The 144,179-nt window shown below is 46.6% G+C and overlaps 1 protein-coding gene, 3 long non-coding RNA genes and 1 gene segment (V, D, J or C); 4 read left to right on the top strand and 1 right to left on the bottom strand.

The window, feature by feature from the left end:
* Window positions 1–66,611: 66,611 nt before the first annotated feature.
* Window positions 66,612–67,141, top strand: LOC140422604 (T cell receptor alpha variable 1-2-like). The segment is given in 2 exon segments: window positions 66,612–66,645; window positions 66,834–67,141. Coding segments are annotated over 2 exon segments (342 nt in total).
* A 3,545-nt stretch (window positions 67,142–70,686) lies between these two features.
* Window positions 70,687–98,566, bottom strand: LOC140418361 (uncharacterized). The gene is made up of 3 exons (XR_011944968.1): window positions 98,408–98,566; window positions 72,902–73,259; window positions 70,687–71,471 (listed from the first exon to the last, which is right to left on the bottom strand). It is a non-coding gene; the product is annotated as an uncharacterized lncRNA (long non-coding RNA).
* A 6,235-nt stretch (window positions 98,567–104,801) lies between these two features.
* On the top strand, window positions 104,802–111,509 carry LOC140418330 (uncharacterized). Its single transcript, XM_072501788.1, has 2 exons — window positions 104,802–104,852; window positions 105,767–111,509. The coding sequence occupies exon 2, from the start codon at window positions 106,108–106,110 to the stop codon at window positions 107,140–107,142; it is 1,035 nt and encodes a 344-aa protein (XP_072357889.1). The 5' UTR covers window positions 104,802–104,852; window positions 105,767–106,107; the 3' UTR covers window positions 107,143–111,509.
* An 11,003-nt stretch (window positions 111,510–122,512) lies between these two features.
* On the top strand, window positions 122,513–131,928 carry LOC140418353 (uncharacterized). The gene is made up of 3 exons (XR_011944961.1): window positions 122,513–122,618; window positions 124,229–124,342; window positions 125,838–131,928. It is a non-coding gene; the product is annotated as an uncharacterized lncRNA (long non-coding RNA).
* A 3,415-nt stretch (window positions 131,929–135,343) lies between these two features.
* Window positions 135,344–143,188, top strand: LOC140418356 (uncharacterized). The gene is made up of 2 exons (XR_011944963.1): window positions 135,344–136,345; window positions 139,859–143,188. It is a non-coding gene; the product is annotated as an uncharacterized lncRNA (long non-coding RNA).
* The last annotated feature ends 991 nt before the right edge of the window (window positions 143,189–144,179 follow it).

The raw sequence follows: 144,179 nt of genomic DNA, 5'->3' as shown, positions 1-144,179 counted from the left end.
TGAGGTCTGCTATTGCAGGTATGGCATTGTTTAAATTGGATGTACATTATTGACCATTCTCCTCTACTCCAACAATTACTGACGAGGGCGGCACGGTGGCACAGTGGATAGCACTGCGGCCTCACAGCACCAAGGATCCGCGTTCAACTCCCACCTTAAGTGTCATTCTCCCAGTGTCTGCGTGGATTTTTGCCAGGTGCTCCCACAGTAGAATATGTGCAGGTTAGGTGGATTTGCCATGCTAAATTGCCCCTGAGTGCGCAAAGATGAGCAGGTTAGGAGGAATTACAGGGATAGGGTTAGGGAGTGGGCATAGGCAGTGTGTTCTTTCAGAGGGCGGTGCAGAGTCGAAGGGCGGACTGGCTACCTTCTTTACTGTAGGAACTCTATGGTTCTATCTAATCCTAAATAATCTCATGGAATGGAGTGCAGAAGCAACACTGGGAATGCATCGAAAAATTGAGATGTGTAACTGCACCACCTGGTGGCCAATTCGGCGAAAAGCTTGTTTTTTAATGTGTGAGAGTCAGAAGAGAAGCCGAGAATTCGGGAGGAAAATCGACTCGGCAACAATCGGGAAAACATAGTTGGAGCTGGAGGGAGATAAAGTGACGAAAGGCAGCGATGGAAAACCTGGGAGATGTAGGAGATAAACAGTGGGACAGGCGGTGAAGTACACCACAGTGGTAGAGGGATTACTATTAAAACACATTCACCTGAGGAAGGAGCAGCGCACCGAAAGCTACTGATATCGAAACAAACCTGTTGGACTTTAACCTGGTGTTGTAAGGCTTCTTACTGTATTAAAATAGAGTGAGAGAAACGTACAGGACTATGGAGACAGAGAGCCGGGGAAACTAAAATAAATAAATGAAAAGACATTGAGAGAAACAGCGGGGCATAGTGGGCGACACGTGGCACAGTGGTTAGCACTGCTGTGTCACAACGCCAGGGAGCCGGCTTAGATTCCGACGTCCTCGGGTGATTGTCTGGAGTTTGCGCATTCTCCCCGTGCCTGCATGTTAGGTGAATTGGCCGTGCTCAATTGCCGCTTAATGTCCAAATGTTAGGTGGGGTTACGTGGATAGGGTGGGGGATTGGGCCTAGCTACAGTGGCGTTTCGGAGAGTCGGTGCAGACTCGATGGATTTGGATTCAGGTCAGGAAACTATCCACGGGCGGCAGATTTGTAATAAAAACCAATCGAAGAGACGCAGGACAAAATCACACAATATGATTACAAATAACTCGAATAAACAGAAGAGTCAGTTTTCTGAAATAATCAATTAAGATTATCTCCTGCCGTCTGTGTGGCTCATTGTTCTTAGTAACTGTTTACTTGCAACGATTAATTCCGGAGGAAGTTAAAGGAGAATCACACTGCGGTAGTTCAAGAGAGAGGACGGGTAAGGACGCCAGATATTCTTCACTCCAGGACATTATTGAACAAGTTTGGAATTTATGCACATCTTCAGTGTCAGTGTCACCAGTTGCTTACTCCGACTTTAAGTTAAGATGTCCATTTCCTTAACTGAATTAAAATTCCTGTCTCGCCGTGACCAGAATCCAATTTAAGTTGTCTATTAACTCAACTGAATTAAAATTCCTGTCACGGCGTGACGAGAACCCAAATCATGCAGGCGGATTATTAATCCCGTTCACCTGGTTCACTGATCTGCAACATATCACTTTGTTATCGAATCCCACACTTCCTGCAGTGAAATATGTTTGGCTAACAGGGTTAAGGAAAATCCCAAAGCCTTTTATTCGTATATAAGGAGCAAGAGGGTAACTCGAGAAAGGATTGGCCCACTCTAAGACAAAAGAGGGAATTTATGCGTGGAGTCAGAGGAAATGGGTGAGATTCTTAATGAGTACTTTGCATCGGTATTCACCAAGGAGAGGGACATGACGGATGTTGAGGCTAAGGATGGATGTTTAAATACTCTAGGTCAAGTCGGCATAAGGAAGGGGGAGGTTTTGGGTATTCTAAAAGGCATTAAGGTGGACAAGTCCCCAGGTCCGGATGGGATCACCAGAGTTCAGGTCCATTGTACCCTGAAGGTGGCAACGCAGGTCGATAGAGTGGTCAAGAGGGCATACAGCATGCTTGCCTTCATCGGACGGGGTATTGAGTACAGGAGTCGACAGGTCATGTTCCAGTTGTATAGGACTTTGGTTAAGCCACATTTGGAATACTGCGTGCAGTTCTGGTCGCCACATTGTCAAACGGATTAGGATGCTTTAGAGAGGGTGCAGAGGAGGTTCACCAGGATGTTGCCTGGTATGGAGGGTGCTAGCTATGAAGAAAGGTTGAGTAGATTAGAATTGTTTTCGTTGCAAAGACGGAGGTTGAGGGGGGACTTGATTGAGGTCTACAAAATTGTGAGAGGTATGGACAGGGTGGATAGCAACAAACTTTTTCCAAGAACGAGGGTGTCAATTACAAGGGGCCACGATTTCAAGGTGAGAGGGGGAAAGTTTAAGGGAGATGTGCGTGGAATTTATTTTACGCAGAGGGTGGTGGGTGCCTGGAACACTTTGCCAGCGGAGGTGGTAGAGGCGGTCATGATAGCATCATTCAAGATGCATCTCGACAGGTATATGAACGGGCGGGGAACAGAGGGAAGTAGATCCTTGGAAAATAGGTGACAGGTTTAGATAAAGGACCTGGATCGGCGCAGGCTGGGAGGGCCGAAGGGCCTGTTCCTGTGCTGTAATTCTCTTTGTTGTTTGTTCCTTGTTCACACACAACACGCTAAAGATGCTCCCTCTAATGGCGGTGTGAGCTAACTGCTATTTGCCTGGGAGATCACTGAATTCCCAAGTTAATGAAGGATCTTGTTGCAGGATTATGCTGATGTCCCTGACTTAACTGTTAAATTATGCTCATTTTACCCAATTCAAAACCACAGAAATACTGTTCAGATTCGGATTCTTAAATATCCACACAAAGAAAGGATATAAGCATGACTCCTGGCTTACACTTAACTGATATCCTGTGAGATTTCAATGCACCTGCGTCAATTTAAACCTTTCTCAGAGTTCCGTTTTGTATATTTTGTCTGATGCTACTGCTCCCTCCTTTATGGAGCACATTGTTTGGAGAAGTTGTCGACATGGCAGACTGGGAGAAAATGCATGTTCCACATTCTGCACTTTCCTTTGTTTAAATAAATTTACAGTCCTCAATTCATTTTGATTTCAATTCAGGGGCAATTTACCGTGGCCAATCCAACTACCTTCGGGATGTGGGGGTGAGGTCCACGCAGACAGGGGGAGACGTGCAATCTCCACATCGACAGTAACCCAGGGCCCGGAACAAACCAGGCTCCTCGGCACCGTGAGGTAGCAGTGCTAACTACTGCGCCGCCCCCATTCTGCGCTTTCCGGACACAGCATCGGGCAGAGAGGTTGGAAAAGTGTCCAGAGAGGGAATTCCGTGCGGCTAGACTGAAGCTATGAGGTAGAGAGCTTTTACGCCATGCATTGGTACAAACAGAAACCGGGCCAGGGACTGGAATGGATTATAAGGAAAACATCGACCAGCGACGGCCGAAGCGGTCGTTTTAAACTGAATCTTTACAGTGATGACAAACGCGGCGAATTGATCATTAAAAACACGGAGAATGCTGATGCCGCTGTTTATTATTGTGCGACTGAGCAGCACAATGAGACAAATCCCGGCATTCACTGCGCAAAAACCTCGCTGCGAGTCGCAGTTCCGGAACAGCTGCAGCAATCTCTCAAATAACACAGGACAGGCCGGGAGGTTCAATAGAGAACAGCTAACGGAACCTGCGGGCAGGGTTACCGCGGAGAATGCTACTGCAGTGGTTCTCTTTGTAACTGCCATTAGATAGGCGCTTTGATCAGAGATACTGACGATCATAAAATACAGTATCAGAGTGAGGAACTAGGGAGTGCAGTGACTGCTTGCAAAAAGCTTAACTGTGATAATTATCCAAGTAACCGAGACGGTCCCTTTACTGAGAGTTGATTTTATGCCAATGTGTGATGATGCATATAATATTCCGCAGAAGTATACATAGATAAGAGAAGCAGCAAGAGACCATTCGGCCCTACGAGCCTGTTCCGCCATTCATAATGATCATGGCTGATCATCAGGTTCAATACCCTGATCCCGCCTTCCCCCAATAGCCTTGATCCCATTAGCCACAAGAGCTATATCTAATTCCTTCTTGGAATTACACAATATTTTGTCCTCAACTACTTTCTGTGGTACCGAATTCCACAGATTCACCAAGATTAGCCCTAAAGTGTTTGCCTCATATTCCAAAACTATGACAACTAGTTCTGGATTCCACCACTATCGGGAACGTTCTTTCTGAACCTACCCTGTCTAATCCTGTCAGAAATGTGTAACTTTCTATGAGATCTACTCACTCTTCTAAACTCAATGAATATAATCTTGACCGATTTCGTCTCTCTACAGATGACAGACCCGCCATCTCAGGAATCAGTCTGGTAAACCGTCACGCCACTCCATACAAAGCAAGAGCATCCTTCCTCAGATAAGGAGACCAAAACTGTTCACAATACTCCAGATGTGGCCTTACAAATAGTTCCTTTTTAGAAGGTCATGCTGAACTGTCTTCTTGAACGGCTGCAGTCCCTGGGGTGTGTTTACCCCACACCTGGAATATTGTGTGTAAATGTGGTTTATTTTTCTGAAAAAGGATGTTCTTGCTCAAGGGAGTGCAGAGAAAGTGTACTAGACTGATTCATCGGATGATGTAGGAGGAAGGATTGAGTTTGCTGGGACTGTATTCTCAGGAAGTCAGAAGAATGAGGGGGAATCACAGAAACCTAGAAAACCCTAACAAGACTGGACAGGGTAGATGCAAGAAGGATGTTCCCGATGGTGTCCAGAACCAGGGGCCACAGTCTGCAGATACGGGATAGAACATTTAGGACAGAAATGATGAGATTTTTTTCACACAGGGCGCGGTCAGCCTGTGGAATTATTTACCATATAAAGGCGCTGAGGCCACAACATATTTTCAAGAAGCAGTTAGATATGGTACTGGGGCGAAGGGGATCAAACGATATTGGGGGAGGCAGGAACAGGTTACTGATTTGGGCGGTGAGCCATGATCATAATGATTGGAGGAGCAGGGTGGAAGGTCAGAATGACCTCCTCCTGCCACTATTTTCGATGTTTCCATATCTTTATAATTCTTTGTCAGGAATTCCCATCCAGTTATAAATATCTATTGTCTTCTTAACTCCTGTAAATCAGATATTATTTTTTGTGAATTAAAATGGCTTATTTTTTATTCTTCATTTGGGAATTGATGGCAAGGACAGTTCTTTTCCAAGTTGCTTACGAAGACATTCTATCACAGGATGACCAAAGGTGATATTTGGCACAAAATGTCCGTCCATCACGTCCAAATGCAGGTAGTCTGCCCCGCAGTCCAGCATCCTATCCATCTCTAATTAGCCCTTTACCTGAATGCCTTGCTCGATTATTGCAGAGGAAAGCAGGGAGGCAACGAGATTTCTGCGGCTCTGGAGTCATATGTGCAACAATAATCAGGTGTGCCAGTTGCTCGTTATAGGCTGTTCAGATTGAACCTCCCTGACTTGATATTCTGAGAAGAGAGAAACATCTTACATCACTACTTTACAGATTATCACGGAATGTTAAAAGATTATGAGTTTACAAATTGGAGAAAAGCGATGAGATGGAACAGACATGGAAAGTATACGGAAAGGCAGAATTTCATCTATGTTCCTAGAGGTGCGTTTGTAAAGTTTATGTTTTTCTAAGTGAGAGATATTAACTAAAGTTAATTTATGGAGTGTATCTCTTCTGATCTTGTTGAATATTGTGTTTCATCAGTTAAACAATAATCACTGTGAATCTCACAGCGGTGGGAGAATTACTGATTTTCTTTTATTAGTGTGGGAGTATCTATTTGTGCCACTTACTGGAACTCCTTCTGTCGTCTTTTGCCAAGGCCCTGCTATATCCCTGCCGCATCGATGGGCTCCATCGCACAGAGATAGGCACTGGCCTCTGAAATCGATATTTTGTTCATCATTTACTCGGTAGTTTAGAACATAGAACATAGAACATCACAGCTCAGTACAAGTAGTTTACTCGCATTACCGAACATGGGAAATAATCGCAATGTAAAGTCGGGGTTCCCGACTTTGATATATCTCAATAGAGATGAAACACATGCTGTGCACAATGTCCATAACCTGACTGTAGATGAACACGTAAGGACTGGAATCTGTTGTTTTCTTGGTGCAGCTGATGGTCACATTACTTTCCTCCTGAACCATCAATTGCGCTACAGGCTGCTTCACTGAATCTTAATGTATCCATCTGACATGCACACCCCTAATATTTACCGATACATCAACATGACAAGAATTTTGCTATCAATAATGTATGTTATACTAAGGAGTCTTACAACACCAGGTTAAAGTCCAACAGGTTATATCTGGAATCACTAGCTTTCAGAACCTGATGACGGAGCTACGCTCTTCAGAGGGTGCAAAGGATGTTTACCAAGATGGTGCCTGGTCTGGAGTGTGTTAGCTATGCGGAGAGGCTGAATAGACTCGGACTGTTTACATTAGAAAGACGGAGGTCGAGTGGTGACCTGATAGAGGTCTACAGGATGATGGGGGGCATGGATAGAGTGGTTGGGCAGGCACTCTTTCCCAGGGTGGAGGGGTCAGTCACCAGGGGGCATAGGTTTAAGGTCCGTGGGGCAAAGTTTAGAGGAGATGTGCGAGGCAGGATTTTTATGCAGCGGGTGGCGAGTGCCTGGAACGCGTTGCCAGGTGAGGTTGTGGAATCAGATAGATTAACGCCGTTCAAAAGTCATCTTGATAAATATATGGATAGGATGGGTATAGAGGGATACGGCACAAGGAAGTCCTGAGGGTTTTGGCCAATGTTGGTATCATGAGCGGCACAGGCTTGGAGGGACGAGGTGCCTGATCCTGTGCTGTATTTTTCTGTACTTTGTTGTGATTGAACTGGGGCGGGTGCAGAGGCGTTTCACCAGGATCTTTCCTGGGATGGAACATTTAAGTTAGGAAGAGAGGGTGAATAGGCTTGGGTTGTTTTCGCTGGAGCAGAGAAGGCTGATGGGTGGTCTTATCGAGGTGTACTAGATTATGGTGTGCACGGGGTAGGTGGAGAGGGAAAAGCTGTTCCCCTTAGTTGAAGGGTCGGTTCGAGGGGACACATGTTCAAGGTGAGGGGTGAGATGTTCAGGGGGCATTGAGGAAAACCCTTTTTACCAGAGGGTGGTGACGGTCTGGAACTCACTACCTGGGTTTGGGGGGTGGGGGGGGGGGGGGGGTAGATGCGGGTTGACTCACATTCTTTAAAAGCTATCTGGATGAGCACTTGGCACGTTTTAGCATTCAGGGCTATAGGCCAAGTGCTGGCAAATGGGATTAGGATTGGCAGATCGGATGCCTTTCATGCGGCGGTGCAGACTCGATGGGCCGAAGCGTCTTTTCTGCACTCTATTTTTCTGCGATTCTCTGAACTCTGCCATCCAGGGAAATGCTCTCTCAGGTGAGAAATATAGATCGTCTCCCATTGAACTGCTGATCCAACCAATGCCATGCAGCGAAAACGGCAACAATCTCTCCAATAAAACAGGACAGGTGAGGCGGGTCAGAGCGAGAACAGCCTCGTTTAGGGAATCTGTTGTTTGAACTTGTCCAACTCTCCAGTCATTCGCTGAATAATTTGTTTTTATTTCCATGCATTTTTCAAGGGGAAGGATGTTTACTAGAAAGACAGATCAACTTACCGAAGGTGCAGAAATCTGGACCGATACAAAGAGATCCAGTCAAAGGTCCCGGAGAGTGGAATCTGCACACTGAAAGTCCCAGTCAGCCTATCCCGCGCTCAACGAAGAAAAAACTCTGCCTGTCAATAAAAGTCACAGCGATGTTTTCAACAAAATGCATCACTCAACAAGAAAAGGCCACGAACACTCCTGTAGCCTTTGGCCGCGGCCTGTTCACAGCTTTGATTGAAACCGAGAGTTATGCTGGGTCAGAGACAAGGTGCACAAACTAAGCAGAAGTAACAAGATAGTGACTGTGATCTTTGAAACAAACTCAAAGTAGTGTGTACCCAGTGACCATTGTGCTTCAGAATGCTTCCTTAGCGCTGGGGTGATTTCTGCTGTCATTAACAATCCAGTTTCCTGGTGATCATTTACAGACCAGGATTATCAGGAGACTGACTGTAGCGGCGCTCCGGCAGTTTTCTTTTCAATCATGGCCCAGATCGCTACCAACTGGCCTCACTGAGCCAGAGAGACACGGAGAGGAGAGGCGGGAGAATCCGGATGCGCGGCAGCATATGATTAAGGACAGGGTGAATTCCAATGTGATTGATGATCTGTCTGTCATCTTGAATTCTGCAGTTTCAGTTTTCAACCGCTGCTGGGAACAGTTTCATTGGCGGTTAGTTTGATTTCCTCTCGCTTAACCTTGTGGTTGCATCAGCCTAACAACCGCGTCAGAAAGGGGCTGCTATCTGCAGTTACAGATAGTTTTTGTACAGGGCAGAGCCTGTTTCCTATCACTGTGAGTCTGAGAGCGCAGTAATAAACGGCAGCGTCAGCCAGCTGCAGAGCCGAGATGGTTAAACTGGTGGATTTAGTCGAGATCTGGAGCTCGGCAGAGAAACGGCTTTTAGCAAAATCTGCTTTTTCTTCAGTACCCCCCGAATGTTTCCACAATATAAACTCAGGTTCGGAGTCTGCATGCTGCCGGTACCAGTATAAAGAGTAATAGCTCGCTGTGGTATCATATCTGCAGGTAAGAGTCAACTCTTGTCCTTCTGTCTTAACATCTGAGGACAGCGGCTGCGTGACAGAATCTCCATAACTCAGATCTGAAAAATAAAACAGGTTCAAATAGAAGAAAAGATCGGCCCAAGGACTGTTAAAAATCCATTTTAAGCCACATGTGAAAAATGAGATAAAATGTGAAATGTGTTTGGTCCACAATTACCTGTTAGAAGCGCTCCGCACACAACCCAGATGCTGAGTAGCCGCATTGTCGCTGTCGGCTCTGTAAAAAAGGAATTTGGATGTTTAAAGCCTTATATCCAAAACCCCGCCCCAACTATCTGCTGTCCTATCTCCGGCTGCCCTCACGTCACTTCCTGATGTCCCCAATGGCAGAGTGAATCGGCGGGGTGGTGCTCTGCCTGCCAGTGATGACAGAAATCCAGTGCATTTCAGTGGGTATAAGTCCGCTTTACATCCACCGTCCGCTGGATGGTGAAAATTACACCAGTGTTTATTTTGATTCGTTCGTGGGATGTGGGCGTCGCGGGCTGCACCGGCATTTATTCCCCATCCCTGAGGGCATTTAAGAGTCAACCACATTTCTGTGGGTCTGGAGTCACATTTAGGCCAGATCAGGTAAGGACGGCAGATTTCTTCCCTAAAGGACATTTGAAAATCAGGTGGGTTTGACAATTGACAATGGTTTCATGGTCACCTTAATCTGCCGTGCCGGGATTCGAACTCGAGTCATCAAAGTATGACTCTGGATCCCTGGATTACTAGTCCGGCGACACGGGCCGGCATGGTGGCATAACGGTTAGCACTGCTGCCTCACAGCGTCACGGTTCCAGATTCGATTCCCGGCTCGGGTCACTGTCTGTGTGCAGTTTGCACATTCTCCCCGTGTCTGCGTGGGTTTCCTCCGGGTGCTCCGGTTTCCTCCCAAAGTGCAAAGATGTGCAGATTAGGTGGATTCGTTATGCTAAATTGCCCCTTAAGTGTCCAAAAGGTTAGGTGGAGTTATTGGGTTACAGGAGGGTGGGAGGTGTGGGCTTCAATAGCATGCTCTATACAGTGAATGGTAGAACCCTCAAGAGTATTGACAGTCAGAGAGATCTAGGTGCACAGGTCCACAGGTCACTGAAAGGGCCAACACAGGTGGAGAAAGTAGTCAAGAAGGCATACGGCATGCTTGCCTTCATTGGCCGGGGCATTGAGTATAAGAATTGGCAAGTCATGTTGCAGCTGTATAGAACCTTAGTTAGGCCACACTTGGAGTATAGTGTTCAATTCTGGTCGCCACATTACCAGAGGATATGGAGGCTTTAGAGAGGGTGGAGAAGAGATTTACCAGAATGTTGCCTGGTATGGAGGGCATTAGCTATGAGGATAGGTTGAATAAACCCGGTTTGTTCTCACTGGAATGACGGAGGTTGAGGGGCGACCTGATAGAGGTCTACAAAATTATGAGGGGCATAGACAGAGTGGATAGTCAGAGGCTTTTCCCCAGGGTAGAGGGGTCAATTACTAGGGGGCATAGGCTTAAGGTGCGAGGGGCAAGGTTTAGAGGAGATGTACGAGGCAAGTTTTTTACACAGCGGGTAGTGGGTGCCTGGAACCCGCTGCCGGAGGAGGTGGTGGAAGCAGGGACGATAGTGACATTTAAGGGGCATCTTGACAAATACATGAATAGGATGGGAATGGAGGGATACGGACCCAGGAATTGTAGAAGATTGTAGTTTAGCCGGGTAGCATGGTCGGAGGGCCGAAGGGCATGTTCCTCTGCTGTACTTTTATTTGTTCTTTGTTGTTTGTTCTTTCCGAGGGCCGGTGCAGACTCGATGGGCCAAATGGCCTCTTTCTGCACTGTACATTCTATGACTCTGTGACAATACCACTGCGCCATTTCCACCCCTTTTCTGTTTACTGCACAGTCAAACACGGGATTGTTCCTGAATTTGGTTAATTCGGAAAAACAGTTTCTGACAGTTAGTTTAGTGTTGCCATCAGGGGATTGGCAGCCGTGACCCCTGTGATGTTTCTCTCATGAATCACTGAGCCAATTGTCTCACCATGATTACATATTTTGTCGGCTTGGCTTGGACAACCAGTCTTGTGACACAACGGCAGCGTCCCCAGAAACGACTTATTCATGTCCACCGCGAGGACCTGTTTGCTCCGGAAGGAAAGCTTACGATGCGGTTCAACGGCTTCATATTTACTCTGGAATCCTTTGCTAATATTCCCGAAAGAAAAAATTGTGTGTGAGCATATGGCTAAAAAGAATAGATCTTTCACTTTAGAGCAACGGCGCGAACTGTCACTGCACAAGCAACTGAACATTCTTAAAGAATAAACGTTTCCAACTAACGTAAGCAGGATTTCGTTCAGTGGCTCCTTCTGTTTAAAATGGTGTGGAGGTGCCAGCGTTGGACTGGGGTGAGCTAAGTAAGAAGTCTTACACCAGGTTAAAGTCCAACAGGTTTGTTTGCAACCATGAGCTTCCGGGGCGCAGCTCCTTCATCAGGCGAGGGAGCTACGTTCCTGATGAAGGAGCTGCGCCCCGAAAACTCGTGTTTCCAAATAAACCTGTTGGATTTTAGCCTAGTGTTGTAAGGCTTCTTACTGTTTACATCGATACATAGATACATAGAAGATAGGAGAAGGAGGAGGCCTTTTGTCCCTTTGAGCCTGCTCCGCCATTGATCACGACCATGGCTGATCATCCTACTCAATAGCCTAATCCTGCTTTCTCCCCATAGCGTTTATTCCCATTCTCCCCAATTGCTATATCCAGCCGCCTTTTGAATATATTCAAAGCTTTAGCATCAACTGCTTCTGTGGTAATGAATTCCGCAGGTTCGCTACTCTTTGTGTAAAGAAATGTCTCCTTATCTCTGTCCGAAATGGTTTACCCTGAATCCTCAGACTGTGACCCCTGGTTCTGGACACACCCATCAAACGATTAACTTCAATCTGGTTCGTTGTCGTTTATTCACTGAGCCACGGCTCTCGGATTTTGGATATCTTTATGAGAGAAGGTCGTCAGCGCTTTTCAGAAATTCTGCATTATTCTGTTCAAAACCCAGGAGCAAAGGTCAAAGAGCAGGTTCACAGCGTCTGGGGGACGTGTAAAGCGAGTTCTCATTCATGAGAGTTTATATCAGCCGCCCAGTTAAACTTTTCATGCCACGTCCACTTGTAGTAGAAATACACATGGTACCCAAATGGTTCGAGTGAAGTAATTTAGAAAACAGGTCAAAGGGAGTCTTTCAGTCTCATTCTCACATCCTTTCCCACATCAGACACGCCTTCCCTCCCTCTCTCTGTGCTCTGACCAATATCAGGCGCAAAGCCTGCGATATGAGAATGTCTTCGTGATGATTATTGCCTGCATTAGCTTCTCCAAACCATTGAGGGAAGTTGAGTTCAACCATTAAACCTGTGTTTATTTCAAAATGGATGAGGTCTTACTCAACTCGCTACAGGTGCTGCGAACCCCACCAGCGATATTGTGAGCTGCCGGCCTCTCGCCCTCTCGTGGATATCGGATAGATGTTCCGATGCCGGCGGCCTGAAGAGGAGAAATTCTGTGGTTATTCATTGGCGTGGGCTGACTATTTTGATATTTGGAAAGCTGGACTTTTGCCGGACTGAAATAATATGCCGAGCAGAAAATTGAGTTTTAAATCATTAACCTAAATGTCAAAAGAAAGAAAGTAAAACGATTATGGGTGAAACGTGGGAACTGGCGACTCGATGGGGCAGTGTGGGGAAATAAATGCTAAGTCTCAAGGACAATTCAGGCTGCGCAGTTGCATTTGTGAAGATCATTTTTAATATATTGCGAATTGAAATCATCAAGTATTATAATTTTGCGCGTGGACCTCACCAGTGATTGTTGCGTTTTGTGTTTATTGCATTTTGAGATAGATTCCTCTGGCTCTCACCCCACAGGTTAAATTATTGCTCCTGTTTGCGAGCGCCCTCTGCTGCGTAGTAACTGGAATTGTCACTGTGTTTGACCTGCTTTCTCTCGATAGCAGCGTGGGGACTCATGGCATGGAAATACACGGCGGTGTCGGAGATCAGGGCTTTGATGACCGTCAGCTCGGTGATTTTGATAGCTTTGCTAAACAAAGAACAAAGAACAAAGAAATGTACAGCACAGGAACGGGCCCTTCGGCCCACCAAGCCCGTGCCGACCATGCTACCCGACTAAACTACAATCTTCTACACTTCCTGGGTCTGTATCCCTCTATTCCCATCCTATTCATGTATTTGTCAAGATGCCTCTTAAATGTCACTATCGTCCCTGCTTCCACCATCTCCTCCAGTAGCAAGTTCCAGGCACCCACTACCCTCTGCGTAAAAAACTTGCCTCGTAGATCTCCTCTAAACCTTGCTCCTCTCACCTTAAACCTATGCCCCCTAGTAATTGACCCCTCTACCCCGGGGAAAAGCCTCTGACTATCCACTCTGTCTATGCCCCTCATAATTTTGTAGACCTCTATCAGGTCACCCCTCAACCTCCTTCGTTCCAGTGAGAACAAACCGAGTTTATTCAACCGCTCCTCATAGCTAATGCCCTCCATACCAGGTGACATTCTGGTAAATCTCTTCTGCACCCTCTCTAAAGCCTCCACATCCTTCTGGCAGTGTGTCGACCAGAATTGAACACTATACTCCAAGTGTGGCCTAACTAAGGTTCTATACAGCTGCAACATGACTTGCCACGTGGAATAAACGTGGAATAGAACCGATCAGTAACATCGAGGTTCCAGGTTTTTCTCCCTCTGCAGAGATTATGCATGTACCCTGGAGGATGATAGCGCTGTTAACACGAACAGAACACTGAACATTCAGAAAAACTTGACTTAAGGTGTAGTTTGGGGTGATATTACTTTCCTTTGCAAGCCTCCTTTCAGCAACCCGCCGTTCCAATGTGTCTTATTGGCTCGGTTCTGATGGAGAAACAGAGAAAATAGGAACAGGAGGAGGCCATTCGGAACATCGAGCCTGCTCAGCCATTCATTATGAGTCATCCAACTCAAGAGCCTAATCCCACATTCCCCCTTCGCCCGAAGTGCTGGATCTAACTGTTCTTGAAAACAGACAATATTTTGGCCTCAACTACTCCCTGTGGTAACGAATTCCACAGGCTGATCACTCCCTGGGTGAAGACATCTCTCCTCAGGTCTGTCCAAAATGGTCGGCCACGTATCCTCAGACTATAACCCCTTTTCTGGACACGCCCACCATCGGGAACATCCCTCCTGCAAATACCCCGTTCAGTCCTGTTGTAAGTTTATAAGTTTATCTGAGGTCTCCCCTTATTTTTCTGAACTCCAGCGAATACAATTATTTTCTGAATCCTCCTATACTAACATAAATGGTAGTAATGATCATTATTTCATCAGCATCATCATCATTAGTATACCCATGATAACAACTAGATGGCAGGAGAAATGGGCTGAATGGATTTTATCTGGGAAGAAAATATTGATTTAAAAATGAAATAATGACCAGTGAGATCGTCCCACGTGACGGTTACATGGGTAGCTCTGCGGTCCAATCAATCACGATAGCCTCTGACAGAGCAAAACTATCGAGCCCCGTTCCAGTGAACTGCTAATACAACAATGCCAAGCATAGGACAGCCGGAGCACCCTGTCCAGTAAGTGCAGGCAAGACAGCAACATCTGCTGTAGTAAGGGCAACAGCAGATAAAATTTCACACGGAGAATCAACGTGTAACGATCTTAAATCAATAATAACCTTCCCACCGAACATTACATAACCCCCCCCCCCCCCCCACCACCACCACCACCACCCCACCCCCACCCCCACTCTCTGTAACAGAGGCAATACTTGCACACCCGTTCCATTTGGAGGAAAGCAAAGTCAACAGATGCGTGTCAGGATTAGTGAATTGTTCAATATTGAATAAAATCCGTATTACCGACCTCCGAGAAAACTGAGGATGTATCTATGGGCAGCTGGGATGGAATAATTCTGAATTAATGGTCAAAGAACTATTAATGATCTGAAAAGTTTAATTGAAAGATGGAAGAAGAAAATGTATTGACTTCTGGGGAACGGCTCGAAAAATCACAGAGGAAGGCATTAAAGGGGGGGGGGATGAAAGCACCATAGAGTGATTGGTAATGTTCACTTTTGCTAGTGTAAATGGCACAGTAATATTACTGCATTTACAGAGGAAACAAATGCTGAAAAAACTCGGTAGGTCTGACAGCATCTGTGGAGAGAGAATGGAGCTAACGTTTCTGGATGACTGTCAACGCTGGAGCGAACTGCAAATTACGTCAGTTTATACTGTTGTGGGGGAGGGGCGTGGAGCGGATGGGGGACTAGATAGTGGATCAGTGATAGGTGGAGATTAACAAAGATGTGGACAGGCGCACAAATGGAATGTATATGCTGGTGATAATGGCTAAGAAGGATACTGTTATTGGCACATTAAGAGGTCAGAATGTGTCAATGGCAGTACAGCGGTAAGCAATGTGTAAAAGGACTACCAAGGTACAGATGGCCCCAGTGGCGGGGAGTGGGGGAGGGGAGACAATGGTCAAGAAAAAACGGATCGATGGAAGATATGAAAATAAATTGATCGCAAATAATGGAGTGAAGGTGGGGGAGAGAGTTCACAGTCCGAAATTGCTGAACTCAATGGTAAATCCGGACGGCTGTGAATGATATGACTGGAAGTGGTTATTCTCTGTTCTTGTAGGGAGTTGCGTTTGTTGCTGTTTTACGATGGTCCCTGACTATGACACTCACTGTGCAGGCTGGATTATGAAATGAAAATCGATTATTGTCACAAGTAGGCTTTAATGAAGTTACTGTGAAAAGCCCCTAGTCGCCACATTCCGGCGCCTGTTCGGGGAGGCTGTTACGTCTGATAATCGGTGTGTGTCACCCTCTGCTGAGCACTAACTGGAATTCTCACTGTGGCGTTTTTGTAAGGGGTCCACGAGATCTGTATCACTGTGGGCTGCAGGGCGCATAAATATACCGCACTGTCAGAGATCAGGGTGTTGGCAATCATTAGATTGGTAATCTTCGCAGTTTTATTTAAAGTAGCTGAAAAGCGGTCACTGATGTCTCTGTGTCTGAATAGTTTCCCTCCCAGAATATGAAGCAGATAATATGGAGGGTTCCCGGCGCTTTGACTGTACCAGTACACATACGGATCAGAATCGCTTGTTTTCAAAGTGCAGGTTAATGTGATATTACTTCCTTCTTCAATCGTCATTTTTGCAGCCGATTGCTCCACTGTGTCTTGGTGGCTACATTCTGATATCAGTCCCATATTCATCTATTGATGCATCATAATCAGCATCACTATTATTTGATCAATAATAACATCTGGGTTAGAACAATGAGGAGGAGACTGAGTGTTACTGGGACTTACTAAAAAATGATATAACGATGAAGATCGGAGTGAGACGGTTCCTCATGGTCCTTCCTGAGTCTGTAACTGTGCAGAGAGAGAAAACCTCTGTGAGAGACATAAATACAGTTCCCCGCCCCCCTGCACGGCTGGTTCAACCAATGAACGAAGCAGCCAATAACCCAATCAGGGCAGAGCAGCAAACGGAAGCTGTGGGCGGGATGACGCAGACTCAATGTTGAGTGCAGTGTGCGCAGCTGCACTCAGAACTGACGGAGCAGAATTAGCAACGCTTGAATCTCCAAACGTCTGAGACCATCTTGCAACTGCTCACTGTTCAAATGGCTGCAAATAAATAGACGGTAGAAGAATGAAGGAAGGTAAATATCAGGAAGTCCGAAAATGGCATCAGCCCTTTCGGCCTATCCAACCTGTATCTTATGAGATAATTAACCAATTCGTCTTTCAGCCTAACCCCACCCGCATTTTTTCACATAGCCCGCCAATTCCCCTTTCCTAGATAATTCCCTTTTAAAAGTTACATTTAATTTTTTTTCCTGCCAGCCTTTTTAGGCAGTCAATTCTAGATTTGAACACATCTCATTTTAATGAAGGAATCTACCACCTCTCGGTCTTTTTCCTCTTAATTAGGGATGCTTGGGCTGTCATTTTAGTGGAAACAGTTACGCCCACAGCGATTCCTAAGTAAGTCTTTCCTTTTACTGGTTTGATATAACAAGAACAATCTCAGTTTCTCTGCACCGTTCTCCTTTGTGAAGTCTCCAGATCCTGGTACAATTCTAGCCTATATCCTCCACACCTTCGCCCATGTCTTCAGATTTTCTTTTCCGAAAAACTAATTTTACCCATGTGAACACTTATTGAATAACATTTTTTGAAGCATACACATCGCGAAAAATATCTCATCAGCTACAATTTACATTTCCAGGAGGCAATATTTGACACTTCTAAAAAAATCTAAATCAATTAACACTAAATCCACCCAATGGATCCACCCATTCAAATCCCGATGGAACCGAATCCGCCAGCAGGGGCAGTCAAACTGAAGCATGCTAATCCTAAAGTCCCGTGTGGCCACGTCAACGCCAATAGGGATGGTAACTTCATAGAATTTACAGTGCAGAAGGAGGCCATTCGGCCCATCGAGTCTGCACCGGCTCTTGGAAAGAGCACCCCACTTAAGCCCCACACCTCCATCCTCTGTCCCTGTAACCTCACCGAACCTTGTTGAACACGAAGGGCAATTTAGAATGCTCAATCTGCCTAACCCGCACATCTTTGGACTGTGGGAGGAAATCGGAGCACCCGGAGGAAACCAACGCACACACGGGGAGAACGTGCAGACTCCGCACAGACAGTGACCCAAGCCGGGAATCGAACCCGGGATCCTGGAGCTATGAAGCAACTGTGCTAAGCACTGTGCTACCGTGCTGCCCTGAATTTGGTCACAATGGGTCTGGTGTCCTGCAGTGTGTGGGTGGAACAATGAGCTATAAAGAGACCGGGTTCCCTTCCTCCTTCTCAATCCCTGACTTATTACATTCCCGTTCACAGAGAGAGATTGAGTCAGACATGTTTCTGATAATACTGACAGCGCTGTTGCATCGTAAGTCCAGGGTTAAGATCACCAGGATAATTTAGCAGATTGACGCAAGAGTTTTTGCTTGTATTTTATAGTTGATCAGAAGATCTTGGCGGCCGGTTTAGTTGAGTTGGCTGGAAAGCTCATTAGTGATGCAAGCACGGTTTCAATTTCCATGGCGGCTGAGGTTATTAATGAAGAACCTGCCTTCTCAACTGTCCCTTGACGGAGGGGTGGGGATGCTCAGGTTAAATCGCCACCATTCAGCTCTCCCCCTCAAAGGGGAAAGTAACCTACGACAATCTGGGACTGTGGCGACTTTATCTAAATATCTTATCATAGAATCATAGAATTTACAGTGCAGAAGGAGGCCATTCGGCCCACCGGCTCTTGGAAAGAGCACCCTACCCAAGGTCAACACCTCCACTCTATACCTCTCACCCAGTAACCCCACCCAACACTAAGGGCAATTTTGGACACTAAGGGCAATTTATCATGGCCAATCCCCCTAACCTGCACATCTTTGGACTGTGGGAGGAAACCGGAGCACCCGGAGGAAACCCACACACACACGGGGAGGATGTGCAGACTCCGCACAGACAGTGACCCAAGCCGGAATCGAACCTGGGGCCCTGGAGCTGTGAAGCAATTGTGCTAACCACTGTGTTACCGTGCTGCCTGGTAAATGGGAATTTACACACACATACAGATAGACACAACTCTCGATCGATCCTCTTTAACACGATGCTCTTATGCTCATTCACATTCACAGACGGAATGCGTGTAGTTCCCGTAACTCAACCTCCGGTGTCCTGAACTGTGTTAGAAGAAGGATCGGCGCAGTTAGACTGTGAATATGCAGACCAGCTGATATTCACCATGCAATTGTATCTACAAAAACAGACACAAGTTCCAAACTGGATAATTAGCAATGCGGTAACACTGAAAAAAGATGAAATCTCTGGACGATATCTGGCATAGGCCACGAGTCGACAAAGTCTGGTTACCTCAATATAAGCAGCCTCAGTGTGGAGGACGGAGCGGTCTATTACTGCGCAGTGAGGCAGCGCGTCACATAAAAGACAAGAGCTGGGACAAAAACCTCAGCGAGTACTTACCTCTCGGACAATTAATTGCGATGCCTCGTTGCCCTTGTCCAATTCAAGAGAAATCCGGTCGCCGAATTCCTGGGACCTAGCTCTATGTCCGCAGTTACACATTTCAGTAAATATCACGGAACTTACCCCGAACATCTATGTACCAACGGAGGTCGAAATCAGCCAACAGATATGGACTGAGTATAACTGTGCAGTGCGGGCTGTTCTTCCAAACAGGGAGATAAACAGTAGGAAAGACAATGGCAGATAATGAAAGAGAGACATGAAGGCAAACAGAGCGAGACAGAGAGAGAACGGAGAATTTAGATGAATATACTGTGAGAGGGAAAAATGCAGCAATACGGAGAAATCGGAACTAATAAATGAAGAAAAACAAATGACAGATTTACAGGGAGAACATAGAACATAGAAAATACAGCACAGAACAGGCCCTTCGGCCCACGATGTCGTGCCGAACCTTTGTCCTAGATTAATCATAGATTATCATTGAATTTACAGTGCAGAAGGAGGCCATTCGGCCCTTTGAGTCTGCACCGGCTCTTGGAAAGAGCACCCTACCCAAACTCAACACCTCCACCCTACACCAAGGGCAATTTGGACATTAAGGGCAATTTATCATTGGCCAATTCACCTAACCCGCACATCTTTGGACTGTGGGAGGAAACCGGAGCACCCGGAGGAAACCCACGCAGACACGGGGAGGACTCCGCACAGACAACGACACAAGCCGGAATCGAACCTGGGACCATGGAGCTGTGAAGCCTACCATGGGGAACTTTATCAAATGCCTTACTAAAATCCATGTACACTACATCCACTGCTTTACCTTCATCCACATGCTTGGTCACCTCCTCAAAGAATTCAATAAGATTTGTAAGGCAAGACCTACCCCTCACAAATCCGTGCTGACTATCCCTAATCAAGCAGTGTCTTTCCAGATGCTCAGAAATCCTATCCTTCAGTACCCTTTCCATTACTTTGCCTACCACCGAAGTAAGACTAACTGGCCTTTAATTCCCAGGGTTATCCCTAGTTCCTTTTTTGAACAGGGGCACGACATTCGCCACTCTCCAATCCCCTGGTACCACCCCTGTTGACAGTGAGGACGAAAAGATCATTGCCAACGGCTCTGCAATTTCATCTCTTGCTTCCCATAGAATCCTTGGATATATCCCGTCAGGCCCGGGGGACTTGTCTATCCTCAAGTTTTTCAAAATGCCCAACACATCTTCCTTCCTGATAAGTATTTCCTCGAGCTTACCAATCTGTTTCACACTGTCCTCTCCAACAATACCGCCCCTCTCATTTGTAAATACAGAAGAAAAATACTCATTCAAGACCTCTCCTATCTCTTCAGACTCAATACACAATCTCCCGCTACTGTCCTTGATCGGACCTGCCCTCGCTCTAGTCATTCTCATATTTCTCACATATGTGTAAAAGGCCTTGGGGTTTTCCTTGATCCTACCCGCCAAAGATTGTTCATGCCCTCTCTTAGCTCTCCTAATCCCTTTCTTCAGTTCCCTCCTGGCTATCTTGTATCCCTCCAATGCCCTGTCTGAACCTTGTTTCCTCAGCCTTACATAAGTCACCTTTTTCCTCTTAACAAGACATTCAACCTCTCTTGGGAGAGACTGTGATAGAAAGAGTGAGCTAAATAGAACGAAAACGTTCGAGATGTTGGGATGAGAACACGATGCAAGGGAATGGTAGAAATGAGGGAGATAACGAGTGATAATTAGTGGGACAGAATCAAAAAATGAGGGAGAGATGAAGGCAGAAAGGGAAAGAGATGAAGATATGGTGAAGATTTGTTGTTTCACATCAGAGCTCAAAAGGTCACAAGTGCAGCCGGTCGAGAACAAATACCGAGGCAGGAAGAAACGGTCAGTGATTGGCTACAAAGTGAGAGATATTATGTTGCAAGCGAAAATTTGGGCGGTATTGGGCCAGATTTTGGGGCAGCACGGTAGCATTGTGGATAGCACAATTGCTTCACAGCTCCAGGGTCCCAGTTTTGATTCCGGCTTGGGTCACTGTCTGTGCGGAGTCTGCACATCCTCCCCGTGTCTGCGTGGTTTCCTCCGGGTGCTCCGGTTTTCTCCCACAGTCCAAAGATGTGTAGGTTAGGTGGATTGGCCATGATAAATTGCCCTTAGTGTCCAAAATTGCCCTTAGTGTTGGGTGGGGTTACTGGGTTATGGGGATAGGGTCTTTCCAAGAGCCGGTGCAGATTCGATGGGTCGAATGGCCTCTTTCTGCACTGTAAATTCTATGAAACAGTGAAGGGAACAGATGCAGGTGGGCTATGCGCATATCCAGTAACTCAGTTGCCGGTGACAATAACAGTGTCAGAATAGGATTTGGTGAAGTTAGATTGACAATATTAAGATCCCAACATGTTCCGAATACAATGGTTTCAGGAGAATCCGATACAGCCATCGAGATGGATCATCACCAACACCTTAGTAACGAAGAAAGCTGAAGTGTCAGGACGATATCTGGCGGTTGTTGACAAACCAAAACAGAACGGTTAGCTCAGTATAAGCGCTCTCGGTGTGGAGGACAGGGAGGTCAATTACTGCGCAGTGTGGCACAGAGTTAGAGAAAATCTAAAGTGCCATAGAGAAGGGCAAAGACTCCTCATTACCTGTTCCTGTAACGAAATGCAGAATGGATCAATATCTGCTGCGGTACTTAATGTACAATGTACTTAATGGGCGGCACGGTGGTACAGTGGTTGCACTGCTGCCTCACAGCTCCAGGAACCCGGGTTTGATTCCCGGCTTGAGTCTGTGCGGAGTCTGCACGTTTTCCCCGTGTCTGCGTGGGTTTCCTCTGGGTGCTCCGGTTTCCTCCCTCAATTCCCGAAAAGACGTGCGGTTAAGTAATTTGGACATTCTGAATTCTCCCTCTGTGTACCCGAACAGGCGCTGGAAAGTAGCGACTTGGGGCTTTTCACAGTAATTTCATTGCAGTGTTAATGTAAGCCTACTTGTGACACTGATAAAGATTATTATTATTACAATGTATGCTTAATATACAATAACCGCCGAGCAACATGAGAAATACCATCAGTCTGGGACATGGAAGCACATGGTGCCAGGTTTGACTTTAATAATGTTGCTAACTTTGCCTTGGTTCAATTGCTCTGTTTTACTACCTTTGCTCTTGAGTCGCCAGGTATCTTTATGATACCGCCACGAGGTTCAAGTCCAAGTAATGATCAATAACCCAATACACCGATTAGTAAGATTTAAATCAAAGCACATTTATTATACACAGTAATCGCTACTGATACACAAATTCTACGTCTAAGCTACTTCTACAACTAACAGGCCTATACTTAACTTCGGACTGGCCCACCAGGTCAGGGGAACAAATGGCCTTTTGTTCGGGTTCTGAGTCTGCGGGATTCGAAGTTGGTACGGATTGGTAGCTAGGAGCGCCTATCTCGTAGCGAGCGTTGAATTAAGACTTACTTCGTTCGGTGGTCACTGCACCGGTCACGGTCAATGTTGGTTCGTGTTGCTGGGTGACCCGGCAGGACGAAGAGGTGAAGAGAGCGATTTGAACTTGGGGCTTAACTCTTATAGTCCCCAGGGACTTCCCGCCTTTCGGGGCGGACCCTGTACCTGGTCCCAAGTGATTGGACTTTGTCCCAATCGTTTGGTTCGATTTCTCCCATACTGGAGTGAGTCCCTGATCGACGGGCGGTCTTGAGGAGCTCGTTCACCTCTTTTGTGTTGGCTCCTGCTGGCGCCGGGGAGTCTGGCCTTGCTTTGTGTGTGTCAAATGTCACTTATTGTTCCCGGGGATTGCTCATCAGTATGCAGATGGCTGATACATTGTTCTGGTTATGTTCGCTGGTATCGATGTTGTCTGGCCTTTTGCAGAGTTTTAATACACAGCAAACCTGCACCTGCCGGTTTCTGTCTTGTTGGCTGACTGTCCCATCAGCCTTTGCCGTTCGCCATTTTAAATCGGGAGTTGGCCACTTTCGGTGGCGACACTAGAAATCAATTTGGCGATCGAAAATACTTGAAGTTTCCATTGACACGACATGTCTGATGTTGGATTCCCATGCAGATCAGAGACATACTTCGCCCGATTGAGACGAAGGGGTGCTAAGGGGCAATTTAGCATGGCCAATCCAGATTTCCTAGACATCTTTGAACTGTGGGAGGAAATCGCTTCTCAGACTTTTGGCTAAGGTGAGCGTGAGGTCAGGTGTAATGCCTGCATCTGGTATGTTTCTTTTGTGGGGAGCGTGAATTGGATTAAATTTGAATTGGTTTTTCGGGCAGACAAGGAGCTGCATTAGGGGTTTGCCCCTGTCCACACTCTGAGCTCTAGCTTTGTAACTCTGATAAAGTAATAAGAATGAAAAATAAACTTAAACAGCCAGAGGAAACCCTCGCAGACACGGGGAGAACGTGGAAACTGCACACAGACAGTCACTCACGGCCGGAAATGAACCCGGGTCCCTGGCGCTGCGAGGCAGCAGTGCTAACCACTGTACCGCCCCGTGTCACCGCGCAACCCCTGCTTGGAGGGACAATATAGACATAGATAATAAAAACAAGGAGGCCATGTTGGAATTGTACAGAACTGTCGTAAGACCACAGCTGGAGTACTGTGAGCAGTTCTGGTCGCCACATTGTAGGAAGGATGTGACTGTACTGGAGGGGGAGCAGAGGAGATTCACCAGGATGTTGCCTGGGATGGAACATTTAAGTTATGAAGAGCGGTTGGATAGGCTTGGATTGTTTTCACTGGAGCAAAACGCTGAGGGGCGACCTGGTCGAGGTGGACGGATTATGAGGGGCAGGGTGGATAGGGAATAGCTGTTCCCTTTAATTGAATGGTCAGTTACGAGGAAACAGAAGTTCAAGGTGAGGAGCAGGAGGTTATGGGGGATTTGAGGAAAATCTTATTTACCTAGAGGGTGGTTACGGTCTGGAATAAACTGCCTGGAAGGGTGGTAGAGGCAGTCTGCTTCACATCCTTCAAATAGTACCAGGATGAGCACATGGCACGTCATAACATTCAAGGCTATGGGCCAAGTGCTGGCAAATAGGGTTAGGTCGGTCGGTCCGGTGTTTTTCGCGTGTTGTTGCAGACACGATGGGCCGAAGGGCCTCGTCTGAACAGTGTGGTTCTGTGTATCGGCGATTCCGAGTGCTGTAACATTCCTGTCATTAGGTTAATTCCACGAGTTATAAACTTCCAGGTTTGCCACGTACACATTTATATCCAGATATTGCCTGCCCAATGCTACTGGCCTTGCCTTTCACTGGAGTGTAGCTAGCAATCGGAGGAATGCAGTTCTCTGCTGCAATGAAGCAAGATGTGATAATTTTCTGAAAACAAGTACCGCGAACCGACTGGGGCATAGGGTTCACCCATCATTGAAGGATAACGAACACTCACTGGGAAAATGCAGGGTCTTTTCATTGCCACATGAGCATCCGACTTAGGAGCAGGAAGTCGGTCAATTGGCCACTCGAGTTACTCCACAATTCAATGAGATCATGGCGAAGGTGATCATGGCCTCAGCTCCACATTCCGTGTAACCCAAGGACGCTGGCAAGAGGTATGATCAGTAAGTTCGCAGATTCCGAGAAAATCGTTAATGTGGTTAATAGTGAGGAGGAAAACCTTAGAATAGTGGCAAATGGACTCTGAAGTGCGAGGTGATACATTTTGGCAGGACTAAAAAGGCAAGGGAATATACAATGAACGGCAGGATGCTAGCAATTACAGTAACCAGAGGGACCCCGGGTGCGTATCCGTAGACCTCTAAAGGTAGAGAACAAGTGGTTAAGAAGGTTTATGAAATATTTGAGTTCATTTTCCGTTGAATATAAGAGCAGGGAGGTTTTGGTGGAGCTGTTAGGCCACAGCTGGAGTATTGTGTGCAGTTCTGGTCACTACACTGTAGCAAGGATTTGATTGCAGTAGAGAGGGTGTAGTGGAGAGTCACCAGGATGTTGCTGGGGATGGAGTGTTTCAGCTGTGAAGAGAGGCTGGTTAGGTTGGCGATGTTTTCCTTGGAGCAGAGAAGGCTGATGGGGGACCTGATTGAGGTGTATTAAATCCACCTATTCTGCATATTTTTATCCACAGCATATTTTTGGATTGAGGGAGGAAACCAAATCAGACACGGGCACCTCATGCAAACGCCACAAACGCGCCCAAGGCCAGGATTGAATCTGGGTCCCTGGCGCTGTGAAGCAGCAGTGCTAGCCACTGTGCCACGCCAAATATCCAAACTCTTTGACCACGTTTTTGGCCATACGACCTAAATGTTCCTCTGAAACTCCTTGGGACATGTAATGATTTGAAAAGCTCGACATGTACATAAATTGCTGCATTTGTTATAGTTCAGTGAGACCTGATAGTTTACTGAGTGAGTGAGTCTGTACACCAGCATATGAACAAGAAGCAGGAGTTAAGGAATCACAGATCGATTCGTCAATCTTATATCTGTTATGAAGCGAGCTGCAATTGTCAACTGGAATAACTGTGCAAGTGGACCTCACCTCTTGCTGTTTTTGAGTGTTGTTTTCTTACAAATTTTGTAACTGTCACTATGGAAACTGAACTACCCATGAGGACGCGCCCCCTGCTGAGCAGCAGCTGGAACTGCCAGTGTGGGGTTTTTGTACAGGGCCCACCATATCTCTGTAATAATGTGGGCGCCATGGCACATAAATACACGGCGCTGTCGGAGATCATTGTGTTACTGATTGTTAGCTCGGTAGTCTTGTTTCTTTTATCAAACGTAGAAGAAAACAGATCATTGTGGTCGGTGTTCCTTTGCACATTCAGTCCAATAAGACGGAGCATGAATATTGGAGCTTTCTCTGGCTGCTGACTGTACCAGTACACAGTAGGTCTGGAATCGCTTGTTTTCAAGGTGCAGGTTAATGTGACTTCAATTTTCTCTTGAACCGTTATTTCAGGTTCCTTTTATTCCGTGGTATCCTGCTGGCTCCATTCTAACAGAAGTGACAGCGAGAATGACAATCAGAACCAGCCTCATATTAAGCAATAAAATAATTTGTAAAATAACCACTGTTATTTTACCAACAATAACATCTGGCTTACATCAGTCAGGAAGTGACTGGAGTGTTACTGGGAAGGAAATACTTACTGAGAAGTGAGATAACGATGATGAGCGAAGCGAGATGGTTCCTCATGATCCTTCTTGAGTTTGTAACTCTACAAATGAGAGCAGTCCTCTGTCAGAGACAGAAATACAGATCCCCGTCACACTGCACCGGCCAATGAGAGGAATGAACCACCAGCAGCAATCTCTCCAGTAACACAATTGGGTCAGAATGAGAGCAGCAACCGGAAGCTGTGGGCGGTGGTACCGCACTCTCAATATTGAGTGAAGTGTGCGGTGACTCTCAGCTGCACTCGGAACTGGTGGAGCCGGAATAGCGACGGTTGAATCTTCTCTACACCGTCACCATCCTGCACCTGCTCGCTGTGCAAGTCACTGAGAAGAAATATATCGGGAAGGACATGACGGAGTAGAATCTAGAATCTTCGAGTCAGGGATTGAACAGAGGGGAATATAAGTTAATATTTGAGTATGCTTGGTGTGGTTTGTTGTTGTTCATTGTGCAGCTCAGAACGGGAAATACCTACAGGCAGCAGCTGGGAATTTTCATTCTTAAATTCAATTGATTATTGTCTTATGTCCTGGTAAGTGTTGCACAAGCCTGGACATTCACCAACAGCATTTCCTAATAGATGCTGCACAAACGCACACTGCTAACTGTGCTGGTATATTTTGCAATTAAGAATTAGTATAATTTATATTCAGGTGACAGCCATCTAGGTAAGAGACTTAGCACACTGGGCTAAACCGCTGCCATGTAATGTAGAACAAGGCAGCAGCGCGAATTCAATTCCCGTACCGGCCTCCCCGAACAAGCGCCGGAATGTGGTGACTCGGGGCTTTTCACAGTAACTTCGTTGAAGCCGACTTGTGACAAAAAGCTATTATTAAATGTAAGAGGTATAACGGCAAGGTGAGACGCTGGTGGGTGATCTTCGACCCTCTCGGATTCCAACATCGTTGAAGTGTTGTTACGCGCATGAACGTTTTGACAGTTTTTGTACAGGTTCAGCGGGTTCTGTGTGGCTGTGGGTCTCAGTGCGCAGTAATACACCGCGGAGTCACTCAGTTGTGCCTTCGAGACTTTCAGCGGGACGGTCCGACCAGATTCATCGAGCTTCGCTGAAAAGCGGTCCCCAGGAATGCCCTCCGTTTTCTCGCTGTATCTGTTCCTCTGCAACAAGTACTCCAAGGAGCCGCTGGGATACTGATGGTACCAGAACAGGTAAGGAACGTCGCTGCTTGTAGATGTGAAATTACAGGACAATTCAATGTCACCTCCTTCATGGACTGAGGTTTCAGCTGGTGTCTGTGAAACCGAATCTCCTCGACAATACGCTGCAAGAGCCCAAAGCGATATTAAATTAAACAACGTCGCTCCACTCTCTATCCCCATTATCAGTCGATCACTCCCAACACTTACCTGGGAATTAAATCAGAAGTGTTAAGCAGAAAGACATTCTCCACAAAATGTGACTCAAGGAGGAGGGATTTTGTTGAGAACAAAAAGCCCGTTGAACAACTTTCAGCACTTTCCAGCGGGGTAAGAATAGGGGCAGTGGGGGGAGAATGCGAATTTCCAGAAGAGTTTTCAGCGTTAAGTTCAGATCGGTCTGAATGGTTGTTTCTGCACTTAGAATCAAGGTGTGGATATTTCTGTGTTCTTTGTGCTGTACGCTTAAATACAAATTATGAGATAGATGTGAAACGCATAGTTACGTAACATTCGAACTTACCAGTTAAGACAGCAGCAGCTGTGAAGATAAAGGAAAAAGTAACAGTGAACATGTTCACACAGAGATGATGGCGGGTTTGAAGAGGCTTCTTCCACCTGAAATAGTTTTCATTCAAGAACTGGGTAGAGGTTGACTCATATCCAGCCTCTTTGCGGATTGGCTGGTTCTTGGCAGAGATAGCAGGGAATAACCAATCAACCCATTATTCTTCAAATCATCCAATCAACTCGCAGTTTCTTTGTTCTCCGATTCATGACGTCAGAGCTGGGCGGGGCAAACAGAGTGAAATTGAACCTGAAATTCTCACCGAGTGTAAATTGTTCCTTTCGAAATTGGGTATTCTTGGATCCGTCCTATTGAGAAGAAGGCGATGAACTTCCACAGGAGGGCGTGTTTGTTAAATAATTCTAAACGTGTTCTCCCACATCGAGGAACAGTTTGTGCAGAAAACCCACGGTTCGCCCATGCAGATGTCCAGTCTGTGAGATACGTAATGTGGCATCAGTGCCGGAAATTGACATTAATATCTCTGCTGTATCCCTCTGCTGTTGTATATTTGTCACGGATTGTATGTTGTGAATATCAATCTTCACACCGACCGTGTTCCTCTGACCAGACGACACTCAAATAGTTGCAGTTCAGAACGTATTTATTCAAGTTATAGAAGGGGAGATAAGCGCCCACAAGGTGATTTATCGGCTCCCCGATTATGGAGAATACAGTTTTCATATATTTCAGGTAATTAACATACATTAACAAAAATGATACCGTAGCACAATGGATAGCACTGCAGCCTCACAGCGCCAGGGACCCGGGTTCAATTCCGGACTTGGGTGACTGCCTTGTGAAGCTTCCACATTCTGTGTGGGCTTCCTTCCGGTGCTCCGGTTTTCTCCCATTGATGTGCAGGTTAGGTGCGGTCACAGGGCGGGCGATTGGGCCTAGGTAAGGTGGTCTTTCTGAGTATCCCTGCAGACTCGATAGGCCGAATGGCCTCTTTCTGCATTGTGGGGATTCTGTGACACAAACAGCGGACGACATCCTTCCCTTGTTTTCACAATTCAGCAATTCAGAGCAAAGCTCTTTGATTTCTGATTAATGATAATAAATCAGGGAGGGTAGAAGGCGCAATTGTTCTCCTCACAGCATGAACGAGGACTTCAGTGAATGTTGGATACTGAACAGGTGGGATATGGGAGACTTAATGTCTCTGTTTTATCAGCTCCCGACATTCCCTTAAAATAATCTGCTGAGCGGCGGCACAAAGCAGAAAGATGCTGGATTGAATTAACACAAACAGGTATTCAGCAGAACTGATGTACACATTGTGATTCCTCACATGATATCAGCTCACCGTCAATGGGGGGATGTGAGAGTGCCTTGCCGGTTTTTGCATGGACTGACAGTGGCTCTGTAACAGTGTGTGTCTCAGAGCACAGTGATACACAGCAGAGTCAGAGACACGGACCCCGGTGATACTTAAAGGAACTGTTTTCTGTTCCTGGTCCAAACGAGCAGAAAACCGATCGGGGAAATATGGCGACTTAGCTCCCCCTGTCTTGCCGTATTTGTTCAGTAAATATCGCGGAGATTGCCCGGGATACTGGATGTACCAGAAGAGGTAGGGATAGGTATCGGTTGTGGAGTAATTGCAGTTCAATATTATTGTGTCGCCCTCCTGAACCGTCACATCAGGCGGATCCTGGGAAACTGTATCCTTTCCCTTTATTCCTGAAATAAAGAACAGACTGTGTTAAACATTTGGGAGTAAACCTGATCAATGCACACAGGTGTATTGAACAGTCCACTCACCGGGTAACAGAACCATGATTATCAGTAAAGAATATATGGAGAACATGGTATGTGTTGTGCAGTCCGATAAGCACAACAGAATGGTTCAAACTGCGGAACCTTTCATTCCCATATTTTAAAGTAAAAACAGACCACGTATGACTGCCCTTATTCAGACACTGAGGGTGCTGCTCACGACGGGGATTGGCTGATTTTAAAAAACAGATACGAACTGTCAACTAATCAGTATCACTGGTGTGAAATAAACTCATCCACCCTCGCCAGTTTCCGCCCGAAGTCTGCCTGAGGATATCGCGCTTCTCACCCCATCTCTCTTTGTGCATGGTCAGGTGCAGGCACTAACATGCGCACACTCAGGCACACATACACACAACAATACAGGCACACTCACAGGCACACACTCAAAGCACAGATACACATATCGACAGGCACGCACTCATTTTCTCACACACTGAGACACCCATACTTGGACACAAAAACAGACGCACCCACAGGCACAGAAACACAGACAAACAAGCACAGACACACGGTCACCTACAGATAACAAACATGCATAAATAAACACGCAACAGATAGAAACGCGGGCAAACAGACACACAGGTAAACATGCATAGATACACACACAAACACAAACACACACACAAATAAAACAACACACAGGGAAAGACAAACAAACGCAGGGACACATACACTCGCGCACATAGACACGCAAAACCAGGCACACGGGCACAGAGACAGCACGGACACATAGAACCACACACAAAACACATAAAAACAGGCACAGGAACACCTAAAGGGCACAGACAGACACCGCCAAACAGATAAACACACACACATACACATCGGCACACTCACTCTCAGACACAAAGGCAAACACACACACACCTCCAGACATTATAGGATCATACTATCATAGAATTTACAGTGCAGAAGGAGGCCATTCGACCCGTCGAGTCACCGGCCCTTTTGGGAAGAGCACTCTACCTAAGCACAAACCCAAACCCAAACGTTTTAGACACTAAGAGCAATTTATCATGGTGAATCCACCTAACCTGCACATCTTTGAACTGTGGGAGGAAACCGGAGCATCCGGAGGAAACCCACGCAGGCACGGGGAGAACGTGCAGACGCCGCACACACAGTGATCCAGCGGGGAATCGAACCTGGGACCCTGGAGCTGTGATGCAACTGCGCTAACCACTATGCTACCATGCCCCCCCCTATACAGACAGACAAACACACACACACATTAAGACACAGAGATAAATAGACACGCTGACATACACAAACATAAACAAAGCCACGCCAAGGCAAGTACAGACACAGGTAGATACACACGCATACACCCACACATACTGGCACACACACATTCACACACACACAAATTCAGGCACGCAGAAACACAAAGACAGACCAACACCCACAGGCACCAACGAACCAGCAGACATTCACAGACAAACACAGACATACTCATAAACACTAACACACAGGCACGTGCGCACAGACACACAAACCAAACACACACACAAACAAACATTGACAAACGCACACACAGACGCACACATGCACACACACACACAGTCAGGCAGACAGCCAAAGCACAGCTACACACAAAACACACGCACAGACAAACACAAACAGAAACATATGCACACACAAACACAGACCAACACACATCGAATGCACAAAATCACAAATACACGGACAAACGTTTGTTTGTGGGCAGCATGTTAGCACAAGTGGATAGCACTGTGGCTTCACAGCGCCAGGGTCCCAGGTTCGATTCCCCGCTGGGTCACTGTCTGTGCGGAGTCTGCACGTTCTCCTCGTTTCTGCGTGGGTTTCCTCCGGGTGCTCCGGTTTTCTCCCACAGTCCAAAGATGTGCAGGTTAGGTGGATTGGTCATGATAAATTGCCCTTAGTGACCAAAAAGGTTGGGAGTGGTTATTGGGATAGGGCGGAAGTGAGGTCTTAAGTGGGTCGGTGCAGACTCGATGGGCCGAATGGCCTCTTTCTGTACTATATGTTCTATGTTCTAAACAGGGACAAACGCACACATGCAAACATACTCTAACGCACACAAACAAATCACACACACGGCCCGCTGGCACAGTGGTTTTCACTGCTGCCTCACAGCGCCAGGGACCCGGCTTCAATTCCAGTCTTGGGTGACTGCCGCAGTGGAGTTTGCACATTGTCAGCGTGGATTTCCTCTGGAGGCTCCCGTTTCCTCCTTCAGTCTAAAGGTGTGTTGGTTGGGTTCATTGGTCAAGCTACATTTTCCATGAGTGTCCAAACGATTATGGGGTTACAGAGATTGGGCGGAGGATCGGGCCTTGGCAGAGTTCTCCTTCGAAGGATAGATGCAGATTCGATGGGGCAATTGGCCTCCTTTTACACTGTGGGGATTCTATGATAAACAGGAATACACTTGGATGGATACGCACACACACACACACACACACACAAACGGGTACATCCACACACACCCACGCTGATGCATTTCTTTGCTCCACTCAGCATCTGTTGCAGGTGCCTCTTTCTTGGTGCCTCTCCTTCAGTTTTCTTCATCATCTCTCGTTGTTCCAGTCTCCCACTTCCCCCTCTCTCTCGCTTTCCCTCATTCCCTCTTTCACTTTTTCTTTTTCTGCATGCGCTCTCCCTGTCTGCATGCCTCTTGCTGCTTCATTCCATTTTCACGACATGATTTTCTCCGCCTTTCTCACTCACAATGCTTCGTTTGTCCTTTCGTTAAGTTGAACATTGAAGCTGCCTGGAGTTGAAGTGACCCGTTAATTATTTTAACTGAAATAATGTGGGAAATATAATACGAAAGGGGAAAGGATACATTAACTGTTAATATATTTGAAAGTTATGGACGGGCACTCAACTGTGTTTGAGCTGAAAATGATTTAATAGATGATGAAGTAGCGCCCTCCTGTGTCCTGAACAGGATAGCACTCGGGGTAGGTGATCTCGAGAAACCTACATTGGTACCTGCAGAGACACACATACAAACATTTGGAGATGCCCCCACGGATATGCATACTCGACCACGTACTCGCAAACACAGACAGTCAAACGCAGACACACAGGCAGATAATTGCCCAGGCACAAGTTCCGATACAAACGGATGGATACATATTTCACAGGGATGCGCAAACACGCAAGCACACACATACACAAGCACAAATACACACACAACATACACACGCACAGCACACACACTCCAACACAAACACAGATGGATACACCGTTGTTAATAGCCAGCGGTGTCTGTCGAGGTACATTTAATTTTACCTTACACAGGCTCTAACGAATAAAGTCTGTGTAGAGATTATTCTGTAATCGGATTCACTCGATTTTTCTACATTTGTGAAAATGTTTTCCAACCTGTCGAAACATTCCTGAGGAGTATGTGAGAATCTGATTCGCGGGTTGTCCTTTCTCCCTGCTCAAAGTCGACATTATTCACCGTCGTCATTTTCAACGTTCCGCCAGTCTACCCCTACTTGTGATTCTGATTTCCAATGATATGTTTGAACTTCAGGCGAATCAGTGTTCATGTGGGTCACCTGGAAAGTGGAGTTATGGCGAATATCAATGATCGTATTGGCCCAGGGTGTAGGATCGAGGTGCGCTGTTCTCTTTTCCTCGTGTTTCTTGTCCTGCGAAAAATTGATGTACAGAGAGATCTGGGAGTTCAGGTCCATTGTACCCTGAAGGTGGCAACGCAGGTCGATAGAGTGGTCAAGAAGGCATACAGCATGCTTGCCCTCATCGGACGGGTTATTGAGTACAAGAGTCGGCAGGTCATGTTACAGTTGTATAAGACTTTGGTTAGGCCACATTTGGAATACTGCATGCAGTTCTGGTCGCCACATTACCAGAAGGATGTGGATGCTTTAGAGAGGGTGCAGAGGAGGTTCACCAGGATGTTGCCTGATATGGAGGGTGCTAGATATGAAGAAAAGTTGAGTAGATTAGGATTGTTTTCATTGGAAAGACGGAGGTTGAGGGGGGGACCTGATTGAGGTCTACAAAATTATGAGAGGTATGGACAGGGTGGATAGCAACAAGCTTTTTCCAAGAGTGGGGTGTCAATTACAAGGGGTCACGATTTCAAGGTGAGAGGGGAAAGTTTAAGGGAGATGTGCGTGGAAATCTTTTTACGCAGAGGGTGGTGGGTGCCTGGAATGCTTTGCCAGTGGAGGTGGTAGAGGCGGGCACAATAGCATCATTTAAGATGCATCTAGACAGATATATGAACGGGCAGGGAACAGAGGGAAGTAGATCCTTGGAAAATAGGCGACAGGTTTAGATAAAGGATCTGGATCGGCGCAGGCCGGGAGGGCCGAAGGGCCTGTTCCTGTGCTGTAATTTTCTTTGTCCTTTGTTCTTGTGTTCACCTGCATTTTTGTAATAAGCACACGGCCCAAATATAATTAAAATAAAAACTGAGATCTCACGTTGCATCGAAAAAGCCGAGGGTCAGTTTGTCCTTTTCCAAGGGGACGAAAATCATCTGAAGGGCGTCAGTCGATGACGATGAGTCTGTCAAGCCGACTAGCCAATGTTATTGTGGCACAAAGGCCAGAGTTTCTCAGGATCAGTGCTTAGCTCTAACTGTTATGACTGCCTTGAGGATAGAAAAGAGGAGTAATAGACATGCAGTGGCCTCTGAAGGACTAGAACAGAACCTGCTTGATTGTTCCTTCAAGGGTGCAGGCTTCACTGGCAGCAACATTGATAGCCCATCCCTTTAGAAACTGGCGGTGAGCTGCATATTTGAACCGCTGTCCTCAGATTATACAAATCGATATGAAATGTGGAGTGACTCAGAGTTTGGAGAGCAATGGGACTGCGAGAAAATCAAGAGGAATCAATGAGTTCTGCGAAAATAAACCATGCAAATATTTCCAACATGTTATTGATCATGCGCTTATCATAAATTTAAAAAATAAGCAAAACCTAAATTTATAATCAATAGCTTTATGGCTGAACAGCTAAACTTTAACCACTTTTTTTCAATTAAAGTTACTACATCAAGCAGCAATCTGGTGTATGGATAATTGATCTGTCCACGTGTCAGCCGACAGAGAAGCTGGTCAACAATCTTTCTGCTCGCTGGTTTCTGTAAAGATACTAATAGTCAGGATGTGGAGATGCCGGCGTTGTGCGGTGTCGATAGTAGCCATGATGTGGCGATGCTGGCGTTGGACTTATAGCCAACTTATAGCCAAGTTCCGCACACATGAGTGCGGCCTCAACCGGGACCTGGGGTTCATGTCGCATTACATTCATCCCCCACCATCTGGCCTGCAAAATCCTACCAACTGTCCTGGCTTGAGACAATTCACACCTCTTTAACCTGGGGTTACCCCATCTCTGGATCTGTAAAGATTTAATCACCTGCTAATGGTCGCATTCCTAGCATTGTTTGGCATCTTTGAATTTGTCTATATATGTGTTTCTGGAACATACCTCCTCATTTACCTGAGGAAGGAGCAGCGCTCCGAAAGCTAGTGACATCGAAACAAACCTGTTGGACTTTAACCTGGTGTTGTAAGACTTCGTACTAATAGTCAGAGCATACATTATCCGATTGAGCAAACAGTCACACAATGTGTGCGGTCTATCTGGTGAGGAAATAGTCTGCATTGCTTGATTTTAAGCACGATCTCGAATCAGACATTTATAATAATCTTTATTAGTGTCACAAGTAACACGGCAATGAAGTTACTGTGCAATCCTCTTGTCGCTTGCTCGGGTACACTGAGGGAAAAGTGACAAGCACATCGAACAAGCACATCATTCGGAACTTGTGGGAGGAAACCGGAGCACCCAGAGGAAACCCACGCAGACACGGGGTGAACTTACAGACTCCACACAAGCAGTGACCCAGCAGGGAATCGAACCCGGGTCACTGTCTGTGTGAAGCAAATGTGCGAACCACTGCGCTACCGTGCCATCCTCAGATTATCTGTTTATTTGATGCCACTGTCGGACGTGTGACTGGAAGCTTTTACACAATGGTTTTCATGCAACTCTGAACTGTCTATACTTTTAGATGGATTTTCTCTAGTGCTTAATTTTGGAGAAATACTGACCATAACAGAAAAAACAGCTTTCAGAACAGATTCCCAAAGAGACTGAAATGATACTTTCACCTTGTGAGTCGCACCATCAGGTTAATTACATTTCACCCCGCGTCAGTCACGTAAACTTGAAACAGACCGTGACGGAAATCACCTGAAAATCTTTGTCCAAAGTAGAATCGATTTTTGGGCTGTTGGAGAAGACCTGCCCAGCATTACCCCACCTTAGGTAGGTTCACGGACGGCTATATAGGCTCCTGCTTCTTTTATCTGATGAAAAACATTAATGTCTTCCTGTGGCAAAGAGTAGTGGGAAGTCAGAAGATTGGGAAGGCTACAAAAACAAACAGAGGATAACAAAGAGAGAGACAAGGAAAGAGAGGATCAAATTTGAAGGTAGGCTAGCCAGTAACATTAGGAATGATAGTAAAAGTTTCTTTAAATACATTAAAAACAAACGGGAGGCAAAAGTTGACATTGGGCCGCTCCAAAATGACTCTGGTAATTTTGTGATGGGAGACAAGGAAATAGCTGAGGAACTGAATAAGTACTTTGCGTCAGTCTTCACAGTAGAAGACATGAGTAATATCCCAACAATTCCGGAGAGTCAGGGGGCAGAGTTGAATATGGTAGCCATCACAAAGGAGAAAGTGGTAGAGAAACTAAGAGGTCTAAAAATTGATAAATTCCCGGGCCCAGATGGGCTACATCCTAGAGTTCTAAAGGAGATAGCTGAAGAAACAGTGGAGGCGTTAGTTATGATCTTTCAAAAGTCACTGGAGTCAGAGAAAGTCCCAGAGGATTGGAAAATCGCTGTTGTAACCCCCCTGTTCAAGAAGGGAACAAGGAAAAAGATGGAAAATTATAGGCCAATTAGTCTAACCTCGGTTGTTGGCAAGATTCTAGAATCCATTGTTAAGGATGAGATTTCTAAATTCTTGGAAGTGCAGGGTCGGATTAGGACAAGTCAGCATGGATTTAGTAAGGGGAGGCCGTGCATGATAAACCTGTTAGAGTTCTTTGAAGAGATAACAAATAGGTTCGACCAAGGAGAGCCAATGGATGTTATCTATCTTGACTTCCAAAAGGCCTTTGATAAGGTGCCTCACGGGAGACTGCTGAGTTAAATAAGGGCCCATGGTATTCGAGGCAAGGTACTAACATGGATTGACGATTGGCTGTCAGGCAGAAGAGCAGAGAGTTGGGATAAAAGGTTCTTTTTCGGAATGGCAACCGGTGACGAGTGGTGTCCCGCAAGGTTCAGTGTTGGGGCCACAGCTGTTCTCTTCATATATTAACGATCTAGATGACGGGACTGGGGGCATTCTGGCTAAGTTTGCCGATGATACAAAGATAGGTGGAGGGGCAGGTAGTATGGAGGAGGTGGGGAGGCTGCAGAAACATTTAGACAGTTTAGGAGAGTGGTCCAAGAAATGGCTGATGAAATTCAACGTGGACAAGTGCGAGGTCTTGCACTTTGGAAAAAAGAATAGAGGCATGGACTATTTTCTAAACGGCGACAAAATTCATAATGCTGAAGTGCAAAGGGACTTGGGAGTCCTAGTCCAGGATTCTTTAAAGGTAAACTTGCAGGTTGAGTCCATAATTAAGAAAGCAAATGCAATGTTGTCATTCATCTCAAGAGGCTTGGAATATAAAAGCAGGGATGTACTCCTGAAGCTTTATAAATCATTACTTAGGCCCCATTTAGAATACTGTGAGCAATTTTGGGCCCCACACCTCAGGAAGGACATACTGGCACTGGAGCGGGTCCAGCGGAGATTCACACGGATGATCCCAGGAATGGTAGGCCTAACATACGATGAACGTCTGAGGATCCTGGGATTATATTCATTGAAGTTTAGGAGGTTGATGGGAGATCTAATAGAAACTTACAAGATAATGAATGGCTTAGATAGGGTGGATGTAGGGAAGTTGTTTCCATTAACAGGGGAGACTAGGACCCGGGGGCACAGCCTTAGAATAAAAGGGAGTCACTTTTGAACAGAGATGAGGAGACATTTCTTCAGCCAGAGAGTGGTGGGTCTGTGGAATTCATTGCCACAGAGGGCGGTGGAGGCCGGGACGTTGAGTGTCTTTAAGACAGAAGTTGATAAATTCGTGATTTCTCAAGGAATTAAGGGCTATGGAGAGAGAGCGGGTAAATGGAGTTGAAATCAGCCATGATTGAATGGTGGAGTGGACTCGGTGGGTCGAATGGCCTTACTTCCACTCCTATGTCTTGTGGCCTTATGGTCTTATGGACGTTCTGAATTGGATTCATAAATCTAGATATTTCCATTAACTGGTGAAATCTTTGAACTGAGTCTCGGTGGGACACGTGAGGACGGCGCCCTCTGGCGGAAATGATGAGTACTTGCACATTAATGAGATGCTGATTGAAAGCAGAGAGGAAGTTTGTCTATTCGGGATTTCCCGTTGCCCAATTGTGTGGGGATGAACTGTGCAGGTGCCGATGGTCAATGGTGAATGTCAATACCTATATCAACAGTCAACAAGAATAAACGCTTAATCACATTAAATGGAAATCATTAAATGAAAATCAGTGGGGGACGAGAGTACTGGGAAATCTTTAGGGGGCAACAGAAACAGGGGCTACTAAAAAAGCTATAAAGAAGAGTAAGATAGATTATGAGAGTAAACGTGCTCAGAATACAAAAACAGATAGTAAAAGTTTCTACAAATATATAAAACAAAAAAGAATGGCTAAGGTAAATATTGGTCCTTTAGAGGATGAGAAGGGAGATTTAATAATGGGAGATGAGGAAATGGCTGAGGAACTGAACAGGTTTTTTGGGTCGGTCTTCACAGTGGAAGACACAAATAACATGCCAGTGACTGATGGAAATGAGGCTATGACAGGTGAGGATCTTGAGAGGATTGATATCACCAAGGAGGTAGTGATGGGCAAGCTAATGGGGCTAAAGGTAGACAAGTCTCCTGGCCCTGATGGAATGCATCCCAGAGTGCTAAAAGAGATGGCTAGGGAAATTGCAAATGCACTAGTGATAATTTACCAAAATTCACTAGACTCTGGGGTGGTCCCGGCGGATTGGAAATTAGCAAACGTGACACCACTGTTTAAAAAAGGAGGTAGGCAGAAAGTGGGTAATTATAGGCCAGTGAGCTTAACTTCGGTAGTAGGGAAGATGCTGGAATCTATCATCAAGGAAGAAATAGCGAGGCATCTGGATGGAAATTGTCCCATTGGACAGACGCAGCATGGGTTCATAAAGGACAGGTCGTGCCTCACTAATTTAGTGGAATTTTTTGAGGACATTAACAGTGCAGTAGATAACGGGGAGACAATGGATGTGGTATATCTGGATTTCCAGAAAGCCTTTGACAAGGTGCCACACAAAAGGTTACTGTATAAGATAAAGATGCATGGCATTAAGGGTAAAGTAGTCGCATGGATAGAGGATTGGTTAATTAATAGAAAGCAAAGAGTGGGGATTAATGGGTGTTTCTCTGGTTGGCAATCAGTAGCTAGTGGTGTCCCTCGGGGATCAGTGTTGGGCCCACAACTGTTCACAATTTACATAGATGATTTGGAGTTGGGGACCAAGGGCAATGTGTCCAAGTTTGCAGACGACACTAAGATAAGTGGTAAAGCAAAAAGTGCAGAGGATACTGGAAGTCTACAGAGGGATTTGGATAGGCTAAGTGAATGGGCTAGGGTCTGGCAGATGGAATACAATGTTGACAAATGTGAGATTATCCATTTTGGTAGGAATAACAGCAAAAGGGATTATTATTTAAATGATAAAATATTAAAATATGCTGCTGTGCAGAGAGACCTGGGTGTGCTAGTGCATGAGTCGCAAAAAGTTGGTTTACAGGTGCAATAGGTGATTAAGAAGGCAAATGGAATTTTGTCCTTCATTGCTAGAGGGATGCAGTTTAAGACTAGGGCGGTTATGCTGCAATTGTATAAGGTGTTAGTGAGGCCACACCTGGAGTATTGTGTTCAGTTTTGGTCTCCTTACTTGAGAAAGGACGTACTGGCACTGGAGGGTGTGCAGAGGAGATTCACTAGGTTAATCCCAGATCTGAAGGGGTTGGATTACGAGGAGAGGTTGAGTAGACTGGGACTGTACTCGTTGGAATTTAGAAGGATGAGGGGGTATTTTTTAGAAACATATAAGATTATGAAGGGAATAGATAGCATAGATGCGGGCAGGTTGTTTCCACTGGCGGGTGAAAGCAGAATTAGTGGTTATAGCCTCAAAATAAGGGGAAGTAGATTTAGGACTGAGGTTAGGAGGAACTTCTTCACCCAACGGGTTGTGAATCTATGGAATTCCTTGCCCACTGAAGTAGTAGAGGCTCCTTCATTAAATGTTTTTAAGATAAAGATAGATAGTTTTTTGAAGAATAAAGGGATTAAGGGTTATGGTGTTCGGGCCGGAAAGTGGAGCTGAGTCCACAAAAGATCAGCCATGATCTCATTCAATGGTGGAGCAGGCTCGAGGGCCAGATGGCTCACTCCTGCTCCTAGTTCTTATGTTCTTATATTCTTATGAAATTCAGTCATCCCCTCGCTAATTTGATCCTTTATTAGCTGCAAAATAAACAGCAACAATCCCCACATTCAGACCAACTGAGTTTCATTTGCTTTCAATCTAACTGGTACCGGTTCACACGACCTTTATGTACAGGTTTCACGGCATTAGAGGGCTCATTTTTCCGTTTATCAACAAATTATTGATGATTGTACTTGCGGAAGTGCATTCCTTCCTGACTGCATCGGGAGAACTACTGGCCGAGGCCTCGGCCACTGTCCAGCTGTTTGAAAATCACCTGCTTGATTACCTGTATTTAACTATTTCAGTCATGCAGCTGCACAATATGTCATTAGTATCAATTATGATCGATGCCCATTATGTTTGATGTACATTATGATAGATGTTCATTATGGTGGATACCCATTATGCTTTGACATTAGCACGTCGAAAGTAAACGTTCTGAGGTTTCGCGTTGGCTCCCTGATAACGGCGTTAATCACAATTTGCACATGTGAGCCCCAGAGTTAGGTTGATTCTGACATTGTCGTTAATGGGGAAGTTTATCCGTTCTTGGAGGTTGCCTCTTTTGTCTGAGATGCTCCATCGCTACTTGTCATCAGATATGGTCGTTTCTCAGTTGCAGCACGCGGGAGCTTTATCATATCGGAAAGACACAGTGATTTGGGATGGTGACGAGGAGTGTTGGGAAATGGCTCCCCGCGATTGTTCATGAGTCAGACACTATTCAGTGCAGGAAAGTTACTGTTGGCGCAGAAATGTCACTGCACTGCTGATCCACTCAATCACAGAAATGGGCATGCTGCAGCAATTTCGCTGTCTTGTGGTCTTGTCAGAGCGAGAGCTCTGATAATTGGACGCAGTGGCCGGTGACAATCAGAGTCAACCTGACAGAATTGTGTAGTGACCCTCAGCTGTCTCCGCAAGTGATAGAGCGGAAGTAGAGATAATTGAATCTCCAAATGTCTGTGACAACCCTGCCCTTGCTCGCTCTTCCAAGGGACTGCAAAACAATAGTGTGGTAAGGGCATTAATTGACCCGAATTACAAAAATCTCGGATCCGGTGAGAGGATTTGGTTTACAGTAGGTGTGCCTATTAGAAAGCGAAGTTTCAATCGCCTTTCAGATCGGAAACCGCCTAACCCACTCCCACCATCCCAGGATTCTCCTTTTGAACTGATAATCAACTTTTACATTTGCTTTAGTATCATCTTCTCAATCACCATGAGGGCATCATCCCAGATCGCAACAAAACGCACAGAAATAAATTAGTTTCGCCACTGCATATTCATTTTCCCACATGCCTCCTTGTTGGGCCTGTGAGAGGACTGTGCCGGTGGTTCTGGGTCTACTGCCTGCTCCATGGCGATTACAATTAACCATTGAGTGCAGGTAGTCTCTCCGCTGAGGGCAGCCGCAATCGCCAGCACGATTGTTTTGGTCAAATATCCTTTCGATTATATACATTGAACTGTCTTATTCCACATCAAGAATTCTTTGATTTCAAAGTGTAATGTTTCTTTCTGCCATCTCTCTGTTTTTAGCCTCTGTTTCAATGACTTTGCTCATCCAATCATCGTATTTTCTTCAGTCAATCCGTCTCTCTTCTCTCTGTTCATGTGTTGCACTGTACCTAAATTAAGCGATGTTCAACCACCCTTCTCACTGTCCGCATGGCTATACAGAAATATGTCAATCCCAATCCCACGGCAAGACATGGGCTTACCGGCTACTCTGATAGGAAAATAGTCTTACTGCTTGATTGTTGTTACATTTCAACAAACTCCTTCTATTTATCTCAGTCTCTGTATCAGTGCATTCAGACACACATTTATCGACGGCTCTATGTGGACGTTATTTGGATACTTCAATGTCATCCGCCTCGCCATAGACCCCAGAACTATTGAAGCATTTGAGCCTAACATAGAGAAAGGCCTGGACACATTCAGAATCAGGATGATAAGTGACAGCTAATATCTATGCCACAAAAGCAGCATGCAACGTTCATCTCAAACGAGAGCAAATGCACCCAGCGACCCTTGGTACTGTGTCCTCGATCATAAATGCCCTGGAGGTTGCCATTGACCAGAAACATTAACTGGATCCATCACATAAATACGGCGTTAAAGCAGCAGACAAAACAATGCGAATTTTGGGGCGAGGAACTTGTCTCCAACCTCCCAAAGTCTGCCCAACATCGATAGGAAACACACCAGTCGTGTGACTGAATTCTTCCCACTTGCCTGGATTCGCGCCATTTCAATAATACTCAAGTAGCCTCACACCATCCAACATAGAACACACACCTTGATTTGAGCTTCATCCACCATCTTTAACATTCACTCACAGCACCACCAGTGCGCATTGACAGCAGGGCGCGCCATCTGCAAGATTCACAGCAGCAAATTACAAAGACACCGTTGTGAATACCTTCAAAAGTTGCCAACTCTACCTGCTGGAAAGACAAGGGCAACAGATACATGTGAAGATTGCCATGTGGAAGTCTGCCTTTAGGTCACACAGCATCCTGACTTGGAAATATGTCGCTGTCTTTAACCGGGGAGGAAGTGGTGTATTGAATTCCACCACGGCAGTTGGTGAAATTTAAATTCAATAAAAGTCTGGCATAGAAATGTATAATGACAACCATTAACCATTGTCACTAATTCCCTCTAGGGAGGGAAATATGTCATCCTTACCTGCTCTCTCACGGGAATGTGTTTGACACTTAAATGATAATGGCAATAAACGTTGGCCCCGCATGGTCGCATACAAACTGCCATGAGACAATATCCGGCTTTTCCCTAAGCAGGCGCCCTAACGATGAGACCGTTCAAAATGGCTCACATTACCTTCTTGGGTTCACTTTCAGTGGGTCCAGAATTGATGGGACGAATGGTCTCCTTCTGCACTGCATGGATTCTATGATGCGATGATTCAAGTGTAAATATGCCTGATTCCTGACAGCGGCGTTGAAAAACATTGAAGGAGAAAATAAAGTTGCCAACTGAGCCGTGAGTGTGATCTGACTGGAGTAAGTGTCACTACTATCCGAATAATAGGGTTAATGGGATTCTGAAAAAATGGCAATAAAAACAGGAAAATGCATCTGCTTCCGGGTCACATTAAGTCGGCATATGTTTGATCCGTACACCCAGACCTTACACCTCGACACGGAAGGACAGCTAACTACCTTCCCGGTTCATTGGCGACAGAAGGAAGTGAGGTGAGAACATCCGGATACAAGGCAGCAGATTATTCAGGGCGGGGATCAGATCGGCTGTCTTCAAGTATCCAACTCCCGTTTCACAAAGCTCACAGCAAAAATGCGGCCACTTAGCATCTGGCTTCTGTGGGGAGCTCTTCTAACAGGTCATTTCGGAACTAATACCTTTCATGGTTTCCATCGTATCTTAAGCATGGTATGAAATAAAATGTAAACAGCCGATTACCATATTCTGTTATGATTTTCTTTCAGATCTGAGTCACGGAGATTCTGTCACTCAGCCGATTTCCTCGCAGGTTGAGACGGAAGGAGGTGGGGTGACTTTAAACTGTACCTATGATACTGCATTGGACAGCTATAGCTTGCTCTGGTACCGGCAACACCCAGACACACAGCCCGAGTATGTATTCAGGAAAAATTCTGATGATGATGAATTTAAAGCAGATTTTGCAGAAGATCGTTTCTCCGTGGATCTCCAGACCTCGATGAAATTCATCAGTTTAAGTATATCGAGGCTGAAGCTGACTGACGCTGCCGTGTATTACTGCGCCTTCTGGGACACAGTGATAAAAATCAGCATCATCCCTGTACACAAACTGTAGGTGGAAACTGCAGCCTGTCGAATCATGTGGAGGATCGCCGGCTGCTGCAGCCACAATGAGCAGCGGTGCTGTCAGCCACTCAGTCACACACGGGAGAGGAAACCACATCAACCTCCCATCAAACTGTCATGTAACTGGACCCAGCATGGGCTGAGAAAACAAACTGATGAATCCAATCCGACCGGCAGTCAAAGCAGACAAACATAATTGAATAGGCCTTTTCTAACCTTCACATCCTATAACACATCCGGGTGTGAGAGCGGCCGTGGTGAGCTGCGCATCCCCCTGGTCCAGCAGCAAACTCTCAGTCAAAGATGTTTCTGCCCAGTTTAGAGAAGCCTATCTACTAGTGCTCGCTCTGTGTCTCTCACAGCCCATTGTCGAGGGGTAGAAAAGACAAAGGGGTACAGTCAGTGTCCCTGATGGTGACGGTGGTGTGTGTGTGTGTGGGGGGGGGGGGGGGGGGGGCGGGGGGACGGCCGGACACGAGATTCTGCCATGTGGCAACATCCTGAATGATTCCTCTCTGCTCCCGTGTGAGGCTTCTGCCGCTGCCGCTTGATTCTAAGGGCTGCTCCCTGAGCGTTGAATGCAGCCAGTCGCTGAGCTGGTGCACTGAGGAAATCAGTACTCCCCTGCTCAGTGGCATTGATGTAACATCCCATTCATTTAATCATGAGTATCATCGATTTTCATTCTTTTTTAATGATTAAACTGTAGTTTTATTCTTTCTTTTACTTCTCTATTTTGACCAGTTTCTTTTCCAATTTATGTTGCTCAATTATTCAGCTTCTTTTCCCCATCTTCCCATTTATGTTCAACCACTCCCATTTCCCCATCCGACTCAGGACAATCTGCAATCTGTATCCATGTCACAGGCATTTTCCCTTCTCTGTCACTCGGCATCCACATAATCTCCTTAAACTGTGTTCAACCAACCTTCCCACTGTCCATGTGTCAACACAGAACTGTGTCCAATTCTCTACCATCCAGCACGGACGGGTGGTCAATCTGAGCTATTGCAATTCACTTTTTGTCACTTAATAACAAACTCCTTGTCTTGATCTCTCTTTTCCTTTCACAGTTCTCAGGCGCGCCTGTACCAACGCCGCCTGTTGGAGTTTATTTGTATGGATCACTGTAGTAAATGTGATCTCAGACTCCAAACGCCCTGAAGCAGTCCAGACAGAGCAAGTCTTGGATGCAAAATTGGTTGAGAGACTGGAGGCAGACGGCTATGGTGTTTTTGTTACTGTACTCCCGGTCCAGTGGTGTACTTTAGGGATCGCTGCTGGGTCTCTTGTTACTTGACGCACAGACAGACACACACACACACAGACAAACACACACACACAGTTTCGTTCCACAGCCCAAAGATGTGCAGGTCAGGTGGATTGCCATGATAAATTGTCCCTTAGTGTCCAAAGGTTAGGTGGGGTTATGGGGATAAGGTGGGGGAGTGGGCCTAGGTAGAGCGCTCTTTCAGAGGGTCAGTGCCGACTCGATGGACCGAATGGTGTCTTTCTGCACTTTACGACTTTTGAATATTGACTCACAGAACAGCACGATGATTATTATCTTAAAGCTCCATGGAGGACATGCTGTCTCGTTGAGACTTCTACAAAAAATAATTGAATTTAAATGCACTTTGGCCCTTCCCTTCTGATATTAAAGAATAAACCCAAATAAGGAACAGATCTCTCTGATTGGGCGACTGATGGTCATATCCAAGGGAGGAAGTTGTTAAAAGACCAGCTCTCTGATAACTGCACTTTCGGAATCACCCGGCAGATTTTTGTACGGAGCTGAATGGCCTTCAGTTCACCGTGCCTCCACTGCACAGAGATGGGTGGCGGTGTCTGTCTCCCGAGAGTCACTCACATTCAGAACACGCGTTTCTCTGCTGAAATGAACAGAGCTATGACCCTGTCCTGATTGCTGGTACCGCTCGCCAGGTACTTCATGGTTCGATCCGGGTATTGTCTTTACCACTATCGGATCTTCCCTGCTACTGTGGTAGAATAGGCCAAGGATGCAATGTCTCCCTCGGCAACCACCATTGACTCAGGAGACTGTGATACCTCGTCACTGCCAGCAGCATCCGAGAAGAACGCAAATATACAATAACATAATACATTTATTATCACATAGAACATTAGAATATACTATAGCACAATCAAATACAACATGGCACATAAGATATGCCTTCATGGCATAACCCCACCTAACCTGGGGGAAGCACGGTAACATAGTGGTTAGCACTATGGTTTCACAGCGCCAGGGTCCCAGGTTCGATTCTTGCTTGGGCCACTGCCTGTGCAGAGACTGCCCGTTCTCCCTGTGTCCGCGTGGGCTTCCTCCGCGTGCTCCGGTTTCCTCCCACAGTCCAAAGATGTGCAGGTTAGGTGGATTGGCCATGCCAAATTTCCCTTCGGTTGGATGGGGTTGCAGGGTTACATGGATATGGTGGCGATGTGCGGTTAAGTAGGGTGCCATTTCAAATGCGATGAAATGTGTTTGTTCCACAATTACTTTCCGAAATGCCCGCTCGCACCAGCCCCATACAATCCAGACACTGGGTGGCCGCATTGTCTCCGTCTTATCTGTAAAACTTGAAATCCGAAGCAACACCTTCTATTCTGCACCATCAAGAATCGGTTCCCTTTCTCAGGTTGTCTTACTTCACTTTCTTGCGTCTCCAATGGTGGTTTACCACCTCTAGTTGGGAAACTGTCTGTCAGTGAATGGGAACAGTCGGAGCTGGGATACAGTCAGTGTCTTAGAAGAAGAATCGCTGCATATTTCCAGGCGGGGTAGGAATGGGTTTGCTGGTCTGGTTATTGTAGGACGGGAACAGGTTTGTGAATTGTGTCAGAAAACATTAAACAGACATTCGAAAGGAGAATGACCATTAAGGGGGACTCTCTCCTTGGGTTTGTTATAAACTGTGCAACCACTGCCTTGTGAACTGTGCTCATTTTCTACAAACTGTCTGTCAGCCAATAAAATAATCCCCTCACATAGACCCTGTGTCCCGGCTTTGATCAAAGGGACCTAGAAGAGGAGAACGGAGATGGAGAAACGTTCACACAATAATTCAGACAGAAATGGAAAGATCATAAAAAGACTAAATGTGAGTTAACAAACCGTAAATTAATTTGTGAAATTCATTTTAGTAGAAATGCAAGTTATAAACTAACGAATATAATTATTCAGTTTCTGCTCGCTTGTTCTTAGTGAGTGCTGTGTTTGTTTTTGATGTTTTATTAATGACCCTGTGACCCTCACAGGCTAAGTAATTGTGTCTGTCTATCAGTGTGAGAGCGCCCTCTGCCGAGAAATGACTGGAACGCCCAGTGTGAGTTTTTGTACGGGACCCGCTATAACTCTGCAGCAGCGTGGGCTCCATGGCGCAGAAATACACGGCACTGTCGGGGAGATCAGCCGTGGCAATATTTAAAGGTACCGTTTGGTTTTCTTTGTGCAAAGCAGCCGAGAACCTGGCTGGGAAATCTGGAGACTTATCTGAAGTGCCCATGCTATATACTTTCAATAAATTCCTCGGAGGATCCCCGGGATACTGAATGTACCAGAACAGAGTATCAAAAACAGCTGTCGAGTATCTACAGTCCAGGTTAATGCTCTGTCCTTCCAGAACCGTTATCTCAGGTCGATCCTGGGACACTGAATCTTCGCCATTTGTTCCTGGAACAACACAAAACGTATTCTCAACACCTGGGAGTTAAGATAGCACACGGAACACACGGTGAACATTAGAACATCGACTCACCGGACAACGTGACCATTATTATCAGTAACCAACATGGGGAACACATGGTGTCTGGATTAGAGTTCGACAGAAATAAATTAGATTTTGAATATGTTCTGGTATTAAAGCGGAAATTCAGATGAATGAATGCTTCACTGACTGGGAAAAGGAGAGGCGTTTCGTACAGACATCATAGAATTTACAGTGCAGAAGGAGGCCATTCGGCCCATCGAGTCTGCACCGGCTCCTGGAATGAGCACCCTACCCAAGGTAGCATGGTTGGCTAAACTGCCAAAACTGATGGCAGTTGGGCACCAATCAGTGTTCGTTCTGGATTAATGATATCTTCTACCCTTCCTCTTTCTCCCAGACATTCTCTGTCCCTCCAGCTCTCTTTGTCTCAAGGTCTGCTCGCTCTGTCGCTCAGTCTTTATATCTCTGTTTCCCCTTTCTCTGTCTCTGCCCCTCTCTCTCACACGTCCTCCGCTTGTTTCTCTTTCTCTCGTTTTCCTGAAGTTCAGACTATAGAACATCCAATTCGATCAACTTTGCACGGAGATCACCAACGTGTTCCATTAATAGGAGCAGCTAAATCAGGTAAAATATAATATCTACAGCTGATGGGTAGGATTAAAATGGAAACACTTACGTGGAGATCAGAAAATAACACAGGATATTTGTGTGAGTCAGGCTTCATAGTGACATCTTTTTCGTGCTGGGATCTCATCGTGACCTCCGTGGTTTCATATTGTTTAAAATTAGTTTATTTAACCAATGTGACTGAGATCTTACACTAAACAACGGGAATCGCCAGGATTTAAAATAAAGTTGGAATTATCTCCGTGTATAGGTTTATCTTCATTGAAATAAATCGGAATAATAGCAATATAAACGAAAAGTAATGCCACATCACCACGCAACGTGCAGTACGGTAGCACAAGTGGATAGCACTGCGGCTTCACAGCGCCAGGGTCCCAGGTTCGATTCCCCGCTGGGTCACTGTCTGTGCGGAGTCTGCACGTTCTCCCCGTGTATGCGTGGGTTTCCTCCGGGTGCTCCGGTTTCCTCCCACATTCCAAGGACGTGCAGGCTAGGTGGATTGGCCATGATAAGTTGCCCTTAGTGTCCAAAAAAGGTTAGGAGGGGTTATTGGGTTACGGGGATAGTGTGGAAGTGAGGGGTTAAGTTCGTTAAGTGGGTCGGTGCAGACTCGATGGCCGAATGGCCTCCTTCTGCACTGTATGTTCTATGCAACAGCATCTTTCAGTAATTTGAGAATTCGATGATTTTCCAGGAAAGGTCCACATACCTCGGATGGCCACCAGATGGAGCTCGCCTATGTTGTTTTTCTGTTTACTGCACTGGGCACATGACTGGCATCATGGTGGTTGTGATACTGCTCTAGTATTCCAGGGCGTGAAATGGCCCTTTCCTTATTGCACTTCACAAAGATTTACCTGAATAATTACCATTCTATCTCCCTCTGACTGAGGGTCAATAATACACTCCCAGTGTATGACAGCTCCTGTGTTGGCCCTAAACTCAATCGCTTTGCCGTCAATTGATCATCTTCCAACATATCATTCCTTTTCCTACACAAATGTGTGTATTTAATGATCAAACCAATCTAGTTACCCACCCTTTTAATCCCCCTGTCTATCTCTGTCCGAAAACCCTGTCAGGAGAAATGTTGAGTCGCCATTCCTGTCCCCCTTTAATCTTTTCTATATTAACTATTATTTCAGATTGCTAGGTTCCTATTCCGGCTCTCAGTTGGACTGTTTTCTTTGCTGTGCTCATGATAGTGAATAAAACCCATGACCACTGCCGAAACCTCCGTTCACAGGGCGACACGGTCTGCAGTGATTAGCATTGTTGCTTCACAGCGCCAGGGTCCCGGGTTCGATTCCCACACCGGGTACTCTCTGTGCGGAGTCTGCACATTCTCCCAGTGACTGCATGCGTTTCCTCCGGGTGCTCTGGTTTCCTCCCGAAAGACGTGCTTGTTAGGCGAATTAGACATTCTGAATACAGCCTCTGTGTACCCGAACAGGCGCCGTAGTGTGGCGTCCAGGGGCTTTTCACAGTAGCTTCATTGGAGTGTTCATATACACCTACTTGTGACAGTAACAAAGATTATTATTATTTTATTTTCTATCGTTGGATTCTTTTGATGACTAGACTGAGCCAATGATTATTTTCCTTCCATGACCATTTTTGATTGTTCCGCATCTGAATGTACCCTCCAGTTCCCACCCTGCTGCCAAATCAGTTGATCCCTTCCCAGTAGCACTCGCCAAACTCCCGGCTGGAACCCACTTTCCCGCCACCTCTGAGTCAGTTCTGCCAGTCGGCCAGCACATTGTCAGGAATGTTGATGGAGGAGTCTGCAAAATGAGTGTGTGATTCAGTGAAAATTGTTAGTTTGGGACCTCGTGGTATTATCACTGGGAAAGGAAATCAGAAATCCCGGTTAGAATCTCACCATGGTGGGTGATGGAATTTAAATTCATCAAGATGGTTGTTGTGAAAACCAGTTCTATCTGAGACTGCAGATCCACAGCAATGTGACTGACTCTTTTTTTGACAAATATTTCATTGGGATTTTTAACATTTAGTAACAAGATTTATACTCAACATGAGACAGAGCCATTGGCTGGAACACAAAAGAAGTAACCATGCAACAAAAAAAATCGTAAACATCTGTACAACAGGTTGTCACTTTCTCTATGACCCAGGTTCCTGTGCTCACGCTCCCTTATTTACATTTACATTAAAATTAAGTTGTGAACACCAATTATTTCAAATTTTGTCAGAGTGGTTTTTCGGGCAGTCATATTAAAATGTTATGTTGTTCATATTATATCAACCTGTTGGTGCTGCACATACAACTGAGCAGACATAAAGAATAGATCGTCGCTATTATTTAAAAGTGTCACCAGCACCTTCTTTTTCTGCGGATGTATTTTAAAATCGGTTTTAATTTATTCTGTAGAACTCTGACTTTCTTTACGTTCGCGATGATTAATCTAAACATCTATAGTGTACAGGTTTTGGATTTAAGGTGAGAGAGAATTCTCATCACTGCTTTCTTCTTGGAATGTGCCTCTCGTGGGTTGAAAGTGGTCGGAACAGAGCGCAGGGAGTGGCGTCAAAGTCTCTAAGTTAAGATGTAGGGACGGTTTTCATCAACAATAATTCAACACCGAAGGGACATGGGTAACATTGTTTAGAATTTTTTCTAGGATTTCAAAACAGTGGGGCAGATAAAGGAAATACGACACCGGAAATTTTATTTCGGCTTGCCCTGCTTTACCATCCATTTCCACATCGTTGCATTTCGGAGTATTGTGGTCTCACGCGCGCCCTCTAGTGGGAAAGATGTTCGGCCGCGGATGGACAGGTTGCATTCTGTCTTCAATCTTTGACCTAATGTATAAATTGAGAATAACACGATATCCAGGTTTAGCGCTCCTGACTCAATATTCAGAGCAAAAACAACGATTTTATATCATCCAACTAAAGACTGCGTTAAGAAAAGTGAAAGCATTATGAGTAAAAGGTAGAGACTGACGATGAGAGGGTACGGGCAGGGGAAATATATTGAAAAGCAGCAGGTTAATTAAGGTTCCAGAGATGCATTTGTCAAGTATATTTTTATCATACACATGAGTTGTTGATATAATTTTCCTAGAGGACTTGGTCCGTTCTTAATGAGTCCTGTGTTCCTTTGCAATTATCTTAAATCTCTGTGAATCTCACGGTAGTTGTGAATTATTGCTTTTGTTCATTCGTGCGGGAGCTAGCTGGAATGACATCGAATGGAATTGTCAGTGTGGGATTTAAGGGATGCGCTGTACCTCTGCAGCATTGCGGGACTCCGTCGTGGAGAAGTATGCAGCCGTGTGGCTATCAAGGCGAGGTAATTTTGGTAGATCTACTAAGCATGGGAATTAATCTCTCGTAAAAGTCGGGGCTCTGCTTTGTTATTGCTCCATAAGGTAAAAAAAAAAACACTGTAGATAATTCCCGTATTCTTACTGTACCAGAACACATAAGGTCTGTGATAGCTTGTTTGAAAAATGTTGTTAATGGCAATATTACTTTTCTCTTCAACCGTCTGTTCAGCTACCGGCTGCTCCAGTGAATCTTAATGGCTCCATTCTGACTTCGATAATAACAATATTTAACATTACATAAACATCACAATAATTTCGATATTAACAATGATTTGGGTCGCAGCCAGGGTTGGTGGTGCAGAGAATATATATTTCCTTGGGAACATATATATCAATAAGAACTATTACCAAAATGAGTCTCCTCACTGGAACGCTGATCGAGTCAATGCCCAACAGAGAAAGGCGACAACAATCTCTCCAATAAAACAGGGCAGGTAAGGCGCGTCAGAACAAGAACATCACAGGAAAGCTGAGGGCAGAATTGTTATATGTAGGATTTATCTGCAAGTAACTTAATAGAAAAATTATCTAATTGTCTCACTGTGAGGCGGGTAACTTAATCTTCATCCCATACTGCGGGCCACCAGGCTCGTATCAGGAGTGTCACTGTTAGTAAATTATGCAATGCTTAACGAAATCTTCATCTGTTTAGTGAATAGAAACCAGGTTCGAATAGAGTCAGAGTTTTACAGCGCAGAAAGTGACCCTACGGCCCATGGTGTCTGAGCATTAAGCACCTATCTATTCTCAACCCATTTTCCAGCGCTTGCTCCATAGCCTTGTATGTCATGTTGTTTCACGTGCTCACCTAAAAGATTCTTAAATGTTGTGAGAGTTTCCACCTATACCCGTTCAGACAGTGACATCCAGATTCTCACCAGCTCTGGCTGAAAATGGGTTCCCTCAAATCCCTTCTGATTCCCCTGCCTATTAACCTAATCGTTCCCCCTAGTTATTCACTCCTCTAATAAGTGGAACAGTGTCTTTCTATCTACCCTATCTATATTCCTCAAAATGTTGTAAACTTCAATCAGGTACGCCCCCCCCCCCCCCCGCCCCTCCCAGCCTTCCGTGCCCTAAGGAACACAACCGCAGCCGGGTCAGCCTCTTGATGGCAGAAACGCTCCATTCCAGGCAACAGCCTGGTGAATCTCTCTGAAACCTATCTCGAGCCACCACATCCTTCCTATGGTGCGGTGACCAGAACTGCACACAGTACTCTAGCGGTGGCCTAACGACAGTTTCATACAGCTGCATCATAGCTTCCCTGCTCGTATGTTCTATGCCTCAGCTAAGGAAGAGAAGTTACCCTTATGTCCTCTTAACCACGTTATCTCCCTGTTTTGCTGCCTTCGGGGGTCTATGGACATGTATCACAAGGTCCATCTGGTCCTCTATTGTGAGGATACACTACCTTTCATTGTGTATTCCCTTGTCTTGTTGGTCATCTCAAAATGCATCATTTCACACTTTTACGGGTTAAATTCAATTTCCACAATTTCACCCATCTGACCTGCCCGTCTATATCGTCTGGTAATCTCAAACTTGCCTTCTCGCTATTTATCACATCACCAGCTTTCCTGTCACCTGTGAACTTGCTGAGCACACCCACCACATTCACATCTAGATCATTAATGTGCACTACAGACAGCAAGTGACTCAGCACTGATCACTGCTGTTCATCACTGGATGCAGGCTTCCAGACACAAAAAACTGAACAGTTGTGTTCGACTGGTTCTGAATTAATTTACAAGGTAGTAGGAAACGCTTTAAATGTTTATATTAGAGAGGGGAATGAATAAAGACACGTGCAGTCACCAAGAAAAGGACAGGGAAAGATGTTGAAAACTAAAAAGACTAGTAATGGTATCACTGATCGATCGGCCAATCCATTATCAACGAAGCTGCATTATAAACTAGTGCAACGGGGCAACTGGACCACACCAGCTTGGTGACGTTTTAAGAATCTCCCTGTCACTCTCATTGTGGAAACTAAATTACCCGCTTGTGTGCGTGCTGAATCTGAACAGATTTAATTGTGAGTGAGAGTTTTTGTATGGAATCCGCTATATCTCTGCGGCAGATTGGGCTTCATGGCACAGAAATCCACATATTAGCTCGGTAATCTTGTTCTTCTGATCAACAGTAGAAGGAAATCGATCATTGAGATCACTCTTCCTCTGCACAGTCACCCCAATAAGACGGAACATGTAGCGCACGGTTTCCCTGGCTGCTGACGGTACCCGTGCACATAAGTGGCAGAATCGACTGTTGTCAAGATGCAGGTGAATATGGTATTATTGTTCTCTTTAACCGTATTTTTGCAGCATCTAGCAAAATGCATCAAGACTTTCTAGCTCCATTCTAACAAACATAAAAGTAATATTAAGAATCAGAGTCAGCCTCATGATAATCAATATAATAATCAACTCCGCCTTCACTATTGTTTTACCAACAATAACAGTTATGGCAGTCAGGAGGACAATCGATTTCACTGGGAAGGAAATACTTAATTTTCACGCAGAAAGTGATGAGTGCTTGGTACGTGCTGCCACAGGATGTGGTGGAAGCAGGCACATTAACAACATTTAAGAGGCATCTGGATGGGTACATGAATAGGGAGGAAATAGAGGGAAACGGACCTAGTAAGGGTAGAACGTTTTTTTTGCGTTCAGGCATCATGATTGGCACAGACCTGGAGGGCCGAAGGGCCGGCTGCTGTGCTGTACCTTTCTTTGTTTGTTTTGTTCATACGGTTAAATGAGGTTCGTTTTAATCAAGATGTAAAGACAGACTTGCCAACGATTCTCTGAATCTTAAACACACATTCGTAGATAGGTTGCAGATAGGTAGATAGATAGGACTTCCGATCCGCACATATCCTACACCGGATTCAAAGTTAGCTGCTTCTATTTTAGTCTGGCGTCTGATCTGTAGTTATCATCTTGTATATTCTATAGTTCCTCCCATCAAAGAGCTCCCCTATCGTATTTGCCTGTTCACTGCAACGGGTGCGGTTACGGGTTCCTTTTTATTGCTATTATAACGTGGTTTAACACAGTTGAACAGATAGACAGAAATTAATTTTGAATTTTGTTTAAATCGCAGTGGAGTGACTTATTTTGGCAAGTGTTGTGTTTTATTCAATTGATTATACCTTATTTCACATTTATTTAATATTTTAATATATTATTTATGTATTGTTTTTCTTCCCATTTTGAATTGCTGCGTCTACTATATGTTTTTTTCTTACCATATCCCTTTATTTCTCTCTCTGTTTAATGTTGTTACCTGTTCGTTTATCTCTCTTCGTTTCCTCGACTTTATTGTCTCCACATCACTTGACCGGGTCCCCTCACTGTCCTTTGGTTGGTGAATTCGTTGAAACGGGAATTTGAGACGAATTTGATTTTCTGCTCTCTGAATTTGAATGCCACGCGAATGAACGAAAACGTGACAGTGAAATTGAGAGAGAAAGAGACGAGATACCGACAGAGAGAACCGATCGGCAGAGAGAGACAGACAGACACGGAGGGAAAGCTGGAGACACGAAGGCAGCGTAAATGCTGAAGGAGTTCATTAGCCCAGGAGCAAGAACGATTCGAGCCCGACTCTCAGGTGTTTTGAGGGACCAGCCAATCCTACCCTTGGGAAACGCCCCTCAGAATCACATTGCGTGAAATCTGCAGCTGATTGGAGATTACTCTTTCATATCAGACTAGAACTGCAACGTATTTCAAACATGATCTTATTTCTTTCCAACTTTAAACCGGGCACCATGTTCTCCTCATATTGCTTTATGGTGATTCTCATCATCCTACCCAGTGAGTCAATATTTACTATAATATTCAATATCACACACGCATATGTTCCATATGTTATGTTCAGTCCCAGACGTTTGAAACATTATGTGTCTTGTTACAGGAACAAATGGTGAAGATGCAGTTTTCCAGGATCGATCTGAATTAAAGATTCTGGAAGGACAGAACGTAACACTGGATTGTAGATATTCGACAGCTGCTCTTCGAACTCTGTTCTGGTACATCCAGTATCCCGGGAAAGCTCCAAAATATTTAATGGCAATATATAGCTCTGGGGATGTAAGTAATTCTCCAAATTTACCAGCCAGGTTCTTGGCGGTTTTGCATAAAGAAAACACAACGGTTCCTTTAACTATCACCGGGGCCCTTCTCTCCGACTGTGCCGTGTATTTCTGTGCCATGGAGCCCACACTGCTGCAGAGATATAGCAGATGCCGTACAATAACCCCACAATGAGAGTTTCAGTTAGTGCCCACCAGAGGGCGTTCTCTCGCCGATAAACATTCAACCTCCACAGTGAAAGCCAACGAGACTTTTCATAATTTTAGAGCAAGACAGGGCACCCAACAAAACCAGGCAAGGGCCACTTAGGGAATTAATGTAGTTGCTTTCAGCTCACAACTCTAATAAAAATGAGAGTCACAAATTAATTTCTGGTGTCACCTCGTTTTTTTTCTTTTGATGTTATTTCTGTGTCTGTCTGACTTATTGTGCAGCTTTTCCCCCATCTCCCCGTTAGTATACCGATCCTTTTGATCACCACCGCGCACAAACTCTATATGAACAGCGTGTTTTAGTTGTCCGGGTTGTTTTAATCAAAAGATTGATATTTACAAGTTCGGAACATCGAGTGTTAAAACACACCCCATGCATCAATTTCCCTCAATGTTCATGGCCTTTTGGAGTGTCTTTTTATTTCTATAATATTTCCCACTGGCTTTCATAGCCCAGAGTTTCTGTCTTAAAGTATCGAAAGAAAGTTTTTCTTCTCACTCCTCCAACAGAATGAGCCCCCGAAAAGGACACGGCACCGTAGCCGAGCCCGAGCCCGATATGTTTCTGTTCACTTGCAGTCACTTCACTATTCATTCGTTTCACAACCGCACTGCGAGCAAATGGCAGTGAGGTGATAGAATCCTAAGGCCTTTCAGCAGATTATTGATGGTGGGATCAGAATCGGTGTCTTCAAATATTCAACCGTCCTTTGACAGAGCGGATAGCGAGCAGAATGTGACTTAGCATCGGGATATTGTGGGAATATTTCTTTTTTTAAAATTTAGGGTACCCAATTAATTTTTACCAATTAAGGGGCAATTTAGCGTGTTCAATCGAACTACTTTGCACATCTTTGGGTTGTGGAGGCGGATCCCACGCAAACACGGGGAGAATGTGCAAACTCCACACGGAGAGTGACCCACAGCCGGGATTGAACCTGGGACCTCGGCGCCGTGAGACTGCAGTGCTACCACTGCGCCACCGTGCTGCCCCAGTGGGAATATTTCTGACAAGTAATTGTGGACTAAACACCTTCCGCATTTTCTCTAACTTCCAAAATAGGGTATGAATCAGAATATTAAACACCCGCCGGTCTGATAATTTCTTGTTTGAATATGGTTTTAGATCCAGGTCTTAGAGGCTCTGTTTGTCAGTTGCTGTCCTTAGATCTAAAGACAATTGTAGAAAGGAAAACTTAAAAAGGTATATGCAATATCAGCTTCATTAGCGCGCGACGTTGCACTGCGGAAATTCGGGGTGGGTTCATGAAAGTTTTGCCAAGCCAGATTTACCAGTAGAATTCGAGACCTCTACTCAATTCGCCAGTTTAAGCTTCAAGGGGCGGCAGCTGACTGACTGTGCCGTCTATTACTGTGTTCTGTCTGTGGGAAATGTGGTGGAAAGCAGTCTTCCCTCTGTGCGTCTACCTTACATAGAACATAGAACGATACAGTGCAGTACAGGCCCTTCGGCCCACGATGTTGCACCGACATGGGAAGTCAAAAAAACAAAAGCCATCTAACCTACACTATGCCATTATCATCCATATGCTTATCCAATAAACTTTTAAATGCCCTCAATGTTGGCGAGTTCACTACAGTTGCAGGTAGGGCATTCCACGGACTCACCACTCTTTGCGTAAAGAACCTACCTCTGACCTCTGTCCTATATCTATTACCCCTCAGTTTAAGGATATGTCCCCTCGTGCTAGCCATTTCCATCCGTGGGAGAAGACTCTCACTGTCCACCCTATCTAACCCCCTGATCATTTTGTATGCCTCTATTAAGTCTCCTCTTAACCTTCTTCTCTCTAACGAAAACAACCTCAAGTCCATCAGCCTTTCCTCATAAGATTTTCCCTCCATACCAGGCAACATCCTGGTAAATCTCCTCTGCACCCGTTCCAAAGCTTCCACATCCTTCCTATAATGAGGTGACCAGAACTGTATGCAATACTCCAAATGCGGCCGTACCAGAGTTTTGTACAGCTGCAACATGACCTCATGCCTCCGGAACTCAATCCCTCTACCAATAAAGGCCAATACTCCATAGGCCTTCTTCACAACCCTATCAACCTGGGTGGCAGCTTTCAGGGATCTATGTACATGGACACCGAGATCCCTCTGTTCATCCACACTTCCAAGAATTTTACCATTAGCCAAATATTCCGCATTCCTGTTATTCCTTCCAAAGTGAATCACCTCACACTTCTCTACATTAAACTCCATTTGCCACCTCTCAGCCCAGCTCTGCAGCTTATCTATGTCCCTCTGTAACCTGCAACATCTTTCCGCACTGTCGACAACACCACCGACTTTAGTGTTGTCTGCAAATTTACTTACCCACCCTTCTGCGCCATTTATAAAAATGACAAACAGCAACGGCCCCAGAACAGATCCTTGTGGTATGCCACTTGTAACTGAACTCCATTCTGAACATTTCCCATCAACCACCACCCTCTGTCTTCTTTCAGCTAGCCAATTTCTGATCCACATCTCTAAATCACCCTCAATCCCCAGCCTCCGTATTTTCTGCAAGCAATAGCCTACCGTGGGGAACCTTATCAAACGCTTTACTGAAATCCATATACACCACATCAACTGCTCTACCCTCGTCTACCTGTTCAGTCACCTTCTCAAAGAACTCGATAAGGTTTGTGAGGCATGACCTACCCTTCACAAAGCCATGCTGACTATCCCTGATCATATTATTCCTATCTAGATGATTATAAATCTTGTCTCTTATAATCCCCTCCAAGACTTTACCCACAACAGACGTGAGGCTCACCGGTCTATAGTTGCCAGGGTTGTCTCTACTCCCCTTCTTGAACAAAGGAACCACATTTGCTATCCTGTAGCCAATGATGACATAAAAATCAAAGCCAAAGGCTCAGCAATCTCTTCCCTGGCTTCCCAGAGAATCTTAGGATAAATGCCATCGGGCCCCGGGGACTTATCTATTTTCAGCCTGTCCAGAATTGCCAACACCTCTTCCCTACGTACCTCAATGCCATCTATTCTAATAGCCTGGGTCTCAGCATTCTCCTCCACAACATTATCTTTTTCCTGAGTGAATACTGACGAAAAATATTCATTTAGTATCTCGCCTATCTCTTCAGACTCCACACACAACTTCCCATCCCTGTCCTTGACTTGCCCTACTCTTACCCTAGTCATTCTTTTATTCCTGACATACCTATAGAAATCTTTTGGGTTTTCCTTGATCCTACCTGCCAAATACTTCTCATGTCCCCTCCTTGCTCGTCTTAGCTCTCTCTTTAATCCTCCCTCGTTACCTTGTAACTATCAAGCACCCCAACTGAAACTTCACACCTCATCTTCACATAGGCCTCCTTCTTCCTCTTAACAAGAGATTCCACTTCTTTGGTAAACCGCGGTTCCCTCGCTCCACGCCTTCCCCCCTGCCTGACCGGTACGTACTTATCAAGAACACGTAGTAGCTGTTCCTTGAACAAGCTCCACATATCCAGTGTGCCCAACAATTGCAGCCTACTTCTCCAACCTACCCCTCCCAAGTCATGTCTAATGGCATCATAATTGCCCTTCCCCCAGCTATAACTCTTGCCCTGCGGGGTATACTTATCCCTTTCCATCACTAACGTAAACGTCACCAAATTGTGGTCACTGTCCCCAAAGTGCTCACCTACCTCCAAATCTAACACCTGGCCTGGTTCATTACCCAAACCCAAATCCAATGTGGCCTCGCCTCTTGTTGGCCTGTCAACATATTGTTTCAGGTAACCCTCCTGCACACATTGTATAAAAAACGACCCATCTAATGTACTCAAACTATATCTATTCCAGTCAATATTTGGAAAGTTAAAGTCTCCCAAAATAACTACCCTGTTACTTTCGCTCTTATCCAGAATCATCTTCGCCATCCTTTCCTCTACATCCCTAGAACTATTTGGAGGCCTATAGAAAACTCCCAACAGGGTGACCTCTCCTTTCCTGTTTCTAACCTCAGCCCATACTACCTCGGAAGAAGAGTCCCCATCTAGCATCCTCTCCGCCACCGTAATACTGTTCTTGACTAGCAGCGTCACACCTCCCCCTCTTTTGCCTCCTTCTCTGAGCTTACTAAAACACCTAAACCCCGGAACCTGCAACAACCATTCCTGTCCCTGCTCTATCCATGTCTCCGAAATGGCCTCAACATCGAAGTCCCAGCTACCAACCCATGCTGCCAGTTCCCCTACCTTATTTCGTATACTCCTGGCATTGAAGTAGACACACTTCAAACCACCTACCTGAACACTGGCCCCCTCCTGCGACGTCAAATCTGTGCTCCTGACCTTTATACTCTCAATCTCCCGTACCCTAAAACTACAATCCAGGTTCCCATGCCCCTGCTGCATTAGTTTAACCCCCCCCCCCCCCCCCCCCAAAGAGCACTAACAAATATCCCCCCTCAGGATATTTGTGCCCCTCAGGTTCAGATGTAGACCATCCTGTCTGTAGAGGTCCCACCTTCCCCAGAAAGAGCACCAGTTATCCAGAAATCTGAATCCCTCCTGCCTGCACCATCCCTGTAGCCACTTGTTTAATTGCTCTCTCTCCCTATTCCTCATCTCATTATCACGTGGCACGGGCAACAACCCAGAGGTAACAACTCTGTTTGTTCTCGTTCTGAGCTTCCATCCTAGCTCCCTGAAAGCCTGCCTGACATCCTTGTCCCCTTTCCTACCTATGTCGTTAGGGCCAATGTGGACCACGACTTGGGGCTGCTCCCCCTCCTTAAGGACCCGGAAAACACGATCCGAGACATCACCTGGGAGGCAACATACCAAACGTGCGTCTCTCTCGCTCCCACAAAATCTCCTATCTGTGCCCCTGACTATCGAGTCCCCAATTACTAATGCTCTGCTCCTCTCCCCCTTCCCTTCTGAGCAACAGGGACAGACTCCGTGCCAGAGGCCAGTACCCCATGGCTTACCCCTGGTAAGTCCCCCCCCCCACAAGTATCCAAAGCGGTATCCTTGTTACTCAGGGGAATGACCGCAGGGGGTCCCTGCACTGACTGCTTCTTCCCAGTCCCTCTTGCAGTTACCCATCTATCTCCAATCTTTGGTGTAACTAATTCCCTGAAGCTGCTATCTATGACCCCCTCTGCCTCCCGAATGATCCGACGTTCATCCAACTCCAGCTCCTGTTCCCTAACTCGGTCTTGGAGGAGCTGGTGTTGGCTGCCCTTCCTGCAGGTAAAATCAGCAGGGACACTAACGGCATCCCTCACCTCAAACATCCTGCAGGAGGAACATTGCACTCCCTTCCCTGCCATCCCTCTAACTTCCAACCAAGATCTGATTAATAAATAATTTTTTTTTAAAATAATAATGTAAATATGGCACTTACCTCACACCAATGGGTCTTATTATTAGGTTAGAGGAGGAGGGCGGGTGGGAGACACTACACCTGTAGTGTCTCGGGTTTCCTCTCCACCAGAATTTATTGGTGGGGGGGTGGGGGGGGCTTCCCAGAAGTCCGCGGGTCGAACTTCCGGTTCCGGGTCGAACTTCCGGTTCCAGCCTTATATATAAAAAATAACACAGAAAAGAAGAACAGAAACGGGACCAGGTAAGTGTTTTTAAAGCCAATACTCACCTCCCGACAGGCCCCTGCACTCCGCTCCCGCCGAAATTCTAAGGGCTGCTTCTGCAAGGTAAGTGTTTTTAAAGCCAATACTCACCTCCCGACAGGCCCCTGCACGCCTCTCCCGCCGACAGTAGCTCAGTCTCCTGTCTGTTTGGGGGTTCTACAGAATCTCGGGCAGATTCACCCGTAACATGAGCAGCGCTGTCAGCCTCTCAAACCCAATACTGCCAAGAAACCAATCTCATTTTGAATGAAAACGTCAAGATACCGGTTCCAGAAGCGGTTGAAAAGACAAACAAAATAGAAACTTCAAAATGACAGGCAGTTGCAGCACGAAATAAACGTCACGGTTAATTATCCGTCCCTGCGCCTTTTCTTTCTTTATTCCTTTCAAAAACAGGGTTTAATGTTAGGAGCAGCTCCACGGAACAGGGACCTCTGGCGTCACGAAGAAGTGGCAGACTGACGTCACAAAGAGTACATATTGACGTCACAGAGGCTGTCGTCTGACTTTCCTCAGGCGGAAGCACCGACGCATGCGCACTCTCCTGCTTGTGACGGAACAGCAATGCTGAAGCTCGCTCATCCCTTCACTATGTTGTTCACATTCCCAGGGACACTTTTTTGGCCTCTACAGTGTATCTGGTGTAGGGTTCAGTTTGATGCTCAACAGGGTTGCCTTCTCTGGCAATGCCATTCAGTTTGGGTTCTGCTGACAGCTATTTTACAAATTGGTTTTGACCTGAGGTGTGTATCTGAGCTTCACTCCGATTCAGTGAGAGGGGAAGAGATGCCTTCCCTGTTTTTCTACGGGCTGAATGCACCTCAGCGCACAGAGATACACGGCAGAGTCAGGGACAGAAGCCCAACTAATATTTAAAGAAACTGTTTCCTAGTCCTGGTCGAAATCAGCAATAAAAACGCTCTTGGGGTTCTGGAGAACTAGCGCCCTGCCCCTTGCCATACCTCCTCAGTAAGTATCGCGGAGTTTCTGCAGGATAGCGAATGTACCAAAGAGGTAGGGATAGCTATCCGATGGATCGTAATTGCAGTTTTGTGTTCCGGTCTGTCCGTCCTGAATCATCTATGGGACATTGAATCCGTTCCACTAATTCTGAAACAAAGACCAACCTGTGCAAGACAGCAGAGTAAATGCAAACAATGGAACATGGAAACGCCTCAACAATCCACTCACCGGGCAGCATGACCATGGTTACCGGGAAAGGGCATAGGAGAAATCTGAATGTTTTAAATATTCCGGATGTTAGAGACTGACATTAAACAGTGAACACAGAAATGGGAATGCTTCGCTTATTGTGAATCTGAGGGACAGCTGCCGAAGAAGAGGATTGGCTGCTCTCTCAGAAATGGGACGAATGACGAACCAATCAGTGATGCTGGTGCCCTATTACTGCATGAACACTCAAAGCTCTTTCCGTGCTAATCCGCTTGAGACTGTCGCTCTGTCGATGCACTTACACACACACCAGACGCACACGCAAACGCTTTCATACAAGCAGAGGCTCACACTTACAGTTAAACATATGTAACCGCTCCCCAGTGTGGCTAAACCTATTTCGGTATCTTTCTCTTTCTTGACCTTCTGCTTCGAGTTTTGCTTTACATCTTTCTCTCTCTCACTGTCCCCCTAGCTCTCCTTCCATGTGCTTGTCTCTCTCTCACTGCCCCCCTAGCTCTCCTTCCATGTGCCTGTCTCTCTCTCACTGCCCCCCTAGCTCTCCTTCCATGTGCCTGTCTCTCTCTCTCACTGCCCCCTAGCTCTCCTTCCATGTGCTTGTCTCGCTCTCTCCCTGCACCATCCATTTATTGTCAGTATCACTTTCTACTTTGCTCACTCTTTTCCCCTCTCTCATCCCATCTCTTGCAATATTTGACGAGGTTGAAAGTGAAGCAATTCCTGGTATTGATATGACCCATTAATAATTCCAAACTTAATAACGTGAGAAACATTATGCGCATGATCAGAATTTTAAAATGTGCACACAATGGCTTGATTAGTTGAAGTAATTTACATACATTGAGAATGTTTGCTGTGAAAAATATTTACCAAATTATCTAGCAGCACCGTCTTGCATCAAGTTTTGGTAAAATAAGCTTAACTGCAGACACCGGGAAACAGACATGGATGCATGCAAATTAACACTTCCAGACGCATACGCCTAAAAGGAAGGCAATAAAGAACACATGCACGCACGCACATACAACACACACAAGCACACACATACTCAAACAGACACATACATTCTCTCACACAAACATAAACACACATGCACACATACACACACATTCACACACGCACACACACACAAAGCAAACATTGGCAGACAGACCATTATTGTAATCGAGTGATAGCTTTCGATATACATTTCAAAGCAAATTGCACAGTTATTAATAAGGCATGACTGAATGCAGATAATTCGTTAATTGGATCCAGCAGTTTGTCAGAAACATTGGCAAATGGTCCCAAACCAGTCGAAAAATTCCTGAGGATTATGCGAGAATCTGAATTCAAGGAATGTCTTTTCTCACTTCCCGTCATGGACACTATTTCAAGGTGGATATTTTCAACTGTCCCTCATTGAAAAAAAACGAGGTTGTTTTTGATCTCCACGGAAGCTTTAGATTTTCAAGCGAGTTCCCGTTTCTGAAGAACAGGCAGGAAATTAGACCTCCGGCCGCAATCTGATCAACTGTGATCTTACTGAAGGTTCGAAGGGTCAACTGATCTGCGCCCGATGATATTTCTCATATCGTTAGTTTCATATATTGTAGAGAGGACCAAGATATGCTTAAAAAACAAGTATTTCAGGTTTCTTAGGCAGAATATCAATGTCATTGTGTTTTTAAGACAAGGGCATATACATTCCCAGGGCAGCACGGTAGCATTGTGGATAGCACAATTGCTTCACAGCTCCAGGGTCCCAGGTTCGATTCCAGCTTGGGTCACTATCTGTGCGGAGTCTGCACATTCTCCCCGTGTGTGCGTGGGTTTCCTCCGGGTGCTCCGGTTTCCTCCCACAGTCCAAAGATGTGCAGGTTAGGTGGATTGGGGTTGATAAATTGCCCTTGGTGTCCAAAATTGCCCTTAGAGTTGGGTGGGGTTACTGGGTTATGGGGATAGGGTGGAGGTGTTGGCCTTGGGTAGGGTGCTCTTTCCAAGAGCCGGTGCAGACTCGATGGGCCGAATGGCCTCCTTCTGCACTGTAAATTCTATGGAAAATTCCCCTTTAGGGTTAGTCTATCGCGTGGAAGGAGTGATGAAAAAGGCCAATGTTGTTGTGTTGCTAATTCCGGAGTTTCTGAGGAGAAGAGCTTCTCACTGGCCATACTAACTGCCTACGGTCTAAATAGGAGGGGTAATAGGAAGGCAGTGGCCCCGTGAGGTAACTGAAGAGGAAATTGTGGTAAATTACAAAAATAGAAATGAAATACGGAGTGCCCCACGGGTTTGAGGAAAATGGGATTATTGGACAAACAAGTAGAATCAGTGATATTTGGGTGGAAAGATCAGTCAGGGGATAATGGAGTTTTAAAATGAGGGAAAGATTTTCTGAGAAGTCAGATCATGTTGAGGAGTGGAACCAGGAGGATCATGAATTAGTTCCTCTTCAGTGGAGGAAGTGATCAGCTGGAGCAGAAATACACACTCACCGACCACTGCATTGCTGACCTATCCGATGCCACGAATGGGTCATGTGCAGCAATGTCCCCAACAGCACAATCGTTTCAGAATGAAAATGAGAACAGCAAACGGAAGCTGCTCCCCGGGACACCGCAGACTCGAAACTAGTCAGACTGTGCAGCTGGTATCAGCTGCAGGCGGGATTGCCGGAGCGGAAATAGCGACGGTTGAATCTCTAACGTTATGTGACCATCCTGCACCTGCTCACTTTTCAAGTGAGTGAGAACAATTAGCGGGGGACTGGCATGAATCGCCCAGAAGTATCCAAAATTAGGGAACGGAATGAACAATACGCTTACCGTGCAGTGCCTATTTGAAAATGCTATCCCAATCGCATTTCGCACCCCACATTTTCCAGATTGCTTTCCATTTTCAGATTACGACAATCCCCTTTTGAAATTTGCTATTGAATCTTCTTTCATTATTTTACGCGTCGTGTTCTAGATGTTAACAAATGGAATATTATGAATAAATACATTATTCTCTGTCGTATTTTTCCATGAAATCGGGATGATTTGTTTTGGACCTGCTGCTAATGGGAACAATTACAGACGATCTACGCTTCGAAATGGCATATTTTTCAGCAAAACGATTGAGTCTTCCTTCTACCTCCTTTGTGACAGGCAAATGAAGCCAAAGTTCTCTGGGTCTTTTGCATAAGCTGCCCTCGTCCCTGGTAATCTTTAAATATCCTCACTTTCTCCAATGTCCCAACACTACTTCTCATTTGTCGTGCACCGGATTTGGAAAGAAACGGCCAGCAAATATTTCATCGATTTAGCATCCCTTTCTGACATAAACATCAACAGCAGTAAAAACTGTTTCGCACCAGATCTAGTTTATATTTCTGGGAAACATTTGTGTCTTCTTGTGTATTTCAATACCCCCTGAATCCATTCAGTGGCTGAATTCTAACAGGAGTGAAACTACTCCGGCACCAGAGGGCGCCACCTTCAAACATGGGGATGATGAACTTCCGTGACGGCATCGTCAAAACCAATCGGCGTTGCGGCCAGTGTGTTGTCACAACGGGCTTTACCCGCTGCAGTGTGTGTGTGGAACAATGAGCTGAACAGAGCCCGGTTTCCCTCTCTGCTTCTCAGTCTCTGCCTCAGTCCATTCCCATTCACTCAGAGATTCAGTCAGACATGTTTCTGCTAATACTGGCGGCGCTGTTGGACGGTAAGTAACGGATAATGTTCATAAAATCAGATTAGCAGGTTATAGATTGGAATTACATTTAATATAATTAACGATCAGAAATATCCACATAATGAGTAGAGTTGAGTTTCCACAAACTCAAACATATACAAACAAATGTAGATGAATTATGTTTAGATTATTGATGTTTCATTTCTCTCCCTTCGCAGGCGGGCTAAGCGCAGATCCAGTAACTCAATCACCAGTGACAAAAACTGTGTCAGAAGGAGGTTTGGTGCGGCTGGATTGTGAATATACAGACTCCGGTATGCAGTACATGCAATGGTATCAGAAGAAAGCGGCACAGCCACCAATCTGGATTATTACTAATGTATTTGCTCTGAAGGATGATGCAGTTTCAGGTCGATATCTGGCGGCTGCTGACAAGTCTAAACAGAACGGTTATCTCAATATCAGCGCCCTCAGTGTGGATGACGGGGCGGTCTATTACTGTGCAGTGAGGCACAGCGTTAGATAGCAGATAGAGCACCGTACAAAAACCTCAGCGAGTATTCACAGCTCCACTAAGTCTGCTTTGCTGCCGCTGTCTGCGGGAATTGTTTGATTCTGGAATCATGAACAGAGTCAGGTGTATGTATCATACAGTTAGATTAGTGTCCCCGCTCTTCTCCGGGTGAACAGAGGAGCGATTTGGGGAATCACGAGACTCATCTCCATGGCGCGATGTAGATGGTAAATTAAAACGTGGAAAGCCCGCGGACCAGCGGGGGAATGAAAGCTCTCAGATGTGGAAATTATGCAGCCGGAAATTATAGTTTGGTCTTCCAGACCCGTTAACTCAGATGAGCCCAAGGCCGCTGAGTCTGTTCCGTCCGTTCCTGTAACAAAACAAAGTATCAAACTCTGCTGTTGCATTTAACACATGAAATTCTTCATTTAACACAAGAATTTCAACAAGGACTCACGGGCAACCCGATTATTATTATTATGTTGGATCATGGGGTCTGCTTTAGGCTTCAGTAGAAATTCGATTTTTCGATCGAAAACACATCTCTTGCCTGCTGCGAGGGAGTCGGCCAGATACGGGACTTGCTTCAGAGGGGTGTGGTTCACGGTGAGGGCCATAAAACTTGCGGCGCTCGGATGAATCCACAAGTCATGAACGCCCGAGACCGCCACAGCCTTGTACTTGTATCGTCCTTACAGATTGTTGCTGCACTGTCACGGGGGCCAATATTACTGACGTTGTCTTGCACCCGAGTGTCCCTGGCAGTCAGAGGATTGATCTTCCCTGCTGAGCTGAACAGGGCCTGTTCTGATCGTCAGTAACCCGCTCCTGCTCCTACATTGAGCTGTCTGCACTACTGTACATCCGTCCTCTTCCTGTGGTCAGAAAGCTCAACTGTGCTGTATCTCGGTCGGTAACTTATGTACAGGGATTTATCTGGATGTGAGTCATATTACGATCATTTATACCTTTCTGCTGCGCAGATTCTCTCCAATCAGATGAAACATGAACCATGCAGGCTGCCCGGATGCTGACTGTATCTGTCAGGATCTATTGTATCCACTGTGAGCTGTTGTGTGACGTCACTGCCCTCTTCAACTCTTATTTCAGCCTCCCCGCTGTCCAATTGGGTCCTGGTGGCTCCAGTCTGACAGAAACCAACAGAAAAAATAAAACCAAATTCAACATCAGCCTCATATTGACCAACATAACGGCCACCCCACCATCATCATTATTTAATTAACAATAATATCAGGTTACACCGTGGAGGAGTTTTCGTGAGGAGAGATGGTGATGAGGAGAGCTGAGAGGCGGTTTCTCAAGTTCCAGAATTAGTTGCTCTCAGGAAATTATCTGTCCGAGCAGAAAAAACAGACTCAGGTCCCACTGCACGGCTGATCAAACCAATGACAGGAATCGAGAAGCGACAGCAATTTCTAGAATATCACAATGGTGTTAGAGTGAGATCAACAATCGGAAACTGTGACCGGGGACACCACAGACTCTAAACTAGTCGGGCTATGCGGATGTTATCAGGAGCAGGCGCGACAGATGGAGCGGAAATAGCTACGGTTCAATCTCTAAAGTTATGTGGCCATCCTGCACCTGCTCACTGCTCAGCTGAATGAGAACAATTAGTGGGGGACTGGCATGAATCGCCCAGAGTTGTAGACAATTAGGGAACGGAATGAGCATTCCGCTTACCGTACACGTGCCTATTTGAAAATGCTTTCCCAATCGTCTTTCACATCCCAAATCTTCCATATTGTTTTCCCTTTTCACATTATGACAATCCCCTTTTGAAATTTGCCATTGAATCTTCTTCTGTCATCATTTTACGCGTCCTGTTCTCGATGTTAACAAATCGGAATGCTATGAATAAATACATTATTCTCTATCATATTTTTCCACGAAATCGGGATGATTTGCCATTGGAACTGCTGCTAATGGGAACAATTACAGACGATCTACGCCATCGAAAAGGCATATTTTTCAGCAAATGGATTGAGTCTGATTTGTTATGTTGTAGGTGTAACATAAGCGGCTTCCTTGTGGTGCACTTGACAAAGGAAGGTTCAGACGTGGAGATAACTTCAACACGTTTATTAAACTATTTACACTTGTATTACTCGGGTTTGACACTACTGCTAATCCTACTATAGCTACCCAGACTGACTAACCAGTTGCTGCAAACCACATGGTGGGTGTAATATTGAATCAACCCTGTATCTCTACTCACTGACTGTCTCCACTGGAAAGAGCTAGATCATGTGTGTGGTGTCCTTTATATATGGGTTGGTGTAATGCCCCCCTGTGGTTGTGTCACCTTCTTGTGTATCGTGAATGCCCATTGGTCATGTCCCATCTACTTGATCTATTGGTTGAGTGTGTGTGTGATGTTTCTGGTGCTCCCTCTAGTGTCTAGTTAGCCTACATGCATTTACATTGATGCACATCACCACAGAGTCTTCCTTCTACCTCTTTTGTGACAGACAAATGAAGCCAAAGTTCTCTGGGTCTTTTGCATAAACTGCCCTCGTCCCTGGCAACATTTAAATATACAACATCTGCATTTTCTCCAACGTCCCAACACTACTTCTCATTTGTCGTGCAGGACTTGGAAAGTAACGGCCAGCAAAGAATAATCGATTTAATACCCCTTTCTGACGTAAACATCAACAGTAGTAAAAACTGTTTCGTTGCAGATCCAGTTTAGATTTCTGGGAAACATTCGTGTCTTCTTGTGTATTTCAATACGCCCTGAATCCATTCACTGGCTGCATTCCAACAGGAATGAAACTACTCCGGCACCAGGGGGCGCCACCTTCAAACATGGGGATGATGAAGTTCCGTGGTGGAACCGTCAAAACCAATAGGCGTCGTGGCCTGAGTGATGTCACAATAGGCCTAGCCTCCTGCAGGATGTGGGTGGAACAATGAGCTGAACACAGCCCGCCGCCCCCCCCCCCCCCCTCCCCTCAATCTCTGCCTCATCCCATTCCCATTCACTCAGATAGATTCAGCCAGGCATGTTTCTGTTAATACTGGCGGCGCTGTTGGACGATGAGTAATGGACAATGTTCATAATGTCAGATTAGCAGGTTATTTCGTAGAATGTACAGTGCAGAAGGAGTCCATTCAACCCATCGAGTCTGCACCAGCCAAACACACGCCTCCACCCTATCCCTGTAACCCAGTGACCGCACCTTACCTTTTTGAACACTAAGGACAAATTAGCATGGCCACATCGTTTGACTGTGGGAGGAAACCGGAGCATTCGGAGGAAACCCACGCAGACACGGGGAGAACGTGCAGACTCCGCACAAACAGTGACCCAGCAGGAAATCGAACCTGGGACCCTGGAGCTTTGAAGCGACTGTGCTAACCACTGTGCTACCATGCCGCCCAAATTATAGATTGTAATAACATTTAATATAATTAACGATCAGAAATTTCCACATGATGAGTAGAGTTGAGTTTCCACAAATTCACACATATACAAACAAATTGGATCAATTATGTTTAAACTATTGATATTTCATTTCTCTCCCTTTACAGGTGGCCTGAGCGCAGATCCAGTAAGTCAATCACCGATGACAAAACCCGTGTCAGAAGGGGGTTCGGTGCGGCTGGATTGTGAATATACAGACTCCAGTATTGATTACATGCAATGGTATCAGCAGAAAGCGGCACATCCACCAATCTGGATTATTAGAAAATTCGTAGCTCTGAAGCAAGATGCAATTTCAGGTCGATATCTGGCGGCTGCTGACAAGTCTAAACAGAACGGTTACCTCAATATCAGCGCCCTCAGTGTGGATGACGGGGCGGTCTATTACTGTGCAGTGAGGCACGGCGTTAGAAAGCAGCTCGAGCCCCGTACAAAAACCTCAGCGATTATTTACAGCTAAACTAACCCTGCTTTCCTTTTCCTGTCTGCGGGAATTGTTCGAACGGGGCTTCACGAACAGTCAGGTCTATTTATCATAAAGTTTTATTGGTATCTCGGTCCTTCTACAAGTCATGATGCCGGCATTGGACTGGGGTGAGCACATTAAGAAGTCTTACAACACCAGGTAAACTTCAACATGTTTGTTTCGAATTACGAGCTTTCGGAGCGCAGCTCCTTCCTCAGGTCTACAGAGGAGCAATTTGGGAAATCACGAGACCCATCCCCAGGCCGCGATGTACATGGTCAATTAAAACTTGTAATACCCGGCTGCCAGCAGCGGTAATAACAACTCTCTGATCTGGAGATAATGTAGCTGGAAATTATAGTTTGCTCTTCCAGACCCGTTAACTCATGAGCCCAAGGCCGCTGAGTCTGTCCCGTACGTTCCTGTAAGAAAACAGAAAGTGTCAAACTCTGCTGTTATATTTAACACATTAAATTCTTAATAAGAATTTCAACAAGGACTCACGGAGCAACCCGATTATTATTATTATGTTGGACCATGGTGCCTGCTTTAGGCTTCAGTAGAAAATCGGTTTTTCGATCAAAAACTCCCCCCTTGCCTGCTGCTAGAGGGTCACTACGATACGGGACTTGCTTCAGAGGGGTGCGGCTCACGGTGAGGGTTACAATACTCCCGTCCCTCGGATTAATCCACAAGTCATGAACGCCCGGGACCGCCACAGCCTTGTACTTGTATGGTCCTTACAGATTGTTGCTGCACTGTCACGGGGGGGGGGGGGGGGCAGTATTGCTGACGTTGCCTTTTACCCGAGTGTCGCTGGTAATCAGAGGATTGACCTTCCCTGCTGAGCTGAACAGAGTCTGTTCTGATCGTCAGTACCGCGCTCCTGCTGCTACATTGAGCTGTCTACACCATTTTAGATCCTTCCTCTTCCTGTGGTCAGAAAGCTCAACTGTCCTGTGCCTCGGTCGGTAACAATATATACTTAAGTACAGGAATTTATCTGGATGTGAGTCATATTGCCATCATTCATAACTTTCTGCTGCGCAGATCCTCCCCAATCTGACGGAATATGAACGGTGCAGGCTCCTGGGATGATGACTGTATCTGTCAGGATCTATTCTATTGACTGAACTGTTGTGTGACGTCACAGTCCTCTGCAACCCTTACAACCCGTGCTGCTGGTCTGCCTTGGTCTGCTTTAAAAGTCAGCGATTTAGCCCTGTGCTAAACCAGCCCCTTTTCAGCCTTCCCGCTGTTCCACTGGGTCTTGGTGGTTCCAGTCTGACAGAAACGAACAGAAAAATAAAATCAAAATTCAACATCAGCCTCATATTGACCAACATAACGGCCACCTCGCCATCATCATTATTTTCTAATTAACAATAATATCAGGTTACACAGTGGGGGCGGGGGGGGGGGGGGGGGTCCGTGAGGAGAGATGGTGACGAGGAGAGCTGAGAGGCGTTTTCCCAAGTTCCTGCTTTAGTTGCTCTCACGAAATTATCTGTCAGAGCAGAAATCCAGATTCAGGAGCCACTGCTCGGCTGACCAAACCAATGACAGGGATCGAGCAGCGACAGCAATTTCTCCAATATCACAACGGTGTTAGAGCGGGATCAACAATCAGAAACTGTGACCGGGGACACCACAGACTCTAAACTAGTCGGGCTATGCGGTTATCAGGAGCAGGCGCGACTGATGGAGCGGAAATGGCGATGGTTCAATCTCTAAAGTTATGTGACCATCCTGCACCTGCTCACTGCTCAACTGAGTGAGAACAATTAGTGGGGGACTGGCATGAATCGCCCAGTTATAGACAATTAGGGAACGGAATGAGCATTCCGCTTACCGTACACGTGCCTATTTGAAAATGCTGTCCCAATCGTCTTTCGTACCCCAAATCTTCCATATTCCGTTTTCAGATTATGACAATCCCCTTTTGAAATTTGCTTTTGAATCTTCTTCTCTCATCATTTTACGCGTCGTGTTCCAGATGTTCACAAATCGGAATACTATAAATAAATACATTATTCTCTATCATATTTTTCCACGAAATCGGGATGGTTTGTCATTAGGACTGCTGCTTATTGCTGACTGTATCGGTTAGGATCTATTGTATTGACTGTGAATTGTTGAGTGACGTCACTGTCCTCTTCAACTCTTATTTCAGCCTCCCCGCTGTTCCATTGGGTCATGGTGGCTGCAGTCTGACAGAAACCAATAGAAAAAATAAAATAAAATTCAACATCAGCCTCATATTGACCAACAGAACGGCCACGCGCAACTCCATTATTATTTAATAACGATGATATCAGGTTACAAAGTGAGGGGAGATTGGGGGGGATTCCGTGAGGAAAATACCGAGAAGTGAGATGATGACGAGGAGACCTGAAAGGCGGTTCCCCGAGTTCCTGCTTTAGTTGTTCTCCAGGAAATTATCTGTCAGAGCAGAAATCCAGATTCAGGAGCCACTGCACGGTCAATCAAACCAATGACAGGAATCGACCAGCGACAGCAATTTCACAATAGAGATCAACAAACGGAAACTGGTGACCGGGGACACCGGAGACTCAAAGCTGATAAAAAATATGCGGCGGTTATCAGCTGCAGTCGCAAGTGAGGGAGCTGAAGTAGTGACGGTTGAACCTGTGACCATCCTGCACCTGCTCACTGCTCAACTCACTAAGAACAATATTGAGGGAAGGCACTTCCCTCCGGTGAGAAGGGGCCAGATTCAACTGACCCTCCCTGCCCCTATTTGATAGAACCATAGGTTCCACTGTACAGAACGAGGCCACGCGGCCCATCGAGTTCGCACCGGCCCCCGGAAAGAGCATCCCGCCCAAGCCTACATCTCCACCCCATCCCCGCAACCCAGCAGCCGAACACAACCTTTGTGGACATTTAGCATGGTCAATCCACCTAACCTCCACATCTTTGGGCTGTGGAAGGAAACCGGAGCACCCGGAAACCCACGCAGACATGGGGAGAACGTGTAAACTCCACACAGACAGTGACCCAAGCCGGGATTCGAACATGGGAGCCAGGAGCTGTGAATAAACAGTGCTAACGACGCTGTCGGAAATCATTGTGTTACCGATCGTTAGCTTCATAGTCTTGTACTTTTTTATATTTGACATACCCAGGATTCAGACAGAAGGTTCCAGCGATGATTTCTGCAGATTTAGCATACTTTTCTCGCATAAACATCAACAGTAACAAAGACAGTGTCTATACAGCTCCAGTTTAGATTACTGGGTAACATTCGAGCCTTGGTATGTTTTGCAGCAAACCCTGAACCCACTCAATCGGCAAATTCGTTTTAACAGATTTGGCAGCAGAGGGTGCGAATTTCAAGCACAGGCGTCACAAACCCACGTGATATTTGCTCTAAAGCCTGTATGGCTGGGAGACCAGTGAGGTCACAATAGGCTCCCCCTCCACTCTAACCCCCCGCCCTCGCAATGAGCTGAACAGAGCCCGGGCTCCCGCTCTTCTGTATGGCTGGGAGACCAGTGACGTCACAATAGACTCCCCTCCACTCTAACCCCCCGCCCTCGCAATGAGCTGAACAGAGCCCGGGCTCCCTCTCTTCTGTATGGCTGGGAGACCAGTGACGTCACAATAGACTCCCCTCCACTCTCACCCTCCGCCCTCGCAATGAGCTGAGCAGAGCCCGGGCTCCCTCTCTTCACAACCTCTAAGAGAGATTCAGTCTGACACGTTTCTGATAATACTGACGGCGCTGTGGCACAGTAAGTCCTGGATAATACACATCGAGACAGATTCGCATATTGATACACTTCAATGGCAATATAATTACAATCGGAAATATCTGTATGAAGTGCAGTTGGGAGGTTTCACAAACTCTCTCAGATATAGACACATTTACATCAGCTCTTGATATTTAATTCTCTCCCTTCACAGGCGGACTGTGCGTAGATCCAGTAACTCAGTCACCGGTGACAATAACTGCATCAGAAGGGGATTCGGTGCAGTTGAATTGTGAATATACAGACAAGAATATGTACCACATGGTATGGTATCAGCTGAAACCGGGACAACCGCCGAGTTGGATCATCGCTAACACTCTAGCATTGAAGAAAGTTGAGGTTTTAGGACGATATCTGGCGGTTGCTGACAAGTCTAAACAGAACGGTTACCTCAATATCAGCGCCCTCATTGTGCAGGACTGTGCAGGGGCGGCTATTACTGTGCAGTGAGGCACAGCGTTAGCTAGCAGCTCGAGCACCGTACAAAAGCCTCAGCGAGTCTGTACAGCTCCACTGTTTCCTTCTGCGCGAAGGATTTGATCTCCGATTTTCGAACGCTGTCAGGTGTGTTTATCCGACAGGATTTTTTGCTGCTTCCACCCTTGTACCGATAAACAATAGAGTCGTTTGGAGAATGTTGAGACTTATCATGCTGCGATATTTACAGTAACTTACCCCCAGCATATCTACCTCCCAGCAGAGGGACGATCTCAGATGTGGAGTTCGAAGCCGGAAAGTACCGACTGTTCTCCCAGGAGCCTTAACTCAGCTGAGCTCAGGGACGCTGACTCATCGGCACCTCGTATGTAACGAAATGGATCGAATGGTGGTTGGGGTGGGGTGGTGGGGGCGATGGCAAAGTGGCATTGTCACTGGACTAGAAATCCAGAGACCCAGAGTAATGCTCTGGGGTTGACCCTTAACTGCCCCTCAAGAGCGATTGGCGATGAACAACAAAAAAAATTCCTGTGATACTTAAGACATGATATATACAAGAGCATAGATTCACATGAGAACACTGCCAGCATTATCAGTCCGTAACATGAGGAGCACATGTTGCCGGGTTTAGGCTTGAATAAAAATCGATTTATCGAGCCATAATGTAAATAAAAACAAATTATAGCTGGAATCTGAAAAACTGGACATTCTCAGCAGGTCTGCCAGCACCTGTGGAGGGAGAAGGGAGCTAATGTTTCGAATCTGTGTGACTCTTTGTCAAAGCCGAGAATGTGGATGTTGAGTTGATTAAGGGTTTACCGAAATATAAACCAAGCCACAAATACGTCCCTGAAATCTACATTGCAGTGTTTAGACACTGCCTTCCTTATTGTTGAAGTTTATGTCAGAAAATGATGAGGGGCATAGCTAGGGAAGATAGGAAGGAACGATTCCACTTAGTAGTTGGATCAATAACCAGGGGGCATAGAGTTATGTTAACGGGAAGGATCTGGAGGAGATTTGAGGAAACAATTTTTACCCAGAGGGTGGTGGTAATCTGGAACTCGCTGCGTGAAGGGGTGGTAGAGGCGGGAACCCTCACAACATTTAAGACGCATTTAGATGAGCATTTCAAACGCCATAGCAAAGCAAGGTTATAGGCCGAGTGCTGGAATATTGAATTAGAATAGAAAGGTGCTTGATTGCCAGCGTATGCACACTGGGCCGAAGGACCTCTTTTTGATCTGTAAAGCTATATGGCTCTATGACTCTAAGTGGAAGGGTGAAGACGTCGAGCGAGGGAATTCCAGAGCGTTGTGTCCAGGCAGCTAAAGGCACGGCCAGCGATGATGCAGTGATTAAAATGCGCGGTGAAGGCAGTGAGTTCCACATTCCCATCACCGTCTGCGTGAAAACGTTTTTTCTCAAATCCTCGCTAAATTTCTAACTCCTTTTCTTTAATCTATGCCCATTGGTTATAGACACTGCTACGAAGGAGGAAAACAACGTTTCTTTCTACCCTCTCTATGCCCCTTATAATTGTCTACACTCTGGAAGATTGTCCTTTAAGGCTCTCCTTCTAACCAAACTCTTTGACCAAGCTTTTGATTATATCCCTGGATATGTCCATAGTTCCTATGACACTCCTTGGGACATTTTATTATGTGAAAAGCTCGACATGAATATAAATTGCTGCATTTGTTGTCGTTCATTGAGACCGGATAGTTTTCTGAGTGAGCGAGTCTGTATAGATCACTGAGTGAGCGAGTCTGTACACCAGGATATGAACAAGAAGCAGGAATTAAGGCATCGCACATCGATTCATCAATCTTACGCATGTTATAATCGTAAACTGGAATAACTGTGCAGGCGGGCCTCATTATTAATGCTTTTGAGTGTTGTGTTTTTGTTTACAATTTTTATCACTCTCAGTCAGGAAACTGAAGTATCGATGAGGACGCGCCCCCTGCTGAACAGTAGCTGGAACTGTCAATGTAACGTTGTTGTACGGGATCCACCATATCTCTGCAGCAGCGTGGGTTTCATGGCACAGAAATACACGGCGCTGTCGGAGATCATTGTGTTACTGATCGTCAGCTCGGTAGTCTTGTTCCTTTTATCAAACGTAGAAGAAAACCGATCATTGAGGTCGGTGTTCCTATGCACAGTCTGTCCAATAAGAAAAATCATGAACATTGGAACTTTCCGGGGCTGCTGCCTGTACCAGTACACATAAGGGTTAGGAGCACTTGTTTTCAAGGTGCAGGTTAATGCGACTTCGCTTTCCTCTTTATTTCAAGATTCCTTTTGTTCCACGGTATCTTGGTGGCTGCATTCTAATAGAAGTAACACCGATAATGACAATCAGAGTCAGCCTCATATTTAGCAATAAAATAATCAGCAAAAGAATCACTGTCATTTTACCAACAATAACATCTGGCTTACAACAGTCAGGAGGAGAATGGAGTGTTACTGGGAAGGAAATACTTATTGAGAAGTGAGATAACAATGAGGAGCGAAGCGAGACGTTGCCTCATGGTCCTTCTTGAGTTTGTATCTCTACAATGAGATAATCCTCTGTCAGAGACAGAAATACAGATCCCCGTCACACTGCACTGCTGATCCGGCCAATGAGAGGAATGAACCACCAGCAGCAATCTCTCCAGTAACACAATTGGGCCAGAGCGAGAGCAGCAACCGGAAGCTGTGGGCGGGGATACCGCAGTCCCAATATTGAGTGAAGTGTGCGGTGACTCTCAGCTGCACTCGGAACTGATGGAGAGGAAATAGCGACGGTTCAATCTTCATGACACCGTCACCACCCTGCACCTGCTCACTGTGCAAGTCACTGAAAAGAAATAGATCGGGAGGGACATGAACTGCCCAGAATCTAGAATCTTCGAGTTAGGGATGAGGCCACACGATCTATATTGCCCGAGACGCTTTGAAAGAGTTACCTTATTATTCTTTCAAAGACTGCATTTTCCACATAGCCCGGTAATTGCCTTTACATTTGTGTCCAATTTCCTTCTTAAAGTTTTTGTTGAATCTTCTTCCGCCATTATTTGAACTACGCCTTCTATGGTTTAACAATTCGCAGTGTAGATAATGAATAAGATTTTCCTGGGCTTTATTGTTCCTCAATCCTTGTATTACCCAAAGATCTGCTCGTGGGAACAGCTCCGTGTGATCTTCATTAATAGACCCACTTACATTTCACTAACTCAGTACATTCTCCCCTTTACCTTCTTTGACCTAAGGAGAGGGGCCCTGTGGCGCCATCCTCAGTTTCCTGCCTCTGGCTCCTTTGTCCTACAGTTTTGCAGCAAAGAAGAGGCCGTTTGGCCCGTCGTGTTTGCCCCGGCCACCAAGTACCGATCTGGTCTAAACCAATTTCTAGCACTTGGCCCGCAGCCTTGCTGCAATGGCGTTTCAAGTCCTCATCTAAATGCATATTAAGTGTTGTGTGTTCCCGCCTTGATCCCACTTACAGACAGTGTGTTCCAGCTTCTCACCACGCTCAAATGCCCTCGAAATTTCCTCCCCTTACCTTAAACCTATGCCCCCTGGTTGTTGATCCCTCTACTAAGGGGAAAAGTTCCTTCCTATCTACGTTCTCATAATTTTGAACACCTCGAGTAGGTCCTCCTCAGCCTTCTCTGCTTTAAGGACAATAATCCAGTTTCTGGATTGTCCGGTCCTGGGCATCTAGCCTCCGCTCCATCCTTTCCACTGTTTCCTTAATCGGATCCAGACATTCCCGTTTCTGTCTGGCGAAGCATTCCTGGATGACCTGCATCAGCTCCTCCGTTGATGGTTGGGCCGACACTCCAGGGGTCTGGACACCGACCATCTTGTCCACTGCTGAAGCCAACAACTGAAGCCAGCTCGAGCCTGTCTTTTTGTTTCTTCCCTTTCGATCCCTTCTGGCTATCTGTTCCATAAACCAATATATACAACAGACACTTGTTCACTGTTTCTTCAAGACCAGCGCTTAAAAGCGCAAAACAAAGTCGGGGTGAAAGGTCCGAATGTCTAGCTAGAGCGGGAACCACCAAATGTGCGACCTCATAGTCGCCACCGGAAGCCCCCATCTCCTTTCTTAACGTGGATGCTAAGCTGCTGGCAAAGCTTTTGGCCACTAGGATTGAGGATCGTGTGCCGAGTGTTATTAGGGAGGACCAAACAGGGTTCGTTAAAGGTAGGCAACTGGTGGCGAATATAAGCAGATTGCTCAATGTGACCATGATGCCCCCAGAGGTAAAGGAGGTGGAGGTAGTAGTGGCAATGGACGCGGAAAAGGCATTTAACCGGGTAGAGTGGGGACACTTATGGGAGGTGCTGGAATGGTTTGGATTTCGGGTGGGTTTCATCGACTGGATCAGGCTGCTATATCAGCCCCTGAAGGCGAATGTGAGGACAAACAGGACGACTTCAGACTATTTTAGACTGCACCGTAGGACGAGACAGGGGTGCCCCTTCTCCCCACTGCTGTTTGCGCTAGCTATAGAGCCGCTGGCAATTGCTCTGAGGGCTTCAGAGCGTTGGAAGGGGCTGGTTCGGGGAAGGGGCTGGGATGGAGCATAGGGTTTAATTGTATGCAGATGACCTGCGTTTTGGACCCGATGGCAGGGATGGATGGAATCAGGGCAACCCTGGCGGAATTCGGCCGGTTTTCGGGGTACAAATTGAATATGACAAAAAGTGAAATGTTTGTAGCTCAGCAGAGGGGCCAAGGGGACCGGCTGGGAGAGCTGCCGTTCCGGTTAGTTGGGGACAGTTTCAGGTACCTGAGAATACAAGTGGTGCGGGATTGGGGTTGACTACACAAGCTGAACCCGTCCCAGCTGGTAGATCAAATGCGAGGGGAGTTTCGGAGGTGGGATGTGCTCCCGCAGTCGTTAGCTGGGAGAGTAGACAGTTAAAATGACGGTCCTCCCGAGGTTCTTATTTGTGTTCCAGTGTCTCCCCATTTTCATTCCACGTTCCTTTTTTAAGAGGGTAAACAAGATCATTTTGGGCTTTGTATGGGCGGGCAAGTCCCACGAGTAAAGAGGGTGATGCTCGAGTGCAACTGGGGGGGTGGCGGGGGAAAGAGAAGGGGGGCTTGCACCACTGAATTTCAGCAACTATTATTGGGTGGCTAACATAGCCATGATAAGGAAGTGGGTGGGGTATCAGTCTGGGGGCGTTGGTGACAGCGCCTCTGCCGTTCCCGCCGGCGCACTTCTCCACCAGTCCTGTAGTGGTGGCAGCCCTTCGGATCTGGGGACAGTGGAGGAGGCATGTGGGAGCAACGGGAACATCGGTCTGGTCCCGGATGTGTGACAACCATTGGTTTGCCCCGGGAGGTTGACGGGGGTTTTGGGTATGGCAGAGGGCGAGGATTGAGCGGATGGGAGATTTGTTTTTGGAAGGGATCTTCCCTGGCTTGAGGGTGCTGGAGGCCAAGTTTGGGTTGACGAGGGGGAATGAATTCCAGATATTCAGGTGCGGGACTTTTTGCGCAGGCAGGTGCCATCTTTTCCACTCTTGCCACTAAGGGGGATCCAAGATAGGGTAGTGTCTAGAGGATGGGTGGTGAGGGAAGTGTCTCGGATATTTACAAGGAGCTCATGGGAGCAGAGGAGACGCAGAACGAGGAGCTGAGGCATAAATGGGAGGAGGAGTTGGGAGGGGAGATTGAGGAAGGCCTGTGGCAGACGCGCTGAGCAGGGTTAATGGGACTGCAACATGTGCCAGGCTTGGCCTGATTCAATTTCAGGTCGTCCACCGGGCCACATGACAATGTCCCGGATGAGCAGATTCTTCGGCGTGGAGGACAGGTGTATAAAGTGTCTGAGAGGACCGGCAAACCATGTCCACATGTTTTGGGTGTGTCCAAAACTTAGGAGATAATGTCAGGGGTTCGAGGACATCATATCTAGAGTATTGAACACGAAGGTGGCAATTGGTCCAGAGGTGGCGATTTTTTGGGTTTCAGTAGCCCGGAGGTCCAGGGGGAGAAAGAGGCCGATGTCTTGGCCTTTGCTTCCCTGATCGCCCGGAGACGGGTACTTCTAGCTTGGAGGGACTCGAAGCCCCTGAAGTCGGAAGCCTGGCTGTCAGACATGGCGAGTTTCCTGGGCTTGGAGAAAATCAAGTTCGCCTTGAGAGGGTCGTTGTTAGGGTTCGCCCGGAGGTGGCAACCATTCATTGACTTCTTTGCGGAGAATTAATCATCAGCAGGGGTGGGGGTTAGGGGAATGTAGTATAGGGCGTCATTTAGGCAGCTCTGGGTGGGGTGGGCTACGGCTATTGCACTATGTACTTTGTTTACTGTACAGCCCTTTTGTTTTCTTGTTCTGGAATTCTACTGTTTACAAGGCCGAAAAATACCTCATTGAAATTGTTTGTTAAAAACAATGTTTCAACACACTGCTTACTTTTTTTTTTAAACAAACAATTTTATTGAGGTATTTTAGGCAACTAGAAAAAGTGACATTGTACAGTACAAAAAAAGTCAAGACACAAATTAAACATAGTGCAAACCACGGCTCTGTTCACGCACGGACCTGCTTCAATATCCCCCTACTCTACTCTACTCTACCCTAGCCACCCACCCCCTCCTGCTGACGCTTACTCCTCTGCGAAGAAATCAATAAATGGCTGCCACCTTCGGGTGAACCCCAGTAGCGAACCTCACAAGGCGAACTTGACTTTCTCTAGGCTAAGAAAGCTCGCCATATCAAATAGCCATACCTCAGCCCTCGGGGGCTTTGAGTCCCTCCATGCTAACAGTATTAGTCGCCGGGCTACCAGGGAAGCAAAGGCCAGAACGTTGGCCTCCCTCTCTTCCTGGACTCCCGGGTCCTCCGAAACCCCAAAGATTGCCACCTCCGGGCTCATTACCACCCCAGTTTTCAATACCCGGGACATGCCATCTGCGAATCCCTGCCAATACCGCACGTTTAGGGCACGACCAGAACATGTGTACATGGTTAGCTGGCCCTCCGGCGCATCTAGCACACTTGTCCTCCAGCCTAAAGGATTTGCTCATCCGGGCCACCATCATGTGGGCCCGGTGCACGAACTTAAACCGGATCAGGCTGAGCCTGGCGTAGGGCTCTGCTTAGGGCTCCTGCCCAAATACCGTACTCCAGCTCCCCCCCCCCGCCCCGAGCAACTCCTCCCACTTAAGTTTCAGGTCCTCGGTTTGCGTATCCTCAGCTCCCATTAGTTCCTTGTAGACGTCTGAAACTCTACCCTCTCCCACCTCTCCCCTAGAAACTACTCCTGTCCTGCCTCCCCTTCGGTGGGAGACATGGGAAGGACGGCACCAGTCTGCGTACTGAACCCTCACCTGCAAGTATCTAAAGTCGTTCCCTCTCGCCAGGCCAAATTTCTCCAGGACCCTCATGCTGGAAAGCTCCCTTCCAGGAACAGAACCTCCATCCTCACAATCCACTCCCTCCTCCACAGTCGATATCCCCTGTCCATGTTCTCCAGGGCAAATCGGTGGTTGCCGCAGATTGGGGTCCACACTGATGCTCTTACCTCCCCTACATGCCTCCTCCAGTGGCCCCAGATCCAAAGAGCCACCACCTCTATCGGGCTGGTGGAGTACCATGCCAGCGGAAGCGGCAGAGGTGCCGTGACCAGGGCTGCTAAGCTAGTGCCCCTTCACGAAGCAGCCTCCATCTGATTCCAAACCGACCCCGCACCCACCATCCATTTCCTTATCATCACTGTGTTGGCCGCCCAGTAATAGTTGAAGTTCGGCAACACCAGCCCCCCTTCTCCGCTGCTCCTTTCAAGCATCGCCCTCTTCACCCGCGGGGACAACCCTGCCCATACAAATCCCAGAATAATTTTATTCAGTTTCTTAATGAAGGACCGCAAATAAAGATGGGGAGACACTGAAAAACAAACAAGAACCACAGGAGAATCGTCATTTTAACAGTCTGCACCCTCCCTGCCAATGACAGCAGGAGCGCATCCCACCTCTGGACCTCCTCCCTCACTCGTTTCACCAGTCGGGACAGGTTGAGCTTATGCAACCAGCCCCAGTCCCGTGCCAACTGAATCCCCAAATATCGGAAACTCTCCCCCACCAGCCTGAACGGTTGCCATAATACCGGTCATCCCACCATTGGGTCCGATACATATAACAGCAGATCATCCGTGTATAACGAGACTCTGGTTCCACTCTCCCCCGGACCAGCCCTTTCCAGCCCCTAGAAGCTCTCAGTGCAATTGCCAGCGGCTCTATGGCCAGTGTAAACAGCAGTGGGGAGAGAGGGCAGCCCCGTCTTGTCCCACGTTGCAGCCTAAAGTAATCCGATGTCGTCCTGTTCATCCTTACACTCGCCTCCGGGGCCTGATACAATAGCCTAACCCAGTCGATGGACCCCGCCCCGAACCCGAACCATCCTAGTACCTCCCACAGATAATCCCACTCGACCCGGTCAAAAGTCTTTTCAGCATTCATGGCTACGACTATCTCTACCTCCCTACTCTCCGGGGGCATCATAATCACGTTGAGCAGCTTTCTTATGTTGGCCACCAGCTGCCTCCCCTTTACAAACCCGGTTTGGTCCTCCATAATTACATCCGGTACACAGTCCTCAATTCTGGTCGCCAAACTCTTGGCCAGTAACTTGGCATCTACGTTGATCAGAGAGGTCGGCCTGTGTGACCCACAAGCCTCCGGGTCCTTATACCGTTTCAGAATGAGCGAGGTGGTGGCCTGCGACATCGTCGGGGGTAAACTCCCTCTGTCTCTTGCCTCGTTGAAGACCCTGACCAGCACCGGCCCCACTATCCCGGCAAATCTTTTGTAAAACTCCACCAGATACCCGTCCAGCACCGGGGCTTTACCCGGCTGCATGACCCTCAGGCCCCCCCAATACCTCTTCAATCCTGACCAGGGCCCCCAGTCCATCCACCAACCCCCTCCCCACTCTTGGGAAGGTCAGTCCATCCAGGAATCGCCTCATCCCCCCCGGTGGTTCCGAAGTGTACAGCTTCCTATAAAAGTCCCTAAAGACCTTGTTCAGCCCTGCCGGGTCACCCACTAGATTACCTTCCCCATCCACAACCCTCCCTACTTCCATGGCCGCTTCCCTCTTCCTCAGTTGCTGCGCAAGCATTCTACTGGCCTTCTCCCCATGCTCATAAATCGCACCTTTTACCATTAACACACTGCATATTTAACACAAATCTAATTTATTTGACTTTTAGCCAGAATATTAGCCCCTGTAAATGGGCTGGAGTTTGTTATCAGCAGAAAGAGACCCAAATGAACATAGTTCAGTCCTGAATGTGAGAAACTGCAAAATCCAATCACTGTCGTTACTTGTGGCCTCGTTGGTGTCTCAGCAGGGAGGATGACTGAGTGAATCCCTTCCCACACTGAGAGCAGGCAAATGGCCTCTCCCCAGTGTGAGTTCGCTGATGTTCAGTGAGGTCAGATGATCGTCTGAACCCAGTCCCGCAGTGAGAGCACCTGAACGGTCTCTCGTCAGTGTGAACACGTTGATGGTACATCAGTTCCCCAGAACTTTTATAGCACTTCCCGCAGTCTGGACATTGAAACGGTCTCTCATCAGTGTGAACTCGCTGGTGATTCAGCAGGTGGGATAACTGAGTGAATCTCTTCCCACACTTGGAGCAGGCGAATGGTCTCTCCCCAGTGTGAACTCGCTGATGTACAGTGAGGTGAGATGAGTGTCTGAACCCAGTCCCGCAATCAGAGCACCGAAACGGTTTCACGTCAGTGTGAACACGTTGATGGCACATCAGATTCCCAGAACTTTTGTAGCACTTCCCGCAGTCTGGACATTGAAACGGTCTCTCCCCAGTGTGAACTCGCTGGTGTCTCAGCAGGTCAGTTGACTGAGTGAATCCCTTCCCACACTTGGAGCAGGTGAATGGTCTCTCACCAGTGTGACTGCGTCGATGAATTTCCAGATGGGATGGGGAAGTGAATCCTTTCCCACAGTCCGCACATTTCCACGGTTTCTCCTCAGTGTGACTGCATTTGTGGTTTGTGAGGCTTGATGATCGAGCGAATCCTTGTCCACACACACAACACGTGTACAGTTTCCCCGCACTGTGAACGATGCTTTTTCCTTCCATGTTCAAAGTACGATGATATTCAGGATACGATAAACTGAGGAGTCTGGTGCTTGGTTTGAGTTTCCAGACTTTGAAGCCTCCCTTCAAACACCCTATGAAACGGATTGAAAAACAGAAAATAGGGAGTGAGAGAGAACCCACAAAAACATAAAGGCAGGTTGTGAAATTGAGCTGAATGAATCTGGTTATTGTGGGGCCGACACTTGGAAAAAGTGACCATGAAAATGGTTGAATTGTTATAAAACCCAATTGACCTCTTTGGGAGGAGAGAGAAAGAGGTGAAGAGGGATTTTGTATATCTACAAGACATATTAAGAGAGCAGTTGGCAAAGCAAATTCGATCTGAGCATCATCAAGAGTAATATTGATACTGAAACTATGCTTCTGGTGGCACATGGATTAGCACTGCTGCCTCACAACTCCAGGGACCTGGGTTCAATTCCGGCCTTGGTGACTGGCTGTGTGGAGTTTGCACTTTCTCCCAGTGTCTGCGTGGGTTTCCTCCCACAGTCCAAAGACGGGCAAGTTAGGTGGATTGGCCTTGATAAATTGCCGCTTAGTGTCCAGGGATGGGCAGGTTAGGTGGGGCTATGGGGCTACAGGGATAGGGTAGGGGTGTAGGCCTAGGCAAGGTGCCCTTTCAGAGAATCGTTGCAGACTTGATGGGGCGAATGGCCTCCTTCTGCACTGTTGGAACTCTATGGTTCTAATTCTATTCTACGAATCTTTCTAAAGCTCTGGTCACCACTCTTCAGGAAGAATGTGAAGGTTCTTGGAGAAGGTGCAGAGGAGATTTACCAGAATGGTTCCAGCAAAGGAGGTTGAGGGGAGATTTGATTGAGGGCCACAACATTATGCCAGATTTCCATCAGGTGGACAAAGAAACTCTGTTTCCATTCACTGATCGTACAAGCACTAGGGACACAGATTTAAAGTTTGGGGTAAAACCTGGATTGAACTATATAAGATCCTGAGGGGTCTTGACAGGTGGATGTGGAGAGGATGTTTCCTCTTATGGGAGAATCGAGAATGCAGGCATCACTGTTGCAAAGTGAGGGATCACCCATTTCAGATGGAGATGAGGATTTTTTATTCTCTTGAGGGTTGTAAGATTTTGGAACTCACGTCCTTAAAAGGCAGTGGAAGCAGAGACCTTGAATATTTTTAAGGCAGAGCTGGATAGAGTCTTGATGAGCAAGGAGGTGAAAGGTCATCAGGGGTAGGCAGGAATGTGGAGTTGAGGTTAGAATGAGATCAGCCGCAACCTTATTGAATGCTGAGCAGGCTCGAGGGGCCGAGTGGCCTGTTCCTAGTTTGTATGTAAAAGGTACAGGAGATATGAGGTGATATGAGATGTATGGTTTTACAAAGCGTGTGGAATGACCTGAAACTTGCTGCCTATGAGGGAGTTTGAAAATAGATACAATGAATGATTTGATTTCAAAAGGAAATTGGATAGACGTCTGAGGGAAATAAACCTACGAGGATACAGGGATAGAGCAGGAGAATGGCACTGACTGGATTGCTCCAGAGAGCTAGCAGGACAGTGATTGACCGTCAGCCAAACAACCTTTATCCCATTTTCAATATTTTTATATCTGCTGAAGAGAAATGTTCAAAGGGGCTGGTTTAGCTCACTGGGCTAAATCGCTGGCTTTTAAAGCAGACCAAGGCAGGCCAGCAGCACGGTTCAATTCCCGTACCAGCCTCCCCGAACAGGCGCCGGAATGTGGCGACTAGGGGCTTTTCACAGTAACTTCATTGAAGCCTACTCGTGACAATAAGCGATTTTCAATTTTCATTTCAAGAAAATTACAAAAAAACCTTTTGGACTGGAAAAGGGAATGAAGGATGACCTGATCCTGTAAGATTATGAACAGGTTTGATATGATAGACAAGCGGAAGATGTTTCCACTGGATAAGAATAAATATGAGTTAGTCATTAGTTAATCGAATGTGCAGTTCAAGAGCAGTTCAGACGGAGATCACTCATACTTTTCACGTGTGCAAAGGGATTTCCTCAGTTTTCCCACTGGCTAACACTCCAACTTTAAATGCCCAGGCCATTTGATCCGATTTCAGCACATTGTTATTGACGAGGGGCAGTTTAACTATTCTGTCCAGGGAGACAAAAATCACTGTTCACCTGAACCTGCTCAGACCCCAACACGTTAACAACTCCCTGATCATGTTTGGTCTGTTGTCAATCACACCCAGGACAGACCTGTGGTGGACGGCCTGTACTATTTAGTTGCTTTATTAATTTATGTAATAAATTTCTTACCTTGGCCAAATGGTACCAATCGTAATCGGTTGGCAAAGCATAGTTTCTATCTGCAATATCGATTTCAATGGCTGGGGTATTACTCATCATGCATAGCAGCTGAGAATGTGCCCTATCCACATTACAGATGGTCCTCGCACATGCATAGAGCCCGGCTGTGACCAGCGCATGCGTAGTTCAGGTTGTCGCTGACGGTGCGAGGGGCGGGATATAAACAATTGAGCGACTTTCAGGATTGGAGCCGGTGGGTGGCCGGGGAGCAGTAGAAGCTGCGGAGTGAGCTGGGAGGCTTCATAAATACCCCGTGGAGGCTTCAACTCCTGAGGAAAATGTTAACGGTCCCGTCTTAAACAGCACCAAACAGAGAGAGAGCTGAGCGGTGACAGGCCCGGGTTACCGGCCGCCATCTTTACAGAGGACAAGGTGCCGCAGGGCGCATGCGCTGCGAGTCTGGACCGGATGCCAACTACATAAGAACATAAGAACTAGGAGCAGGAGTAGGCCATCTGGCCCCTCGAGCCTGCTCCACCATTTAATGAGATCATGGCTGATCTTTGTTGACTCAGCTCCACTTTCCGGCCCGAACACCATATCCCCGAATCCCTTTATTCTTTAGAAAGGCATCGATCTTTTTCTTAAAAACATTTAATGAAGGAGCCTCAACTGCTTCACTGGGCAAGAAATTCCAGAGATTCACAACCCTTTGGGTGAAGAAGTTCCTCCTACACTCCGTCCTAAATCTACCTCCCCTTATTTTGAGGCTATGCCCCCTAGTTCTGCTTTCCCCGACCAGTGGAAACAACCTGCCCGCATCTATCCTATCTATCCCCTTCGTAATTTTATATGTCTCAGTAAGATCCCCCCGCATCCATCTAAACTCCAATGAGTACAGTCCGAGTCTACTCAACCTCTCGTCATAATCTAACCCCTCAACTCTGGGATCAACCTAGTGAATCTCCTCTGCACTCCCTCCAGTGCCAATATGTCCTTTCTCAGGTAAGGAGACCAAAACTGAACACAATACTCCAGATGCGGCCTCACCAACACCCTATACAATTGCAGCATAACCTCACTAGTCTTGAACTCCATCCCTCTAGCAGTGAAAGACAAAACTCGATTAGCCTTCTTAATCACCTATTGCACTTGCACACCAACTTTTTGCGACTCGTGCACCAGCACACCCAGGTCCCTCTGCACAGCAGCATGTTTTAACATCTTACCGTTTAAATAATAATCCATTCTGCTGTTATTCCTCCCAAAATGGAAAGCCTCACACTTGGCAACATTGAATTCCATCTGCCAGACCCGAGCCCATTCACCTAACCTATCCAAATCCTTCTGCAGACTTCCGGTATCCTCTGCCCTTTTTGCTTTACCACTCATCTTAGTGACGTCTGCAAACTTTGACTCATTCCACTTGGTCCCCAACTCCAAATCGTTTATGTAAATTGTGAACAACTGCAGGCCCAACACTGATCCTAGAGGGACCCCACTAGTTACAGGTTGCCAACCAGAGAAACACCCATTGATCCCCACTCTCTGCTTTCTGTTAGTTAACCAATCCTCTACCCATGCTACCACTTTACCCTCAATGCCATGCATCTTTAGTTTATGCAGCAACCTTTTGTGTGGCACCTTGTCAAAAGCTTTCTGGAAATCCAGATATACCACATCCATTGGCTCCCCGTTATCTACTGCACTGGTAACGTCCTCAAAAAACTACCAAATTAGTCAGACACGACCTACCCTTTGTGAACCCATGCTGCGTCTGCCCAATGGGACAATTTCCCTCCAGGTGCCCCACTATTTCCTCCTTAATGATAGATTCCAGCATTTTCCCTACAACCGAAGTTAAGCTTACCGGCCTATAATTACCCGCTTTCTGCCGACCTCCTTTTTTTATACAGTGGTGTCACGTTTGCTACTTTCCAATCCTCTGGGACCACCCCAGAGTCTAGTGAATTTTGATAAATTATCACTAGTGCATTTACAATTTCCCTAGCCATCTCTTTTAACACTCTGGGATGCATCCCATCAGGGCCAGGAGAATTGTCTACCTTTAGCCCCATTAGCTTGCCCAACACTGCCTCCTTAGTGATTACAATCATCTCAAGGTCCTCACCTATCATATCCTTATTTCCATCAGTCACTGGCATGTTATTTGTGTCCTCCACTGTGAAGACTGACCCAAAAAACCTGTTCAGCTCCTCAGCCATTTCCCCGTCTCCTATTATTAAATCTCCCTTCTCATCTTCCAAAGGACCAATATTTACCGTAGCCACTCTTTTTTGTCTTATATATTTGTAGAAGCTTTTACTATCTGCTTTTATGTTCTGAGCCAATTTACTTTCATAGTCTACCTTACTCTTCTTTATCGCTTTTTTAGTAGCTTTCTGTTGTCCCCTAAAGACTTCCCAGTCCTCTAGTCTCCCACTAATTTTTGCCACTTTGTATGTTTTTTTCTTCAATTTGATACTCTCCCTCACCTCCTTAGATATCCACGGTCGATTTTTCCCCTTTCTACCGTCTTTCTTTTTTGTCGGTATGAACCTTTTCTGAACACTGTGAAAGATCGCTTGGAAGGTTCTCCACTGTTCCTCAACTGCTTCACCATGAAGTCTTTGCTCCCAGTCTACCTTAGCTAGTTCTTCTCTCATCCCAATGTAATCGCCTTTGTTTAAGCACAAAACACTAGTGTTTGATTTTACCTTGTCATCCTCCAACTGTATTTTAAATTCCACCATATTGTTGTCGCTCCTTCCAAGAGGATCCCGAACTATGAGATCATTAATCAATCCTGCCTCATTACACAGGACCAGATCTAGGACCGCTTGTTCCCTTGTAGGTTCCATGACATACTTTTCCAGGAAATTACCCCGGGCACATTCTATAAACTCCTCCTCAAGGCTGCCTTTACCAACCTGGTTAAACCAATCGATATGCAGATTAAAATCTACCATGATAACTGCTGTACCATTTCTACATGCATCCGTTATTTCTTTGCTTATTGCCTGCCCTACCATCCTGTTACTATTTGGTGGCCTATAGACTACTCCTATCAGTGATCTTTTCGCCTTACTATTCCTGATTTCCACCCAAATTGATTCAACCTTGTCCTCCATAGCACCAATATCATCCCTTACTATTGCCCGGATGCCATCCTTAAACAACAAAGCTACACCACCGCCCTTACCGTCCATTCTATCCTTTCGTATAGTCTGATACCCTTGGATATTTAACTCCCAGTCGTGACCATCTTTTAACCATGTTTCAGTAATGGCCACTAAATCATAGTCATTCACGATGATTTGCGCCATCAACTCATTTACCTTATTTCGTATACTACGAGCATTCAGGTAAAGTACACTTATGCTGTTTTTTATGTCTTTGTTATGAATCCTAACACCTTGATCAGTAACTTTTCGCAATTTATTTTTCCTCTTACCCTTTCTCCTAATTTTCCTTGTCTTTGAACCCATAACTCTACATAATAACCTGTCACGTAACCTGCTGCCTTGATCTCCATTAACCATTATACTGTCCATAGCTTTACACTTCCCTTCCCCCAACTTGCTAGTTTAAAGTCCTTGTGACCAACCTATTTATCCTATTCGCTAGAACACTGGTCCCAGAATCGTTCAGGTGAAGACCGTCCCAACGGTACAGGTCCCTCCTGCCCCAGTACTGATGCCAATGCCCCATGAAATGGAATCCCTCTTTCCCGCAGCACTCCTTTAGCCACGTGTTAACATCTCTAATTTTCTCAACCCTATGCCAATTGGCATGTGGCTCGGGTAGTAATCCAGAGATTATAACCCTGGAGGACCTGCTCTTTAATGTAGTCCCTAGTGTTTGATAATCCCCAAACAGGTCCTCTTTCCTAGTCTTACCTATGTTGTTAGTCCCAACGTGGACCACAACAACTGGATCCTCCCCCTCCCTCTCCAAAATCCTTTCAAGCCGATCAGAGATGTCCCTCACCCTGGCACCGGGCAGGCAACATACCATGCGGGACTCTCGATCTGGCTTACAAAGGATGCCATCAGTCCCCCTAATTATAGAATCCCCTACAACTACCACTTGTCTTTTTGCTCCCCCTCTTGAATGGCTTCCTGTACCACGGTGCAGTGGCCAGTCAACGCATCCTCCCTACAGCCCTCTTCCTCATCCACACAGGGAGCAAGTACCTCATACCTTGGACAAGGTCAAGGGCTGAGGCTCCTCAACTCCTAAACTCAGGATCTCCCTACCTGCCTCCCTTGCAGTCACACCACTCTGTCCCTGACCACTGTCCGAATTAACAGAACTTATTCTACCGGGTGTGACTGCCTCCTGAAACAAAGCGTCCAGGTAATGTTCCCCCTCCCTGATGTGCCACAGTGTGTGCAGCTCGGTCTCCAGCTCATCAATTCTGAGCCGAAATTCCTCGAGCAGCCAACACTTGCTGCAGATGTGGTCACTGACGGTCTCAATGGGATCCACCAGTTCCATCATCATACAGCAACAGCACATCACCTGTCCAGCCATATTCAACTAGTTAATTAATTTAAATATTTTTTTCTCCAAAAATTTGTTTATAGAACCTCAAGGATAAACTCGAACACCAACCAAAACACAGCCACTCACCTGAACTCAGTCACTCACCTAAACTCAGACGCACTCTGTTCCAATCAGCACTCAGTCACTCACCTAAACTCAGATGCACTCTGTTCCAATCAGCACTCCGTGTCTAAAGGCACTCCTGCCACACCTTTTGTGTACTCACCTCTCCCAGCACTGTCCCGGCTCTCTCCTCCCGCGCTTTTTAAATCTCCCGGCTCTCTCCTCCGGCGCGGTTTTCGCTGTCCCGGCTCTCTCCTCCCGCGCTTTTTAAATCTCCCGGCTCTGTTTTCGCTGTCCCGGCTCGCTCTGCTCCCGCGCTGTTTTCGCTCTCCTGGATTGACTGACTGGAGTCTCCAGGATTTGATTTGATTCATTTGTGGGATTCACTGGCTGGGCCAACATTTATTGCCCATCCCTAATTTCCCTTGAACTGAGCGGCTTGCTCGGCCATCTCGGAGGGCATTTAAAGAGTCAACCACATTGCTGTGGTTTGGAATCGTGTCGGCCAGACCAGGTAAGGACGGCAGATTTTCTTTTCCATTCATTCACGGGATGTGGGTATCGCTGGCTGGGCCAGCATTCACTGCCCAGCACTAATCACCCTTGAACTCAGTGCATCTCAGAGAGCATTTTAAGAGTCAACCGGCTGACTGGATCTGGAATCACATGTAGGCCGACCAGGTAAGAATAGAAGATTTCCTTCACTGAAGGACAGGAGTGAACCAGATGGGTCTTTTCAACAATCAGCAATGGTTTCATGGTCATCGGTAAACTTTCAACGAGTTCAAATTTCACCTTCTGCCTTGGTGAGATTCATGGGTCTTTACAACAATCGACAATGATCATAGAATTTACGGTGCAGAAGGAGGCCATTGGCCCCATTAGGTCTGCAAAGTATCGAATTCAAATATTACCTTCTGCCTTAGTGAGAGTCAAAGCTCGGAAATCATTAGGACAATGCTGCCTGAAATGATGGCAGAAACCCTCATAACATTTAAAAAGTATTCAGACAGACATTTGAATTGATGTAACTTAAAAAGCTACAGACCACAATCTGGAAATTGAGATTAGGCTGAATACCTACTTTGTAGCCACGATGAGCTGAATGAAATGCAACAGGAACAACAAACTTTAATAAAATCCGGGATAGTAACTCTCACTGCAAACAAGGTCAGCAGTTTGCCCAGTTTAGCTGCCAAGTATGCTAATGCAGTCATTTTAAAATTTACCTGCATACGTAAGAGTACTGTGGTGAACCACTGTGTACACCTATATTAGGGGATGTAAGGTAGGATCTGCACTACAGGTTCGCCGGTAGCCTCTGCCGGCTGGCTCCATCCACTAGGAGCTGTATAAATATGCGTGTCCTCCATTGATCTGCCATTTTGCCAGCTGCAGTAGGAGGCCACACATCTGACTGCAATAAAGCCACAGTTGTACCCAATCTGAGTCTTTGTGCAATTGATCGCGCATCAATTTATTGCAGTCAGCTTTTCAACGAAATGGATATCAAAATCAAACCAGATCGCCTGCAGCTGGATCTGCACTCACCCGACGCCAGAAAGGACCTTACTCACTGGCTAGCTTGTTTTGAAGCTTACATCAACGCTGTGATCCCGATGCCAACGGAGGCTCAGACGATAAACGTCTTGTATTCTAGGTTGAGCTCCAGCGTGTTCCCGTTGATCCAGGACGCCTCAGTTACGCGGAAGCGATGGCACTCCTAAAAGAACACTATGCGCAGAAAACAAACACGCTCTTTGCAAGGCACGTACTCACCACTCGCTCTCAACTCCCTGGTGCGTCCATCGAAGACTTCTGGCGGGCCCTAATCCCACTCGTCCAGGACCGTGACTGTCAGGCTGTTACGGCCGCTGAACATGCTAATCTCCTCATGCGCGATACTTTCGTAACAGGGATTGCGTCGGACCGCATCCGAGAACGACTGCTGGAAGGGGCCACGCTTGACCAAGCGGAGATGAAAACGTTAGCGCTCTCCAGGACGGTCACATCCCGTAATGTCTAGGCATACCCCCCTCGCCACGCGACCTACCGTCCTACCCCTTCTGGACCCCGCAAACAACCCCCCAGCTGGGGCCCAGCCTAGCCAATCCGCCTAGCCGCATGCCGATCCACACACCCAGGGGGTCCCCGCTGCTACATCTGTAGTCAACAGAAGCCCCCCCCCCTGCCAACTCTGCCGGGCCCCCACCTCCACTTGCAAGTCCTGTAGTAAAAAGGGCCACTTCACAGCTGTGTGCCAGGCCCACGCAGTCACCGCTTTCGTGCCCGCTATCGCCCCCTCCCCCTGCCAAATGCACAATGGGCGCCGCCATCTTCTCCTCCCGGGGCCATTTGTGGGCAGTCGGTGCCGCCATCTTCCCCCCTCAGTCCACATGCGGCCATGGGCACCGCCATCTTGCCCAGCACCACCAAAGTGCATCCCATGGGTGCCGCCATCTTGTCCCGCCCTGTAATGTGCGCCGCATAGGCGCCGCTATTTTGTTCCCCACAGGACCTCCGGACATCCCACAATCTGGGTCGCTGACACTCTCCATCCAAAACATCTGATGACCACCCGCAGCTCACCTCGATGACGCTGGACCAATCTCGTCCACACAACCGGGCCACCGCTTCGACAACGGTGAAAATCAACGGCCACGTGACCTCTTGCCTGCTCGACTCCGGGAGCACCGAAAGCGTCATACACCCAGATACAGTAAGGCGCTGCTTCCTTGCAGTCCAACCCGCCAATCAAAGGATCTCCATGGCCTCCGGATACCACTCCGTCCCGATCCGAGAGTTCTGTATGGTCACTCTCACTGTTCAGGGCGTAGAATTCAGCGGTTTCCTTCTCTACGTCCTTGCTAATCTCTGCGCTGCACTATTGCTGGGCCTGGATTTTCAGTGCAATCTCCAGAGCCTCACCATTACATTCGGCGGGCCCCTACCTCCACTCACCGTTTGCGGTCTCGCGACCCTCAAGGTTAACCCCCCCTCCCACTTTGCCAATCTAACTGCGGATTGCAAGCCCGTTGCCACCAGGAGCAGACGGTACAGCACTCAGGACAAGACCTGCATCAGGTCCAAGGTCCAGCGGCTGCTTCGGGAACGCATCATCGAGGCCAGCAACAGCCCCTGGAGAGCCCAAGTGGTAGTAGTAAAAACTGGGGCGAAACACAAAATGGTCGTGGACTACAGTCAGACCATCAATCGGTACACGCAGCTCAATGCGTGCCCCCTCCCACGCATATCTGATATGGTCAATCAGATTGCGCAGTACCGGGTCGTCTCAACAATTGACCTGAAATCCGCCTACCACCAGCTCCCCATCCTGAAATCGGACCATACGTATACTGCCTTCGAGGCGGACGGTCGGCTTTATCACTTTCTTTGGGTTCCTTTCGGCGTCACTAACAGGGTCTCGGTCTTCCAAAGGGAGATGGACCAAATGGTCGACCAGTACGGTTTGCGGGCCACATTTCCGTACTTAGATAATGTCACCATCTGCGGCCATGATCAGCAGGACCACGAGGCCAACCTTGCTAAATTCCTCCGCACCGACACTCTTCTCAACATTACGTATAATAAAGAGAAGTGTGTGTTCAGCACGACCCGCTTAGCCATCCTCGGCTATGTAGTCCAAATTGGACTTCTGGGACCTGACCCCCGAACGCATGCGCCCCCTCATGGAGCTCCCCCTCCCCCACTGCCCCAAGGCACTCAAACGCTGCCTGGTCCTCTTTTCCTACTACACCCAGTGGGTCCCAAACTATGCAGACAAGGCCCGCCCATTCATACAGTCCACTCAATTTCCCCTCACGGCCGAGGCACAACATGCCTTCGCCTGTATCAAAGCTGACATAGCCACGGCCGGGATGCACGCAGTGGACGGGGCACTGCCCTTTCAAGTAGAAAGCGACGCTTCAGATGTCGTCCTTGCCGCCACTCTAAATCAGGTAGGCAGACCCGTGGCATTCTTTTACTGCACCCTTCATGCCTCTGAAATTCGGCACTCATCCGTCGAAAAGGAGGCCCAAGCTATCATTGAAGCTGTGCGCCATTGGAGGCATTACCTGGCCGGCAGGAGATTCACTCGTCTCACTGACCAACGGTCGGTAGCCTTCATGTTTAACAACACGCAGCGGGGCAAGATCAAAAATGATAAAATCTTACGGTGGAGAATCGAGCTCTCCACCTATAATTACGAGATTTTGTGTCACCCCGGCAAACTCAACGAGCCCCCAGATGCCCTCTCCCGAGGTACATGTGCCAGCACACAAGTAGACCAACTCCGGGCCCTGCATGACAGCCTTTGTCACCTTGGGGGGGGTCACATGGTTGTACCACCTCGTCAAGGCCGGCAATCTGCCCTACTCCATCGAGGAAGTACGGACAGTAACCAGGGAATGCCAGGTCTGTGAGGAGTGCAAGGCGCACTTCTACCGGCTGGACCGTGCGCGCCTGGTGAAGCCTTCCCGCCCCTTTGAACGCCTCAGTGTGGATTTCAAAGGGCCCCTCCCCTCCACCTACCGTAACACGTACATTCTCAGTGTGGTCGATGAATACTCCAGATTCCCCTTCACCATCCCATGCCCGATATGACGTCTGCCACCGTCATAAAGGCCCTCAACACCATTTTTGCTCTGTTCGGTTTCCCCGCCTACATCCACAGTACGAGGTCTTACAACACCAGGTTAAAGTCCAACAGGTTTGTTTCGATGTCACTAGCTTTTGGAGCGCTGCTCCTTCCTCAGGTGAATGAGCCATTCACCATAGCCATTCACCTGAGGAAGGAGCAGCGCTTCGAAAGCTAGTGACATCGAAACAAACCTGTTGGACTTTAACCTGGTGTTGTAAGACTTCGTACTGTGCTCACCCCAGTCCAACGCCGGCATCTCCACATCATACATCCACAGTGATAGGGGATCCTCATTCATGAGTGATGAGCTGCGTCAGTTCCTGCTCAGCAGGGGTATTGCCTCCAGCAGGACGACCAGCCACAACCCCCGGGGTAACGGGCAAGTAGAAAGGGAGAATGGGACGGTTTGGAGGGCCGTCCAGCTGGCCCTAGGGTCCAGGAACATCCCAGCCTCTCGTTGGCAGGAGGTCCTCCCTGAAGCACTCCACTCCATCCGGTCACTACTGTGCACCGCCACAAATAACACACCCCATGAACGTGTTTTTACCTTCCCCAGGAAGTCCACATCTGGAGTGTCGCTCCCGACTTGGCTCGCAGCTCCAGGACCGGTCCTGCTCCGTAGGCACGTCCGACTCCACAAGGCGGACCCCTTGGTGGACAGGGTACACTTGCTCCACACCAACCCTCAGTATGCCTACGTGGAGTTCCCCGACGGCCGCCAAGATACTGTCTCCCTCAGGGACCTGGCACCATCAGGTTCCACCCCAGCACACTCCCCCGCCCATGCGCCTCCCTCCCCTCTCCCGGCGCTACCAACATTAACCCCACCAGGCCCATCCCCCCCCCCGCCCGCCCGCCCCGCCCACACAAGAGGATGAAGAAGATTTTGGCATGCTCCCGGGGTCATCCGACTACTGGCCAGCACCAGCACCGACATCGGCGCCACCGTTACGTCGCTCGCAGCGAATTGTCAAAGCACCGGATCGACTGAACCTCTGACGGCTCTGGACCGTCAAAATGGACATTTTTTTCCTTTCCCACTCATATTATAAGACACTGTACATAATTTGCAACGTTGTATATAGTTCCACACCACCCCCGCCGGACTCATTTTTAAAGGGAGTGAATGTGGTGAACCACTGTGTACACCTGTATTAGGGGATGTAAGGTAGGACCTGCACTACTGGTTCGCCGGTAGCCACTGCCGACTGTCTCCGCCCACGAGGAGCTGTATAAACATGCTGACCTCCATTGATCTGCCATTTTGCCAGCTGCAGTAGGAGGCCACACATCTGACTGCAAAAAAGCCACAGTTGTATCCAATCTGAGTCTTTGTGCAATTGATCGCGCATCAAGTACAACAGTAAATTATTTAATTACACCGATCACATTGGGGAAGTTAGCCTCAAATTTAACCCGGAATGGTCATTAAAAATTTCCTAGTCACTCTGATATCTGAAATCTTTATCCACGGACAGAACAGACAAACCATTTTACCTCCCAATGATATTCAGGTCCTGATGATTCGAGTAACTCAGTCAGACGATGATGTGATGTTTGGTTTGAAGTTCCCGTTAGTAAATCCTCCTCTTTCGAAAGGGGTTTCCAAAGGAATTTCACTCTCAGTCCAGGAGAGAAATTCACAATATTCTCTCTTCCGGCTTCCGGGTCCTGGACGGCCGCGCATGCGCCCTGTTGCACCTGAGAAAGATGGCGGTTGCGCAGGCGCCCTGCGGCATAGCACCCACAAAACAGATGACAGCCGTCAACAGGGGCCGATCAGAGAGAAAAACACCGATGCGGCCTCCCCATTCGGGACAGAGACCGAATTGTATCAAAAGTACCGGAACTAATATATCACCCTGAGGAATGTAATGAAATAATGGCGGATAAGGCTACCCAGAATGCCGGGCGCGGATGAAAACGCCCTATGTTCGTCACAGGAGTCAGAACGCGCAGGCGTCAGAATGTCCCGCCTCCGGAAGTCGCCTATCTGTGTGGAGCATGCGCGGTGCTGCTCCGGGCTGAGCGCAGCCGCAGTGAGAGTGAGTGCGGCTCCCAGAGGCTGAATGAGATCCGCAGCGAGCGGGGACAATGGGGAGAACCCAACCCCCCCAATAAGACCCATTGGTTTTATTGTCAGTCTGCAGACAGGAGCTGGAGAACTGAACCCAGGCAGAGGAGAGGGAGGGAGAAAACTGGGAGTGGAGGAAAGAGATGGGTTTGGATTTCAGCCCAGGGAGGAGGGAGAGTGTGTGGGACGGGGATTTACAGCTTTGGGGGAGCAAGAGAGGAAAAAATGTTCCAGAGAAACTAGAATTCGCTGTTCAGAATTTCTATCCTGGACTGACAGTGATGGCTTTTGCAAACTACTTTTACAGGATATTGGAAGTGGAGGATTGGCCACAGAAAACTCAAAACCAAACATCACATCGAGATCTGACAGCCACTCGATTCATCAGGAGTTGAATATCATCAGGCTTTGAAACTGGAAGGAGAAATGTTTGTCTCTTCCGTTTAAGGAAAAAAAATGTCAATGATCAGTGTGACTGGAAAAGCACCGAGACACACACAACACACACTCGAATGAGAGTGTTTCATTGCACTGACTGGAAAGAGCTTGAACTAGTTACACAGCCTGAAAGAAAATCACACCATTCACAGCAGGGAAAAACTATACTCCTGTTGCGTGTGTCGACAAGGCTTTAAGCAGAAGAGACATAAAGACCCCTCACAATGGAGAAACCCTGGAAATGTGCAGACTGGGAGGGGTTTCAGTTACCATCACAACTGGAGGTTCATCGGCACAGTCACACTGGGGAGAGACTGTTCACCTGCTCCATTTGTGGGAGGGATTCACCCATTCATACAACCTTCACACACACCAGCGAGTTCACATTGAGGAGAGGCCATTCACCTGCCCTGTGTGTGGGAAGGGATTTGCTTGATCATCCCACATTGTGACACACCAACTTGTTCATACTGATAAGAGTCCATTTACATATCCTAACTGTGAAAAGAGTTTTAAATGTAAAAAGGATCTGATGACACATCAACGTAGTCACACTGGGGAGAGACCGTTCACCTGCTCCGTGTGTGGGAAAGGATTCATTCAGTCATCCCACCTGCAGACACATCAACGTGTTCACTCTGATAACAAACATTTTAACTGTCCTGACTGAGAAGAGCTTTAACAAAAAGGATTTACCAACACACCAATATGCTCACACTGGGGAGAGACCATTCACCTGCTCTGTGTGTGGGAAAGGATTCAGCCATCCATATGCCCTACTGAACTACCAGAGAATTCACATCGGGGAGAAGCCATTCACCTGCTCTGATTGTGGGAAAGGATTCATTAATTCATCCAACCTTCTGATACACCAGCAACTTCATACAGGGGATAGACCGTTCACCTGCTCTGAATGTGGGAAGGGATTCACACGTTCATACAACCTTCTGACACATCAGCAGGTTCACAGTGAGCAGACCGTTCACCTGCTCAGTGTGTGGGAAGGGATTCACTCGTTCCTCCTACCTATTGAATCACCAGCGAGTTCACACTGGGGAGCGGCCATTCACCTGCTCTGTGTGTGGGAAGGGATTCAGTCAGTCATCCAACCTGCTGACACACCAGAGAGTTCACAGTGGAGAGAGGCCATTCACTTGCTCCATATGTGGGAAGGAATTTTCTCATTTATCTTATATTCTGAAACATCATCGAGTTCACACTGGGGAGCGGCTATTCAACTGTAATGTCTGTGGAAAGGGAGTTTACTCACTCATCCCACCTGCTAACACATCAGCGAGTTCACAAGCGACTACAAGGTTTAGATTATACCATTATTGATGCTGTTAATTATGTCCAGGACTGAATAATGTTCACTCTGACTGTCTTAATCTGCTGATGAGGTTTATAAATGTGAAATAAATCAACTTTATTTGAAACGTTGTTGCAGATCTTTCACACCTGAGTGTTTAACATCACCTGTCTGGAGCTCAGAAAGGACAATCTGTGGAAGGATCATACGGCAGGAACAGAACTTCAGCCTGGACACAGTCCTTCAGGGTCACGCTGAGAGGGACAAACAACACTTTGGCCTTTCTCATCTCGTTTCACTGTCAGCAAAGCCCCCGTGTGGGTTAATCCTGAGGCGTGTAAGAAATGTGTCCCAACCGCTCTCTTCCATGTTTCAGAGCTCCTAGAACAGAAGCTCCTTTACAACTGTGTTCAGAGTCAAGAAGAACAATGGTGAATGCTGGAAATGTGCTGTCAGATCTGAGATTGGTGTAAAACTGTGATGTTCCTGATTGAATTTTAAAGCATCTGGTTTAAGTTTCCAGACTGAAAATGTGTTTGTGTGACAGTCACAATGAAATAATTGAATAGAAACCTACTTAACATAGATTGGTTGAAGTTGCGTTTAAATAGCAGCTGTTAACTGCTGGGATAATTGGACAACAGTTTGATTCCAAGATAATGAAGGAGCTGCAGTGTGTATCCAAGAATTCCCAGTTTTGTTTATGTGTGCTTCCCACATTGTCTTTTTAAATAAACCTCAGCCTTGCGGGCCTTTAACAATCAGAAACATAATAGAGTAAGGGCAAAGCTGTGCCCGCCCCTTTAACTGGGAGCTGAACAGTGTCAGAACCCCGGATGTCCCTTTAAGAATAAGTGATGTGTTCAGCTGAAGATTCCTATTGGCTGCTTTCTGGGTGGTCTCCTTATTCTGATTATTCTCAGTGATCCTCAGGTATGTGAACCTGCTCTCCTGTCTCTCACACACTGAACATCTCTGTTCTGTTTCAGATTCTGACTTAACCTCTCTCCGCTCTCACACTCACTCATTCCACAGACCTCCTACCTCTCTATCTTTCACTCAGACACTCACTCCTTTAAACTTTCTATTTCACAGAGCGCCTAAACTCACTTAATTTCTCTCTCTGAAGAAGCACAGAACACACTGAACCTCTCCTCCAACATCTCATTTATGGAGACTGAATCTTTTCTCTCTCTACCTCTCACTTTCTCTCTCTCTCTGATCGGCCCCGACTAACTTTACATCTCCAATTTTCTAATAACCCTCATTGAGGAAAATTTAATTTTGGATAATGTCCCCTCATTTCTCCCAGTGATATCCTCAGTCCATCTTCCTGTTCAGTTAATATGTTAAAAATCTAAATAACCTCATATTTTAATGTTTAAAATGGGAATGGAGGTGAATGTAATGCTGGGACTGGCAGCAATATGTGTGGGTGTTCTTGATACTGTCAGAGTGAGTTCACCCTCACAGACAGGAAGACTGTTCATGGTGATAACATGAAACTGACGCCTGCGTTTCATTCTCAGGAAACACAACTTCCTGTTTCTCTGCTGCCAGTTCCAAACCACACATCTCACTTCTGAGCAGAAAATAAATCCAGGGACCACAATCTGGTGAGAACATCTGTCAAGGCGGCCTGTATCTGTCCACAGAGTCAGGGCAGAGTCACACAGATCACATTGTGGTGACATTTACAAATGAGCCGGTTATTTCTATTCAGAGTCTCCATTCCCGGACAGCACCGGCTGTGTCTGTGGATCAGTCACTGAGTTCTTTCTGCTCTTTGTCGCTGGGAACTGATCACCTGCTCCCTTATATTTTATATTATTCTTTCTGTGTTACTTGTTTCCTCTATTTCTCAGCATTTATCTCTCGCCACCTCATCTTTCTGCCGTTTAAAATCTCAGTTTTGTCTCTCCTTTCCTCTGTATCTCTCTCCTTCTCTCTCGGTGTCTGTATGTTCCTATTTAATAGAGGTGTAGAATTTCATGAAGGGGTTGTAATAGATTAAAGAAAGAAAGAAGGAGAAAAACAGTAAATGTTGGAAAAACTCAGCAGTTCTGGCAGCATCGGTATTGAGAGAAAAAGAGTTAACATTTTGTGTCCCTGTGACTCAGAGCAGGAGAAACAGGAATTGTCCCTCTGAGATCAGGGAAGGTGAAGGGGAGATTTAATAGAGGTGTTTAAAATGAGGAAGGATTTGTGATAGTGTCGATGGGGAGAAACTGTTTCCCAAGAGCAGGAGGGTTTGTAACCAGAGGACACAGAGATTTAAGATATTTGACAACAGAACCCAAGGGGGTGGTGAGGAGAATTGATTTTACACCGTGATGTGATGTAATGTGGAATTGACACTGACAGGCTGCTGGAAGCAGATTTACAGTAACTTTCAAAGGGAGTTGCACTTGTAGAGTGTAAATTGGCAGTGTTATGGTGAATCAGATGAATTCGACAGTTCACTCAGAATCTCTACAGTACAAAAGGAGGCCATTCAGCCCATTGAGTTTACACTATACCTAGGCACAATCCCCCATCCTATCCCTGTAACCCCACCTAACCCACACATTTTTGGACACTGAGGGGAAGTTGATCATGGCCAATCTACCTAAGCTGCAAATCTTTGAATGCTGGTAGGAAACCCATGCAGACACTGGGAGAAAGTGCAAACTCCACACAGACAGTGACCCAAGGCCAGAATTGAAACAGGGTCCATGGTGCCAAGAGGTAGCAATGATGCCCTTTGCGACAGTCTCAAATTTCCTCTCATGATGTTTTAACATTTGATCTTTTCAATCACAATGTGTCTCAAAGAGAAGACTGAAACATTGGTTTTAGCTGTCATATATTTTTCCTGTGTGACTGTGCAAATCGAGAACCACTAGAATGATTTCAGTTCCTCTACAGATCTCCCTCAGATACCAGAAATCTCTGGAGTTTCCCATGTCATCATTGCTTTCACCTTGGGTAGAACAGCTCTGAATCAGGTGGAGTCAGTCACACGTGCCTCTGTCATGGTGTTTCCATGTTATCACACTCCTCCCAGTGACATTGACTATAACACAGAAACATCATATTATCATTGCTACCTTGCATCTTGTCCTCCTACTATTGTCTAATGATAACAGCGACGGAGTGACACACATCGGAATTGGAATAACAGGCAGGTTATTGTCTAATAATAACAGTGACAGAGTTATTATCTGGGACCCTGGATCTGGGAAGCAACAGTGCTACCTACTGTGCTACCATGCCACCCGAGATTGGCCCAGATAGGGTGATATTTCACAGGGTCGGTGCAGATTCGATGGGCCGAATGTCCTCCTTCAGCACTGTAGGGATTCTATGATTCTACATTGAATCCAATGATATCATAGAATTTACAGTGCGGAAGGAGGCCATTTGGCCCATCGAGTCTGCACCGGCTCTTGGAAAGAGCACCCTACCCAAGGTCAACACCTCCACCCTATCCCCATAACCCAGTAACCCAAGCCAACACTCAGGGCAATTTTGGACACTAAGGGCAATTTATCATGGCCAATCCACCTAACCTGCACATCTTTGGACTGTGGGAGGAAACCGGAGCACCCGGAGGAAACCCACGCACACACTGGGAGGATGTGCAGACTCCGCACAGACAGTGACCCAAGCCGGAATCGAACCTGGGACCCTGGAGCAGTGAAGCAATTGTGCTATCCACAATGCCACCGTGCTGCCATATGTTCATATATGTTCACTCACACACTGCAGTCTGACTTATTATGGGGAGAGACACTGTGTTTGTTCCTCTCAAAGTGAGTGAATCCTTTGCTGTTTCTCCTCTGGGCCCCATCTCCATTATTATTGTCTAATTGTCCCACTGAGACTCTCACTGTTATTATTGGACAATCAGCGAGTCAGCCTGAGCCTGTGGCCGCTCTCACCATCTGGAACCGTCACAATGCCTGGGTGATTGACGGCAGCACCGGACCAATAGGAAGAGGAGGGGCGGGACTGGAGGACGACTGGGAGCGCCTGATCCTCCAACTAATCGGAGTGAATGAGGGGCGGGGCTGTGATTGAAGCATGCGCAGTGTGGGTAATGGCGAAGGAAAAGGCCTATGCCATCAGATGTGAAATTGGTAAGGGGCGTTTGACAATATGGAGGGAGCGAGAGGTCGCGGGAGTGGGCGGAAACGTTGTGTAAAGCTGTTGTAAGCCGCAAACCGCGGAAAAGTTACGGAAAACAGTTTGGATCGAGCGAGGCTGCAGCTCCTCATTTTAGGCTCGGGTTAACGGCCGCCATCTTTATTGGATGTGCATCAGGGCGCATGCGCGGTTGTTATCTTTGTCGGGGCGATGTTTCAATGAGTGGGAGGAGCTTGTTCCCCATTGTTCAGAATGGAGACAACTTGTCCATCAAACTGGATTAGTCTTTGAGTCCCAATGTCTTATTGATGAGGCAAAGTGGTGGCGGAGATGGAAAGAAAAGGAAGCCAATCCTGCTCTCCAGATTTCACAGTCTGCGTGGGTTTCCTCCGGGTATTCGGGTATTTATAGAGTTAAATCTGAGATGAGGAGGGATTTCTTCACTCGTGGATGTGGTGAAGCTTTGGAATTCGCTACCCCAGAGGAATGTGGAGCCTCAGTGGTCAGGTATGTTCAAGACAAATGTTGATAGGTTTCTAGATATTGAGGGATATGGGGATCGTGTGGGAAAATGGTGCTGAGGTAGATCGGCCAAGGATCTCATTGAATGGTTGAGCAGACTCGGTGGGCCGAATGGCCTACTCTTGATCCTATTATAATCTCTGTGTCCTGGTCAGGAAGCAGTGAGCTGAGCTTGGATCTGTCAATCAACATGAATCAGCACCTTCTGGAGAATTGAGAGGGTGAATATTAGATACAGCAGAGTGAGAATGGAGGGAGATTGTGTAGGATGGAGATTTACAGCTTTTGGAGAACGAGAGGGGAAATAATGTTCCATAGGAACTAGAACTGTCCTGAGTTTCTATCCTGTACTAACAATAATTACTTTTGTAAATTGTTTTTAAAGGATATTTGGAAGAGGCGAATTATAGACAGAAATCTCAACGTTTCAATATGCCAAACTCACTCGATTCCTTCTGATCTGAATATCATCGTGAGAAGGAGAAATGTTTGTCCGATCTGTCGCTTCAAAAGATTTTAAACATTAATGTGACTGGAAAAGCACCGAGACCCACACAACACACACCCCAGTGAGAGTGTCCCAGTGAACTGACTGTGGAAAGAGCTTTAACCAGTCACACAGCCTGGCACACCATTCACAGTGAGGTGAGACAGTGCACATGTTCTGTTTGTAGACGAGGCTTCCACTGATTGTCCAGCCTGGAGAGACACAAGGAGACCCAAAACATGGAGAAACCGTGGAAATGTGGGGACTGTGGGAAGGGATACAGAGCCCCATCTCAGCTGGAGATTCATCGCCGCATTCACACCGGAGAGAGGCCGTTCAGCTGCTCTCAGTGTGGGAAGGGATTCAGTCATTTATATGCCCTGCAGGCACACCAGCGAATTCATACTGGGGAGAGGCCATTCATCTGCTCTCAGTGTGGGAAGGGATTCACTCAGTTATCTCACCTGCAGGCACACCAGCGAGTTCACACTGGGGAGAAGCCATTCACCACCTCTGAATGTGGGAAGGGATTCATTGATTCATCCAGCCTGCAGAAACACCAGCGGGTTCACACTGGGGAGAGGCCATTCACCTGCTCTCCGTGTGGGAAGGGATTCATTAATTCATCTACCCTGCTGAGACATCAGCGAATTCACACTGGGGAGAGGCCATTCACCTGCTCTCAGTGTGGAAAGGGATTCACACAGTTATCCAGTCTGCAGACACACCAGCGGGTTCACACTAGGGAGAGACCATTCACCTGCTCTCAGTGTGGGAAGGGATTCATTAATTCATCCACCCTGCAGACACACCAGCGAGTTCACACTGGAGAGAGGCCATTCACCTGCCCTGTGTGCGGGAAGGGATTCATTAATTCATCCAACCTGCAGGCACACCAGCGAGTTCAGACTGGAGAGAGGCCATTCACCTGCTCTCAGTGTGGGAAGGGATTCACTCGGTTATCTAACCTGCAGGCACACCAGCGAGTTCACACTGGAGAGAGGCCATTCATCTGCTCGCAGTGTGGGAAGGGATTCTCTCAGTTATCTCACCTGCAGGCACACCAGCGAGTTCACACTGGAGAGAGACCATTCACCTGTTCTCAGTGTGGGAAGGGATTCATTGATTCATCCAGCCTGCTGAGACATCAGCGAATCCACACTGGGGAGAAACCATTCACCTGCTCCCTCTGTGAGAAGAGATTCACATGTTTATACAACCTGCAGACACACCAGCGAATTCACACTGGGGAGAAGCCATTCACCTGCTCTTAGTGTGGGAAGGGATTACATAGAAACATAGAAAATGGGAGCAGGAAGAGGCCATTTGGCCCTTTGCGCCTGCCCCACCATTCATTCAGATCATGGCTTATCATCAATTCAGTAGCTTAATTCTGCTTCCCCTCCATATCCTTTGATCCCCTTCGCCCTAATTGCTATATCTAACTGCTTCTTGAAAACATACAATGTATTGGCCTCAACTATTTCCTGTGGTAACAAATTCCACAGGCTCTCCCCTCTCTGGTTGAAGAAATTACTCCTCATCTCTGTCCTAAATTGTTTACCCCGTATCCTCAGACTGCGCCCTCTGGTTCTGTTCACTCCCACCCTCGGGAAAATCTTTCCTGCATCTACCCTGTCAAGTCCTGTTAGAATATTATAGGTTTCTATGAGATCCCCCATTCTAATGAACTCCAGCGAATACAATCCTAACTGATTCACTCTCTCATACGTCAGTAGCACCATCCCAGGAATCAGTGTGGTCACCCTTCGCTGCACTCCCTCTAGAGCAAGAACATCCTTCCACCAGATAAGGAGACCAAAACGGCACTCAATATTACAGGTATTGGCCTCGCCAAGGCCCTGTATAATTATAGCAAGATAACCATGCTCCTGTACTCGAATCCGCTCGCAGTGAAGGCTAGCAAACCATTTGCCTTCTTTACCGCCTGCTGAATTGCATGCTTACCTTCACTGACTGGTGTACAAGGACACCCAGGTCTTGTAGCACATTCCCCTCTCCTAATTTATGGCCATTCAGCTAATAGTCTGCCTTCTTGTTTTTGCTACCAAAGTGGACAACCTCGCATTTCTCCAAATTATACTGTATCTGCCATTCATTTGCCCACTCACTCAACTTGTCCAAATCACACTGAAGGATCTCTGCATCCTCCTCACAGCAAACCCTCCCACGCATCTTGGTGTAATTTGCAAATTTGGAGATATTGCATTTTGTTCCCTCATCTAAATCATTAATATATAGGGTGGCACAGTGCTGCCTCACGGCACCGAGGACCAGGGTTCAATCCTGCCACCAGGTCACTGTCCGTGTAGAGACAGGTTCTCCCCGTGTCTGCATGTGTCTCACCCCCATAACCCAAAGATGTGCAGGGTAGGTGAATTGGGCATGCTAAATTGCCCCTTAATTTGAAAAAAAGAATTGGGTACTTTCAATTTTTAAAAAAAATTATTAATACATCTTGTGAATATCTGGGGTCCTAGCACCGACCCCTGAGGTACCCCGTCCTGCCTGCCAATTTGAAAAAGACCCATTAATTCCGACACTTTCTTTCCTGTCTGCCAACCAGTTTTCTATCCATCTCACTACACTACCCCTAATCCCATGTTCTTTAATTTTACACACTAATCTCTTATGTGGGACTTTGTCAAACGCCTTCTGAAAGTCCAAATATACCACATCCACTGGCTCCCCCTCGTCAACTCTACCAGTTACACCGTTGAAGAACTCCAGCAGATTTGTCAAGCATGATTTCCCCTTCATAAATCCATGCTGACTCTGTCCGATCCTGCCACTGGTTTCTAAGTGCTTTGCTATAAAATCTTTGATAATGGATTCTCGAATTTCCCCACTGCCGAGGTCAGGCTTACTGATCGAGAATTCCTCAATTTTTCTCCGCATTTCCCTTTTTAAACAGTGGAATTACATAAGCCACCCTCCAATTTGCAGGAACTGTTTCAGAGTCTATAGAATCTTGGAAGATGACCACCAATGCCTCCACTATTTCTAGAGCCACTTCCTTAACTACTTTGGGATGCAGATTATCAAGCCCTGGGGATTTACCAGCCTTCAATCCCATCAATTTCCCCAACATCATTTCTCTACTTATATTAATCTCCTTCAGCTCCTCCCTCTCACTAAATCCTGTGTTCCCCAACATTTCTGGCATAAGATTTGTGAAGACAGAACCAAATTATGTATTTGCCCAGCTGTAAGGAACCTACATTTGTCTTCACCAATCTTTTTCTCTTCATATACTTATAGAAACTTTTACAATCAGCCTAATTTCCTGTTTTATGCTATTCCTAACATCACCACTGCAGTTTGGGGGCCTCTTTACTAATTTATTTTCCCCTTGGTGTTTCTGAGCTCTATCCATACAGATTCCACATTGTCGGAGCTAATACCCTTTCTCACTATTGCATTAATTTCCTCTTTAAGCTACACTGTCACTCCACTGCCTTTTCCTTTTTGTCTGTCCTTCCTAAATACTAAATATATTAAATTCCCTTCCCTGGTCATCCTGCAGCCATGTCTCCATAATCCCGATTATATCACACCCGTTCACGTCTATTTGCACGATTCACTCGGTTATGTCGTCTGTAGTCACACCAGGGAGTTCATACTGGGGAGAGGCCGTTCACCTGCTCTCAATGTGCAAATCTCGGATTTTGTAATTCATCGCACTTCCTGAGACACCAACAAGTTCACAACTGATTACAGGGATTGGATTCTGCTGTTATTGTTTCTGGTCTCAATTACATCCAGGACTGCATTTTGTTCATTCTGTTGGCGGTGATAAGATGTTTCATTCTCTTTTCTGTTTGGGAACCGCAAAAAATCATGCCACTTTGTCATGAAGATGGTCTAAGGTGGTTACACGGTTGTTTTGTTTAATTTATCTTGGTGCTTCTCACAGGAGAAAACTATCAGCTTATGAGGGGCAAGTTGTCTGAGGTGCACTGGGAAACTACATTAAATGGTATAGTGGGAGACAGGCAATCACTAATATTTAAGGAATTATTACAGATTTACATGGGGATTGGTTAGCTCAATTGGCTGGTTCGTGCTGAGTGACACCAACAGCACAGGTTAAATTCCCATACCGGCTGAGATTAGCCATGGTCTGTGTCAGTCTTTATTCTCCACATGATCCTCCACCCACCCCACTACATCTCCCCCATCAGCATCTCCCTTCTATTCTTTCTCCCTCATGTATGTATCGAGCTTTACGTACAATGGATTCATGCTGTTCACCTCAACCACTCGCTGTGGGAGTGAGTTCCACATTCTCACCACTCGCGGGTAAAGAGGTTTCTATTGAAATTCCTATTAGATTATTGAATCCCTTCACAATCTGAAAGATTTCCATCAGGTCACCCATCAGTCTTCTCTTTTCCAGAAAAATCAGCCCCAGCCTTTCCTGAGTGTTAAATGCTCTCAGTTCTGTATATTATGAATCTTTGTTGCTCCTTATCCAGTGCCTCTATTTCCTTTTTCTAAATGGAGATCATCAATGTTGACAGTGCTCCCAGTGTAGTCTAACCCTGGCTCTAAACAAGTTGAACATTTCCTCCTTGTTTTTCAATTCTATCCCTCTGGAATGGAACCCTATATATGGGCCTCACACTTTAGGAAAGATGTGAACTTCTTAGAGACAGTGTAGAGGACATTTACGAGAATGACACCAGAGATGAGGGACTCCAGTTAGTTGGAGTGACTGGAGCAGCTGAATTTCTCTCCTGAGATCACAGCATCTGGAGGGTGGGGAATGGGGCCATTCAGCCCTTTGAGACCATGTTGGCTCCCTGTGGAGGAAGCCAGTCTGTCCATTGCCCCGTTCTTTCCCCAAATCCCTGTTGGTTTATTTCTCTCAGTACCTGTCCAATTTCCGATTGAAATCCTTCCGTCATCTCTGCATCTCCTATGCTCATAGGCAGTCGGTTCCAGGTTGTTACCACTCCCTTTACATCTCCACAAGGCTCCCAGAGCACAGAGGAGCCTATTTGGCCCATTTTTCCCATGCCAGCTCTTTGTACAGCGACCCATTTAATCCCAGAGTTCGACTATTTTGTTTTCTTTTTCAGAATGCATCAATTTCCCTTTTGGAAGGTAGTCCAATGAGGCTCGACCACCATTTATAGACAGTGTATTCCAAATCACAACAACTCGCTGTGTTTTACAACAAATAATTGTGCATATGATGTGTCTGGAGTTTCAGAGTATTCAAAATAGTGTCGACGTGATTATTACACAAAATTAAGACTCAATTTTTATCAATAAATTGGTGAGGACACCAAGTGTAATATTTCCTAGTTTGTGGACAATTAGAACAAATGTACCTTTCTATAAAACCTCTCACATCCCCTGGACCTCCTAAAGTGTTTTAAAGCCAATGGAATACTTTTGAAATGTATTCACTGTTGTAATGTAGGAAGCTGTAAGTACCATGTGTAATCACATTTAGTTTTTAAATTGTTATTTTCATAGTGTATTCACTGTCATTAGTAACAAGGTCAAGGAAACCCTTTTACATCTCTAACATGTGGTTTCCTGTAGGCATGTAACTTTTTCTATATTAACTATGTATTGATTTCATAGCAATAAACAATAATTAAATTAACGATTATTCTGTACTGAATATTGATGATTATTGATGAATTGGTGTATTAGGTAATTATATTGCAAAGACTAGATCTTTGTTTTTTAAAATAACACCAAACAATGTTTCCAGAAACAGCAGAACTACCAGAATTTGTTTGAAAAAAATTACTTTGTAATTTTGAGAATTTACAAGACATCATATTCTGCCAAGACTATGTGGGCTCAGCAGTGGCGTAATGGTATTGTTACTGGGCTTGTAATCCAGAGACCCAGGTTAATGCTCTGGGGCTCTGGGATCGAATCTGGCTATGACAGATATTGAAATTTAATAAAAGTCTCAAATTAAATGTCTAATGATGACATTGTTGATTGTTGTAAAAACCCATTTGATTCACTCATGCCCTTTAAGAAATCTGCTCTCCTTACGTGGTCTGGCCTGCACGTGACTCCAGATCCACAGCAATGTTGTGGTTGATTTGTAAGTGCCCTCTGAAATTGCCTCACAAGACACGCAGTTCAAGGGCAATTGGAATGAGCAGTAAATGCTGGCCCAGCCAGTGACCCCCACCTCCCATGAATGAATAATTTTTAAGACGGTTCGTTTTGAAGAAGAGTAAGAAACTGTCTCTTTCATTGGATTTGATTTATTGTCACATGTACCTAGTTACAGCGAAAAGTATTGTTCTGCGTACAGTCCAGATAGATCATTCGATACATGAAAAAACCTCGGACACACAATAAATACACAATGTAAATACATAGACACCGGGTGAAGCATAGGGAGTGTAGTACTACTCAGTAGAGAACCAGTGTATCTTGTATCAATCAAATGTATTAATTGAAAATTACTGTATTAATTAGCTACCAGTCTGTCACAGATGATGAAATAAGCAGTGATCCGTAACTGAGTTACGATTAATTAAACAATAGTTAATCAGTAGTTGTAGTAAAAGTCTTATTTGTTTTATTTTAAAAGTTTTATTTGTTGTAAAAATGTAAAAGCTTCATTGCTGTGTATATAAAGAATGTGCAATGGGGATAAATGTAACAGCAATAGAGAGACCTACCAACTCTGATTAGCCTCAACATTTGAAATTGTATGAATAAGGAATTGTACAGAATCGGGTAAAGGGATAGTATGAAACAGTTTGATTGTATTCCTGTCTGAGGTAATGAGAGAAGGTGGTGTCAGTAATTGGAGATCCAATTAAATTAAACTGGTGCCCAATTGACCAATGGTCATGTTACCACAGGCCCAACTCAGACATGAGGTAATGGTCACTTTGGGGATAAAAGTCGAGGTTCCGAAGGTTTTCCTTGCTGGCCAAGTACTGAAGACTCTCAAGGCCGAGTTCCAAGGAAATTACTGTCAAAGAAGGAGCCAGGGAGGGTTACGCTTCCACAGACTGATCACCTGCGTGAAGTTGTAAACGTCAATGTCTTCAAGTTGTTCAGTAAAGCTTTTCTTTTAAAAAACTTGTTTTTAAATTTACTGTCCAGAATTCTGCCTTTGCTTTAATTGGTTAAAGTCTTGTCTGAACCAAAGCAAATCTATAAACTGGGGATGTCTGAAATCAATTAAGGATCAGAAAGCATCAATCTTCAATTTAAAACTTGCACTTCTGTAGCACCTTTCACAACCACAGCATGTCCCAAAGTGCTTCTGAAGTGTGGTCACTGTTGTAGGAAATGCAGCAGCCAATTTTTACAAAGCAAGATGCCACACAGCAATGTGACAATGAGCAGATGATCTGATTTTGGTGATGTTGATTTTTTAAAAAAACATTTTATTAAGGTTTTTGTAATTTTATAATAAGTGACAACAACAGTAAACAATGCAAATCCATGCATAAATCATCTCCATCCCTAACAAGTCCCCCCTACCCTCAACAGAAAATAGCGTAACTACTCCCCTCCCCTTTTTTTGCCTCTGCTGACAGTTAATTTTCTCTGAAGAAGTCGACAAACGGCTGCCACCTCCGGACGAATCCTAGCATTGACCCTCTTAGGGCAAACTTGATTATTTCAAGACTGAGAAACCCAGCCATGTCGCTAACCCAGATCTCTGACTTTGGGGGCTTAGAGTCCCTCCACGCTAGGGAGGACCAAGACATCAGTCTCTCTCGCCCCCTGGACTCCCGACACTCCAAAATCCGCCACCTCTGGACTCGGCACCACCCGTGTTTTTAGTACTGTGGACATGACATCTGCAAAACCCTGCCAGAATCTCCCAAGCTTAGGGCATGCCCAGAACATATTGATATGATTTGCTGGCCCCCCTGCAGACCTGTCCTCTACCCCCAAACATCTGCTCATCCGGGCCACCGTCATGTGTGCCCAGTGAACGGGGCAGCACAGTGGCTAGCATTGCTGCCTCACGGCGCCGAGGTCCCAGATTCGATCCCGGCTCTGGGTCGCTGTCTGTGTGGAGTTTGCCCATTCTCCCCGCGTTTGCGTGGGTTTCGCCCCCACAACCCAAAGATGTGCAGGGTAGGTGGATTGGCCACGCTAAATTGCCCCTTAATAGGAAAAAATAAATTGGGTACTCTAAAATTAATAAATAAAATGTGCCCCCAATGAATGACCTTAAATTGTATCAGGCTGAGCCTGGCACATGGTGAGGACGTATTGACTCTGCTCAAGGCATTCGCCCACAGATCTGCCTCTATCTCTCCCCATAGCTCCTCTATCTGAGTTACCTCTGACTCTATGAGTTCTTTGCAGATATCCGATACCTTTCCCTCTCTCACCCCCGTTCTCGAAACTACCTTGTCCTGTATCCCTCGTGGTGGTAGGAGCGGAAAGGTTGAAACCTGCCTTCACAAAAAATTCCGTACCTGCAGATACCTGAATCCATTTCCTGCTGGCAATTCAAATTTCTCCTCTAAATCCTTCAGACAGGGGAAGCTCCCATCCTCTCGATCCCTGCTCTCTGCCACCTCTGGAACTCCCCATCCAGCCTTCCCGGTACAAACCGATGGTTGTTACAAATCGGGGCCCAGACCGATGCACCCTCCACTCTCATGTGCTTCCTCCAGTGCCCCTAGAATATCAGGGCCGTCACCACCACCCAGCTTGTGGAGTACCGGGCAGCCGAGAACGGCAGAGGTGCCGTTAACAGACTTGAGTCCTTACAAAATGCTACCTCACTCTCACACCGATCCCCCCCCACTACCCACTTCCTAACCATGGCTATATTTGCCACCCAGTAATAGTTGCAAACGTTCGGCAGCGCCAACACACCCTTCCCTCGACTACGCTCCAGCAACACTTTCTTCACTCGCGGGGTTTTATCCGCCCACACAAAACCCGAAATCGCCTTGTTTACCGATTTAAAAAAGGCCTTTGGGATAAAGAAGGGAAGGCACTGGAAAACAAACAGAAATCTCGGGAGAACGGTCATTTTCACGGTGTGCACCCTCCCCGCCAGTGACAGCGGGAGCATGTCCCACCTTCTAAAGTCCTCCTTCATGTCCTCTACTAGCCGGGTCAGATTTAACTTATGTAATGTCTCCCATTCCCGTGCCATCTGGATTCCCAAATAACGTAAGCTCCCCCCCACCCCCCAACTATTCTAAACGGCAGCTCTCCCAGTCTCCTCTCCGGCCCCCTCGTCTGGATCGCGAACATCTAATTTTTCCCCATATTCAATTTATACCCTGAAAACTGGCCGAATTCCCCGAGGATCCACATAATCTCCCCCATCCCCCTAACGGGTCGGAAATACACAGGAGCGGGTCGTCAGCGTAAAGCGGGACCCTGTGTTCCTCTCCCCCACTGAACCAACACTTTCCAATTCCTAGATGCTCTTTAAAGCCATCGTCAATGGCTCTATGGCCACAGCAAACAACAGCGGGGAGAGGGAACACCATTGCCTCCTCTCTCGGTGCAGCTTAAAATAACCCAACATCAGCTGATTCGTTCGTACGCTTGCTACTGGTGCCTGGTACAGCAGCCAAACCCAATCAATGAAGCCCTGCCCAAACCAGAACCTTCCCAACACCTCCCACAAATATTTCCACTCCACCCGATCAAAGGCCTTCTCCATGTCCATCGCAACCACCACCTCCATCAACCCGCGCCCCCCCCCCGCCCACCTCTGAGGGCATCATAACGTTTAAGAGCCTTTTGACATTGGCCGTAAGTTGCCTGCCCTTTACAAACCCCGTCTGGTCTTCCCCGATCACCTCCGGAGGCCAATATTCTGGCCAACAGTTTGGCATCCACATTCAATAGGGAGATTGGCCTATATGACCCTCATAGCTCTGGGTCCTTCTCCCGCTTCAGGATGGAGGCCTGTGACATTGTTGGGGGAAGGGCACCCCGCTCCCTTGCCTCATTAAATGCCCTCACCAGCAGCAGGCCCAGCATCTCCGAGAACTTCTGATAAAATTCCACTGGGTAGCCGTCCGGTCCCGGGGCCTTACCCAATAACTGACCTCCAGCCCCTCCACTATTTCTTCAATTCCAATTGGGGCTTCCAACCCCTCCACCAGTCTTTCCTCCAACTTCGGGAACTTCAACTCACCCAGGAACTGCCTCATCCCCTCTATCCCAGTTGGGAATTCCGGCTCATATAGCCTGCTATAAAACTCCTTAAACACCCCGTTCACCCCTGCTGGGTGCAAGACCGCGTTCCCATCTCTGTCCTTCAACGCTTCCCATCTCCCTGGCCACCTCCCTTTTCCTCAGCTCATGCGCTAGCATCGTACTGGCCTTCTCACCATACTCATATACCGCCCCCCTCATGTTGCTCCACTGCCTTCCCTGTAGATAACAGCCCAAACTCCATCTGCAGCCTCTGCCACTCCTTCAATAACCCCATGTCCGGGGCCTCCGAATATCTCCTGTCCACCTGGAGTATTTCCCCAACCAACCTATCCATCTCTGCTCGCTCCACCTTCTCCCTCTGAGCCCATATCAAGATTAACTCCACCCGAACCACTGCCTTCAGCGCTTCCCAAACCGTTGCTGCCGAGACTGAAGGAATCTTATAATTTATGGGATCTTAACCTGTCGAACTACGCCAAGTTTGGGGGAAGCTTAGTTGATGAATCAAGTCCTGGCGCAATACGACAAGTTGTAAGATTTGTACTATTTGTAGACTGGGTTAAGTAGTTCGATTCCTTGTATTATTCGACTGTGTATAGTTGAAGGAATTTATATCATCTCTGCTATTCGGTTATCAGTAGCACTTTGCGAATACTGGAACTCAGCAGAAATTTGCAGTATAAACTCCTCAGGTGCCAAAAATAATTGTTTTATTTGTAGTCGCTTGATTACAATTTGAAAGTCATTTAAAAGGCAATTCGTAGACAATTCGAAGCTTTCAGAGAATTACAGACATTATCTTTCTTTGCTTAGGCAGACAGCTCGAAAGTAACTTTTAAAAGGTCAAAGTCTGGCAATGAAACATGGAGAGAGAGAGAAAGCTAATCTTCAGCTAAACTCAAACTCAAAGTCAAAAGTGGACTAACATCACTGACACAGACTGTTAGACTGACAGAACCCCCAAAAGACATCTCTAAAATGGAGACTATAAAGGACAAAACTGACTAAACTAACAGAAAGACAGCACAAAGACATCTCCTCAACACACACCCAAAGACAATACACCACAGACAACACACTAAAATGGCGGGCGGAAACTTTTCAGTTATACACTTTCATATCTGTCTTAAGTCATCTACTCACACCCCAATATAATCCTAATTGGTTTGGGTTAGACTCAAACACATTTGATTTGATGGCAAGCCGTCCATCTTCAATGTGCAACATCAGCTTTTCTGACCTAGCTGTTATCTGCATTGTGAACAATGGTGCCTTCATGTTACTGTGTATTCAGTCCCTGTCCTTGACAATTAGCACAAGCAGTGTCAAATTATCTTGCAACTGTGCTGTTTTAATGTCACACTGTCTTTGAAAATATGCATTTGCCAGAACGGAATTCAGTAAAAGTGAATTATGCTGTATAAATGGGTATTTAAAACTGGGGCTCAACATTTATGCTTAAACAGCTATCTTTTACCTATACTAGTTGTATTTGAAATACCTGGCTTCTACAGAGACTTCCCCAGTGTCATTTATTTCCAAATAGTTCTGGATGGAGTCCCTCACCCGCCCGCTCACCCCCTCATCTGCTAACAGTCCCACATCCAACCTCCATTGCGGGCTCCTTGCCCACCCGTAAATCCACCCAATGTGGGGCATGGTCCAATAGAGCAATCGCCGAATATTCGGTATCAACCACCCCCGCCAGTAGAACCCTGCTCAGAAAAAAAAAATTGATCCGGGAGCATGCTTTGTGCACACGAGAGAAAAAAAGAAAACTCCTTCACTCTTGGCCGTCTGAACCTCCATGGGTTTACCTCCCCCCCCCACATCTGCTCCATGAATCCCTTTAGTTCCTTCGCTACTGCTGGCACCCTCCCTGTCCATGAACTCGACCGGTCCAACCTTGGGTCAATGACCATATTGAAGTCTCCCCCATGACCAGCTTATGCGACTCTCAGTCTGGGATCTGACCTAACATCCGCCTCATGAATTCCACATCGTCCTTGTTTGGTTCATATATATTAACAAGTACCACCAGCATCCCCTCAAGCTTCCCACTCACCAGGGTGTACCTGGCCCCCACGTCCACCACTATTCTCCCTGCCTCAAATGCCACCCGTTTGTTGATCAGGATGGCGATCCCCCTGGTCTTAGAGTCCAGCCCTGAATGAAATACTTGGCCGTCCCATCCTTTCCTCAATCTAACGTTCCATGTGATCAGCCTAGTCAGGAGGCCCACCTAACTATCCTGGTAACCCCCGCCCATGGTGCCAGACATCCTAGCCCCCCCCCCCCCCCCTCCACTCAAACATACATATTCAAAACATCACAGTGCCCAAAAAAGTCGAAAAAATCCCTCCACCCACTGAAACAAAGTTAACTTACAAATCTGAGCAACGGCTTAAAAAAGTTACAGAGAGCACTGCATATACAGATTAAAAACTAAGAACACTTAAACAGAATCGATACCGCAATACCCTCCCCCGAGGTTCAATGTCATAGATTATCATAGAATTTACAGTGCAGAAGGAGGCCATTCGGCCCATCGAGACTGCACCGGCTCTTGGAAAGAGCACCTACCCAAGGTCAACACCTCCACCCTATCCCCATAACCCAGTAACCCCACCCAACACTAAGGACAATTTTGGACACTAAGGACAATTTATCATGGCCAATCCACCTAACCTGCACATCTTTGCACTGTGGGAGGAAACCGGAGCACCCGGAGGAAACCCACGCACACACAGGGAGGATGTGCAGACTCCGCACAGACAGTGACCCAAGCCGGAATCGAACCTGGGACCCTGGAGCTGTGAAGCAATTGTGCTATCCACAATGCTACCGTGCTGTCCACCCCATGTCCTCAAACCCCTGCCAGCCTTTTGTCTTTGATAAAGTCCATCGCTTCGTCTGGTGATTCAAAGTAAAGTTCCTGGCCCTCAGTGGTGACCAGTGCCACCAAACTGGGATCCTGCGCCTCCACCATGCTTTCCCGTGCTGCAGGTTCTACAGTCACCTTCGCTGCTCAACTAATTCTTCTTATACGACCACTTCTGGTCCATGGCTCCATATACCAGTGGGGGATTTCTCCTCACTGTCTCACTCTCCACTGATGTTTCTAATACAATTCCGAAAAAAATCGGGAGAAAAGTCCAAAAGGTCCGTCACGAGCGGGAGTTACCAAATGCGCGACCTCAGACTCCATGGCCGCCACCAGAAGTCAAAAGGATGAAATTTGGAGACAGTTTGGTCCGGTGGGATCGTGGAAGGGAGGGAAGCAGCAGAGGCAACTGATCGGATTTACTCAATCTCAGTCACAAAGAAGCTCCACAAGCTCCTCACATGTCTTGTTGAGGTGAGGATGGAAGAGACAGGGGAAAGCGAGAGTACTTCAAAAGGAACTAACTTGTGTTAGAGATATTTAAAAACTTTCAGCACTCTGCGTATTTAACACGATTCTGATTTAGTTGACTTTTAGCCAGAATATTAGCCCCTGTAAATGGGCTGGAGTTTGTTATCAGCAGAAAGAGACCCAAATGAACATGGTTCAGTCCTGAATGTGAGGAACAGCAAAATCCAATCACTGTGGTTACTTGTGGCCTCGTTGATGTCTCAGCAGGTGGGATGAAGTGGTGAATCCCTTTCCACACGATGCAGACGAATGGCCTCTCCCCAGTGTGAATTCGCCGGTGCCTCTGCAGGTGGGATGACCGCGTGAATCCTTTCCCACACTTGGAGCAGGTGAACGGTCTCTCCCCAGTATGAACACGCTGGTGGTTCTGCAGTGCGGATGAGTGAATGAATCCTTTCCCACACATGGTGCAAACAAATGGCCTCTCTCCAGTGTGAATTCGCTGGTGGTTCTGCAGGTCAAATGATCGAGTGAATCCCTTCGCACACTTGGAGCAGGTGAATGGCCTCTCCCCAGTGTGAATTCGCTGATGTTCAGTGAGGTAATATGCTCGACTGAATCCAGTCCCACACTGTGAGCACCTGAACGGTCTCTCATCAGTGTGAACACGTTGATGGCAAATCTGACACCCAGAATCTTTATAGCACTTCCCACAGTCTGGACAATGAAACGGTCTCTCATCAGTGTGAACTTTTTGGTGTCTCAGCAGGTGGGCTGAAACAGTAAATACTTTCTCACACTCTGAGCAGGTGAATGGTCTCTCCCTGGAGTGAACTCACTGGTGATTCTGCAGGGCCGATGACTGAATAAATCCTATCCCACACTTGGAGCAGGTGAATGGTCTCTCTCCAGTGTGACTGCGTCAATGAGTTTCCAGGTAGGATGGGTAAGTGAATCCTTTCCCACAGTCCGCACATTTCCAAGGTTTCTCCTCAGTGTGACTACATTTGTGGCTTGTGAGGCCTGATGTTTGACTGAATCCTCTTCCACACACACAACACGTGTACGGTTTCTCCCCACTGTGAACGATGCTTTTTCCTTCCATGTTCAAAGTACTTTGATATTCAGGATATGATAAATTGAGGACTCTGTCCGATCCTGATGTGATGCTTGGTTTGAGTTTCCGGACTTTGAAGCCTCTCCTTTGAACACCTTATGAAACGGATTTAAAACAGAAAATAGGGAGGGAGAGAACACCCACAAAAACACAAAGTTTGTATGCAAAAGGTACAGGAGATATGAGATTATGTTTTTCTACAGCGAGCGGCAATGACCTGAAACTCGCTGCCTATGAGGGAGTTTGAATAATTTGATTTCAAAAGGAAATTGGATAGAAATATTTAAAAAATAAATTTAAAGTACCCAATTCTTTTTTTCCCCAATTAAGGGGCAATTTAGCATGGCCAATCCACCTACCCTGCACATCTTTGGGTTGTGGGGGTGAGACCCTCACAGACACGGGGAGAATGTGCAAACTCCACAGGGACGTTGACTCTGGGCTGGGATCGAACCTGGGAAGCCCAGTGCCGTGAGGCAGCAGTGCTAACCACTGTGCCACCATGCAGCCCATGGAAATTGGATAGACATTTGAGGGAAATAAACCTGCGAGGATACAGGGAGAGAGTAGAAGAATGGGTCTGACTGGATTGCTCCAGAGAGCTAGCATCGACTCAATGGGCCGAATGCCATTCTCTGTGCCATCATGTCTCTGACTCTTTTGTGTAATCTAGTTTTGTAATTTAACCCGGGGGGGGGGGTCAGATATCACTCTGGTAAATCTGTGCTACACTCCCTCCGAGGCCATTCTATCCTTCCTCAGGTTTGTTGCCCAGAACTGAACACAGTTTTCCCGATTTGGTCTAACCAGGGTTTGTGATTCTCAGGGAATTTCCAGTCACACTGAGACCTGAAATCTCCCCTCACAGACAGAACAGACAAACCTTTTACCTTCCACACCCAGATGCTGCTGATATGGGCAGCACGGTAGCATTGTGGACAGCACAATTGCTTCACAGCTCCAGGGTCCCAGGTTCAATTCTGGCTTGGGTCACTGTCTGTGTGTAGTCTGCACGTTCTCCCAGTGTGTGCGTGGGTTTCCTCCGGGTGCTCCGGTTTCCTCCCACAGTCCAAAGATGTGCAGGTTAGGTGGATTGGCCATGCTAAATTGCCCTTAGTGTCCAAAATTCCCATTAGTGCTGGGTGGGGTTACTGGGTTATGGGGATAGGGTGGGGGGTGGGCTTGGGTAGGGTGCTCTTTCCAAGAGCCGGTGGAGTCTCGATGGGTCAAATGGCCTCCATCTGCACTGTAAATTCTATGGTAAGACACACTGCCTTCCTCGGCCAATTGGGAAGCAAAAGGACTCATTCCCTTACAGGACAGTGTTTGACTGTCAGACAATCAAACTTTATCCCATTTTCAATATTTTTATATCCGCTTAAGAGAAATGTTCAAAACAATCTTTTTGACTGTCATAATGATTTTCCAGAGACCCAGGTGTGAATCTCATCAACGCAGAAGGTAAAATTTGAATTCACTGAAAGTCTAGTCGGCAGGGAGCGGGGTTGGTGCGAATCCGGGGAGGAGGAGCTCCGGGACAGTCAGTATAAATAACTTACCTCGGGGATTCACGGCCTAGTCGGCAGGGAGCGGGGTTGGTGCGAATCCGGGGAGGAGCAGCTTCGGGACAGTCAGTATAAATAACTTACCTCGGGGATTCACGGCCTAGTCGGCAGGGAGCGGGGTTGGTGCGAATCCGGGGAGGAGCAGCTTCGGGACAGTCAGTATAAATAACTTACCTCGGGGATTCACGGCCTAGTCGGCAGGGAGCGGGGTTGGTGCGAATCCGGGGAGGAGCAGCTCCGGGACAGTCAGTATAAATAACTTACCTCGGGACCGGGAGAGTGGAGAATGTTCAATGTTTCACACTCGGTATTCTAAACCCTGACCTCTCACCAGACACCTCACAATGGCCGGGCAACGATTGACGGCAGCACCGGACCAATAGGAGGAGAGGGGGCGCGTCCGGAGGACCGGTCGGGAGTAACTGGTCCTCCAACGAATCAGCGTGAATAAGGAGGCGGCACTGGGCTGAGTGAAGCATGCGCAGTGAGATTAATGGCGACGCAGAAAAACGTTCGTTCTCGGATCCACAATCCGTGAAGGTGGGAATGGCGGGACGGAGGGAGAGATGAATCAGTCGGGTCGTTAGACACGCTTCGTGAACATGTTATTCACATCGAAAATCCGGAAAAATAACCGACCGGTGCCTGGGGATCTGAGCGGAGGCCGCAGCTTTGTTACAGCCGAGACTATGCAGCCGCTATCTTTATTTGGTACTGGGAGAGGTGCGCATGCGCACCCACCAGATTTATCGGGGCACGAGCAGCAGAGCGCAGGCTTGGTCGCCATCATTGTTGGGGGCAACGTTTTTCCATGACAGAATGTCCAGCAAACTGCTTCACTCTGAGTTACAAATTCCGATTTATGGGGCAGAATATTTGTCCAGGGCTGTGACAATAATTCGAATTTATATTATGACATGAACAGAATAAAACTTTTAAGACTTTCATTTAAACATTACAAAATTGACACTGAGCCACATGAGGAGATATTAGCTTTTAAAGAGAATCTTAATGGAGGAAAGTGAGTCAGAGAGTTTTAAGGAGGAAATTCCAGAAATTGAGGCCTTGGCAATGGTGGAGAGATTAAAATCAGGAATTCTCAAGTGGCTGGAATTAAATGAGTGCAGAGATCTCAAAGGGATGTGAGAGGGAGGGAGGGGGGGGGGGGAAGAGGCTGCAAAGCACATGTGCGGCCATCCCAATAACATAAGAATAAGATTATCAGAATTAGGAGCAGGAAGAGGCTGCTCTGCCATTTAATAAACTCGTGGCTCATTTGATCATTGTCTTAACTCCATTTTCCTTCAGACAACCAACATCCCTAACTTTTTACTCCTCAGTCGGTAAAACAGCCTTGAATAAATTCAATGGCCCCGCCTCCACTGCTCACTAGGGAGAGTGCTACTGGCCCTCTTGAGAGAAGCTATTTCTTCTCATCTCTGTCTTAGACACTCATTTTTAAACTGGCCTTGTAGTTCGAGATTCCCTGTTGAGGAGAAACATCCTTTCAGCACCTGTCAAGTACCCTCAGAATCATTTCTGCTCCTTTAAGATTACCTCTTATTTATTGGCAGCATGGTAGCACAGCTCCAGGGTCCCAGGTGTGGGTCACTGTGCAGAGTCTGCATGTTCTCCCCATGTCTGCGTGGGTTTCCTCCGTGTGCTCTGATTTCCTCCCACAGTCCAAAGATGTGGATTGGCCATGATAAATTGCTCTTAGTATCCAAAAAGGTTGGGTGGGGTTGTGGGGATAGGGTGCAGGTGTGGGCTTAAGTGGGGTGCTCTTTCCAAGGGCCGGTGCAGACTCAATGGGCCGAATGGCCTCCTTCTGCATTGTAAATTTTATGATCTAAAATCCAGTCAGTATACACGCACCCTGTGCAACCTTTCCTCATAAAACAAACCCCTTCATGCCAGTAATCAGCTGAGTGAACCATGTCTGAACTGCTTCCAATGTAAGTATATCCCATCTTAAGTAATCCTACGCCAGGAAATGGGGAGAGTGTGTTAGGAATTTATATCATGGACTTTGGAAACTACTTTCACAGGGAGATAGAAGGGGAGGATTTACACACAACAATCTGAGAGAAAGAAAAAATGGTAATCTCTGACGACAATTGACACGTGACTCTTGTAATCTCATTTTACAGGGAGTTAGAAGATTGGAAGACTGATTTTTCACTGATTCCAGTGCTTCTGATATCTTTCCAGCTGCAGACTCCATAAGAGGTTTTAAATTTGAAAACAGTGAAATTGTTCCAGAGGTGAGTATTATTGAGCATTCACCTATAATTTAGAGTTTTCAGTGTTGTGCTTTATTATCTGTGCTTTGTTATCCAATGTCTCTGAATTATGTTTTCACTGCTGCCCATCCCTCGGCTATGTGCTGCTGATTTACCATCGTTATCTTGCCGTGGTCAGGAATTGTTTTTCTTGCACCAGATGGGTGAGTAAATTTGCAGATGACACTAAAGTCTGTGGACAGTGCGGAAGGATGTTACAAGTTACAGAGGGACATAGATAAGCTGCAGCGCTGGGCTGAGAGGTGGCAAATGGAGTTTAATGCAGAAAAGTGTGAGGTGATTCATTTTGGAAGGAATAACAGGAAGACAGAGCACTGGGCTAATGGTAAGATTCTTGGTAGTGTGGATGAGCAGAGAGATCTCGGTGTCCATGTACATAGATCCCTGAAAGTTGCCACCCAGGTTGATAGGGTTGTTAAGAAGGCATACGGTGTGTTAGCTTTTATTGGTAGAGGGACTGAGTTTCGGAGCCATGAGGTCATGTTGCAGCTGTACAAAACTCTGGTGCGGCCGCATTTGGAGTATTGCGTGCAGTTCTGGTCGCCGCATTATAGGAAGGATGTGGAAGCATTGGAAAGGGTGCAGAGGAGATTTACCAGGATGTTGCCTGATATGGAGGGAAGATCTTGCGAGGGAAGGCTGAGGGACTTGAGGCTGTTTTCGTTAGAGAGAAGAAGGTTAAGAGGAGACTTAATTGAGGCATACAAGATGATGAGGATTAGATAGGGTGGACAGTGAGAGCCTTTTTCGTCGGATGGTGATGTCTAGCACGAGGGGACATAGCTTTAAATTGAGGGGAGATAGATATAGGACAGATGTCAGAGGTAGGTTCTTTACTCCGAGAGTAGTAAGGGCGTGGAATGCCCTGCCTGCAACAGTAGTGGACTCGCCAACACTAAGGGCATTCAAATGGTCATTGGATAGACATATGGACGATAAGGGAATAGTGTAGATGGGCTTTAGAGTGGTTTCACAGGTCGGCGCAACATCGAGGGCCAAAGGGCCTGTACTGCGCTGTAATGTTCTATGTTCTAGACATAATTTCTCTTCTGTTCATCAACTGATTAACCATTAAATTCTGCTCCATATTTCTTCCCTGTAATTGAAGATTTGAGATTATATCAGACCAGCCATGATCTTATTAAATGATGGAGCAGACTTGATGGGCTGAATGACTGTCTCCTGCTCCTATTTCTTGGAATATCACGATCTCTCGGTCAAGATCAGGAAATGCTGAGTGTCGATCTGTCGATCAGCATGAATTAGCACCTTCAGGAGAATAGTGAGTGTGTATATGGAGTGAGAATGGATGGGGCGAGATAGGAGAGAGTGTTTTTTGTTTGTACAGATGCGTACGTGAAAATTTACAGCTTTTGGGGAACGATCAACTAGAATTGTCTGTTCTGAATTTCTGAGCTGTACTGACAGTGATGACATTTGTAAACTCCTTTAACAGGATGTTCAAAGGGGAGGATTTGCAGCAAGAAATCTCAAACGAAACTTCACATCGAGATCTGACAGTCACTCGATTGATCAGGACGGGGAATACCATTGGCCATTTTATCATCAATGTGACTGGAAAATCACCGACATAGGACAGCCGCACCATGGGGAAACCGTGGAAATGTGGGGATTGTGGGAAGGAATTCATTTTCCTGTCTGCGCTGGAAACTCATCGACACATTCACACCAGGGAAAGACTGTTCATTTGCTCTCAGTGTGGGAAGGGATTTACTTCATACAACCTGCTGACACACCAGCGAGTTCGCACCGGTGAGACGCCATTCACCTGCTCGGTGTGTAGGCAAGGATTCATAGATTCATCCAACCTGCTCACACACCAGCGGGTTCACACCGCAGAGAAGCCATTCACCTGCAAAGTGTGCGGGAAGAGATTTATTAATTCATCCAACTTGGTAACGCATCAGCGAATTCACTCTGGGGAGCAGCCGTTTACCTGCTCAGTGTGTGAGAAGGGATTTATTAATTCATCTAACCTGCTGACACACCAGCGGGTTCACACCGCGGAGAGACCATTCACCTGCTCTGTGTGTGGGAAGGGATTTATTAATTCATCCAACTTGGTAACACACCAGCGAGTTCACACTGGGGAGAGACCATTCACCTGCTCTGTATGTGGGAAGGGATTTGTTAATTCATCCAACCTGCTGAGACACCAGCGAGTTCACACTAAGGAGAAGCCGTTTACCTGCTCCACGTGTGGGAAAGGATTCAGCAGTACATCCTACCTGCAGAAACACCAGCGAGTTCACAAGTAATTACAGGGGTTGGATCCTGCTGATTTTTGCTGCTCTTGATCACATTCAGGACTGAACCACGGTCATTCTGACAGTGGGTGAAGTGGGAGATCAGAAGGTTTCTCTGTGGGCTGGCCAGTCTTCCAATGTTCACTCCAGTGGGCTGATACTCTTTCAGCGAGAGCACATTTCCACTGAAATGATCCACAGAAGCAGATGTGATACATTAATTTTATCCTGGATAGTACACAGGAATATAGGAATTTGGAGCAGAAGTAGACAACTGCTTAATCTCTCAACCCTTTCATTCCTGGAATCAATCTGGTGAACCTCCTCTGAACTGCCTCCAAAGCCACCGCATCCTTCCTCAAATCAGGAGACCAAAACTGGACACAATACTCCCGATGTGGTCTCACTAACACCCTATACAATTGCAACAACACTTCTCTACTTTTATACTCCAGTCCTTTTGCAATAAACACAAACATCCCATTTGCCTTTTTAATTACATGCTGTACCTGCAGACCGACTTTCTGCGATTCATGAAAAAAGACACCCAGATCCCTCTGTCCAACACATCTGTAATCTGCTTTCCATTTAGATAATTGTCCTTTCTATTTTTTTGGCCTAAACGGATAACCTCACACTTGTCTACATTAAGCACCAACTGCCAAATTTTGGTTCAATCTCCTAGACACCTATATCTGTCTGTAAATCTTGATCTCCTCTTCACTGTCTGTTTTCCGACTTATTCTACTGTCATCTGCAAATTTTGCTATGTTACACTCTCTCCCCGCTTGCAGATCATTTATATAGATTGTAAATAGTTGAGGTCTGAGGACTGAACCCTGTGGCACCCCGCTAGTTCCAGTTCACCAGCTAGAGAAGGAACCATTTACCCCAACCTCTGCTTTCAGCCAATCCTCAATCCAATCTAATACTCTACCCCCAAGTAAATAATCTTTTTCCCACCACTACAGGTATCTTGTCGTTCCGAGTGTTGGCCGCACTCTGGACAATCTTTCTCCACTGAATTCTCTACTGCTCTCACTGCCTGTCCCATTGAGAGGCCAGTCCACATTCTGATATTATCCATCCATGCGATCTGAGAGCATCATTGTGCACAATTTCCAGGTGTTTTGCCTGGCATTACCTCTTTTTTCAACCACTTGTAGTGATCTCTGTATATGTAAATACATGAAGGGCTAATGTGCAGTCTGTATAGTTAGATGATCACTAGAGGGCAACACTAACAGGGAGTACATAAACAAGCTCAATCTGTTTTCCTGTTCTCTTCGGGTGTGTTGTAGCTAGAGTACAGAAGTATAGTAAACTCAGTGTATAGTATAATATTCATAGTTAATCTAATTTTATCTTGTTTAATTTGACAACTAGTAAAAGTATTGAAGAATCAAGTAAATTGGTTAGCTACTCAATAAATAATTTGTTATCACTGGAAGACTTTGAGTATTCATCATCAAAGTTAAGTTAAACTCGGCATAAACAAATGAGTAACATATATTACTCCCAAGTAATATAACACCACTCCCTTCCTATTCACAACACATGTCCAAAATACGTTATCTTCCTCGATATCACTGCCTCAAACAGGTTCCTCTGAACACCAGCTTTCTCCAGCACCCCTCATTCCTCCACTTTGCCACCCGTGACACACGGAATATCCGTCTGAGTCCTTTCATTTCAAACACTTTTTTTCTAGCCTCGTCGCTCTTCTTGATGGTGCAGCTTTCACAGCCGCACATTGTCACCGGCCACACAAGGGCTTTCAGAAGATGAATGTTCATTGTAACTGCAGTCACATAGAAAACAGAGAGTTGGAATAAATGGGTCCTTTTCAGAGTGGAAAGATTTAACGAGTGGATCAGTTCTTGGCTGCAATTGTTCACTTTTCCACTAATGATCTGGAGGAAGGAGGTTTCCACATTTGGACTGTAGTTTAATTTAAAGCGTTCAATTCTTTAATTTAAGATATCCAATTTAAATGGGCTGAAAACTAGGCCCCGTCAGATTACCACAATGGAAATTGTCTTATCTGATCACAGTGATCGGATTTCTTCATTAGAAACCAGTCTATCATCAGTAGTGGAAATTAATAATCCTCTAAGGGCTAAGGTGAGTGACTTAGAAAATCGTTCGCGGAGGCAAATCACCCTCTTCGTGGATCTGACTGAGGGGATGGAGGGTAAATCCCCACCCCCACGGAATATTGCACCAACATGATTTCCAAAATGGTGGGTGAAAATGTGCTCTCCTCCCCAACCAACCCCACCCCCCCCACCTCCCCAAAACCGAAGCTAGATCATGCGACTAAGACCTCTTGCTGGGGACCCCCCACGTGTGGTATTGTTCGGTTCCATAATTTTAAGAAGGAGGAACAGGGCCAGGGAGAACCAGGATGGCCTCTCCGGTTATACCAGGACATAAGCGTGGACCTGGCGAAGAAAAGGACAGCCTTTAACGGGGTGAAATCTGTTTTATATAAACGTTTCTCTGTTTGGCTTGATCTATCCAGCCCGCCTCCGTGTGTCTGTCGGCGAAAAGGGTCAATTCTTCAACTCTCCTGAAGAGGCAAATTCATTCATTCAGAATCTCAATTTGAACTCTGATTCTCTTTCTTAGAATCATAGAAGTTTACAGCATGGAAACAGGACCTTCGGCCCAACCAGTCCATGCCGCCCAGTTTTTACCATTAAGCTAGACCCAGTTGCCCGCACTTCGCCCATAACCCTCTATACCCATCTTACCCATGTAACTATCTAAATGCTTTTTAAAAGACACAATTGTACCCGCCTCTACTACTACCTCTGGCAGCCCATTCCAGACACTCACTACCCTCTGAGTGAAGAAATTGCCCCTCTGGGCCCTTCTGAATCTCACCCCTCTCACCTTAAACCTATGCCCTCTAGTTTTAGACTCCCCTACCTTTGGGAAAAGATGTTGACTATCTACCTTATCTATGCCCCTCATTATTTTATAGACCACTATAAGATCACCTCTAAGCCCCCTACGCTCCAGGGAAAAAAGTCCCAGTCTATCCAGCCTCTCCTTATAACTCAAACCAACAAGTCCCGGTAACATCCCAGTAAATCTTTTCTGCACTCTTTCTAGTTTAATAATATCCTTTCTATAATAGGGTGACCAGAACTGCACACAGTATTCCAAGTATGGCCGTACCAATGTCTTGTACAACTTCAACAAGACGTCCCAACTCCTGTATTCAATGTTCTGACCAATGAAACCAAGCATGCCGAATGCCTTCTTCACCACCCTGTCCACCTGCGACTCCACCTTCAAGGAGCTATGAACCTGTACTCCTAGATCTCTTTGTTCTATAACTCTCCCCAACGCCATACCATTAACTGAGTAGGTCCTGGCCTGATTCGATCTGCCAAAATGCATCACCTCACATTTATCTAAATTAAACTCCATCTGCCATTCGTCGGCCCACTGGCCTAATTGATCAAGATCCCGTTGCAATCCTAGATAACCTTCTTCACTATCCACTGTGCCACCAATCTTGGTGTCATCTGCAAACTTACTAACCATGCCTCCTAAATTCTCATCCAAATCATTAATATAAATCACAAATAACAGTGGACCCAGCACCGATCCCTGAGGCACACCACTGGTCACAGGCCTCCAGTTTGAAAAACAACCCTCTACAACCACCCTCTGTCTTCTGTCGTCCAGCCAATTTTGAATCCAATTGGCAACCTCACCCTAGATCCCGTGAGCTTTAACCTTCTGCAACAACCTACCATGCGGTACCTTGTCAAAGGCTTTGCTAAAGTCCATGTAGACAACGTCTACTGCACTGCCCTCATCTACCTTCTTGGTCACCCCCTCAACTCCTTATTGGAGTTATTCTGCGTTGTGACATTCGGGAGTTCTTACTGTGTTTGGCTGTATATATTCGAGTTACTCTGTGTTTTGAGGTTCAGGAGTTTTACATCGTATAAAATTTAGGGTATGAAGCTATTGTTGGGTTTTACACGTGTTGTACTTTTTCTTCTTCGCACTCTGGTTGCATTGTGACTTATATCAGTGTAAGAGTTTTCCTTTGAATCTATGGTTGAGTGGAGAGCCTCCCAGCTCAGGATGAGGTTAGCTGACGGGAGGGACTGCGAGGTGCTGCAGCTCCTCGTCCCAAACACCATGTGAATAGGAGCTCAGAATATTGTTGTGGTCGGATTATGTTATGTAGAGATTTGGAGATAAGGGATTGTTGGGTAATATTACTGATGGGTGTTATTGGGTTAGGGAGGGATGGGGAGGGCGTTAGTTGTTTGACGGTGTCATTACTCTGTCTGTCTGGTCATTGGGCCAGGCTTGGTTACCGTCCTGGATGGATCTCCTCACCTTTGGCTTGTCAAGATCCCTTGTTTGATATTCTTCACAATTTATGGCTGACCCGATGTAGGACTTAATGGGAGATCTCCACTTGGCCTTGTAACCTGGAATGTTAGGGGTAAATGGTCGAGTGAAGCAGACTGGGGTTTCTGCTCATCTTAAGGGTCGAAACTCGGATGTCATATTTCTATAGGAAACCCATCTATGTGTGAAGGACTAGATGAGGCTTTGCAGATATTGGGTGGGACAAGTCTTTCATTCAGGCTTTAACAGTCGAGCTAGAAGCACGGCAATGCTAATCCATAAATAGGACAATTTACCCCCTCTCGGATTATGGACAATCCCAATGGTCGCTATATTATTGTCTGTGGTTCACTGGAAAACACTCCGGTTATTTATGCTCTCAACTGGGAAGATCCAAATTTTGTAAACTCTTTGGTGAGCCTGCTCCCTGACATTTATTCACATCGGATGATTCTAGGAGGTGACTTGAACTGTGCCTTGGACCCAAAATTGGACGTTCCATGTCTAAATCTCTGACTCCGTCTGGGATGTCCAGGGCACTGCCCTCATTTAAGGGATGGATTGGTGGGGGGGGGGGGGGGGGGGGGGGGGCGTGGCCTTTTCTGCATCCAAACAGGAAAGAATTTTCCTTTTTTTCTCATGTTGACCGTGCCTATTCCTGAATTGTTGTTTTTATTGTTAAGTCCCTCCTCCCTTCAGCGGTGACAGCCGAATACTCGGTGATTGTCATCTCTGAATGTGCCCCTCATTTTGTTGATTTTCAAAAAGAACAGGACAGTCGAGGGTTAAGGGGGTTAGGGTAAAATGGGGATAGTTTGATTGTTGTTATAAAGACCTGTGTGTGTCACTTTTCTGAATCTTTACCGATATATTCTGTATACTTGGCTGTTGATATTGCTGTTATTGTTCGTCTTTGGAAATTTAATAAATATATTTTTCAAAAACAAAGTACATTGTATCTGTGTTCACCAGGGAGAAGGACATGACGAATGTTGAGGTCAGGGAGAAGGACATGACGGATGTTAAGGTCATATATCGGTGTGTGAACTCTCTTGAGAACGTCAATTTATCAAAGGAGGAAGTGATGTTCATAGAACAGTACAGCACAGCACAGGCCCTTCAGCCCACGATGTTATGCCGACCATTTATCCTAATCTAGGATCAACCTAACCTACACCCCTTCAATTTACTGCTGTCCATGTGTAGTTTGAGCTTCCTCTCTGGAAATCCACCCATTCTTTCTTTATAGAAATTTAGAGTACCCAATTCTTTTTTTCTAATTAAGGGGTAATTTAGCTTGGCCAATTCACCTACCCTGCACATCTTTGGGTTGTGAGGGTGATACCCATGCAAACACGAGGAGAATGTGCCAACTCCACTCGGACAGTGACGCGGGCTGAGAACATCTGTATTTTTCAGTATTTTCCTGTTTGGACCCATCTGGTTGAGTAAACCATGTCCCCGACTGTTTCTGTGTTCTGACAGTTCCTTCAGACAGCGCCCAGCTGGCAGCACCTCATCCACCACTTGCATGGACTCCCAGGGCAGGCTTTTCATCAGGAGAGTTGGTCTGCCCACTAAACCTATTACATTATCTTCATGATTCCTTTCCTCACTCACAATTTCCTCCCTTACTGCACTCTGACTGGGTTCAGATGTCAGGCCCCTCTGTGCAGCGTGACAAGAACATCAATGAATCAATTATTTTCTCTCCTGGTCACTGGGACCCTGAAACTCACCCAGTCACTGTTTCTTTACCAAGTTGGCTGCACACGACTCAAAAGCCCTGGGAGCTGCAAACTTGGGATCTGCAGGTTCTTAATGGGGGATTTGGGGCTTCCAGTGGGTGGAAGCATCCGCTCTACATCTACTTTGTCAATATCGTTTATCATCTTTTATTCCTCAATAACATCGCCTCTCAAGCTTCTAAACTCAAGAGAGTATTGGCCTAAAGCGCTCAATATCTGTTCAGAAGACAAACTCCTCATCTCTGGAATCAATCCAGTGAACCTCCTCTGAACTGCTTCGAGTGCAGTTTTTCAACTACATCCCTCCTCAAGGAAGGGGACCAAAACTATTCACAGTATTCCAGGTGCAGTCTCACCAATGCTCATAGCTCAGAGAGAGGAAGGTTTGTGTTACAGCTGATGAGAAACAGCTACACACACTCACACACAGACCTGTATACACACACACACTTGAATGCACACCTCATACACAAAGAACCACAGTCACACACACCATAACACAGGACTATACCCTGTCCCATAGGTGGACAGTATCATCCACCCTGACATATTGGGGGTAAGGTAGCAGTGTTTGAGGGTGGCATGTGGTGCAGTAGTTAGCACTTGGAATGCGGCGCTGAGGACCCTGGTTCGAATCCCGGCCCTGGCCATTGTCCATGTGGAGTTTGCACATTCTCCCCATGTCATCGTGGGTTTCATCCCCACAACCCAAACATGTGCATGTTAGGTGGATTGGCTACTCTAACTTGCCCCTTAATTGGGAAAAACAATAATTGGGTTCTCTAAATTTTTTTTTTTTAAGTAGCAGTGTTTGTGAAGACCACAATGTTAGAGAAATTTAACTAAACAGATTACTAGGAGAAAGAATATAATGAATATTTTTGCACTGACCACGAGAAAAGCATTCAAGTTACAAAAGGAAGAACTTTTGTGCCTTGAGGTGGGAAATGTAGACAGAGGGAGACAAGGTGGGGAATGTAGACAGAGGGAGACCAGGTGGGGAATGTAGACAGGGGGAGACCAGGTGGGGAATGTAGACAGGGGGAGACCAGGTGGGGAATGTAGACAGAGGGAGACCAGGTGGGGAATGTAGACAGGGGGGAGGCCAGGTGGGGAATGGAGACAGAGGGAGGCCAGGTGGGGAATGTAGACAGAGGGAACCAGGTGGGGAATGTAGACAGAGCGAGACCAGGGTGGGGAATGTAGACAGAGGGAGACCAGGTTGGGAATGAGGACTGAGGGTGACCAGGTGGGGAATGTCGACCGGGGGAGACCAGGTGGGGAATGTAGACAGAGGGAGACCAGGTGGGGAATGTAGACAGAGGGAGACCAGGTGGGGAATGTAGACAGAGCGAAACCAGGGTGGGGAATGTAGACAGGGGGAGACCAGGTCGGGAATGTAGACAGAGGGAGGCCAGGTGGGGAATGTAGACAGAGGATGGCTAGGTGGGGAATGTAGACAGAGGATGGCCAGGTGGGGAATGTAGACAGAGGGAACCAGGTGGGGAATGTAGACCGAGGGTGACCAGGTGGGGAATGTAGACAGAGGGAGACCAGGTGGGGAATGTAGACAGAGGGAGGCCAGGTGGGGAATGTAGACAGAGGGAACCAGGTGGGGAATGTAGACAGAGCAAGACCAGGGTGGGGAATGTAGACAGAGGGAGGCCAGGTGGGGAATGTAGACAGAGGGTGACCAGGTGGGAATGTAGACAGAGGGAGGCCAGGTGGGGAATGTAGACAGAGCAAGACCAGGGTGGGGAATGTAGACAGAGGGAGAACAGGTGGGGAATGAGGACAGAGGGTGACCAGGTGGGGAATGTAGACAGAGGGAGACCAGGTGGGGAATGTAGACAGAGGGAGACCAGGTGAAGATGATCTGAATAACTTTAATAAACATTATTAAATAGTTTATTGAATAATGAGACTTTAAAACTAAGAACCCACAATAGAAGCAGGTTTTCAGAGGTCAGATTGAGGATAAAGTTAGACATAAACAGGTAAATAATCTGAAAGAGGGGCAGCACAGTGGCCCAGTGAGTTAGCCCTGTTGCCTCACGGTGCCGAGGTCCCAGGTTCGATAGCGGCTCTGGGGTCACTGTCCGTGTGGAGTTTGCACATTCTCCCCGTGTTTGCGTGGGTTTTGCCCCACAACCCAAAGATGTGCTGGGTAGGTGAATTGGCCACACTAAATTCCCCTTAATTGGAAAAAATGAATTGGGTACACTAAATTTATAAAAATAATCTGAAAGGACAATGTATGTTCTCGACACTGAGCCAGAGGGACAGGGGATGGACTGGATACAAAGACATTCTTAAGTCTTTAAGAACGAGATGAGATATTCAGTTATAAACCATGAGAAACGTGGTGACCGCATCACACAGACTCACTAAAGAGCATTCCACTCTCTGTAATCTCCTCCAGTCCCTTCTCTATCTCTCTGTAATCTCCCCCAGGCTCTTGTCTCTCTCTGTAATCTCCTCCATGCTCTCATCGCTCCCAGGAGGGGGGAAGAGGACAGGTCCGGGCGGCCGGGCCAGCGCGGCGCCACGGACGGTGAGTTGGTTGAGGCCGCTGAGGTCGGCCCAGGCCAGCTCGGGGGAGCCAGGCAGGGCGGCCAAGCCGCGGAAGATGTGGTCGCCGAGCAGCAGCGGCGGGTTGCCGGCCAGCTCCAGACTGCATCCGTCACCATGGCACAGCCTTTTCCACCTTCCCGCTCGGACCGTCTCCCCCACATCTTCATCTCCTCTTGTTGCTTCACCTCGCTCCCACAAACACCTTTGTGTCCTTCCCAAATTTCTATGCAAGGTCGGGCTTCGGGATACAGAGCGAGATGGGAGGGGTGGGGTTGTGTAGGGAGGGATCGATGCGCCTCCTCCTATCCCCTTACATGTTTCATATTTGACCGAAAATCGTGATTACCTCACTAGCATCCGGCAGGGAGAGGGCGCTCCTTTCCCGGGGACACGGTTCAGATCCAGGCCCCTGGACTCTGGCGGGCAGGGAGCGCTCCTTTCCCGGGGACACGGTTCAGATCCAGGCCCCTGGACTCTGGCGGGCAGGGAGCGCTCCTTTCCCGGGGACACGGTTCAGATCCAGGCCCCTGGACTCTGGTGGGCAGGGAGCGCTCCTTTCCCGGGGACACGGTTCAGATCCAGGCCCCTGGATTCTGGCGGGCAGGGAGCGCTCCTTTCCCGGGGACACGGTTCAGATCCAGGCCCTTGGACTCTGGTGAACTTTCTCAATTAACAACAGGGAGGTAACTTTTTAGAAATGAATCCATGGACTATAAAGCAATGTGGATGTTGCGGAATTAAAGTCTCTGAACGGGAAGTGGGTGTAATTCTGGATTTAATAATCCTGGAATAAATAAGCCTGTGTTTCAGACTGAAATGTGAGGCTGGAATGAAATGGAGTTTCTGCTGCTGCGGTTGTCACTGTTGGATTGCTGTGGGTGTGAGGGCCTGGGGACAGAGACGGAGAGAGGGTGGAGGGAGCGAGTGAAAAGGCTCTCTCTCTGCCTTTCCGTTCCCCTCTGTCTCACTCTCTCTGTCACACTCTCTCGGTGAGTGCTGCAACAGGCTTTTAAGTTTAATAAAGCGTTTCTCCAGCCAAAAAAATAATCAATTGACGTTTAGATTACAAAAGCAAGGAGGTCACGTTGGAGATGCATTGAACTTTGGTGAGGCCACAACTGGAGTACTGTGAGCAATTCTGGTCGCCACATTATAGGAAGGATGTGATTGCACTGGAGGGGGTGCAGAGGAGATTCACCAGGATGTTGCCTGGGATGGAATTTAAGTTGTGAAGAGAGGTTGGATAGGCTTGAGTTGTTTTCATTGGAGCAGAGAAGACTGAGGGGCAACCTGATGGACGTGTATAAGATTATGAGGGATATGGACAGAGTGGATAGGGAGCAGCTGTTCACCTTGTACAAAGGGACTGTCACAAGGGGGACACACGTTCATGCTGAGGGGCAGGGGGTTTTGAGGAAATTAAGCCTGTTTTCGCTAGAATTTAGAAGGTTAAGGTTATAACCATCTGGGATGGCCACTTTCAGCATATAAAATGGACACTCGCAGAGCACACGGAAAAATGGACAATGCAAAGTAACAAGCAGGCACAGAGCCTGAATGTGTATTTAGAAGACCGACTGCAGACGGAACCAAAACTCTTGGCCAATTTGCAAATTGATGGCCCATCTCCGATAAACAAAGGACTAGTGCTCAGGTAGCCAATACCGTCTCAGACATTCTGGCGCCACTACCTCAGCAAGAAGGTACAAAAAAGCAAGGCCAACGGCCACTTAGGCCACGCCCAACCATCAAGGCACCCGCCCTTTTATTGGCTCAGATCGATGACGGTGATCGAGAAGCTGCCCAATTGATTGGGACCAAGTTTAAGGCCCACGTAAAAGTGCGAGAAGCCCCCCCCCCCCCCCCCCCCCCGAGTATAAGAAGGAACCCCACCATGTGTTTGCTCTCTTGGAATCGACTCTCAACTGGAGAGACCCCTCCACCTGCACCACCAGAAGCAAGTAAGTTCAAGTTCAACGCTCGCTACCAGACATACGACCAGAGCTATGCTCCTGCTACCTCTTCGAACCCAACAGCCTCAGATCCGAACAACGGCCACTGTTCCTCTGACTGAAGTGGCACCCGAAGTTAAATATAGGTGTTAGTGATAGATATAGTTTAGCCTGTAGTGTTATAGTGCATGAATAAATCATACTGTGTGTAAATAAAGTACCATTGACTTTGAACTAACTAACTGGTGTATTGGCTCTTTGATCGATATTCGGTTGAACCTTATGGCGAGAGATACCTGGCGACTCTGAAAGCATATTCATAATTAAGATTAAGAAAGGCGACCTTATTAACCGCCATATTTGTAGCCACTAAAAGAGAGCAACGAGGTGTGATCTGATTGAAGTATTTAAGATATTAACAGGAAAAGACAGGGTAGATAAAGATAAACTATTTCCACTGGTTGGAGATTCTAAAACTGGGATCATTGTCTAAAAATCAGAACTAGACCATTCAGGAGAGATGTTAGGAAGAACTTCTTCACACTCAGGGTGGGAGAGGTTTGGAACTCTCTCCCACAAACAGCAGGTGAAGCTGGATCAGTTGTTAAGTTTAAATCGGAGGTAGAGTTTTGTTAAGCAAAGATATTCAGGGATATGGAGTTAGGTCACAGATCAGCCATGATCTCACTAAATGGCAGGACAGACTCGAGGGGCTGAATGGCCTACTCCTGTCCCTATGGGTATTTCAGTGATTCTGAAATTCAGACAACACCATGACAGGGAAAGAGTCCGGATTAGAACCTGAGTTAGTCCGAGCTGCAAACCATCCCTCCAGATCCTTGCCCTTCATGGATTTAATGAAGGCCAAGGCAATAGTTGGATTATTGAAAGACTTGACGGAGTTGTTGGATACCATTTTTCGGGTTGCAGGATAAAGCCTGACGTAATTCACTCCCCACAGCCTTGAGCTGCCTTTGACCTTCATCGAAGTCTCGACGCTTCGTTTGTGTTGCTGCCGAAAAGTCCTGGAAGAAGTTAATCCTCACTCTTTCCTGGAGCCAGATGCCACCTCGCCGTTCCCTCTCCAGGACATTCTCTCAAGTTGTGGAAGTGAATGATTACAGGCCTGGGATGAAAACTATCTCTCTGCCTCAAAGACCAATGCACCCTTTCTAATTTGAAACGCCCTGGCTTCACATCCAGCTTGAGAAAAGGTGGCAGTCGGTCCTCGAAGAACCTAACGGGAGCCTTACCCTCCACACTAAATGGACAGAAAATAACAGCATTTATGGGAGGCACGGTAGCACAGTGGTTAGCACAGTTGCTTCACAGCTCCAGGGTCCCAGGTTCGATTCCCGGCTTGAGTCACTGACTGTGCAGAGTCTGCACGTTCTCCCCGTGTCTGCGTGGGTTTCCTCCGGGTGCTCCGGTTTCCTCCCACAGTCCAAAGATGTGCAGGTTCGGTGGATTGGCCATGATAAATTGCCCTTGGTGTCCAAATAAAAGATTAGGTGGGGTTACTGGTTACGGGGATGGGGTGGAGGTATGGGCTTGGCTGGTGTGCTGTTTGCAAGGCGCAGATTCGATGGGCCGAGTGGCCTCCTTCTGCACTGTAAATTCTATGATGACCATCTGACAGGCCGACGACTCGGATGTTCTTTCTCCGACCCTCAGTTCTCCAAGTTCTCCAGGACCTCCGCCAGCCACTCGGCTGGTTTTCAAAGGATTGAATTCTTGCCCCCGTTGAGGAGGCATCTTGCTGAATGACAGAGATAATGGGAAATATTTATACATGAAAGATGACTCCATTCTCACTCCATAGTATAAATATTTCCCACTTTCCGTCTTTTAGCTTTGACAAAGAGTCACCTGGACTCGAAACGTTAGCTCTTTTCTCTCCCTACAGATACTGCCAGACCTGCTGAAATTTTCCAGCATTTTCTCTGGTTGCAGCTCATATTTGTTGTGACCTCCTGGACAGAAAACTTGAGCTGAGCTTGGATCTGTCAATCAGCCTGAATCAGCACCTTCAGGAGAATAGGGAGGGTGACTAGCGCCGTAGAGTGGCGACTAGTGGATTTTCACAGTAACTTCAATGCAGCGTTAATGTAAGTCTACTTGTGACACTAATAAAGATTATTATTATTAGATACAGCATGATAAGAATAGAGGGCGAGAGGCAGCACGGTGGCACAGTGGTTAGCACTGCAGCCTCAAGAGCGCCGAGGTCCCAGGTTCAATCCCGGCTCTGGGTCACTGTCCGTGTGGAGTTAACACATTCTCCCCGTGTTTGTGTGGTTTTTGCCCCCACAACCCAAAGATGTGCAGGCTAGGTGGATTGGCCATGCTAAATTGCCCCTTAATTGGAAAAAAATGAATTGGGTACTCTAAATTTATAAAAGAAAGATAACAGAGGAAGTGTGTGGGATGAAGATTTGCAGCTTTCGGGGAATAAGAGAGAGGAAAAAATATGACATAGAAACTAGAATTGTGTGTTCTGAGTTTCTATCCTGTACGGACAGTGATGATTTTTGTAAAATGTTTTTACAGGATATTAGACGAGGAGGAATTACAGACAGAAATTCCAAACGTTACGTCTTGATCTGATAGTCACTCCCTTCCTTGGAACCTGAATATCCTCAGACTATGATTGTGGAATGAAAAATGTTGACCCCCAAACTGTCAGCTACAGATTTCAAACATCAGTGTGACTGGAAAAGCACCGAGACCCACACAACACACACCCGAGTGAGAGTGTTCCAGTGAACTGACTGTGGAAAGAGCTTTAACCAGTTACTCAGCCTGAAAAACTTAACATTCAGAGTGGGGAGAGACGGTACCCGTGTTGTGCCTGAGGCTTCAACTGATTGTCCAGCCTGGAGAGACACGAGGGGACCCAAAACATGGAGAAACCATGGAAATGTGGGGACTGTGGGAAGGGATACAGATTCCCATCTAAGCTGGAGGTTCATCAACGCAGTCATACTGGGGAGAGGCCATTCACCTGCTCTCGGTGTGGGAAGGGATTCACTCAGTTATTCAACCTGCAGACACACCAGCGAGTTCACACTGGGGAGAAGCCGTTCACCTGCTCTCAGTGCGGGAAAGGATTCACTGTGTTATCCAACCTGCAGATACACCAGCGAGTTCACACTGGGGAGAGGCCGTTCACCTGCTCTCAGTGTGGGAAAAGATGCTGTGATTCGTCCCACCTATTGAGACACCAGCAAGGTCACACGGGGGAGAGGCCATTCATCTGCTCTCAATGTGGGAAAGGATTTACTCAATTATCTCACCTGAAGACACACCAGCGAGTTCACACTGGGGAGAGGCCGTTCACCTGCTCTCAGTGTGGGAAGGGATTCAGTGATTCATCCACCCTGCGGAAACACCAGCGAGTTCACACTGGGGAGAGGCCGTACACCTGCCCTCAGTGTGGGAAGGGATTGACTCGGTTATCTATCCTGCGGACACACCAGCGAATTCACACTGGGGAGAGACCATTCATCTGCTCTCAGTGTGGGAAAGGATTTACTCAGTTATCCAACCTGCAGAGACACCAGCGAGTTCACACTGGGGAGAGACCGTCCACCTCTCAATGTGAGACGGGATTGTCTGTTTCATCGCACCAGCTGTGACGCCAACAATTTCACAATCGATTACAGGGGTTGGATTCTGCTGTTATTGTTTCTGCTCTGCATCCAGGACTGCATTTTGTTCATTCTGACAGGTGGTCAGTGGGGATGGTCGGAGGGTTTCTTTCTGCTGTACTGGCCGGTCTCACCACTTTGCCTCCAGTGGGCTGATGCTCTTTGAGCCTTGTTGCTAATACCTGGCTTCAAATTGTACAAGGATCACAGAGTGAAAGGATGTTTGGAAGTTTGAAGATATTTAGTTTCCATTTCTGTTTGGAACCCCCAAAGCATGTCGCGTTGCCATGAAGATGGGCCCTAGTGGTTACATGTTTTTTTTGTTTATCTGGGTGTTGCTCACAGAGGAAAACAACACGGTATGAGGGGCAAGTTGTCTGAGGTGGACTGGGAAACTGATTGGTACAGGGAATACCTAATGTTTAAGTAATTATTACATATTGATCAGGGGGTCGGTTAGCTCAGTTGGCCGGACGGCTGGTTGGTGATGCAGAGCAAGGCCAACAGTGAGGATTCAACTCCCGTACTGTCTGAGTTTATTCATGAGGGCCCCACCTTCTCAACCAGGCCCCTCGCCTGAGGTGTGCTGACCCTCGGGTTAAATCACCTCCAGTCAACTCTCTCTCTGTCAGGGGAGAGCAGCCTATGGTCCTCTGGGATTTTTGCAACTTTTATTTCACATATATACAACAAATATAGATTCCTTTAAGGAACAAAAATCCAACAGGAAAAGTAATGTAACCGTAGCTAACAGGAAAAGTTAAAAGATTCCATAAGATCCATTAGAATTCAGCAAAGGAGGACCAAGAAACTGATGACAGCATAAAAACCAACTGGAAAAGCTTCTACAGGAATGTGAAAAGGAAAAGATTAGCGAAGACCAATGTGGGTCCATTCCAGGCAGAGACAGGAGAGTTTATAATGGGGAGTAAGGAAATGGCAGAGAAACTGAACAATGTGTGTCTGACTTCACAGAGGAAGATCCAGAAATTGTCCCCAAAACACCAGAGAACCAAGGGACTGGCAGAGATTAGTATTGGTGAAAAAGTCGTACTGGAGAAATTAATGGGGCTGAAAGTGAATAAAACTCCAAAAGCTGATGATCTACATCCCAGAGTGTTGAACGAGGTGGCTGTAGAGATCTCTATTCCTAATTCTAAATTCTCCTGACTCTATCTGGAACGGACAAACCTTTGTCTGAGCCAAACATTTCCTTTTTACGTAGCCACAGCAGCTTTAACAGTCCATTTTTATGTATTTTGCGAGTTCACATTCTATTCTATTCTCCCTTTTTTCCTCAGTGTCTTGGTCGAAGAACTGAAGTAAATCCTCGGGAATTAATCATCACTTTGGACAGGTTCTGAGACAATTAAGTTCCAGGACAGAGTAATTATAATCGTGGAGTGTGATTTTAGATTGTGTAAAAGGGCAAAGTTCTAGTTTATAGTTTACTGTGTAGGTTTCCAAGTTAAAGTAGCTTCTAGTTTGTTTGTTTGTTGCATTAAAACTCATAATTGAAGACCCGTCGTGTGATCCTTTAATTTGTTTACTGGGAATTTGATTTTTTCTGAGAAGTTGCTGACCTTTATGGGGGTCCAAATCCACAAATGTTGTCTTCCTATTTGACCCTCGGGCACCTTTCTGTCTCTATTGCTCGTGTCACTGACAGCCAGGCGATGGAGCTGAGGGCTGAATTTAGCTGAGAATAACGGGGCCTGTGTCCCAGTAGGGGAACTGCCATGGGCATCGCTACTAGAGCTAGTAAGGTGCTGGAGGCCTGACTGAAATGAAATGAAATGAAAATCGCTTATTGTCACAGGTAGGCTTCAAATGAAGTTACTGTGAAAAGCCCCAAGTCACCACATTCCGGCGCCTGTTCGGGGAGGCTGGTACGGGAATTGAACTGTGCTGCTGGACTGCCTTGGTCAGCTTTAAAAGCCAGCGATTTTGCCCTGTACTAAACTGGGTACTGGACCTCCAAACAATCAGGGTTCGGGGGATGGGGAGGTGACCGGGGCTGATGGTGATGTGACCTCCAGGGTTCAGTGCCCCCGTGTCCAAAGCGGGGAGTCACGGGAACAGGGTACAGAGGAGCCGAAGGGAAATCATTTGGGACCCAGAACAGTGTGAACATCCTGTTACTCTGACTGTCTTTGATCCTCAAGTAATTTTCTGTTAGTTTTTTTTAACCATGTTTCTGTTTCGTCAATAAACTTTTAACAGGAAAATATTTGAATTTGTTGGACTTTTCCTGATTAAATTTGTTCACTTTAGGAAAGTGGGTGAGAGGGGTTGACAGGCTCTTTAACAGAAAGTGAGGCCCTCTAAGGCAATTGGCAAAGGAGCCAGAGGGGAAGAGCAGATTTGATTTTTCTTTTGTCACAGTGTTTTGAAAATGGAGTTTCATAGATTATCATAGAATTTACAGGGCAGAAGGAGGCCATTCGGCCCATCGAGTCTGCACCGGCTCTTGGAAAGAGCACCCAACCCAAGGTCAACACCTCCACCCAACACTAAGGGGAATTATGGACACTAAGGGCAATTTATTATGGCCAATCCACCTAACCTGCACATCTTTGGACTGTGGGAGGAAACCGGAGCACCCAGAGGACATCCACGCACACACTGGGAGGATGTGCAGACAGTGACCCAAGCCGGAATCGAACCTGGGACCCTGGAGCTGTGAAGCAATTGTGCTATCCACAATGCTGCCGTGCTGCCGAGTTCAGGGAATCAATTGTGGCTGATTAATTTGTCAAGGTTCTCTGAGAAAGTAACAAGGGATGTCAATAAAGGGGAACCTGTAGATGTGTTTATCTGGATTTCCAGAAGGGATTTCCCAAGGTGCCACATCAAAGGTTATTACACAACATAAGAGCTCATTGTGTGGGGGGCAACATATCAGCATGGATAGAGGATTGGTTAGCTAACAGGAAGCAGCCAGTCGGTATAAATGGGTAATTTCTGGGTGGGTAAGATGTGACAAGCGGAATGTCACCAGGATCAGTGCTGGGCTCTCACCCATTTACAATCTGTATGAATGTGGTGGATGACGGGATTGAATGGCGGCTAAATTTTCTGATGACTCAAAGACCAGGAGGAAAGTAATTTGTGAGGTGGATTTAAGGGCTCTGCAAAGGACTACAAATAGGTTAAGTGAGTGGGTAAAAAACTGACAAATGGAGCATAACTTTGGAAAAATATGAATTGTCCACTTTGTC

This window comes from Scyliorhinus torazame, chromosome 5 (genome assembly GCF_047496885.1).
Source record: "Scyliorhinus torazame isolate Kashiwa2021f chromosome 5, sScyTor2.1, whole genome shotgun sequence".
Lineage (NCBI taxonomy): Eukaryota > Metazoa > Chordata > Chondrichthyes > Carcharhiniformes > Scyliorhinidae > Scyliorhinus > Scyliorhinus torazame.
This window is presented reverse-complemented; position numbering and strand designations above follow the sequence as displayed.

Coding starts and splice junctions, on each gene's coding strand:
- LOC140418330 (XM_072501788.1), top strand. CDS start 106,108: ATGGAGAAACCGTGGAAATGTGGGGACTGTGGGAAGGGATACAGAGCC.